The 109,542-nt window shown below is 50.1% G+C and overlaps 5 protein-coding genes and 1 long non-coding RNA gene across 6 annotated transcripts; 3 read left to right on the top strand and 3 right to left on the bottom strand.

Moving 5' to 3' along the window:
• Positions 1-251: 251 nt before the first annotated feature.
• On the bottom strand, positions 252-2,705 carry LOC125359329. Its single transcript, XR_007212536.1, has 3 exons — positions 2,473-2,705; positions 969-973; positions 252-327 (listed from the first exon to the last, which is right to left on the bottom strand). It is a non-coding gene; the product is annotated as an uncharacterized LOC125359329 (long non-coding RNA).
• Positions 2,706-3,474: 769 nt separating this feature from the next.
• Ubqln4 (ubiquilin 4) lies at positions 3,475-20,379 on the bottom strand. Its single transcript, XM_048357008.1, is given in 12 exon segments — positions 3,475-3,943; positions 6,034-6,217; positions 6,912-7,027; positions 7,638-7,721; positions 8,143-8,282; positions 9,341-9,566; positions 14,094-14,252; positions 16,845-17,107; positions 17,651-17,678; positions 17,680-17,869; positions 18,241-18,392; positions 20,209-20,379. Coding segments are annotated over 12 exon segments (1,803 nt in total). The 5' UTR covers positions 20,317-20,379; the 3' UTR covers positions 3,475-3,790.
• An 875-nt stretch (positions 20,380-21,254) lies between these two features.
• On the top strand, positions 21,255-25,074 carry Lamtor2 (late endosomal/lysosomal adaptor, MAPK and MTOR activator 2). Its single transcript, XM_048357434.1, has 4 exons — positions 21,255-21,408; positions 21,663-21,825; positions 24,621-24,710; positions 24,877-25,074. Exons 1-4 carry the CDS (start codon positions 21,341-21,343, stop codon positions 24,931-24,933), a joined length of 378 nt encoding a protein of 125 aa, XP_048213391.1. The 5' UTR covers positions 21,255-21,340; the 3' UTR covers positions 24,934-25,074.
• A 2,815-nt stretch (positions 25,075-27,889) lies between these two features.
• On the top strand, positions 27,890-36,487 carry Rab25 (RAB25, member RAS oncogene family). Its single transcript, XM_048357433.1, has 5 exons — positions 27,890-28,168; positions 33,670-33,865; positions 34,985-35,178; positions 35,618-35,698; positions 36,177-36,487. Exons 1-5 carry the CDS (start codon positions 28,126-28,128, stop codon positions 36,302-36,304), a joined length of 642 nt encoding a protein of 213 aa, XP_048213390.1. The 5' UTR covers positions 27,890-28,125; the 3' UTR covers positions 36,305-36,487.
• A 5,534-nt stretch (positions 36,488-42,021) lies between these two features.
• Positions 42,022-47,051, bottom strand: Mex3a (mex-3 RNA binding family member A). Its single transcript, XM_048357473.1, has 2 exons — positions 46,598-47,051; positions 42,022-43,162 (listed from the first exon to the last, which is right to left on the bottom strand). Exons 1-2 carry the CDS (start codon positions 47,049-47,051, stop codon positions 42,057-42,059), a joined length of 1,560 nt encoding a protein of 519 aa, XP_048213430.1. The 3' UTR covers positions 42,022-42,056.
• A 28,612-nt stretch (positions 47,052-75,663) lies between these two features.
• Positions 75,664-99,729, top strand: Lmna (lamin A/C). The gene is made up of 12 exons (XM_048356536.1): positions 75,664-76,260; positions 91,459-91,615; positions 93,504-93,629; positions 93,910-94,080; positions 94,245-94,370; positions 94,878-95,098; positions 95,189-95,411; positions 96,896-97,003; positions 97,118-97,237; positions 97,634-97,723; positions 98,449-98,715; positions 99,017-99,729. The coding sequence occupies exons 1-12, from the start codon at positions 75,905-75,907 to the stop codon at positions 99,041-99,043; spliced, it is 1,992 nt and encodes a 663-aa protein (XP_048212493.1). The 5' UTR covers positions 75,664-75,904; the 3' UTR covers positions 99,044-99,729.
• Positions 99,730-109,542: the final 9,813 nt, after the last annotated feature.

Genomic DNA, 109,542 nt, shown 5'->3' with positions numbered 1-109,542 from the left:
CCACTTGAGCCACAGCTCTATTTGTATTTTGGTGGCTAGCTGGAGATAAGTCTCAAGGACTTTCCTAGCCAGTCTGGCTTCAAACCATGATCCTCAGATCTCAGCCTCCTGAGTAGCTAGGATTACAAGCATGAGCCACTGGTGCCCAGCTTTTTTTTTTTTTTTGCCAGTCCTGGGACTTGAACTCAGGGCCTGGGCACTGTTCCTGAGCTTCTCTTGCTCAAGGCTAGCACTCTTACCACTTGAGCCACAGCACCACTTCCAGCCTTTACTGTTTATGTGGTACTGAGAAATCGAACCCAGGGCTTCATGCATGCTAGGCAGGCACTCTACCACTAAGCCACATTCTCAGCCCCAAATTTATTTTTAATGTACTTATTTTTTATATGGTATCAAGGAATCAAACCTAGGGCCTCATGCATGCTAGGCACGCACTCTACCATTCAGCCACATTCCCAGCCCTAGTTTTCTTAAAGTTTATCCAGCTTTTAGAATTTCTAGTGAGAATACTGAAGCACCCAGCCTGCCATTCTCAAAATTCCCATGTATGGTTCATTCCTGAAGCACAGTAAATTCACTGTACAGAAGGTACGATCTCATAGCTCTGAAGACTTCCTGAAGTTCACATGTTTAGCAGCAGATCCAGAGTTTGTTTTGCTTTTCTCCCTGAGCCAGAGGGCAGTCTTACCAATAGGCCAGAGGGTGGAAGAAATGACCCAGACATCTTCCCAATACTTTTTACACTCCTCTTGCTGACCTGACCTATGTCCTGGTAGTAGGCAAAGGATTGTGGTCCTCCTACTCCTTAAATCACATGACCAGTTATTCCTTTACCACTTTTTGTCCTGTTCTTTGACATCCGGTAACTGAACCCAGCTTTAAATTCTAGATCCCTCCTTTTTCTTTTTTCCTTCTTTTGGTATCAGTACTGACGGCCTCATGCTCTCACTTGGTTTTTCATTCAAGACTGCAGCTCTACCACTTGAGCCACACCTTCACTTCCAGCTTTTTGCTGGTTATTTAGATACATCTTTTGCAAATGTCTGCCCAGGCTGGCTTTGAACAATGATTATTCTCAAGTTGGATTACAGACATGAGCCACCAGCATCTTGGTTAGATCTTAGTTTATGTGCAGTAAAAGCAAGATGTTATCTTCAGCCCACCTCCTCCCCTGCAAAATACAACCACACACTCTCACAACAAAGACCACGCCATTTATTTACAAAGGCCAGTGTGGGAGTTGGAGGAGGGAGGGAGGGAAAGGCAGACATCGTCTCTGAACTGCTTGAAACCTATTCCCGTTTATGAGTGTTATTCTACACCTCCTGCCTCGGTATTCTCAGCCATGGGGTCCTCCAAGCAGCTGTACCACATGATGGGAGGGAAGTGACAGGGCCCCTGATGTTCCATCAGGGGAATATACCATTCTAGATTAAAGACATCACTGCCACACACACACCCCTTCCTCAAATACAACTTTTCAGCCTAGAAGGAAGCTGATAAAGTTCATGGGCTGGCTCCGGAGGAGAAACTTCCCCATATTTTCCTAAAGAAGTGATGGTGTAAAGGTTCCAGTCGTAGATGCAATAGCTTCAAAAGGGCTATCCATATCACCTTGCAGTTACTCAGAAACAATAGGTTCTGGGCTCATAGAAAAACATGCGTGCATGTTTAAAGAAAGGAAGCCTCTATTAGGTGCCTAGCTTCATTGTGCCCCTTTTTTGTGCTTGTCCTGGATCTTGAACTCAAGGCTTCGGGTGCTGTCTGAGCTTTTGTGCTCAAGGGTAGTGCTCTACCACTTGAGCCACAGCTCCACTTCTGGCTTTTTGGTGGTTAATTAGAGATAAAGGTCTCATAGACTTTCCTGCCTGGGCTGGCTTTTGTAAGGTTCCTCCCCACCCTCCCCAAGGGGCTCCAAGCAGATGCCCCCCATCTAATTAAGCCTCCACCCAGTTACCTGGGTAACCAGCAGACCTGGAGGCAGTTACCTCCCCCTTCCCTGAGGTCACATCCTAATCCACAAGGCCACACCCTCCCGCCCATGCCCTAGATAAAGGGGTGGGGGGTGTCTGACCCTCCTCTCTGGTCATGCATCATCTTGGCCACAGGCCAGCAGTTCTGTAATGAACTTTTCTCTCCTGCCTGAATACTGCGTGGCGTTCTCCTTTATCGGCTACCTACTTTAAAAACCTAATAGCTTTGAACTGCTATATTCAGATCTCAGCCTCCTGAGTAGCTAGGATTTATAGGTATGGGCCATTGGTACCTGACAAGCCCCTTTTTTCTTTTTTTGCTTTATTTTTATTTTTGCCAGTCCTGGGGCTTGGACTCAGGGCCTGAGCACTGTCCCTGGCTTCCTTTTTGCTCAAAGCTAGCACTCTACCACTTGAGCCACAGCGCCATTTCCCGCTTTTTCTGTTTATGTGGTGCTGAGGAATTGAACCCAGGGCTTCATGCATGCAAGATGAGCACTCTACTGCTAAGCCATATTCCCAGCCCTGACAAGCCCCTTTGTTCAGCTAGAATTCCATCAGACTCTCTAGTCTCCTCCGCCAGGCCTGGGCCCCTAAGAGTTATTAGTGCTTTTACACACTGTCACCCAGATTCCATGATTTGTTCTCAGGCTGGCTCCCTATTCCCATTTCCCAAATCTCAATTCCTTCTCTCGCTCTCTCTATCATTTTTTTTTTTTTTTTGGCCAGTCCTAGGCCGTGAACTCAGGGCCTGAGCACTGTTCCTGGCTTCTTTTTGCTCAAGGCTAGCACTCTGCCACTTGAGCCACAGCGCCACTTCTGGCCATTTTCTATATATGTGGTGCTGGGGAATCGAACCCAGGGCCTCATGTATACGAGGCAAGCACTCTTGCCACTAGGCCATATCCCCAGCCCCTCTCTCTATCATTTTTAAATTTTAGGTGAGAGACTGGAACTTGAACTTGGTACCTGACACTGTGGCTCACTGGGTAGCACTCTACAAACTGAGACATACCTCCAATCCTTCAATCCCTTCTCTTCTGTACCAGTCTCCACTGGATTGATCTGGTTTCAATTGATTCCTATCCAGAGTGCTGCGTCTCATCTCTTGCTTTGGACACGAACAGACATAGCCCCAAAAGAGCCCATGAAAGAACAAGCCCATGAATGAAAGGACCAGAAGAGGGGTTTGTAGAAGAAAATCACAGCCTGTTTCATCTGCCCCTTACCTTCAGAGTATAAAATTCTAGCACTGGCAGGGCTGGGGCAGAGGAGGGGGAAGAACAAGGAAGAATTACCAGAAATAAATGTAAGGCAAGATCAACCCTAGCAGTACTGATGGAAGACTGTTCCAGTAAACCAGCTAGGTCCTCCTTTGACTCTGAGATATTTGCAGATTGTAAAAGTGTGTGTGTGTGTGTGTGTGTGTGTGTGTGTGTGTGTGTGTGTGTGTGTGTGTGTGTGTGTGTGTGTGTGTGTGTGTGTGTGTGTGTGTGTGTGTGTGTGTGTGTGTGTGTGTGTGTGTGTGTGTGTGTGTGTGTGTGTGTGTGTGTGTGTGTGTGTGTGTAGGGGGCAATCAACAGAACTGTGAAAACAGTTTAAATCTGCTCAAGAAGCATCACAAGAGAAGGTTCTGAGTAAAACAAGCAGTAAAACCAAAATTCTTAGAACTATGGGGTTGGGCCCATGCCTCTAAAGTCAACCAGTGGCTGGCAGAGGACAAAACAGAGGGAAAAGTTGCAGAGGGGAAGGGGCTGACTGAGGAACCAAAAGCTGGCCTTGAGTAGAGGGAGAGGCAGGAGGCATGGGCCTAGACATCAGGAGAGCTGGGAGCCCAGGAGTCTCTCAATAGCTGCGTTGATGTCCCCTCCTGTGGCAATCAGGGCCTGCAGGTTGGCCTCACGATTGATGAAGCCCATGGAGTTGAGCTGTTCCAGTTGCTGCTGAAATCTCACTTCCGGTGTCTGCACCTGGAGGAGACAGGCACCATGAGGAGGGCATGGGAATCACTCAGAGGGACATTTGGTTTTATTTTGTTTTTGGAGCCTCAGCCTCTCAATCCTCCTGCTTCAGCCTCCAGATTGCTGGGATTATAGGCATGTACCCTGGCTCCCAGGGAGATGCTGTGAAATGGAGGCTTTATAAAAGACTAGCAAGTCTTTAATGTCCTCTGTGTCAATCAGTGGGGCAGGAAAAAGTACATAACAAATGAAGGACAGGGACCCCCAGTTCCAAGGTCATTATACCTGTAATAATAAGACAGAGGTGATGTTTAAAATGTCCAAGTCTCTGATGGGCGCAGGGAGGCTTACATTCCTCACTACCTCCCATGAACACTCGGGAGACGTTAACAGGTACTTCATACTGGACTGCTCTGTGACCAAATAAGATGCATGCCAACCATGCCCCTCTTGACAGTTACCACACACAGCCCTTGTCACCGCCAGAAAAAGGTCTCAGGGGAGAAATCACCTGTTTAATTTTGTTTGACCAGGTAATAGACACAATTATACAAAAGAGAAGGCTTTTCATTCTCCACACTCCTATTAATGTCATCTGGAAACATTTCCCCAAAAGATGCAAGGGGAGCATTAGCCTCAATCATGAACAAGACTCAAAAGGCAATCGCTATCTGCCTGGCTGTTCGCTACCAGCCTGGCTGTTGAGAGGAAAGTGTATTTCAGAGAAAGAGAGGGTCAAAGGGTTAGATTGCCTAGGGTCAAAGAGCAGATTGGTCGCCCAGACCCCAGGACCCCACAGTATCAGGGCACTTTTCAGTGTTCCATGTTGCTCCTTATCACATCCACAGTAGCTCTTGGAGGTCATCAGACCCAGCTTAGTGCTTCACACAGAGTTGGACACACTGAGTGTGTGAGTGCACATGCGCATGTGCTGCTAGTAGAAGTTAAACTCAGGGCCCCGCACTGTCCCTTAGTTTTTTTCACCCAAGGCTGGCATTCTACAGGTAGAGCGACTAGCAGTCCTATTTCTGGCTTTCTGGAGATAAGAGTCTCATTGACTTTCCTGCCTAGGCTGGCTTCTAATTATGGTCCTCAAATCTCAGCTTCCTGAGTAGTTAGGATTACAGGCATGAGCCACTAGTGCCTGGACACATATTTTTATTTGTTTGTTTTGTTTTTGTTGCCAGGCCTGGGGCTTGGACTCAGGGCCTGAGCACTGTTCCTGGCTTCTTTTTGCTCAAGGCTTACACTCTACCTCTTGAGCCACAGTGCCACTTCTGGCTTTTTTCTATATATATGTGGTGCTGAGGAATCGAACCCAGGGCCTCATGTATACAAGGTGAGCACTCTACCACTAGGTCATGCTCCCAGCCCCAGGTATTTTTGTTGAATGATGTTTCCAGATGAATTATAAGAGAGAGAGATATCTCGTGGCATCTTTGCTCCTCCTCCAAAGCCCTGGCCTTTACTTTTTTAACCACAACTCTAGTCATTTCGCCTTCCAGAATCCTTTCCAGTCTTAGACATGGAATGTGCTTTAATTATCAATAGAATCCTTGCAGGGGCTAGGGAGGGAGTCCCATGATAAGGTACCTGTTTAGTATGTGTGAGGACCTGGGTTCAATCTCCAGTACTAAAAACAAAGGATCTTTTGCTAGAAATAGAATGATATACTATAGGACTTAAAGGGCAAATTCTGAAGACTGAATGCTTCGGTTTGAATTTTGGCTCCACCACCTATTAACCACATACTAGCAACACAATCTCTCTGGGCCTTTCTTTTCTCCATCTGCAATGCAGAGGCAATGATAATAGCTTTTCCATAAGACTGTCCTGGGAAATAAGGCAAATGAGCACTCCTATATAAAGCATTCACAACGGTAAGTACTATTAGTGTTCTCATCTCCACTTTACAGCCATAGAAACTGAACTCGGGGGATGACTGGCAACCTGCCCAAGGCTAGTGAGTGGCAAACCAGGACTTAAGTGTTTGGCTGCCTGCAAAGTCTATCTTGCTATCTCTTCTTTCTACTGCTACCCTTGACATTATCCAAGATGGAAGGGGCAGTCCTGGCCCCAGCCCCCAGTGTCCCATGTACCTGTGAGTTTCCACTTCCAGCCAAAAGCTGGATCATCTGCTGCATGAGGTGCTGCTGGGTATTGGAAGCCCCAGTGGGAGGAGATGTGGCTGGTGTGGCTGGTGAGGAGGAGGGAGCCTCAGCTGCAGACCCTGCGTTGCTGCCCGAGGGGGCTGGGGTCCGGGACATCCCAAAGGAGCCAAGACTGTAGGCAGGAGAGATCAAGAGATGAGACAACATTCGAGAAAGGGATGAGCCAGGTGCTCATGGCTCACGCCTGTCATCCTAGCTACTCAGGAGGCTGAGATATGAGGATTGTGCTTTGAAGCCAGCCCAGGCAGGAAGGTCCATGAGACTCTTCTTGTTTTTGTGCCTACCTGGGGGCTTGAACTCAGGGTCTGGGGAAGTCTGTGAGCTCTTGTCTCCACTTAACCACCAGAAAACTGGAAGTGGAGCTGTGGCTTAAAGCGGTAGAGCACTAGCCTGGAGCAAAAAAAAAAACTCTGGGACAGCATCCATGCCCTGAGTTCAAGCCCTACAACTGATTAAAAAAAGAAGAAGAATAGAGCCTGGTATAGTGCCAGTAATCTCAGCAGTTGAGAAGCTGAGTGAGGATTTTGAGTTATGAGGCCAATCTGAGGCAAGACCCTGCCTCAACGAGAGAGAGAGAGAGAGAGAGAGAGAGAGAGAGAGAGAGAGAGAGAGAGAGAGAGAGAGAGAGAGAGAGAGAGAGAGAGAGAATATGAGTGTAGAATAGGAATGTGAGATCCAGAAGGAAAAGCAGTCAGGAAAACAGGAAAGGTGATCTTCAGGAACACACAGGCTGCTCAGTGGCCAAGAGAAAGAAGGGATGAAGGGAGGGGCAGTCAACCAGGACCTTGCTGCCATTCCCTCCTCACCTGGGTACCAAACCTGGGGCCTCAGTCTGCAAGGTCTGTAGTCCCTGCTGGATCTGCAGCAAAGCCTGCATGGCCCGGGGATTAGTGAGGATAGAAAGGGACTCGGGGTTCTGCATCTGATGGAAAACAAGAAGAAAAAGGAAGTGTCAGAAAGGAGGAAGAGGGGCTGGGAATATGACCTAGTGGCAAGAGTGCTTGCCTCGTATACATGAAGCCCTGGGTTCGATTCCCCAGTGCCACGTATATACAAAATGGCCAGAAGTGGCGCTGTGGCTCAAGTGGCAGAGTGCTAGCCTTGGGCAAGAAGAAGCCAGGGACAGTGCTCAGGCCCTGAGACCAAGCCTGGCAAAAAAAAAAAAAAAGAAAGGAGAAAGAGGGGCTGGGAATGTGACTCAGTGGTACAGTGCTTGCCTAGCATGAATGAAGCCCTGGGTTTGATTCCTTAGTATCGCATAAACAGAAAAGGCCGGAAGTAGTGCTGCGGCTCAAGTAATACAGTGCTCACCCTGAGCAAAATAAGCTTAGGGACAGTGCTTAGGACCTGAGTTCAAGCCCCATGACCCCAAATGACAAAATAAATGAATAAATAACATTGTTTTAAAAAAAAAAAGGAGGAGGAATCCCAAAGCCCAAGACCTGAGCCATGCTCTGTTCCCTACCTCCATTTCCAATCAAATGAGTCCACCTCTTGCCCTTCCTCTCCAGCCCTTGAGGCTCCTGACTTACCTGTTGTAGAAACACAGGGAGCTGTAGACGGAGCTGCTCCTGAAGCTGGGGGTTCCCCGCAAAGAGCGGCACGTTCACCATCATCTGCCAAAAGGAAGTAAGGAGAGGGAGGCCTGGTTCTTCCCACCCTAAGAAACACTCCCAGCTGGCCTTTGGCAGCTCACACCTGTAGTCTTAGCTACTCAGAAGGACTGTGGTTCAAAGGCAGCCCAGGTAGGAAAGTCCCTGTAAGACTCTTATCTCCAATTAACAACCAGAAAACCAGAAGTGGAGCTGTGGCTCAAAGTGGTAGAGTGCTAGCCTTGATCAAAAAAGCTCAGGGACAGCGCCCAGGCTCTGAGCTCAAGTCCCAAAACCGACAAAAAAAGAAAAAAGAAACACCCCAACAGCCTCCCTTGATATTTGTCCTACTATAGAAAATCTGGCCAGCATTTCCAAAAAAATTATACTGCCCCACCAGGGGACTCTCCTTCCCAGCAATATTACCCTTGTGCCAGTTTGATACCTGAGCAGCAAAGTCTGGGTTCTGGGCAAGTGTCTGCATCATGCTACGCATGTAGGGGGCTGAGATCACATTCTGCATCAGCTGGGGGTTCTCAGAGATCTGTTGGAGAAGTGCCTGCATTTCTGGGCTGTTGAACATCCCTAGGACAAGAAAGGAAAAAGACAGGAAAGAAGGGGTCCAAATGGAAACCAGATGCCTCACTTCAATCATCCTCACTCCAGACATTGAGTGGTTAGAAACTCAGAAGGCACCCAAGTTCTGAGCCTAAGACTAAATCTCTCCTGACTCCAACGTCAGCTTACTATCTACTCTGCTAAGGATTAAGTCAGTTACAAACTAGGCCCAATTTATGCCCCTCTGGACTGTTGCTGCCACAAGGTCAGGTAAGATCTGAGTTGGAAAGGACTGGTTAAACATACACAGGCCAATGATTTTCAATCCTGTCTAAGCTGCAGTCATTCCTTCTTCAAGTCAAATCTTACTCCGAAACCAAGTATGTCAATAGGTAATCGCCTGGAGCTTGGACAGGAGGCATAGAGCCTCTTCTAGAGCATCCCTCCTCATCCTAAAGATGGTTCCAAGCCCCCAGGACTCCAGAATACAATTTGAAAGCCTTGAATCAAGTGCTAGTCCATACTTGGTAAGCAAGGAGACTGAAGCACATAGAGGGTAAAGGATTTTCCCAATCAAGGTATCTCCCAGGGTATAGGGAAATCAGGACAGCCACCAAAAACATTCCCAGAGTCATGTGTATAGTCACAGTCCAGATAAATGCAGCATTCCCTAGGGTTGTGCAGTGTAAAACTTGCACTTCTGTACGTGGCAGCCCTGTACATCCTTCTCTCCCTGCTTCACATCTGCCTGCCCCTGGTTCTGCCCTGAGTCTTCCACAACAACCCCACCACCTCCCAGTCTAACCCATTTACACCGGATGGTACCAAAGATGCTCATGAACTTGCCTGGTTTATTCATGAGCTATATTACTTAGGTCACTCTCAGGGATAGCAGGACATGGTGAGAACAAACCTTTACCCTCTGAAGGGTGGGGACACTACCCGAGGCTGCTGAGCCTCCTTTGGCAGCTTCAATAGTCTCACCTTTATCTTCAATATCCTGGAGCAGTGTAAGCCCCATTCAGCTCTGTGGCAGAGGAGCTGCCCTGGTGACCCTACTAAGCTCCTTCCACCCTGAGACATACCTGACCCCAGGCTAGCCGCATTGATCCCAAAGGGGTTCGAGACTGTCGGGTGCACCTGGCTCGTCCCCGATCCTCCGGTGCCCTCCCCACCGGACCCGGGGGCCTGGGAGGTGGGGGGCGAGGGGCTCCAGGGGTTAGGGAGGGGCTCTCGATTCTCAGTCCGAAGAGGCTGGGAGGACGAGCTGTCGGAGTTCCCGGCCAGGGAAGAGAAAGGATTGTTGCCAAACTGGGAGGAGGGAAAGGTTTTGGGTTAAGGACTGAAACAAATCAGGGACAAGAGCTAGGCCCTTTCTCTCCTCTCACCTACAAGCCTCCCCTTCCCCAGAAAAGGGAGAGAAATCTAAGATTTTGAACATCCTGGGCTCAATTCTCAGCCCACAAAGGACAGCTCCACCCTCAGCCCTCAGGGTGCAGACCCAAGTGATAAAGAGTCATAACTTCATCAAATGAACCTGAATCTCCTCCCTCTGGCCCCTAGGAACCAGGACAGAGCCCCACCCAAGTGATGTGCTGGAGGGAGTCCTGGACTCTATTTCACTTGCTCAGCCTTTCTTACAGGCCAAAGCTGAGGAGCATCCTCCCTTGAGCTGAAGCAAGCAAGCAGGAGGTAGCTAAGCAGCCTTGGGCCTTCCCCATGTGGGTTTTCACATCTAGCCACTTTCCTGTTCAAAATGGGCCACAGAACAGGACTGATCAACTACCTGCCTATTCTGAATTTAGTTCCTCCCATCTCACTAGATGTCTATTTAGATAACAGGGTACATGCAACAGTTTCAGTCTTAGTCCCTGCTTCAGATTTCTGGTTCTGGCCTAGCATGGACACCCCCATCTAGCTCTGAGCTCTGCTTTCTTTTACAGGTATATCCTAAGGGTTAAATCTTTTCCTGAACTATCCAGAATGAGAGCAGTCATTATTCATTGAGGGCCATGTGCCTGAAACACTTATTTTATTAATGTTCAGAATATCCCTTTAAAACATTAGTTCTCAAAGTGTGGTCTCAGAACCCCGGCAAAATTTAAAATGTTTTTCATAATTCTAAGGTGTTAATTTACTTTTTTTTTCACTCTTATTTAGGATAGAATGGAGTTTCCCAAAGGCTACATAATACATGACATTCAAAGGGATGAATGGGAATCTTAGAAACCAGCTGTCTTATAGCAGGCTAGATACAAAGTAAAATGAGGTCAAACGTTCCTCTACAGTTGTTTGTTTCAGGAAATAAAATTAGCTTATGTTAACTAGTAATGGGTTATTTTTCAATGACTAAAGTAGTGTGTGTGTGTGTGTGTGTGTGTGTGTGTGTGTGTGTGTGTGTGTGTGTGTGTGTGTGTGTGTGTGTGTGGTACTGGGGCTTGAACTCAAGAGCCTGGGTGCTGTTCCTTAGCTTTTTGGCTTAAACCAGCACTCTACCATGTGAGCCATGTGACCAGCACCTGGCCTAAATAGAGTATTTTAAAAAGAAACTCTCAAGCAGGGTGCCGGTGGCTCATACCTGTAATCCTAGCTACTCAGGAGGCTCGCAGTTCAAAGCAGGAAAGTCCATGAGATTCCTTTTTTTTTTTTTTGGCCAGTCCTGGGGCTTGGACTCAGGGCCTGAGCACTGTCCCTGGCTTCTTCTTGCTCAAGGCTAGCACTCTGCCACTTGAGCCATGGTGCCACTTCTGGCCATTTTCTATATATGTGGTGCTGGGGAATCGAACCCAGGGCCTCTTGTATACAAGGCAAGCACTCTTGCCACTAGGCCATATCCTCAGCCCCATGAGATTCCTTTTTAAAAATTTTTGTCAGTCATGGTACTTGAACTCTGGGCCTGGGCGCTGTCCCTAAGCTCTACAACTCAAGGATAGCACTCTACCACTTTGAGCCACAGTGCCACTTCTAGTTTCTGGTGATTAATTGAAGATGAGTCTCACGGACTTTCCTGCCAGGGCTGGGTTTGAGCCAAGATCCTCAGATCTCAGCCTCCCGAGCAGCTGGGATTACAGGCATGAGCCATCTGTGCCTGGCTTCCTTGAGACTCTTATCTCCAGTTAATCACAGATAAAACTGGAAGTTGGGCTGTGGCTCAAGTGGTAGAGTGCTACCCTTAAGCAAAAGGAGCTCAGGAACAGCACCCAGGCCCAGAGTTCAAGCCTCCAAACAGGAAAAAAAAAAAAAAGAATGAGCTAGGCCTGGGAATTTGGCCTACTGGTAAAGTGCTCGCCTGACATACATGAAGCACTGGGTTCGATTCCTCAGCATCACACAGTATAAAAAAAGCCAGAAGTAGCACTGTGGCTCAAGTGGTAGAGTGCTAGCCTTGAGCAAAAGAAGTGCAGGGACAGTGCTCAGGCCCTGAGTTCAAGCCCCAATACTGGCAAGAAAAAAAAAAAAAAGAATGATCTCTCTGTTAGGAAAGCACGGGCCACTCAAGATCTAGTGCATTCCTTTTCTACTAAGGTTGAATAAAGGAGATCCTGCCCTCACTTCACACCCAGTGTGTGTTAATTGTGAAAGTTCATTAAGCTGTACAGTCTACAGTCACATTAGTCTTCGATAAAACGTTTCAAAAAGAGCAAGTTGAAGTGAGAGAATTAGCATGATACCACTTCTATAATGTTTAAGAATATGTAAAACAGCACTGCAGATGTTTATGGACATACACAAAGGCAATGAAACAATCAGAATGATAAACACTAACTTCAGGGAGCAGTTAACTCTGGCAAGGGAATGAGGAATAGGACTGGGGAGGGGGATTTGAAGGCCACAGAAAGACTTAACTTGTACATATGTACGAGTAGGAAAATATACAAAGCATAACATTAGTAACCAAGGAGAGTGTGTGTGATGGGAGAGTGTGTGTAGCTTAGTGATAAGAACATCTGCCCACTACAAGGTCCTGGGCTTGATCTCCAGCACCACAAAAGCAAAACACAAAACAAAATAAGGGGATAGAATAGGGATGTCTGGAAGATGGAAACCAAAGGATCCCTTTTGTATACTTTTTTTTTTTTGGCCAGTCCTGGGGCTTGGACTCAGGGCCTGAGCACTGTCCTTGCAATTCTTTTGCTCAAGGCTAGCACTCTGCCACTTGAGCCACAGCGCCACTTCTGGCCGTTTTCTGTATATGTGGTGCTGGGAAATTGAACCCAGGGCCTCATGTATACGAGGCAAGCACTCTTGCCACTAGGCCATATCCCCAGCCCCTTTTGTATACTTTTTTATCTTAGATAACTTTCCATAGTTTTCAATTAGCTTCTGAAATTTGAAACATGTAGAAATACAATGTGTTTAACGTAAAACTAAATTCTGAGTAGGAACCAAAAGAGGCAATGAAATTATATAGGCCAACATATTTAGGATAATATAGATATAGGAGGATGCCCTTGAACTCAAGGCCTTAAGCCCTTGTTTGTTTTTTTTTTGTTCAAGGTGCTCTACTACTTAAGCCATATCTCTAGTTCTAGCTTTTTGTTGGTTTATTGGAGAGAAGAGTCTCACAGGCTTTTCTGCCTAAGTAGGCTTCGAACTGTGATCCTCAGATTTCAGCCTCCTGAGTAGCTAGAAATATAGGAATGAGCCACCGGTGTCCAGTTTACATTTTTATCTACACTGTTGTTTTTTAAACGACTAACCAATACTTTTTGTATTTTGGAATAAATTCATTAAACTTTTTTTGGGGGGGGAGGGGAGTCAGTTGTGGGGCCTGGGTGCTGTCCCTGAGCTTTTGTGCTCAAGGCTAGCACTCTACCACTTTGAGCCACAGATCCACTTCTGGTTTTCTGGAGATAAGAGTCTCATGGAATTTCCTGCCCAAGCTGGCTTCCAATTATGATCCTCACTCAGATATCAGCCTCCTAAATAGAGCCCAGCTCTGGGCTGGGGATATGGCCTAGTGGCAAGAGTGCTTTGCCTTGTATACATGAGGCCCTGGGTTCGATTCCCCAGCACCACATATACAGAAAATGGCCAGAAGTGGCGCTGTGGCTCAAGTGGCAGAGTGCTAGCCTTGAGCAAGAAGAAGCCAGGGACAAGTGGCAGAGTGCTAGCCTTGAGCAAGAAGAAGCCAGGGACAGTGCTCAGGCCCTGAGTCCAAGCCCCAGGACTGGCCAAAAAAAACAACAAACAAACAATAGAGCCCAGCTCATTAAGTGTGGGTTTTTGTTGTTGCTGTTAGTCCTGGGGCTTGAACTCAGGTCCTGAGCACTGTCCCTGGCTTCTTTTTGCTCAAGGCTAGCACTCTACCACTTGAGTCACAGTGCCACTTCTGGCTTTTTTTTCTGTTCATTTGGTGTTGAGGAATCGAACCCAGGGCTTCGTGTATGCTAGGCAAGCACACTATTGCTAAGCCACATTCCCAGCCCCTCAATAAGCATTTTTAAAAGTCCATAATCCTAGGCCATGACCTCAGAGATTTAATTCAATATGTAGGTCAAATGTGAAGTCAGAAACATCATTAACAAGCTCTGTAGGTGATTCTGATCTGTACAAGCCATGGACTACACTTGAGGCACACCGTATTAGGGCTAACTTTTGACCATAACCTTTGAGCCCCCTGGTACAAAAATGGACACTATGCCTTGCTGGCTTTTCTAGGTACTCTGCCATAATGTGCCAGCATGCCTCAGTCCACTCAAGATGCACTGTTGGGAATGCATTGAAGCCAAGACTCACCCTTCTGAGGGACAACACCCTGGGCTTGCTTGCCTTGCCTGAGGGCAGGGAATCCTGAGGCCAGACAAACACCCCCCCCCCCCCCCCAGCCGTTCCCACCTGTTCCCGGGCAGCAGTGAACATGGGCTCCTGGATGTCAGTGTACATGCGGCGGAGGGCATTATACCCGCCGGGGATGCTCTCCAGGTTGCTCAGGGCCCGGTCCTGATTACGCATCATTTCTTGCATCATCGCTGGATTCCGAGCAAGCTCCATTGTCTGGTGAAGGAAGAGAGACGGGATGGACCCTGAAACCAGGAGACCAAGATAGAGAAAGGACAGGCCCTGAGGAGAAAGCCGTTTCAGAAATGCAGGATCTGCTCCACAGAGGCAGAGAGTAAGGCAAACCAGACTTCCTTCCTCTCCTGTAATCTAGGCCCCAACCATGCCTCCCTGTGGTTACTTTGGTTGGCTTTTTCTAGCAGAGGACCATGTTTCCAGATGGGGTAGGGCAGTAGCTTTTCTTTCTTAGGCTCTGATGGTCCACAGACGTGTTAGGGATCACAAGGAAACTGAGTATGAAGGGACAGGAGAGTAGGGAGAAGGCAGAAAGAAAATCAGTTTCTATTGAGCAGCTACTATAACTAGGTACTGGGCTAAGCAGTCTACAGAATTCAAGTCATGCCATCCTCACAATGACAATCCCAGGTAAGTATTCCTGTCCCCATTTTGTAAATGAAAAAACAAATAAGCTTAGAGATATTCAAGAACTTGCTGCCTGAGATACATAACCAGTTAATGGTAGAAACAGGTTTCAAGGCCAGGTTAATCTGTCTCACCAAGACCACATTGTGCCTCCTGACCTCCCTCCCATCAGAGAGGGGAAGGAATCAGGCTGAGAGAACGCTGATATCCTCAACCCTAGTCCAAGGTCTTTAGCCTGATTGAAACTTAAGCAACACTGAAAATTGATGATGGCCATAGTCTTCCCCTCCTCCTCTCCCCTTCTTTTTATTTTTTGGTACTGGTACTAGGGCTTGAATTCAGGGCCTTGTGCTCTTACTTGGCCTTTTCACTCATGGCTGGTGCACGACCATTTGAGCCATAACTCCACTTCCAGCTTTTTTTTGTTGGTTAATTAGAGATAAGTCTCACAAACTTTTCTGCTTAGGTTGGCTTCAGATCTTAATCTTCTGATCTCAGCTTCCTGAGACCTAGAATTACAGACATGAGCTACTAGCACTTGGCAAAGCTTTTCTCTCTGTAGGTAATGCAAACTTTTTATTAGGAGTCACTGGCATCAAACCTCACTAAGTTCAGGATGGAGAACGCGAGCACAGTGACTTCTTGTTTCCACCCACATGACCTACTTTCCTTCTTCCCAAATTTGTTCTATAGCACCTGCCTCTTTCTTTCTTTCTTTCTTTTGACAGTCCTGGGGCTTGAACTCAGGACATGGGCACTGTCCCTGAGCTTCTTTTGCTCAAGGCTAGCATTCTACCACTTGAGCCACAGAGCCACTTGCAGACTTTTCTGTTTATGTGATACTGAGGAATCGAACCCAGGGCTTCATGCCTGCTAGGCAAGCACTCTACCACTAAGCCACCTTTCCAGCCCTAAGATGCTTTCTTAAAAGACAAAAACAAAACAAAACTCCACACCCTTTTAGACTCATGGGACTCTGATCTCATTTCATATTCATTCATCCAGTAACTATTGAGTGGTTACTATGTATTAGGCATAGTTCTAGGTAAGGAACTAAACACTTGAAACCTCTTGCCCAGCTGGGCACCAGTAGCTCACGCCTATAATCATAGCTACTCAGGAGGCTGAGATCTGAGGATTGTGATTCAAGGCCAGTCCCAATAGAACAGTTCCCATGAGACTCTTTATCTCCAATTAACCACCAGAAATCCAGAAGTGAAGCTGTGGCTCAGAGGTAGAGCACTAGTCTTGAGCAAAATTGCTCAGAGACAGCACCCAGGTCCTGAGTTCAAGCCCTACAACCAACCAAAAAAAGAAACCTCCACCACCAACAACAAAAAAACCCTTTGCCCTTAGGTTAGTTTTCTTCTGGTAAGTCCAGCTCTGTCTGATATCCACAGCTCTGCTGGGAATACCATTTCTCCATGTCCCTTGGACTGGTCTGACTTGAAGCTCCCAAAAACATCAGTGGCAAAATGGCATCTGTTAGGTTCTTCTTCCCCACCAGACCTATGCAGTCACAATGCTCCTCAAAACATCTTATGTTTTACTCTCAGGTCTTTGCTTTTCTGGCTCCTAGCCCTGGATTTCCCCCCCGCCCCCCTTTCCCTGGCTCATCTGTCCTCCCCTTTAAAGTCTCAATTTGGTGTTATTTCTTCTAGGCCTTGGTATGCTCCAGGGTATGCCCCAGGCCCTCTTTCCTCCTATAGGATGGTGATATCAGGATAGTACACTGTACTGTTTACTTGTCCCACTTCCCTCTGAGATCAGGGGTTGAAGAAAAGCTAATCCTTCGTCCTTCTTTAACTGTGCCTCAAATATTCAAAACATAGCTGCTACGGGCTGGGGATATGGCCTAGTGGCAAGAGTGCTTGCCTCGTATACATGAGGCACTGGGTTCAATTCCCCAGCACCACATATACAGAAAATGGCCAGAAGTGGCGCTGTGGCTCAAGTGGCAGAGTGCTAGCCTTGAGCAAAAAGAAGCCAGGGACAGTGCTCAGGCCCCAGGACTGGCCAAAAAAAAAAGAAAACAAAACATAGCTGCTAAATGAATGGATGGATGAATGAATGAATGAACGAACCAATATGGGACAAGGCAAGAAAGGTTGAACAGGGAATCGGGTATTTCTTCACCCTTTCTTTCTCTCTCTCTCTCTCACCTACCTGCCTCATGAGCTCAGGGTTGTTGAGCATGTGGCTGATCTCAGGGTTCCGCTCCATCAGCTGCTGCATCTGGGGGTTAGCCATGATCATGTGGCGCATCAGGTCAGGGTTAGACATCATATCCTGGACCAAGGGGTTCTCCATGATTTGTGACAGCATCTCAGGGTTGGACATCAGCTGCCTCTGCATCTGTTGCTGCAGCTCCATGAAGTTGGCAGAGCCTAGGCCCAGGCTGCCCAGCCCCAGGATGCCCCCAAAGCCAGCTGTGGGGAGGGGACAGGGTCACAGTCTACCCCAAGAGTCCTTCCGCCATCTAGCAGAGCCAGAATTTGGATCTCCAAGATGGACCCAAGCTACTTCTCCCATCCCCCTTTCCAGTCACTCCCATAGCCCCAGGTCTGATCCACTTCTGGCAAAGAGGTGAGCTCACAGGATTGAGATCTCTTTGGTGGCAAAGACTGAGCTAAGCACAGAGTCAAGCAGAGGCAAGGCAATCAGTAGTGGGCTGTTAAATGAGTAACCAAACACTTCACATCTGCATAATTTTGGGATCACCCTTTCCCAGTTCACAGGCTCTGACAGTCTCCATGCCCAGGGCTCATTCTTGGCTATGCCCCCCTCTTCTAGGGAAATTCATGGACTAGTTTCCTCCCCAGCTTGGTCAGGCACTAAGGTCTGGAACCTAATTCCAGGTGTCCCTAGTCACTGAACTAGGAGTAAGGACCATGCTTCCCCGCCTCCACTTTTGGCTTTTCCCCACACCCCCAACCCAACACAAAATTGTGCTCCCCTTTCTAAGGGCTTACAGAGAATAGATGCAGTAGCACTGGGGGGGTCCCTCACCAACCCCTGGGGAAGGACCCCCCCCACTGCTCCTCCGGCTTCCACTGCCAGCATCTGAAGCGGCACTTCCGGAAGTGGAGGGCTGTGCAGGGGTGGCAGGCGAAGCCGGGGTGGTGGAGGGTGCTGAGGCCGGGTCAGGAGTAGAGGGGGGAGAAGCAGCAGCCGCAGCTGGATCCTGAGTCCTGAAGAAGAGAGTAGAATCCTGGTTGGATTAAGTACGGGAGAAGGAAGGTACCACAGCCATAGTTATGAAGGCTGTGCAGTTACTGCCAGCCCAAGCTACCTTATGAGCAACCCTGGTTCCAGTCACCTCAGGCTGGGTGAGGTGATGCTGGCCGGTTGGTGGTCAATAAACAGGGAGAGGGAAGGAGTCATTAGTATCATCTGTCTTCATTCAAGGCATCTCCTGGAGGAAGATGCAATTGTCTTTACCTAGGAGCCACCCACCCAGGCCTGGGCACAGGCCCTCTAGGTGTGGTTGAGGAAGGGTGAAGGAAGTATTGGACTGGGAAGTCCCAACCAGAAACTAAGTCTGCTCCTCTCCTGAGCTTACTTCTGAGGGGTCTTGATGACCAGATGGACAGTGAGCCCGTCTTTGATCCCATGCTGGTTCAGTGTGTCTCCATCCTTGAGGATCTTGCCTGCGAAGATCAGGACCAGCTGATCCTGCTGAGCCTTAAACCTCCGTGAGATTTCCTCTTTGAACTGTGATCAAGAGGCAAAGAACATTGTGGGGGCTGCTGAGACGCCACCCACCAGGGACCCTGCCACTTCTTCAAGAAGGTCTGCATTCCCTGGCTCTGACCTCTACTTGTGGAAAGTCCTTTTTGCAATCTCAACTCCCTCCCTCTAGCTATAACAAACAGCTTCTTTCTTAATTTCTTTTTCTTTTCTTTCAGGTCTGAAAATAGGACTGAAGGTCTGAGTTGTTAGACAAGTTTCCACCATTTGAACCCCCCACCCCTCCAGCCCAGTAGGTCTCTCTTTATTCAAGGAGCTAGACCAAGCTCTTCTCACAACTCCATCCCAGAGGCTTCCATCCTTACCTGTTTATAAGAGTACTACTGGGGCAGCCCTCCCATTCCCAATCCCTTCTAGTTGCCTGGGATCCAGGCAGAGTCTCCTTTCAGTCTTCTCTGGCTCCCAGTTTTCCCTTTTCTTTGTGTCAGTCCTGGGGCTTGAACTCAGGGCCTGGGTGCTGTCCCTGAGCTCCTTTTTGCTCAAGGCTAACTAATCCTCTACCACTTGAGACAGCAAGACTTTCAGCATTTTCTTTTTCTTTTGGCTAGTCCTGGGGCTTGGACTCAAAGCCTGGACACTGTCCCTGAGCTTCTTTTTGCTCAAGGGTAGCACTCTACCACTTGAGCCACAGCGCCACTTCAGGCTTTTTTTCTGAGTACTTTATTGGAGCTGAATCTTAGGGACGTTCCTGCCCAGGCTGTCTTTAAACCCTGATCCTCAGATCTCAGCCTCATAAGTAGCTAGGATTACAGGTGTGAGTCACTAGTACCCAGCCTCCCTTCTTTTCTATTCCCAGCTTTCCCATAACAACTCCACAAATTAGTAACCATTCACAAGTTAGTAATTTAGTGCATTAATTATCTTCCTCACCCTAAAGATAAGAAAACTGAGGACCAGAGAGTTTAGGTAACTGGTTTTGGGGCGACTGGAATTCAGGCCTTGATACAAATGTCCAGGCTCCTAACCAAACACACATCTCTCAATCAGAGCTGTTTTCAAATTCAGGCTTGCAGAGAACACTTTAAATTCCGAGGTTTAGTCATTTCATATGGAAAAGTGAGGAACAGAGATCGCACTGAGGCTACTTTGGGGCAAGTAAGACTCTCCAAATTCTATTGGCTCCTCCAAACAAGACCAAACACACCCACCCTCGAAGTATAAACAGTGCACTGGCTAAGCAAAAGCAGCTTCCAAGCCCCGCCTATGTGAGATTCTGAAGCCCAGCAGGGAATAGCTTCCCTTGCAACTGAAATTTTATTGAGTACCTACTGAAGTCTGTAAATCCCAGGGGAGAGCAAAGAGCCAGACGGATGAGTCTGGGCAGAGGGGAGGGCGCCCAGAGACGCCAGGACTTTCTCCCGGAGACACACAGCAGGCGCTGAGAACTCCGCCCGCACCCCCCCCCCAATACCCCACCCCGTGCGCTCCGGTTCAGCCGCACCGAGCCCCGGTCCCACTCGGTGCCTTGAATTCCCCCCCTCGAGCCCAGGGTCCTCCCCAGTCCCCAACACGCCCCCAGCTCTGGCCACACCAGCCAAACCCGCACCCACCCCCCCAGCACGCGCCGCGCTCCCCCGCACCCACCCTCGCAGGGCGCCCCCTTCGCGCGCCTCTCCTCCCCGGCCAGGCTCCGGGGTCCCCGCCAGCCCCCCAGCCTCCGGGCGGGGACGGAGCCCGGGGCCAGGCCCTCACGAAGCCCCCCCCCCCCCCGCCGCGGGCCCCTCCTCCTTGCCCGCCCCCCACTACCCCACCCCCCCCTCCGCCCCGCAAGCCGCGCTACCTCCTTGACCGAGGCACGATCGCAGATCACGATCTCCTCCTTGTCCTTGGGGGTCTTGACTGTGACCCGAATAGGGGGCCTCGCCTCGGCCCCGCTCGGCTCCGCCATGCCGCCGCCGCCGCCGCCACCCGGCCGCCCGCCAGCCCGCCCGACTCCTCCTCCCCGGCCGGCCCGGCTCGGCTCCGGCGCCTCCGTCCCCCCCCCCCCTCCCCTCCCTCCTCTCCCTCCCTCCCCCTCCCCAAGGCTTCGCCGCCCCCTCCGGACCCGCCGCCGCCACAGCGCCCCGGGCGGACCGGGGGGGCCACTGCAGCGGGGTCGGCCCTGGGCCCGGCCCGGCCCGGGGCTGGGCCCCCGCGGGGTGGTGACCCCGGAGGGGCGCGGGCAGGGGCGGGAGACGCGCGGGCCCCCGGCCGCCCGGAGCAGCGCCGCGTCCCCGCGGCCGGGAGCCGCCCGCGCCCCGCCCCGCCCCGCTAACTCCCGCTCCGGGACAAAGGGCTTTCTGTGTCTCCCTGCATCTCGGTTCGCCGAGATAACCTGGTCTCCTCCAAGCCCGAGGCTTCCCCCACTGCTAGACGCCCATGGGAGCCTCCTCTTCGGGGCTGAGCCGGCTCCCCGCGGGCTCTGGCCGGCCAGTCTCCAGGCTGCGTTCTCAGCACCGGCTTTTGCCTACGTGGCCTTTCTGAGCCTTGATCTCCTCAAGTAGAGAGCCGCCCATCGCCTCTCCTTAGAACGGTGCGTTAACCCAGAAGAACTGCTTTGAAAAAGAACCACAGGTGGGGCCTAGGAAATACAGAGGGCTTGTAAACTACTACGGAAGCGCAGATCGCCAGGCCGACATGATGACCCGCTCCCCCCCGAAGGGGTTAAAAGTCTTTCCAACGCTGCCACTAGATCCTTTCACTCCCGCTCTTTTCTCCCCAAACCGCGTGGTCGGAGTGGAAAGGAGAACTACAGTTCCCAGGGTGCCTTGCAAGCCCCTAAAGAACTACAATTCCCAGCGCCCACCCTCGCGCAAAGGCGGGGCTGAGTCAGGCCCGGGACTACACTTCCCAGGGCCAGGACGGGCTGTCCCGACCGGCCGGCGGAGCTCCGGTGATCTGGGCCCACACACCCGGGGCGAGGATCCGCAGGAATGCTGCGTCCCAAGGCTTTGACTCAGGTGTTAAGCCAAGCCAATACTGGAGGAGTCCAAAGCACCCTGTGAGTGTGCGCCCAGAGCCGGAGCGGCGGCCTGTGGGAGGCTGGGGGAAGGATCGCCCCGCCGGGAGGAGGCCCCCGAGCCGGGCCGCAGCGGAGGGAACCGGTCGTGAGAGGCCCTCTCGGAAAGGGAAGTCCGCGTGCCGGTGCTTGGGGTACTCTCTTGCTTCCTGGAAGCAGGAGCTGGGATAGGAGCCCTGGCCGTTCACTCCTCCCTCTGACTGTGCCGCTTGCTGCGTCCACCCGCCCCTCGCTAGGCTGCTGAATAACGAGGGATCCTTGCTGGCCTACTCCGGTTACGGGGACACCGATGCCCGGGTCACCGCAGCCATCGCCAGTAACATCTGGGCCGCCTATGATCGGAATGGAAACCAAGCGTTTAATGAAGACAATCTCAAGTTCATCCTCATGGACTGCATGGTATGGAAAAGGGAGCCAGACTTCCTCTGCTCCCCAGGGGGGATAACCAAGGGGCAAACCCCGATCTCATCTTGGATAGTTGGAGGGGTAGGGACGGGATCACCTGAAGATTACCAAGAAGTGGTCAGCAAGCAACGTTTGTAATAGGCAGGACCCTGTGTGCATCAATTGGTGGTGAGGAAGGAGCCCTAGATCAAGGTCTAAGGGGGTCTCATTCTAACCATCCATTTGTCAGGTGTGAACAAACACTTGGGTAAGTCACTTAACCTTCCTGAGCTTCCTTACCTCATCTCCAAAGAAGAAACAATTATTTCTCATTCCTCATTACCCTTAAAGAATGTGGTAAAAATTAAATGAAAAAAAAATAGAAGTGAGGTTCAAACACAGAGTTGTCATCTCACTTTTTACTGATTCACAGAGCCGTGGCAGTTTCTAGACTCCAATCCAGTGCCTTCAGCTTTACAAAGAAAGAAAATGATCAGAAAGGGAAAGTGGGTCAGGCATTGGCAGCTCACACCTGTAATCCTAGCTACTCAGGAGGCTGAGATCATGGTTAGCTAGCCCCATCAGAGTCTGTGAGACTCTTAACTCCAATTAGCTACCAGAAAGTAAAGCTGGAATTGGAGCTGTGGCTCAAGTGGTAGAGCTGTAGCCTTGAGCAAAAGAAGCTCAGTACTGAGCCCACGCCCCAAGTTCTGCCCTAGGACCAGCACAAAACAAACAACCAGGGCTGAGGATATGGCCTAGTGGCAAGAGTGCTTACCTCACATACATGAGGCCCTGGGTTCAATTCCCCAGTTCCACATATACAGAAAATGGCCAGAAGTGACGCTGTGGCTCAAGTGGCAGAGTGCTAGCTAGCCTCGAGCAAAAAGAAGCCAGGGACAATACTCAGGCACTGAGTCCAAGCCCCAGACTGGCACAAAAAAAAACAACCAAAAACAACCAGGAAGTACAACGAAGAAAACAACAAACAGTACAAGGAATGTATCCAACGCTTAATGTATGAAACTGTAACCTCTCTGTACATCACTTTGACAATAAATACGAGAGAAAAAAAAACACAACAAAACAAGGAAGGAAGTGATTGAAAATGGCTTCAGAGTCTGAGAGACACTCACCAAAAAACTGACATTTTATCTAAGATCTGAAGGAAAGTGGAGGATATGCCCACTTTCTAGAGAAAGTACATTTGAGATAGAACAAATGCAAAGGCCCTGGGGCAGCTAATAAAAAAAAAAAATGTTAGTCTGACTGATGTCTTAAGAATGTGGGAGGGTAGAAGGTGATGAGACCTGAGAGGCATGGAATGTCTAGTTCCCAGCACTCAGTAAATATCTAAGGAATGTGAACAGCACCAAATTGAATGGCCATAAGGCTGAGCTCTCCCGGGAAGAATGGCTCCAGTAACTCAGGATGCTAACTCTTTCCCATTCTTTGTTCAACCGATACCATTTTGGTTCAACAAAAAATACCTACTAAGTAGCTAGCCTGGACTGGTACAACAGAACAGTAGCTTCAAATGTTTTCGACAACCTAGTCATACACATTTTTAGTTAAATCCTAGTGTGTTACATACATATATACATGTATGTGTACAGTCAAAAGTTTCACGGAACAGTATTTTCCTTACAACATACAATAATGCACTTCATTCATTTACTATTGGTCCTGGGGCTTGAACTGAGGGCCTGAGTTCTCTCCCTGAGATTTTGTGCTCAAGGCTGGTGCTCTGTCACTTGAGCTACACAGCACCACTTCCATCTTTTTTTTTGGTTGGTCCTAGAGCTTGAACTTTGAACCTGTCCCTGAGCTCTTCAGCTCAAGGCTAGTGTTCTCCCACTTTGAGCCACAGCGCCACTTCCCATTTTCTGGTGGTTAATTGGAGGTAAGTGTCTCAAGTACTTTCCTGCCCAGGCTGGCTTTGAACCGAGATCCTCGATTGCAGCCTTTTGAGTAGGATTACAGGCTTGAGCCACCGACCGGCACCTGGCAACTTCCAGCTTTTTTGGTTCTTAATTGGAGATGAAAGTCTCATGGACTCTCTTGCTGGCTTTGAACTGCAGTTCTGTTTTCAGCCTCCTGTGTAGGATTATAGGCATGAGCTGGTACCCAGCTTACTTTAAATGCTGATGAAACCTCTTAATTAATTTGCAGTCTTTAAAAAAATAATACCATAAGGAAAGTAAAGAAATAAGTTGGGACACTGCCCTCAAGCCCTGTCATTGTAGGACAAATCCACAATTACATTAGGACAACTCTTGGCAGATACAAAACTTTTGTGTATATTAGCACCACTGATAAGTAGCATGCATTAGAGCTTACAGAAGAAACTGAATTTCTGGGAGGCTGAATTTCCCAGGGTAAAACTTGGTTAGAAGGTGGCTTTGTCAAGGATAAAACACAGTCTCAACCTTATGTCCGGGTCTTGTTTGGTTTTGGTTTTGTTGCCAGTCCTGGAGCTTGGACTCAAGGCCTGAGCACTGTCCCTGGCTTCTTTTTGCTCAAGGCTAGCACTCTGCCACTTGAGCCACAGTGTCACTTCCGGTTTTTTCTGTTTATGTGGTGCTGAGGAATCGAACCCAGGGCTTCATGTATATGAGGCGAGCACTTTACCACTAGGCCATATTCCTAGCCCCTTATGTCTGGGTCTGTGGCCAAAGCTTCCCATACCTCCTGTATTCCCAGACTGTCGAAGGAAGATTCAGTGTCTTAGGGCCAGAGAAGGCCCTGGGGAAGGAGGGGACTAAGAGTGTTGAGCAGAGCTTCCCATTGTGTCGTATCACCCCCACCAGGAAGGCCGTGTAGCCATCACCCGAGTGGCCAACCTTCTGCTGTGCATGTATGCCAAGGAGACGGTGGGCTTCGGAATGCTTAAAGCCAAGGTATGTATGTGCCCATCCCCCCAGCCTTTATGCTCCATCACCAGGTCAATTTTTCCTTAAGTTGTCCCTCCAATCCACGTCTGGGGGTAGTGGCTTGCTCAGGGTGATGTGGGAGGCAGATGTGTGGGAGGCCAAATGTGACTTGATTTGTGCTCTCCTTTTGCAGGCCCAGGCCTTGGTGCAATACTTGGAGGAGCCCCTCACCCAAGTAGCAGCATCATAATGGTGTTGGTGGACGCTGAGGTCGGAGAAGAGAGATGAACATTTGGCGGGGCAGGGTCCCTCAGAAAAAACTTGCTGGACTGTAGGGGTTAGGGGAGAGTTTTGTTTCACCCAAAATAAATTTCAACTCCTGCCTGGTGTATTGACTGGTGTATTGACTGTTTCTTTCCTTTCTTTTTTTTCTTTTTTTTTTTTTTCCAGTCCTGGGGCTTGAACTCAGGGCCTGAGCACTGTCCCTGGCTTCTTTTTGCTCAAGGTAGCTAGCATTCTGCCACTTGAGCCACAGTGCCACTTCTGGCTTTTTTCTATATATGTGGTGCTGGGGAGTTGAACCCAGGGCCTCATGTATAAAAGGCAAGCACTCTTGCCACTAGGCCATATCCCCAGCCCTGTTTCTTTCCTTTCTTCTTTATTTCTTTGCTTTAGTGGGTAGGTGTTTTTTTTTTGTTTGTTTTTTTTAATTTGTTTTTCCTGCTAGCCCTGGGGCTTGGACTCAGGACCTGAGCACTGACTGTTCCTGGCTTCTTTTTGCTCAAGGCTATCTCTACTACTTGAGCCACAGCGCCACTTCCAGCCTTTTCTATTTATATGGTGCTGAGGAATCAAACCCAGGCTTCAAGAGGCTTCACAAACTGGGGCTTCACGCCAGCAAGGCAAGCACTCTACCACTAAGCCTTATTCCCAACCCTTTGTTTTGTTCTTTGTTTTAAACTTTTCTTTTTTTGCTTGAGGCTGGATCTCACTATATATCACAGGCTAGCCTTGAACTCACTATCCTTCCTCGGCCTCCAGAGTGCTGGGAATACAGGCATGTTGATACATACCACATCTGAGTTAAACCTTGCCTGGATAAGAGGAATCAGAGGATATGGGATGGGGTGGCGATGGCTCAAAGGATTCTTCCTATTCACTATACCATCACTTCCCAGACCTAGTTTTTCATGACAGTGCGGCTTCAGCTCCCTTGTTCTTGTTTTTTTATTTTTTTGCCAGTCCTGGGGCTTGAACTCAGGGCCTGGGCACTGTCCCTGAGCTTCTTTGGCTCAAGGCTAGCACTCTACCACTTGAGCCACAGTGCCATTTCCAACTTTTTGTTATGTTGTGCTGAGGGATGGAACCCAGGGCTTCATGCATGCTAGGCAAGCACTCCACCACTAAGCCACATTCCCAGCCTCCCTTGTTCTTTACAGTGACATGACCCCCTACCTAGCACCTGCCACTCACCTGTTTGGCAAAACCTTGTGAGTGGGCTGGGACTATGGCTTAGTGGTTACAGTGCTTGCCTTTCATACATGAAGCCCTGGGTTCAATTCCTCAGCACCACATATATAGAAAAAGCCAGAAGTGGCACTGTGGCTCAAGTGGTAGAGTGCTAGCCTTGAGCAAAAAGAAGCCAGGGACAGTGCTCAGGCCCTGAGTCCAAGCTCCAGGACTGGCAAAAAAAATAAACTCTGGGGGTGGGGATATGGCCTAGTAGCAAGAGTGCTTGCCTCATATACATGAGGCCCTGGGTTCGATTCCCCAGCACCACATATACAGAAAACCGCCAGAAGTGGCGCTGTGGCTCAAGTGGCAGAGTGCTAGCCTTGAGCAAAAGGAGGCCAGGGACAGTGCTCAGGCCCTGAGTCTAAGGCCTAGAACTGGCCAAAAAAAAAAAAAAAAAAAATTCACCTTCGGAGTACGCTCAAAGAGCAAAGTCTGGTCCTATTGAAGATGGTACATCTTGTAAACTTTTCTCCTTTCTCCTCTCAGGCATTCATAAATAAAGTTATCCAGACCCTCTATGGATCCTTTTTTCCCTCACCAGGGATTGAACTCAGCCTCTCTCTTGTTAGCCAAGTACTCTATCACTTTAGACATGCTGCTAAGCCTTTATTTTGTTTTTGAGATAGAGTCTCAAAAATGTAACAGCTGTGATCCTCCTACCTCCACCTCCCCAGTGCTAGGATTATTCACTGTTTCCCCATGCCCTACTCTCTAAGAAATCTTGAAGGGCTGGGAATGTAACCTAGTGGTAGAGTGCTTGCCTTGAAGGCATGAAGCCTTGGGTTTGATTCCTCAACACCACATACTCAGAAAAAGCTGGAAGTGGTGATGTGGCTCAATTGGTAGAGTGCTAGCCTTGAGCAAAAGGAAGCGAGGGACAGTGCCCAGGCCCTGAGTTCAAGCCCCAGGACTGGCAAAAAAAAAAAAAAAAGAAAAAGAAAAAGAAAAGGAAATCTTGAAGCCCATTAGCAATAAGAACCCTTTGCTATGGAGGCCTCAGATCCTGGAAAAAGAGTAGACAAACCCCAGAAGTCCTTTCAAGGGCTTTATCTCTAGATCCTGCCCCTGTACTCACCCCAGCTGGCTCTTTCTGACCCATGCCTCCCCATGCCCAGTGTCCTTAGAGCAGGCTTGTGTAGGGAGCTGATAGCCCTTAGCCTCACGGTGGAGAAAAAGATCCCTGCCAGCTGGGTAGTCTCAGCTCCACCCAGGATGAGAATGCTGCCCATCCCAGGCCCTGGGCTGTCAGGGAGGGGCAGAACCTGCTTGTGGCCACAGAGCTGCTCCCAAAGCTTTTGTATTGCAGCAGGGCCGCGGGCATCAGCCCCTACCCCCTGCCCCAGCACCTTTCTCGGGTGGCTCCCATCTTTACTATAACACTCTTAACCGAGCCGCTGAAGGAAAAGCAAGAAGTCAAATGGGTTTTTACTTCCCAAGGGGCACTGGTTGGAACCCCACCCTCACTCACCACAGGTTCTAGAAGCCAAGCATGGCACACTCAGGCCTCGGTGGGCTCTCTCCAAAGGTTCAGTCCCGCTCCCACTAGGTTCCCCAATGTTACCCCTTGGAACTAGAGCCCAGGCTCGTAGCAGACACCCAACCTGTCTAACCTGTGTGACGTCATCATCTCTCCACCCACCTGGGCCCCAGGTCCCCAGCCGCTTGCTCTTCCTGTTCTCCGCCGGCTTCCGTCCTCTCAGCTTCCATACAGCACCACCACCTGCCAGAACTGAAACTCCCCAGGACCTGCTGGGGCTCACATTGGCTTTCAATCCCTCTCGCTGGCCCCCAATGAGAGAAAAGGTGGGTGCAGGTCTCTTAAGAGCTGAGGGTTAAGGGCATTGAACTAACACCCAAACTTGTGCCCTCTGCCCCCCTCTTCCCCCCCCTCCCACAAAGATACCTGCACCCTCCATGCGGAGCCAAGATGGGGAATGGAATCGAGGAAGATTATAACTTTGTCTTCAAAGGTAAGTTGGGGATCCCCTAAGAGAGAGGAAGCCTGAGAAACCTGAAAGAGAAAAGGGCAAGAGAGGACCCAATCTCCTTCTTGCTTTTTAATCTCTTATCAGTACCCCCCTAGGACTGACCATTCACTCCCTTAAGAAAAGTAGCTACAGGGAGGGAGGGAAGAGTGGAGGGAGGACAGTTACGGGGCAAAAGTCCTAGAGTTGCTCTACTGTTGTAAATAAAATGCTGATCATGCTGATCATTCCTTTCTATTTGGTGTTAAACTAATTTGCCTTGTTGCTAGTAGAGGCTCAAATCCCTGGAAATAGCCACTGCAGTATAAGAGATGGAGGTCAGACTTGAGAAAGGACTTCCATTCTTGGTAGAGGGGAAAGAAACAGATTTAAGAGAGAGAGAGAGAGAGAGAGAGAGAGAGAGAGAGAGAGAGAAAAGATTCATCTTTACATCTTTGCAACCTCTTTGCGCAACTACTTAAAAATAATTAAGTCTTTCTGAGCGGGTGTACAGGAAAGGAGAGACCTATCCAATATCAGACATAAGGAAGATGTTAGGAAGATGTAATGAATTTGGACCAGAATCTGACCTAGATTCTTGTCTGCCCATCCCGTCCCTTGGGTCAGAGATATCAGGCACTGGGTTCAACATGGTTCCTGAAAGTGGGCATGTATCCTTCCTGCTTCTTTATCTCAGCCCTGTGTTTGATTCTCTGTGGGTCTCGGAGCCAAGCCACACACCTGCTTGAGGTCTGGGCAGACTGGTAGGCTCTCCTTCCTCACCCCACCCTACTGCCTGTCCCAGCCACAGCCTCACCCTCAGCGAAGCTGGCGAACCTGTACTCCTAGCTTTTCCCTTGATAGGGGAGGCAGGGTAAAGGTTGGCAGTAGTCTGGGGTGATAATACTACTTGCTGCTGCTTATTTGAGCTCTTACTAAGTACCATTAACATAGTACCCCACAAATATTTTGGGGGGGTATTTTTTGTGCTGGTCCTGGGACTTGAACTCAGGGCCTGGGCACTGTCCCTGAGCTTTTTGTTGTTGTTGTTGTTGTTCAAGCCTAGCACTCTACCACTTGAGTCACAGCTCCACTTTCTGCGTTCTGGTGATTCATTGGCAATAAGAATCTCACAGACTTTCTTGCCTGGGCTGGCTTTAAAACCTGGATCTTGGGCTGGGAATATGGCCTAGTGGCAAGAGTGCTTGCCTCCCATACATGAAGCCCTGGGTTCGATTCCCCAGCCAGCACCACATATACAGAAAGCAGCCAGAAGTGGCGCTGTGGCTCAAGTGGCAGAGTGCTAGCCTTGAGCACAAAGAAGCCAGGGACAGTGCTCAGGCCCTGAGTCCAAGCCCCAGGACTGGCAAAAATAAATAAATAAAATAAAATAAAATAAAACCTGGATCTTCAGATCTCTGTCTCCTGAATAGCTAGGATTACAGGTGTGAGCCACCAGTGCTGGAAAAAAAAATTTTTTTGTTTGTTTTTCAGATAGTTTGACCATGTAGCCCAGGTTGGCCTTGAACTTTCTTTCCCTTTCTTTCTTTCTTTCTTTCTTTTCTTTGCCATTCCGGGGCGTAACATGGTGACCAAGTGCCAGTTCAGATCTTAGCTCTGCTGCTTACACGTTAGTGGAGGTGGGGGGGTCTCTAAGTTCAATGTCAATTATGTAAAATAAGAGGGAGAAAACAAGATTGCAGAGAGGGAGAATATAACTGCAACATAGGCTCCCCAACGCCTGTGCTAAAAGCTGGGTGTGTGAGGGTGGTAGGGAAGATCTGGGGCGGCGCGGGACTGTCTAGGACAGGTGTGACTGAGTGATGTGGGAGGCAAGTTGGGAGCTGTCCCTGTAAGTGAGGCAGGTAGAGCAAGTCCTTCCTTGAAGGTGGATCTGAACAGTTTACCAGACTAGCTGTGTTATCTTGAGTTAGTCATTGGACCTCCTTCGTGCCTCCGGTGTCTATAAAAACAATAATAGTGGTATTTACCTCCAGACTTTGTTGGGAGGATTGAATGGGTTAATATGAGTAACGTTTTAAAGATGATACCTAACCCTTAGTAAGCACTCAATAAATGCTAACAATTGGAATTTATCTTCATTTTACAGATGAGGAAATTAAAGCTTAGAAAGTAAGTAGTTGACAAAAAGCCACAAAGCCAGTAGTAGTTAAACCTGTCAGTCTGACTCCCAAAGCCCTTGCCCTGAACAACCTGATGACAGGTCAGGAAGCCCTTCCACTGAGAGGAATGAGGTGGGGAAGAGATTCCTAGTAGAACAAGAAGCAGGACAAACCTACACACACACACACACACACACACACACACACCTTTTAAAAAAAATTTTGTCTTTTTCACAGTACTGGGGTTTGAACTCAGAGATGATTTAGGAACTATTTATATATTTATGCTGGTACTGGGATTATATGGATAGCACTTACACTTTTCTTTTTAAAATGTTGGAATTTCAGCTCAAATTCAAGGCCTGGACACTATCCATCAGCGTGTGTGTGTGTGTGTGTGTGTGTGTGTGTGTGTGTGTGTGTGTTTGCCATTCCTGTGACTTGAACTCTGTGCCTTGGTGCTGTTCCTAAGCTTCTTTTGCTCAAAGCTAGCACTCTGCCCTTTGAGCTCCACCTCCACCCTCAGCTTTTTGGTGGTTAATTGGCCATAAGAGTTGTGTAGTTTTGTCTGTCGGGGCTGATTCTGAACCTTGATTCTCAGCTCTCAGCATCCGGAGTAGCTGAGATTATAGGCATAGGCCACCAGCACCAGGTAGGCTCTAGAGGGTTTTTGTGTATGTGTGTGTGTTTTAACTCAGGGCCTGGGCACTTTCCCTGAGCTCTATTGCTCAAGGCACTGTACCACTTTGAGCCACAGCTGTACTTAATTGGAGATAAGAATCTCATAGACTTTCCTTCCTGGGCTGGCTTTGAACTTAGATCATTGGATCTCAGCCTCCTGAGTAGCTAGGATTACAGACATGAACCACCAGTGCCTGTCTGGCTTTAGTTATTTTTTCTGATAGTCTCATGTTTTTTTTTTGCTGGGCTAGGCTCTGCTTATGATCTTCCTACCTTCACCTTCCCAGTAGCTGATATTACTAATATCCCATATATACTACTACTCATGAATCTAGGCTACTTCCAGCTTTTCTTGCCCTACAAAAACGAGGAATTTAAAAAATTGACAGAGGACTTTCTCATCTATATAAACAAGGAAACTGAAACCCAGAAAAGGTGAACCTTTTAATTCAAGCAACTCGTTAAAACCAGGGACCAGGGGCTGGGAATATGGCCTAGTGGCAAGAGTGCTTGCCTCGTATACATGAAGCCCTGGGTTCGATTCCCCAGCACCACATATATGGAAAATGGCCAGATGTGGCGCTGTGGCTCAAGTGGCAGAGTGCTAGCCTTGAGCACAGAGAGGCCAGGGACAGTGCTCAGGCCCTGAGTCCAAGCCCAGGACAGGCAAAAAAAAAAAAAAAAAAAAAAAAAGACAAAACCAGGGACCAGAGCCCAAAATATGTGATTCCCAATAGTTAGATGCCATTCTGTCAATCCAGAACTATCATGGGTGGCCTCCTCTAATTCTGGTTCTCAGATCAGTGCAGTATAATGTGTAAATTATGCTTATAGCAGCCTCCTGTGCTCACCCAGAGGGGAAATGGCTGAGCCCTACGCACACCAGCCTAAAGGGTCTACACCTCTAGTGGATCCTCATTCTTTTTTTTTTTTTTTTCCCAGTCCTGGGCCTTGGACTCAGGGCCTGAGCACTGTCCCTGGCTTCTTTTTTGCTCAAGACTAGCACTCTGCAACTTGAGCCACAGCACCACTTCTGGCCATTTTCTATATATGTGGTGCTGGGGAATAAAACCCAGGGCTTCATGTATACAAGGCAAACACTCTTGCCACTAGGCCATATTCCCAGCCCCTGGATCCTCATTCTTGTAAACCCAAGAGGCACTTGTTGGCCACCAACAATCAGACAAATGCACCCTTCCATATCCTGGGCAGTATCTCATTTACTTCTTACCATAGCCCACTAAGTAATACTTCCCAATTTTCTTTCTTTCTTTCTTTTTTGCCAGTCCTGGGGCTTGAACTCAGGGCCTGAGCACTGTCCCTGGCTTCTTTTTGCTCCAGGCTAGTACTCTGCCACTTGAGCCACAGAGCCACTTCTGCTCTTTCTTTTTTTTTTTTTGCCAGTCCTGGGCCTTGGACTCAGGGCCTGAGCACTGTCCCTGGCTTCTTCCCGCTCAAGGCTAGCACTCTGCCACTTGAGCCACAGCGCCGCTTCTGGCCGTTTTCTGTATATGTGGTGCTGGGGAATCGAACCTAGGGCCTCGTGTATCTGAGGCAGGCACTCTTGCCACTAGGCCATATCCCCAGCCACCACTTCTGCTCTTTCTATATATGTGGTGCTGAGGAATTGAACCCATGGCTTCATGTATGTGAGGCAAGCACTTTACCACTAGGCCATAGTCCCAGCCCCGACTTCCCAATTTTCATATGAAAAATACGTAGCTTGCTGAAGGGCACATTGCTAGTCCAACACCTTATCTCATGCTTTTATTTATGTACCTTACTGTACCTTTATGTACCTTTACTGTACCTTACTGACAATTGGATCCTAACTTTTACACACACACACACACACACACACACTTCCTCTCATCCTTAGAAGACTCGTCTAGGGCTGGGGATATGGCCTAGTGGCAAGAGTGCTTGCCTCATATGAAAATGTCCAGAAGTGGTCCTGTGGCTCAAGTGTCAGAGTGCTAGCCTTGAGCAAGAAGAAGCCAGGGACAGTGCTCAGGCCCTGAGTCCAAGCCCCAGGACTGGCAAAAAAAAAAAAAAAAAGAAGGCTCGTCTATGTGGAGGCTGAGATCTGAGGATGAAGATTTGAAGCCAGCTCAGGCAGATGATCCTAAAGCCAGAATTGCAGGTGTGGCTCAAATGAGTAGCAGCCGTGAGTTAAAAAGCTAAGGGACAGCACCTAGGCCCTGTACCCATGTCTCTATCCCTGTGTTCTCACCTCTTTTCTATTTGAATACACATATCAAACCCTTCCCCCACCTGACACACACACACTCTCTCTGCTCTCTCTCTTTCTCTCTCTCTCTCTCACACACACACAGAATTCTCATCCTCCCTAGCCCAGATCTTCTACCATTTCTGTCCATTTTCACACTCCTGTCACCTCTCCACATAACACCCAGACACCCCCACCCCCAACTTCTCTGTCACCACCAACTAAAGCTGGTTCTGCATCCCTGTTTCAGCAGAGCAGGCCTGTAATCCTTACAGACCCTTTGTTTCTTTTATACTCCTGGCCCTTTGTCCTCCAGGGCAGATGCATTATGTATCCAGAGTCTCTGCCAGGAGAGCTGGGTCCCTCCTCAGTTTTCTGAGCTTAGTTCCCTTTTCTGTTGAAAAGCCTTCTAAGCTCAGGTGGGCTTGGAGCCACTGTACTGGTGTGCTCAGTCTATCTCTCCACTCCTTCAGTGGTGCTGATCGGTGAGTCAGGCGTGGGCAAGACCAATCTGTTGTCCCGATTCACTCGCAATGAGTTCAGCCACGACAGTCGCACCACCATCGGAGTTGAGTTCTCTACCCGCACCATAATGCTGGGCACCGCTGCAGTCAAGGCACAGATCTGGGACACAGCTGGCCTGGAGCGATATCGAGCCATCACCTCTGCGTGAGCCTGGGCCTGGGGGGCTGGTTGGTTGTGGGAGCCCTGGGAAGTCAGGGTGAGGGAAGAGGAGGGGGAAACAGGGACTCAGTGGTATGCTCCCTGGGAGAGATCACTGGAGCACAAGTGCTGTGAGCAGCAGAGACAGGATATAACAAGACTAACTGGTAGGACTAAAACAAGAATCATTGCTACTCTTTACTAAGCCTTTGCCATGTGCCTGGGAAGATACAAATCACTTTCTACTTGGCACGCATAGTATAGAAGTAAGGCGTTGTAATAAATCCCTGTTTAATTACAAGCAAGGTAAAATCTAGGTGGAGCTGGGATGGGGCAGGCTGTGTGGATTGAGAGCGCCCCCTGAGTTCAGCAAGGTGCTCTGCACCTGGTAACATTCATCAAAGGCCAAGGGCTGGATTCAGAGTGTGCATTTCATAAAGTCTCAGAGGACACAAGAAGTGTAGGCCTCCTGAAATGACATCCAAAGTGTCTCCTGGTCAGTTTCACATGTGTGCACGATGGTCTCTGTATACATGTGTGATGGGGACAGATAGGACTTTCTGAGGAGCAAGAAGCAGAGGCTACCGTTACACTCACAAGGGCCATATTCCCTTAACACCTTCTCACTTGACCTCTTACAAGCATACCACCAGTCTAATCATGATGGAAGAAGTCTGGCTACTGGCAAGAATGTCTTGGCGGTCAAGTCAGGTACTAGTCCTAGAAAGATGGTCACAGGAGAAAAGAGGGCACTGGATTGAGGAGAGATCTCAGAGGTGTAGCATCCAGGAGGCACATTTAGCCCGAGCAGAAATGGATATTGGTGGGGAGTGGGGACTAAAGTTGGGACATAAGACAAAAGAAGCAAAGGGGCTTAGAGGAGCTGGTGAGAGACTAGGTGCAGAGAAGTAAATCTTGGGGGGCCCAAGACCAGTGTTCCTGGATTGCACAGGAGCCCGAGCTCCCCAGCCAGATTGGGTATCCCTGGCTTTCCACCCCCCCCTTTTCTTTTCTTTTTATCTACTAATCATTGATATACTCTGACTCAGGCATTTTGATGACTTTGCTCTGAGGCTGAACCTGATACCCCTATCTTCTCTGCCCACCTATCCTACTCCCATTCAGGTACTATCGTGGAGCAGTGGGGGCCCTCCTGGTGTTCGATCTAACCAAGCACCAGACGTATGCCGTAGTAGAACGCTGGCTGAAGGAGCTCTATGACCACGCCGAGGCCACTATTGTTGTTATGCTGGTAGGGAACAAAAGTGACCTTAATCAGGCCCGGGAGGTGCCTACTGAGGAGGCCCGAATGTTTGCAGGTGAGTGCCCAGCCACACCCAGTCTGACACCTGCAAACTTGCCCATACCCAATCAGCTCCAGCCTCCCCAGAGCCTGCTCTATACCCAGCTCCCCTGTGTAGACTTCAGGTTCCGCTTGGCTATCTCCTGCCACTTTTGCCCACGGAATTCTCTGGGTATAGCAGTTATACAATATGGTGATTTGGAGAGTAAACTCCAGAGCCCAGCCTCCCACTTCCCCTTGGTGAATTCCTAGATATGGACTACAGAGCAAATTTCTTCTTCATTCCCTCTGCTTCTGGGTTTCAGTTTCCTAATGGAACCTACTCATACATAGCTTTAAGTATTAAGTGAGTTACTACAAGGTTTAACACTTAGTATGTAGTAAACATTAAGTGAATGTTTATTATTATTAATTACCTTTGACCCCTCAATTAATGGTGTTTCCCTTCTTGGCAGAAAACAATGGGCTACTATTCCTGGAAACTTCAGCCCTGGACTCCACCAATGTTGAGCTGGCCTTTGAGACTGTCCTCAAAGGTTAGAGCCTGCCTCCATTTGGCAACCCCTTCCATCCCTAGGGTCAGAGGCATAATAGACACCTAATCCCAGCTGACTGCTCACTACACCTTTCCCTGTGGGCCCCCAGAGTCCTTCTCAGAGCCACCACTACTTTGGCACAGTGCTCTGCACTTGGTAACATTCATCTAACTACAAATGCCAAGGGATAGACCCCAAGTATTCATTTTGTAAAGTCTTGGAGAGCCTTTATAAACCCTTAGCTCCTCCCACCCTGGTGAACAACTGGAAGACCGTATTTCCCAAAGGGCTGAGTCTTAGTTCCTTCTCCTCCCAGGTAAGTAGAAAGGACCCAGATGCTGAAATTCCACTTCTTTCCAGTAGAAACTCCTGCCACTGGGACCACTTCTAGTGCTTGGAAAGGGCATGAAGCATATATGTAGAGGTGGGACATGGGTGCTAAACCTTCTGACCTGATGACTGCCTTCTACCCTCTCAGAGATTTTTGCGAAGGTGTCCAAGCAGAGGCAGAATAGCAGCCGGACCAATGCTATTGCCCTGGGCAGTGCCCAGCCTGGCCAGGAGCCTGTCCCTGGGGAGAAAAAGGCCTGTTGCATCAGCCTCTGATCTTTGCCATGGTCAACCCTGTTCCTGGAACCTTCTGGTCCCCTCCCACCCCCAGCCAATACAGGACATTTTCCTGACCTTTAGTTCCCTGATCACAGAGACTCAGAGCCCTAGGGTCTTCATGTCCCACCACACCCATCTATCATCTGTCCACCCCTTCGAATAAAGCTGTTTTGTACCCATGCCTAGCCATCCTGCTGCCTCCCGTCTGTTCCTCCTCTTCTGTCTCTGCCACCCCTCACCCCTCCAACTTTGGTTCCTCCTCCTCCTCGTTCCAGATCCCCTTCTCCCCCTCCCTGTCCTCCCTACCGTATCCATTGCCCCCCTAGGGCCACCTGCCTCTGGAGTTCTGTGGTCTGGGGACAGTGCCAAGGGGGCGGAGGTGCCCATCCTTCCCTCTGCCAATCCCCAGGGCAGGTGGGGGAGGGAGGACTCCATGGAGGGAGGGGAGGGGTATCTGGAAGGCAAGACAAAGGAAACCATCGGCAGGCACCATCTGGTGCCCGAAGCTCTGGTGCCAAGAACTGAGGTCACTCCAATGCTGGGGCAAGAGAAAACTGGGGAACAAGCGACGGGGAAGAGCTGGGACCAGCCTTGTAGTACACTGGGGACCTCCAGCTAGTCCACTTCCTCTTGCTTTTGGGAGGGCAGTGTTAGTTTTGAACTTAGGGCTTCACACTTGCTAGGCAGGCAGGCAGGCGCTCTACCGCCTACCTACCCTAGTCCTCATCTAGTCCTACCGCCTACCACACCCTAGTCCTCATCTAGTCTCTAGTCTTTGTCCTGTCTTCAACAGGGATAGATTGATCCTGTGGTTTCCCCTGTGCTGAAGAGAGGGTGAGAGGTAACAATGCATTTCCAAGGAAAAGAAGGAAATATATGGGGAGGAAAAATAGGATTGCGGAGGGTGCTGGTGGATCCTGCCTGTAATCCTAGCTATTCAGGAAACTAGACCTGTGGATTGCAGTTCAAGGCCATCCCGAGCAGAAAAGGAGACTCTTTACCTCCAGTTAATCACAGGAAAAGCAGGAAGTGGTGCTGTGGCTCAAGTGGTAGGGCACTATCCTTGAGCAAAAAGGAGCTCAGGGACAGTGCCTAAACCCAGAGTTCAAGCCCCAGGATGAGGGGAAAACAGAGAAAAAAGAAAACTAGGATCGAGTGCTTGAAGATTCATGTGGGAGACTGGGTAGAGCAGAGGGGGAACCAGTGGTGGCAAGGAACTCTGGACACACCCACTTCCCACAAAGTATGTAGAGATCTCAGTTAAACCAGCGAGAACCCCGGACCACAATTGCTTCTACTTACCCTAAACAGTATGAACTGACATGCAGAGACTGAGTCTTAAGTAATAATACTTTTAATAAAATTAAGTTCTTAATAGCACATTTAATACATTAACCCTCCCCCTTCTTGGTTTCTCTGCATTTTGTGCAACATCACTTTGACTTGATTATTCATGGGTCAATTTCATTTCCCACCTTTATTTTGCTTCTGAAATCTTTCCTTGCTGGATTTGTATGTTTCTTCACTAGATGCCTCAAATTAAGTCTGACCACGATCCTATTCTACTTTCTACAGTGGAGAGACCATCCTCCCCTGCCCCAGGGCTGTCTCCACCCACCTCCCCTTACCCAACCTGCACCCTCGAACGGGCAAGGCCCATCCCAGACACTACCATCCCAAACTATCGAGGGTTCTAGGACAAAAAGAGCAGGGGGTGGGGTGTTTGTCCCTAGATAGGGCAAGAAGAGTAAATTGGGAAGAGGGAGATGTGTTTGGGGTATAGGGTCTGGGAGGGATGAGGCAGAGTCATTGATATAATGGAGCAGGCATGGCTTGCTGGCTGAAGAGAGCCAAGGGGCCTTCCCTTCCCCCTGGATAGAAGGGTTTGATCTGATTGCCATCTGGGGCTAGAAGGCAAGTGCTTTAAAAAATGTGCATTCCTCACATGCAAAAACCAGGCTCCCAATTCTCCATGAGGAAGGTGAAGCCCTGGGGTGACCCCTATTAGAACATCTACCGCTGAAGGTGAGATGGAATTGTAGGGATCTAATAGAAGGGCTACCCAAGGCCTTCTGTCCTTCCCCTGCCTCTGCACTCTTGGGGACCGGTTCCCCAAAGCATTCAAGGAAGTCCTTCTTGGAATCTAACTTCTTTGAGATAGTATCTTGCAAACCGGTGAAGCATCATACTGACTTGAGAACAGCTTCCAAGATTGCCACTCCTAACCACCTCCAAGGAGGACAAAATTGATTGGAGAGCTAGGTGGGAGCAGGGATGAGGGACCAATCCCCTCAGTGCTCATGAAGGTCTGAGAAGATGGGAAGCATGTGCACTATTTGTATAATGGCTAACTAGGATCTTGAACCAATCTATAATGAAGTGAACTGAGGTTTCAAGGACTTACTCAGGCCTAGGAGGGACTGGTTTGGGAAGGGTGGAGCTAAGCAGTCTCCATGCTCCCCAAGAGCCCCCCCCCCCCGCCCCCAGGAGAGCTGGATCACATTAGAGTGGGGACTAGCCCACACACAGGGTGGTAGCCAGGCCCCCAGCTCAGCCTCCACGGCTGGTTGAGATGATCAGCATGCATCCTTTCAAAGACCTTGGGGACTGAGTTTCTCATTTACTTGTCCCACAGTGAAAAACTCAAAAATTCTCAGAATCAACCCCAGCAGACTGGAAGCTCCCAATCTTTAGTAACCTGCTCCAACTATGACCCCTGAAGATGGAGTGGCTCAGGGTGGACTCAAGCCACTTCCCTCCTCTATTCTTTTCCATACTTTTATACATTCTACTGGACCCAGGGGCCCTCAATGCTACTAAACTTTAAGCTATCTGAATATCATCTACTAAGTAACTAGTAATTCTTTTTTTCTTTCTCTAGGATTATATGAAATAAATTTGAATTATTATTTTGTAGTATTCTCTTCTTTTAAACCCCTCGGTTTCTTTCTTTTTCTTTCTCTTTCTCTCTCTCTCATTTTTTGGTTAAAAAAATCTATTTCTCTTAAAATCTCACCTCTCTGAGGGTTCCCATAGGCCTGCTAGGCCTCTGTTCTGGATTCTCCCTTCCCACTGACCCCTGGGGACAGGGTAGGGGAAGGGGCGGGGGACACCTCAGGATCCTCAGTCCTTAGTCCCACAGCTTCTTTCTTTCTGGTTAATCCCTTTCTTTGTTTGGCTCTGCCAGCTCCCCTGAGGGGGAGGGGGAGAAGGGAGGAGGAGCCCACTGAGTGAAATCCAATCTACTAGTGGGGGCCCCAGAAGGGACCAGGTTCCCCCAGCCCCTCTCTCCACCATCCATCTCAGGATGCTCCCCGAAGAAAAGCAAATGACATTCCTCCCCAAAAAAAAGTGGGGGAAAAAAGGAACGTAAACCCGAACATATATTAAAAACACTTTTTTTTTTTAAGATTTAACTCTGAATACAAATGTATTTTTTTCTTCTTCTCTCCCTACATATATTCTAAACCTTCTAAAGTTTTTTTATTTTTTTAAGGATCACTTTATCATAAAATAAAATATCCTTTTCATATAATAAATTACCTAATAAAAAGTCTTTTTTTCATATTAGCCCAGGTTCTTTGCTACATTTATATGGTAATAAACGCCTTTATTAAAATAGAATATTAAATTATAAAGAACTGTTTTTTTTCTTTTTTCTTTTTTGCTATTTTTATTTCCTCTCCTCTGTGTTGGTTGCCAATCTTGCTCCTTCTCCTGCTTTCTGCTTTCTCTCCTGTTTTGCGATTGTTTCTAGGTCTGGCTTACTAAGGGTGGGATTGAATCTGCTGAGCCCCCTAGTGTAACAGTCTTTTGCCTTTATGGGTAAGGACTGGAGAGGGGGAGGGGGACCAACAGACAGACATCCCTTTTTCCCACCCCCCCCTCCCACTGGGCCTCTGGTAACTAAGGGTGCCCAATTGGTTTGGTTTCTATTGTACAGACATCTCAGGATGGATCACATTGGTGAGGAGGGAAGTTACCACAGGCCAGTTTTCTGGGCTGTGATCTCCTTCCTCTCCCCTCCCAGGCTGGTGGTGGTCTCGAGGGGAAGGTTGAGGAGAGGTGAGTTAATTCACAACCGGTGGAGGAAGGAGTGGGGAAATCCCCAATGCACCTCCATCCCTGCACCTCAGCTCCATCCAGGAAGAATGGGACTCCTGAGCTGTAAGTGCTCAGAGATCATTGAGAACAGTTCCACCCCATTATATACAAGCATCTCCAGGGCCGCCCGGGCCTCCCATCCCCCCCATCCTCTCCTAGCCCGGCCAGCGGAACCAGGAGGGTGAGAGGCTGATGGCAGCCCCCAGTGAGCTGTAGGGAGGCACCACTGGGGGAGCCAGGCCTGTTAAAATACAAGATTCCTGGAACAGGCCCTGCTGTACCCCAGTCCTGCTTTGCCCTGGCCTGACCCCTCTCTGAAGACCTGGCCTCTCTGTTCAGCCACAGTGGGTGGAACAGAGACTTCATGATTTGCACACTAATAAGGATTCAATAACGGTTCAGTTAGGTCTAGAGAGGGGTCAGGGAGTGGGGTCATTGCAGGGGAGGAGAGTTCTTCTAGCCATTGGTCTCTCCTGCCCAGGCTTTCCTGCTTCTGGTACCCCCCTCCCAGAGCCAGAAAAACAGGCTAAGAACTGCTCCCTAAATATAATGCCCATAGATGATGAAGGTAGGGGATTTGACCCTTTATATGCCCAGTTTCAGTTCTCAAGTTGTTGCTGAAAATGGGGATACATTCTATCAGGAATTGGAGTTGCTTCTTTGGAAAAGAGGGGAGAGGGCTTGCCCAATGGCTGAAGAGGAACTGGGGGGGCATCAAAATATTCTTCCCCCAGCCTCTCCACAGGGGAAGGTGTCCCCAAAGCTGGGCTGGAAGGGACGGGAGGAAGGCAGAGAGAAGGAAGAAAGGCAAAGAGAACAACATAGGGCTAGAAATAACAAACTACCCAGGGAAGCAAAGAAAAAACAAGAGCTGGAGGAAACAGAAAACAGCAAAGAAGGGAGAACCAAAAAAGAAGGAAAGACAGGGAAAGGAAGAATGAAGTTGCAGGGGACACAGGAGCCCCCCCCACCCATTCCTCTAGCCCAGCTTTTGTAGGGACAATGAGTTTGAGCCCTTTATTGATTGACATATTTTTCCCACACTGCATTCCTTAGATGATCTATGCAAACGTCTGATAGGGCCCCAACTCCCTTATGCTATTGGGAACTCTTAGTTTCCCAAACAGCATAAGGGGGGAGGGGGACACCAAAGGGTCATGTTAGGAGGTTGGAGGTCAGGACCAGAGGGCTGGGAATCCCAAAGAGCACCTCTAGATACAAATGGCAATTCTCCCTCTCCCTTTCCCCCACCCCCTCCACAAGGAAGGGATCAAGCAACACACAGTTGGGGAGGAGGGCAAAGGGGGTCAAGTCGCTTTAGCGGCCACTTCTGGCATAACAAAAGTTTCTCTTAGCTGCTTCTAGATTTAAGGGTGTGTTGAGGTATCAGAGTTGTAACTCTAGTAAAATTTTCGGTCTGGCCCCCTTCCCAATCTTTCCAGGGCAGGGTAACCAAAGGCTCTGAAAGTGGCCCACCCTCCAGCCACCATGGCCTCCCTGTCTCCCCCCCACCCCCACCCCCTTCCCCAGCGAGCGAATATCTCTCCAAGCACACTGCCCCCACACAAATAACCGATTTCCAAAAGGCCCTAGTGGAAAACAAGTCCTGCGGGGAGGGGGCCCCAGGAAACACGAGGCAGGAGGCTTAGGAGAATATTCGGATGGCTTGCGTGGCTGTGATGTGGCAGACGGGGCACTCCGGGTCCGTCCTCTCGCAGATGCGTACTGCACACTCCATGCAGAAAAGGTTGTGTCCACAGGGCACAAGGGCAGCGGTGACTTCGCTCTCAAAGCACACCATGCAATCCCGCCCGCCACCCGGGCTCCGCAGGCCGCCTCCACCGAGTTTCGAGAAGCCCTGGAGCGGCTCTCCCGGAGGGCGCCTGGGGAGTCCGGCCAGCTCAGGCCCCGCCGAGGCGGCAGGGGAGCGATGAGATCCGGGAGGCCCCGCTCGGGCCTTGGAAGAGGAGGAAGAGGAGGAGGCGGAGGAGAAGAGCACGGAGGTGGGCGTGGCGTTCTCCTGGCCCGCCCACAGCGGGGGGCTAGTCTCGGCCACGCCGTAGTACACGTCCTGCTTGCCCACGCCATAACCCGGAAACAGGTATCCGCTGTAGCCGAAGTCTCCGCCCTGCTCGCCCAGGCGCGGGGCCTCGAAGCCCGAGTCCACTCCGCACTCGCCGATGCAGCCCAGGCTGTTCTGCCGGAAGGTGGACAGGGGCTTGCAGCCCGGCGGGTGCACCCGCCAGGCGTCCGAATAGCGGCTATCCAGCGCCGCTTCGGGGCTCCCCGCCAGGAAGTCGTTCTCGTTGTTGTACTCGAGGATCTTGCCCGTGCGCACGGCGATGTGCGTCTCGATCTCCTCGCGCGCCCTCTCCACGTTGCCCGGGGCGCCCGTGATCTCGAACACCGGGTCCCGGTCACGACTTGGCGTGATGATGTACGTGTTGGTCTGCTGCTGGATGCGCTTGATGGTGGCCCCCTTAGGGCCCACCACCAGCCCCACCACGCGGTAGGGCACTCGCACGCGGATGGTCACCTGGCCCGGCAGAGCAGGGGCCACGCCAAAAGCAGCGCCGGACTTGTTGCGGGAGGCGCGGATCATGGAGAAATGCTCGGCTGCCGAGATGATTTCCCGTCGGGCGGTGGCCACATCCTCCCGCCGCCCGGTCACCATGAATACTGGCTCCTCACCCCGCACTGGCGTCTTGATGTAGGTGTTAGTCTTGGCCCTCAGAGCCTTAATCTTGCAGCCTGGGATAGAGTGGGAAAAGGGAGGGAGGGGGGAAAAAAATCACAGGACAAGGAGGTTTGTGCTAGAACCAGTAAGTGCTTGATTCTTACCCAGATACCTAGCTTCCAGGAGGCCTTCAGTTGACACAGTGAAACGGCACAGCCCACCTGACTTGAAGAATCCACTCATCTGCCCAGTGTTGCTATCCCCCACAGATTTAAAAAACTCAGCAACTTTCCTAGTGTTACATTCAGGACCTTCCAAATCATTCCTCCAAAACCCCAAATAATTAGACCCTCCCAACGAAGCTACTAAGTTCAAATCAGTTTCCCAAATATTTGCTGTTTCCTCAATTTCTCTGCCTACTCAAAAATTTCCAAATCACTTAGCACCCCCCCACATCTATCAGCAATCCTGCACAGAACCCCAATGTACTCAGAAACCCTGCAATCTACTCATTTAATTTTCATTCATTAAGTGTCTTCTAGCTGGCTTAGGGACACTGACCTCCATCTCTCTGTGACCTGCTCTATGCCTTATAACTCAAGTGTCTGTGGGTGCCCAGATCAGCAACTAGTGCAATGCAGTAGGAGAGTCTGAAAATCAGAATTCAAGGGAGGAACGAAGAGTAAGAAAGAAAATCACATGTGGAGGAGCAACACCCCACCCATGACACTCTTGTCCCCTCCAGCCCCTTGGGGGGCAGAAGAGATGAGATGGTCTGAGGGCTGAGCAAGATGAGGGAGAGGGCATTCTAGACCCATCCTCCTGCTCTGAAGGAGGAGCTAGTTAAAACTCTGAGGTTAGGGAGAGAGGCAAGGGGAAAAAAATGAGACAAAGAGACAAAGAAGGAGAAGGGGAGAGAGAAAAGTGTGGAAGGCCAGGATGCTACATATTTTATCTAGTCAGAAAAGGCTACAGACCTTGATGGCTGACTGGACAACCCTTCTTCCCTATATTCCTTTCCTTGCCCCTAGTTTCACACAGAGCCTGAGACTCATACCCTTCCTCTGTGTGAGTTTGCACATAGACACCTAAGAGTCACTGCCGTGCAGTGTGCCTTTATCTAAACAGTACTTGTGAGGTAAGCATACACCGTTTTCATCCTTCATGTGTAAAGGGGGTCCTTGTGTTTCAGTCTTGCTTCCCCATCCTGCCCAGCACACAAACTACACATTCCTATACATACCTACAACTTTTTTTTTTCTTTTGAGACAGAGTCCAGGCTAGCCTAGAACTAATTCACATCCATCTCCAGGCACATCTGATCAACTCCATCACCTTCTTCATCCTCCACTATACTACCTATTCATAACCATAGCGGTCCATTTTTCTGACTCAGGCCCATTCTTCCAACACAGGTCTGAGTTATTTCACCTCCCCCTTCTCTTCTCCAAACCTAGCAGTTTGGAGCTAGGGAGGTCTAGTAGGCTGGGCAAATCTTTAAAATATATTAGGAAGGAAATATTGCTCTGCCCCCTTTTGTCTTTGGTTCTCTTGGCAGTTAAGAAGTGCTTGCTTGCTACCTGTTGTCCACATCCTGGGTGCTTTAATGTCAGTAAACAAATGTTTTACTTGTGCGGCTTATAGAAAGGAAAATGTCCTTTCTTTTCACCCCTACACACAAGCTCTCTGCTCTGGTAGGCACCTGGGGTTCTGGCTCTAAGTTTTGGGTCCATCAACTTAAGTGGAAGCTAGATAATGCTGAGGGCCAGGATGAGGATGACAGACCAGAGCAGAAGGCTAAGGAGAAAAGCTGGGGCCTGTGGGTGAACCTCATCTGGGGCTTTGCAACCCTGAAGCATCTCTTGAAAGGAAGACCCACTGGTCCTCACCTTCCTAGAGGTCAAACAGAGAAGTACTAACACTGCAGCAGGAGTGGAGAGGTCAGACGAGAAGGAAGACTTCCATATACTTAAGGAATGAGGGGAAGGAACATTTGTACATAGGAAAAAATCCCCTTACTTTTTGAGGGACAGGGCCATCTGATGCGGAGGCAGAAGAGTAAAGAATGACTCCATTAAATTCCGGGGCCTCCCAAGTCCAAGTAAAGCTATTAGTGCCCCCACCCAATTCCAGGCTTGGGATTCCCGGTGTCTGGCAACCAGAGGAAATCCAACTTTCTAAATCAGAAATCTCAAGAGAGCCAGCGCCTTGGGATGGAGGGCCGCACAGGGGAGTGGCATCCTCCCCTCCTCCATTCTGCTTCCCTTCAAAATCCCCCAGCACCTAGACTCCAGTTGGATGAGGTGGGATACAGAGCAGCCCCCCCCCCCCCCCAGTCTGCCTCCCCTCCTCCTTGGCCAGGAGCCGTCCTCCTCCCTCACTCCAGGCCGGAATGCAGCTCCTCTATTGTTCCCCACTGTGGGACAGCTCCTCCTCCACTCCTCCCCCACCCCACACCTCCCCAGCCCAGTCCCTTTGCAATTTCTAAATCCAGCCCCCCCCCCACCCCTTGGGAAACCAGGAGAGGGGAAGGGTCGCTGGGATGCTGTCTGCTCAATCTGGACCTTTACCAGACAACCACCCACCCACCCACCCAAGGATGCTGGGCTGAGGGTGTGGTATCAGACGTACTACACTGAATTAATTCTACACCCCCACCCAACACACCCAGCCGCACACCCCCTACCAAATTTCCAAGTGAAAGGTTCTCATCCTCCAGGTTTAATGCCTTCCTGACCTGTCCCACTCACTCACTCAAGAGACCCCCTCTTCAGGCGCCTGGCCCCAGGCCGTGGCCAGCCCAGAACAAAAGCCAGAGAGGGAGGAGGAGAGGTCCACGCCAGGACTAGTACTTCCTTGAAGACAGTCCTTCCAAAACCCCACGGACCCTCCAACTTTGGTGTGTTGGTGACCACAGGACCCCCTCCTTCTAACAGCTCCCCCGTACTACCTCTTCCCCAGGGCTGGGACCCTCCCCTGAGCCACACCCCCTTCCATTCCTACACTCAGCCCAACAAAGAGACAAATACTCAGTCTGGCTTTACGGACCAGGTCTTCCCCAAAGTCTGTAACTCTAAGCGACTGGGGGGGTCCCATTGGTGTCCCCTCCCCGGCCCGCAAGCAGATGCTGGAATAGGGGCTCCCGAGTAACTCTGTACATTCCATCAGTTTTTCTAGCCGGGAGTGGACACCCCCTCCGGACAGCATCCCAGGGTTGGAGACCGCTCCCCCTCCCCTTTCCCACTCTCAGTGCGAGGATATTTCTTTGTTTAACCGCAGAGCCCGGGGGTGGGGGGGTGGGGAGGAAGGGTCTGGGGAACCGTCCCGAGTCAGGGTAGCGGGGAACTTTGTGGCACTTGGAAATCAGAGTAGGGGGGCGGACCCTTTGTGGGGAGAGGGACCGAGCCAGAGGCGGGCAAGAAAAGGGAAGAAATGAACTTTCCGCGCTGGGGACGGGGTGCCCCCCACCCCCACTCCGGCCCGCTCCGTGGTCCCCCGCGCCCGCTTACCTTGCCGGCCCACGATCTCCGCCACGTGCTCAGAGGTGGGCACGGGTACACACTCCGTGGTGTTGCTGCTGCCCTTCAGGCGCAGCTCGGCCTCTTTGTAGAGAGCGCAGAGCTTGGCGTCGCTCGCCCCTTTGGGGGCGGTGGGGGGCTGGGGCGTCTGCGCCGCGGGGGCCGCTGTCGGGGCGGCCGGGGGCGCCGCGGGCGGCGGCGGCGGGGCCGGCTGCGGGGGGGCGGCCGGCTGCGCAGGGGCGCCGCCCCCCCCACCTCCCCCGTCCTCGCCCGCCGTGGGGGCGGGGGGCTCCCCCAAACCCAGGAGGCAGAGTTGATCGAGAGCCAGCTGAAGGGCGCGCTCGTCTTCCAGCAGTCCGCGGTCCTTAGCGCTTCCCCCGAAACATCCTAGTTCTCCAAAGCCCCCATTTCTTTCCATTATTCCAGATACCACTAGACTAGGCATGGCGAAACAAAAGCTGGGGGAGAGAGAGAGAGAGAGGGAGAGAGAGAGGTGGTGGAAGGGAAAAGAGGAGAGAGGAGGGGAGGGGAGAGGAGAGGAGGGGGTGTGTGGGGAGGGGGAACAAAGAACTGGGGAGGGGGGGAAGAAAGCGAGATAGAAAGATAGACCCTCCCCCTAAGCCCCCCTCCCCAAGCACCCTGTAACCCGACTCCCCTCGCCCCAGCCCCCGGGGTGGGGGTGGGGGAAAAGAGAAGCAAAAACCCAAGAAAGCAGATCTCCTCTCCTCTCCGGGGGTGACGGGGGGCGGGGGGCTGCAGTATCTCTGCCCCCACCCCTCCCGCCTCGGACCGTGAGTCTCTAGCCTCCGCCGTCCAGACGCCCCCTTTAGGCTCCCGCACCGAGCCCCAGTCCTGGAGCGGCGCTCCGTGGCCCCCAATAGAGCCCAGCCCCTTCCAGCGCTCAAACTCTTTTGTTTTAAATGAACTGGATGGAGCAGCATGGAACTGACGGGAGGGGGGCGCGCCGGGGGCGCCCGGGGCATGCCGGGAGTTGTAGTTTCCCGCCCTCGGGCGCGGGGGGACGAATTCCTTGACCCGAGCACGGTCGGGATGAGCCCTTCCGTATCCACCCGCCGCTCCCGGGCCTGGCCACGGGTAGGATGGGAGTCGAAGTCCCTCATTTATTTATTATTATTATTATTATTTTTTCTTAATTTAACGGAAGGGTAGGCGGCGAAGGAGCCCCGGCCGTGACGGAATGGGTGTTGAAGGGGCTCGGAGCCGGCTCCCTCCCCAGCCCCGCGGGTCCCGAGGCCCTCTTTGGTATGGTAATGAGGGGGCCGCGGCGGGAGCGGGCGGGCCCCCGCGCGCCTCCCGCCCTCCCTCGCGGCTCCCCGCGGCGGCGCTCGCTCTCCGCTCCCCCGCCCCGCTCTTCCCGGAGTCGGTCGGGCTCCCAGCCGGGGAGGAGCGGGGCGGGCGGAGGGGGGGGAAGGTTCTCTCGCGGCCGTGCAGACAAAGCCCGCTGCCGCGATGGGGGAGGAGAACCGTCCTTCCCGCTGCGTGGGCGCCGAGGAGGGGTGTCTGACCAGGGATGGGACCCCCACCCCCCTTCCTTGCAAAAGATGGAGGGGGGTCCCCTTAGCCCTAAGCAGCGAATCGTCTCCCCACGCCAGCCCCCCCCCCCGCCCTCTCCCCCAGCTCCCCCCCACTCTTGGAGATCTCAGAGGCACGGACTGGGAGGTGAGTTAGTTCGCGCACAGGCGGACCTGGGAGGGGGCCGGGAAGGCTGCGGAGGGGTGAGGTGCGGAAGGCGAGGCGTGGGGGGGGGGGGACAGGAGAAGGGGGGACGGGGAGGGGGGGGCCTGAGTCCGAGAGGCGTGGTGTGGCTGAACAGATTGGGGTGAGGAGCTTGAAGTTTGGGTGCGAGCAGAGGGAGGGGAGATGAGATCGGGGAGCCCGGCTGCCCTCGGACCTGCGCCGCCCGAGCGGTTTGCAGGAGTTTCTTGGAACTCTTCTGCCTCCTACTCGGTCTCACCCACCCCTCCCGTGGGACACCCCCATTAATTCAGTCCGCCAGATGATTTGGGTGAGTGTGAAAATAAGTTTGTCAAGCTCTAGTTGGGCACTTGGACACTTTTGAGTAAGTTGGAATGTAATGCATTCATTCCTTTTCCCCTTCTCCCCCACCTCGGCATTTATTTTGTATCCTTTTTATGCCTGTCCCCTCCCCCCGCCCCCAGAAGGAATGATCTGCACCTTGACGGTCAGAGGTCAGATCTGACATTAAAAGTTTGAAAACAATGTGTATGTGTGGTTTTTGTTTGTTTTTTGTTTGTTTTCAGGAAAGGGTTTTCCTGGGAGAGGAAAAGCAGAGCCAGTTTGTGAGGGGAAATCCTACTTGGAGGCAGGGAACAGAAGTCCACAGACAGATGGGACCCTTTGAGGCAATGGGGGTTGAATTGTTTAAGCCTACTTGGTTCCCTAAAATTGATTCTTGCTAAGAGTGACTATGCACACCCATGGGAGGGGGTGAGGGTTGGCATACTGCCACACTTTTCTTTTCTGGGCTGATTTGGAAGGGAAACCTTGGAAAAAGGCGCTCTCTCTCCCCCTCGCTCTCTCTCCCCCCTCTTCTCTGATTGTAGGGCTTGAACTTGTGGCCTAGACACTGTGCCTGAGCTTTTTTGCTCCAGGCTACCACTTTGAGTCACAGCATCACTTACTGTTTTCTAGTGGTTAATTGGAGATAAGAGTCCTGCAGACTTTCCTGCTGGAGCTGGCTTTGAACCTTGATCCCTGGATCTCAGCCTCTTGAGTAGCTAGGATTAAGGCTTGAGCCATCAGTGCCCAGATGGAGGTACTCTCTTGAGTCCCTGTCCTATCCAGAGTTGGAGGAGTGCCCCCTGAATCAAGGATTCAATATAGGATTAACAACAAAATATTGTGAGATTGTGTGTTACTGTCACTGAGATGGAGAGATGGAGTACTAGAGTGTGTGCTGTTTGAGACTCTTGTCCCTCTGTTTGTCCCAGGAGCCTTGGTTGGAGTAACTGTGCTTCTGGGGACTATAGGGTTCTTTTTGACAGGAAGTGCCTACTGTGGACAGGTCATTGCTTTTCATATTAACAGTGATCACAAACAGTTGCATAGGATTTATTCTGTGCCACAAATTTTTGTGGGCCACCAACTGGTTTGAGCTTTCCTATTCCACTGAAATGAGATTCCCCCCAGATACCCACCTTGAATTTGCTGGGGCTCTGCTTTCCTCCCCCACTAAGCCAATTAAAGGAGGCGGTTAATGACCAAAGAAGCCTTGGGGATTTGGTCTGGGAGGAAAACAAAGGGCAGAAACAAGTGTGTGTGAGGGGGGGGAAGGAGCAAGCGGAAGAAGCAGGATAGATAGGGTAGGCAAGGTGAGGTCCTTACTGGCCCTCTGGCTGTGTGAGTGTCCACTCTCAGGGTCACAGTGCAACTCCTGACAAATATTCTCCAAGGCAGGAGAGGTCACATGTCATCCTGGCACTTGGAGGGCAGCAGTATGGATATGAGTGTACTTAGGTGTGTGGCTTTGTGCACACATGAGAGTGTCTGCCTGCAGATCATGTGGGCAGGTGCTTATTTCTTGAACCCTGGGCTACCACTTGAACCAAGCCTCCAGCCTTTTTTTTTTTGCCAGACCTGGGTCTTGAACTCAAGGCCTGGCACTGTCCCTGAGCCTCTTTTGCTCAAGGCTAGCACTCTGTCACTTGAGCCACAGCACCACTTCTGACTGTGTATGTGGTACTGAGGAATCGAACCCAGGGCTTCATGCAAGCTAGGCAAGCACTCTGCCACTAAACAAGATTCCCAGCCCTTCTATTTTTTTTCTTCTTTTTTTTTTTGGCTTGGCTCAGTCCTCAAACTTCCTCCATTTTGCTTTCTCATGGTTGATACTCTACCACTTGAGCCATGCCTCCAGTCTAGCTTTTTGCTGGTTAACTGAAGATGGATTTCTAATTTCTGCCTGGGCTGGTTTCAAACTGTCATTCTCTAGGTCTCAGTCTTCTGAGAATTACAGATGTCTCTATAACACTTGTGATAGACAGGGTCTCTGTAACTTTTTCTGGGCTAGCCTTGACCTCTGGCCTCCGTCTCACAAGTCGCTGATTACATTTGTGAACCACCACATTCAGCTCCTTATTCTCTTCTTAATCCCCCAACCTGACTGCTCATTGCCCAGCCACATAGCTCTGCCCAGAGCAGAGGCTCAGGAAGGGTTGTATTGAACATAACTGCATTTTGGAAACTTCCTGGTATAAGATGAAGAGGAAGCCTTCTGGGGCCAAACATTCTACTTGTTAGTTCTGCTACCTTCAGTACTCATTTGCCTCTGAACTTCAATTTCCTCATGTCTAAGATGGAAACAGTATGCCAAGCTTCTAGCATCATGCTTCGTTCCTTTAAGGGGTTCAGTTAGTGTAATTGTCCTGGTCCTGGTTGTTCTCTCTGTACAGATGACTTTAGCCAGACTGTGGCTAAATTAATTAATTTTCATATATTCCTGTAACCAACCAATTCCTATTGAGCTCCTAGGATGTTCTGACTAGCATAGGAGACTCTCACCCAACATGTGTCACTCAAAGTCAGTTCTAGGTCAACTTGCTGAAATAAGATGATCCAGACAAACAGCAGATAATTCCTGCTAAGCACTGAAATGCAACCGATCTCTCCTCTCCTCCCCTCTTCTCTCCTTTCCTCTCCTTCCCTTCCCTTCCCTTCCTCTCCCCTCCTCTCCCCCCCCCCGCCCCCACCCTTTTCTTCTCAGGCTGGCTTCAGGACAGCCCAGGTAACTGAGTAGAGGCTGGAGGACAGGAATGCAGTGTAAAATCTAGACGATGTACTTTCTCTGCCTTGAGCTATCCCAAGCACCATCATGGCTGTCGACACATTGAGTGCCAAGGAATGGAGACTATATCTAACACTTGCCTTTCTCCAGCCATTCTCAGAGTCCTAGAGAACAAGGGGGTCACAGGACACTAATACCAAGGCTGCTGTGCCAAGCAGGCTAGCTTTAAAGAACTTACCTCCTCCATCACCCTGTCCCTTGTAGGATGCCTTCTCCAACTGTCCTAGTCAGCCGAGCTTCCTCCCTATGTTTATGGGATTTCCATTTTCCTTTTATTTTTGGTTGTCAGTCATGGGGCTTGAACTCCAGAGCCTGGGCACTGTCCCTGAACTCTTGCTCAAGACTAGCACTCTACCACACTGAGTCACAGCCCTATTTCTGGTTTTCTGGTGGCTAATTAGAGATGAGTCTCACAGACTTTCCTGCCTGAGCTGGCTTTGAACTGAAACCCTCAGATCTCAGCCTCCTAAGTAGCTAGAATTACAGGTGTGAGTTACTAGTGCCTGGCCCTTCCTCTCTCTCTTTCTCTCTCTCTCTCTCTCTCTCTCTCTCTCGCTCGCTCGCTCTCGCTCTTTCTTTCTCTCTAGCAGTATTGAGCTTAGGACCTATTACTTATTAGGCAGGTGCACTGCTGCCAAGCCATGCCCCTAGACTTGATTTTTGCTGGTTATTTATTTATTATTTTTTGGCCAGTCCTGGGGCTTGCACTCAGGGCCTGAGCACTGTCCCTGGCTTCTTTTTTGCTCAAGGCTAGCATTCTGCCACTTGAGTCACAGCGCCACTTCTGGCCATTTTCTGTGTATGTGGTACTGAGGAATTGAACCCAGGGCCTCATGTATACAGGGCAAGCACTCTTGCCACTAGGTCATATCCCCAGCCCCTTTGCTGGTTATTTTTAAGATAGTGTTGTACTTCCCACCCTGCAGGCATGCACCTGAACCAAAATCCACCCATTTTAAGCTTCTTAAGATGCTGAGATGACAGGCTCAGGCCAAAATCTCAGCCTATCAAGTACCTGGGATTACAAGCATGAGCCACTGGTAACCTTGGCTCCATTTTCCTTAATACCTATTCCTTGTGACAAGTTTACCTAGATATCTAATCAACTATTCTTCCAGCTGACTATGCAAGCAGTTTTCTCTCTTATTTATTTATTTTTTTTTTGGCCAGTCGTGGGCCTTGGACTCAGGGCCTGAGCACTGTCCCTGGCTTCTTTTTGCTCAAGGCTAGCACGCTGCCACTTGAGCCACAGCGCCGCTTCTGGCCGTTTTCTGTATATGTGGTGCTGGGGAATCGAACCTAGGGTCTCGTGTATCCGAGGCAGGCACTCTTGCCACTAGGCTATATCCCCAGCCCATTCTCTCTTATTTTTTCTTTCTTTCTTTCTTTCTTTCTTTCTTTCTTTCTTTCTTTCTTTCTTTCTTTCTTTCTTTCTTTCTTTCTTTCTCTCTCTCTCTCTCTCTCTCTCTCTCTCTCCTTCTCCCTCTCTCCCTTCCTCCCTCCCTCCCTCCCTCCGTCCCTTCCTTCCTTCCTTTCCCAGTCCTGGGGCTTGAACTCAGGGCCTGAGCACTGCTACTGGCTTCTTTTTGCTCAAGGCTAGCACTCTGCCACTTGAGCCACAGCACCACTTCCAGCTTTTTCTGTTTGTGTGGTGCTGAGGAATCAAACCTAGGGTTTCATGCATGCAATGCAAGCACTCTACTCCTAAGCCACATTCCCAGTCCAGTTTTCTCTTTCTTTCTGGAATGCATTCAGCTTACTCATTTAATAATACTCAAATAATAATATATTGGGCAAAATTCTGTAGATCACACAAAAGAAATATCCCTGCCCTCACTAAGACACAAAACTAGCCTATGTGACCCAGAGAACATGGCCATAGAGGAAAAATGTGAGGGCAAAGTCATCTTTGGTACTTAGCCACAGAGATTGAAGGAGAGAGTGGGCCACTAGGTCCTCTCCTGCTGTACACCTGTCTGATAACCCAAGGGCTTTAGAGGCCCAGTCTGGGGTTGGGACCTGGATAGACAAACATCACTAATCCTCCTTTGGGACCACCCCAGCACTACCCCTAACAGGTCTCCTCCACTGTCTGATTTCCCTAGGGAAAGCAGCTCTGAGGGTTTGGGGTGGAGTCTAGGTCCCCCAGGACAGCTGGCTGACAGGGCCCCTGTGGGATCCAGGGCTGGACCCAGGCGTCCAGGAGGCGGGTGATACTGGAGCTGTGACAGTTGGTCCCTAGATTCCTCACCTGGTGGCGCCAGCTCTGGTTTCGGGCTGGGTTGGGGGAGGGGGAGTGCCTGGTGCCAGCCAGAGTTGGGTACTCTCCTGGGGCAGGGAGGGGAGGCAGTAAACAGGCCTCTGGAAGGATGTTCAAAGGATTTCACTACCATTCTCTCTGGGCCAGGAACTGTGCTAGGTGTGAGGTAGAGATCAGAAGCACAATACAGTCTGGTACAGGTGAATTGTTGGGTATGGTGTGTAGAATAGAACACTCTTTATAGAATGCCAGGGCTGGAATGGAAGTTGAATGAGTGAGAAAGTGAATGAATAGTTCATCTGTTAACCAATGACCTCATTTTACATAGAAGGAAACCAAGCCCAAAAAACCCAGGTTTTATGACTTCCACTTTTGGTTCCACCATGCTTCCTTTTCAGGAAAGGGAAGAGGAAATCAGAGAGAGGGATGGGAAGGGAATTACCATTTCCTAAGAGCCTGTTTCATGCAGACTGTTCTTGGTCTTTTTAGACTTGCTATCATTCAATCCTCATGACTACTTGACGCTGGAATTGCTGTTTCTGCCTACCATGAGGAACCTGAGGTTACAAGAGAATTAACTTGCTCAGGTCACACAGCTGGCAGTAGAAATTCAAGTGTTCAAAACCAGAGCTGATTCCAGAGACTGGATCTCAGAAGCGGACGGTGGCAGTCTGAACGCGTAGGGGTGGCAGACGGATTGCTGAGGCTGGAGCAGTTTGAGGAGCCTTCTTGGATAAAGTGGAACTAATAGGATGTCCACATACTAAGGTTCATTTAAAGGGAGGTAGTGGCGGGATGTCTAGAGTTTGTGTTGGGGGTGGCCCCAGAGGCTTGCTGGTTAAGCAGGTGGTCAGCTTTCACAGATCCTTAGCAAGCAGATGATAGGTTCAAAGAAACGTGTCTTTGAACTGTGGCCACCAGGCGGCGCTGCAGGCCATTTACCAGGAGCTGCTCCAGGCCAGGCAGTGATTGAGCTGAGGGCCCAAGTACTCCCCTGCTCAGCCAGGGCTCCATATTCTACCCTAAACTACTTGATGTCATCTTGAGCTTCTATATGACTCTTCAGTTTGGGTATGACATCCAAAATATAGGGTACAATGAGGCTCCCAATGTAGCCTGATTCAGAATGAAAATTGGGTAACTGAGACCTGGGAATTCCCATGGGTCTGACCAGCACCCCAGATCATCGTGAATCCCCTATAGGTGCTTACACTGGCTTCCTGTTCAAGGTACTACTGAATCTCTGGGAGAAAATGGTCAGAAGTGAGGTTAAGGATACACGCCCAGGTCTGAAGAGGAATAATAATATCTAGCTAATACATAGTAACAACTTTTTATCCAAGCTGGATAAACAAGTAGATGGTAGAGAAACATACACTATGAAGAAAAATAAAATAGGGCTTGAAGGCATGGTTCAGTTGGTAGAATATTAGCCAGTGAGTGAAATCATCAGGTACCAAGTTTGAATCCTGGTCTTGGACCTAAAAGACAAAAAAGAAAGCCAGGTGTCATTGGCTTGCACCTGTAATCCTAGCTACTCAGGAGCCTAAGATCTGAGGATCAAAGTTTGAAGCCAGTCCAGGCAGGACTTTTTTTTTGCCAGTCCCGGGGCTTGAACTCAGGGCCTGGGCACTGTCCCTGAGTTCTTTTTGCTCTACCAGCCCTTCTTCCAGCTTTTTCTGTTTATGTGGTACTGAGGAAGAGGCTAGGGACATGGCTCAAGTAGTAGAGTGCCTGCCTAGCGATGTGAGACCGTGAGCGCAAACCCCTGTACTAACGGGGAAAAGGAACAACAAAAAAAGATGTTCATGTTTTAAAAAATTTCTCTGGGCAGGTATAAAGTCTGTATCGCTGTGCTAGCTAGTGCTGCTATGAATTTGTTCCCTTCTTTCTGCCCCACATTCTCCTTCCCCACATCCTCCTTCCTCTATTCTGAATTCTCCATGCCTTTTCCTTGTAGTCCCTACAGGGAAAACAGATGCTGTCTTGGGAACTGAGAGCCCTGAGTTCTGGCTCTGTCCCTAACGGTCCAAACCATTTCTTCCTCCAGTTTCCCCAGCTTCCGGTAAATGACATCACCATTCACCCAGTTGCTCAGGCCAGAAGTCTGGAATCATCTATGATTCTGCGGTTTCCTCTAACTTCCTCCCATCTGGTCTATCATCAGTTCTCTCTATTAAACCTTAAAACATTTCCCAAATCCATCAATTTCCTACCTCCTGCTACCATCCTGATGATCAACTCCTGCTGTAATAACTTCTATCTGGTCTCCTTGCCTGTACTCTTGCTCCCCTTGCCCCTGTAATTCATTCTCCATAAAGTAGCCAGAGAAATCATTAAATTATATATATATATATATGCCAAGTGTGATGGCACATATGTATAATCCAGCTGAGGCAAGGAGAATAAGAATTTAAGTCCACCCTGGGCTCATTGTGACACCTGTCTCAAACAAAACAAAAATTCTCCTGCTTGAAACCATGTTAGCTCCCTATTGTCAGTAGACTTACATTTCTTGGTGAGGTTGTAATGTCATTTGTGGTCCGGCACTTGTCTACCAATCTCCTCCTATTCTCTACCCTGCCTTTCACCTGAATAACACTTGTTCCTCTTGCAGAATTCAACTTGGATGCCATTTTTCTCCTAGAAGTCTCCCTTTGAGTGTCCCTTACACCCATCTTGCTGTACTGTAACTGTTTACATTTCTGTTACCACAATGTGCTGGAAGCTCCTTGAGCACAAGGGCTGGGACTTGGTTTACTTATGTGTTCTCAGCACCTGGCTCACAGCAGGTGTTTGCTATTTGGAAGCTGTGCATGTTCATCTATGCTTCTGTCTCACATACACACTGCCAAATATTTCCCTTCCCCAACCTCATACCTGGGCCTGCTCAGCGAGCCCTCCTCTGACCTCTAAAGGGTTGTTTTCTGTATGAGGCTTGGCATGCCCTCCAGCACCTAGGCTGGGATCATATACAGCAGGAATTCGATCTCACTCACTGCTATGGCTTTTGGCTGATGGCTCAGAAAGGATCTTTAAACATGTCATCCTCTTCCTCAAGTCACTGCTGATAAAAGGAAATTCACACAAAGACATATGCATGCCTCACGTTCCTGCCAGCCCCGCTGCACCTCTGGGCTTTTGCATGGGCGTTCTCTGACCAGAGCATCTATTTTGGCCATCTCCTACTCCTCCTTAAGACCTAGGTTAGCAGCCATGAGGAGCCTGCTGATTATCCTGATGGACTTAGGCGTATTTCCCCAAGGCTGCTATGACATTATGTTTGCCCTTAGTTCCCAGTGGTCAAACCACTCTACACATGTTCTGCGTGCTACAGACTGGAAGCCATACAGGGATGAATCTCTCTAAAACGTAATATAAATTAAGCAGAGCTTAATACAAGTTTGTGGAGTGAGTGAATGAACAGAATGGGAAAAATGATCATGTTCTCTAAACAAGTCATTCACCTTTGGGTCTAAGTTTCATCGTCTGTGCATTGAGAATAGGAGCATGTGGAACAATGGCATGCTGGTAAATCTTTGATAACAAGCAGGGAAAGAAGCCTTCATCTCTCGTAGTTGTGAGTTTCCATAATGTATACCCTTCCTTTCCTTCCTCCCTTCTTTTCCTCCCTTCTTCTCTTCTTCCTGCTCCCTTTCTTTCTTTTTTTTGAGACATGGTCTAACTATGTAGCTCAGGCTGGCCTTGAACTCCCAATATTCCTGCCTCAACTTCCTGAGAGCTGGGATGACAGGCATGTACCACCACCCTGGCCTACCATGACGGATTTCAGTGTAGACAATGGGCTCTCACTAGAAGGTACAAGCCACCTTTAGCTCACCGCTGCAGATAAAGTGGCTTGAGCTAGAGATGGTCTCTGAAGCTCTTTCTGTCTGGCTCCACCATTCTTTCATTTATCCCCTTTAAGGAGCCTCCATGTGTTTCCTGCCTGTAGTCCCAGAGTTGGAGAGGCTGCATGGTGCTCCTTATTGCCCATATCTAGAAGCATGTGCATGCCCTTACATCCAGATGGTTAGCTGTGTGTGTTTCTCCAAGGCAGTCTTCACAGGCCTGTTGGTTGGCTCAAGTCCTGCTATTCATCCTCGTGCAGAGAGACTGCCTCCTTCAGTCTTCCCGGGTTTTGTCCCCACCTGTCCGCACAGTCTAGGACTCTCTACCAGTAGAGGCAGTGTCCACTCTCAGTTTTGATCTCATTTGACTTCTGCCTGGCTCCTCTTGAAATGCTTTTTTCCCTACACGGTGTTCCATCTTCCTCCCCACAGGCTCCTTTTTGGTCTCCTTTGCCTGTTTTTCCTCCTCTGTCCACAGGGCATGTGCTTTCCTGGCCTGGAGAACACCTCCCCCTTCCTGCCTGGCTGTTCAAGCAGGAACTGGCAGGTGAGTGCTAGCCTGCCTGCTACCCATGAACCCTCTGCAAATTGCTTGACATCTCTGAACCTGTTTTCTCCATCTATAAAATGAAGATAATAGTAGCAATTACCTCATGGGATTGTTGTGCGATTAGTGGGAAGGAAGCGTGTAAAGCACTGACATGGTGTCTAGTACACAGAAAGTGCTTAATAAATGTTGGTTATTACTTAGGACTCAGCAATCACTTTTCCTCAGGGAGGCCTGCTCCATACCCAGACTGTGGCAATCCCCCGAGTCTATGCTCCCTGCCACCCTGGCCTTCCCCTTAGGAAATATTTCCACATTTGTTCTACAGGGACACACAGACTATTGAGTAAACACTTGTGAATGAACAAATGATATGAATGTCTTCCTTTCCTGAAGACATTCATACACACTCTGGGCCTTCTGCCATTCAGCTTTGACACACCCAATGGTAAAAAGGTGGGGGCTGCTCCCCAGCCCTGGCCAGCAGGTGGCGCCAGCGCCTGCCAGTCTCTCCTGGTGGCCACCTCCCTTGTCCTTGCTCTTCTCTCACCAAGCATGGTGGAGTCTCAACAAGCTCAGGACAGATGAGATACTAAGGCTGGAGGGAAACCACAGGCCCTGGACAGTCAGAGCTCACTCTGCTCACCCCACCTGGAAAGATGTTTTCCAATGGGATGCCTAGTGAATTTGGCAGGGGGCATGGGGGCCACTGAGGGAAGTGTCTTGGCTGAGGGGTTTGGGGTATAAATCATGAGTCATGACAAGACCTATGTTGTCTTAGGGACAAGATATAAGAGGCACTTAGGTCAATCAGTGAGTCAAAAGCTGAGATCTAAGAACCAGACACAGTGTGGGAGACCATGTGGTGAAATCAATCAGTCAAAAAGGAAGAGAAAGCCCGGTTTCCATGACAATAGTAGTGTTTGTGGCAAGCCAGGGACTCCTGGGTCCCCAGAGCCCATAAGCAGTGAATCATTGCAGAAAAAGGAAGGCTGCAGAGGGACCTAATGCTGGGGACCGGATGCCCTGTGTCCTACATACTCCCTACTTCTGGCCCCTGGGATTTTGCTCTACCTGATAGAGGAGGAGACTGAGGCATGGAGGAACCTAGCCCAGGCAAGGGGCAGGCTTTCTGCACATCACACTTAAACTCATGATAGCCTTAGGAGACCAGCACTACCAAGCCCATGGTGGCCAAGCCACCATGAGTAGCAGAGCCAAGATTTAAATGGAAGCTAGTCTGACTCCAGCCATGATTAGGAAAACCCAGAGAGGCACAAGAGTTGGAAATTCGACTGTGGCTAAGACCCAGAATTCCCTGAGGAAGGGACCTTCCATCTCCACCAGCATTCCTTGCCCATTTGTCCTGAGTGAGCTGATACTGATAGGGAGGGAGGCTGGCAAACTGTGTGGCCTGATGTGGGCCAGAAACTGCATCCAGCCCACCTCTAGATGGGCTGCCAAGAGAGCAGGCCCTCATTCCTGTTCATTCAATACCCTCTGTCATTTTCTCTTTTCCCTGGTCTGGGGACAGAAATAATGTGTATGTATTCTATCATGTCAGCGCATCCCCAGCCTCCCAGTCTTTATCAGGATAGTTTCATTTTGTTCAGCTGTGAGGGTCCCAAGTTCAGTACAAATTTAGTATAAAGGAATATCACAATTCCACCTGAGGCCTTGATGTCATGCAGGGGGAAGTTCAGCCTCTCACCCTGTCTCTCCCACAAAAGAATGGCTAGAGGTAGGAAGGGCCTTAAAAATTATCCACTCTGGCCAGTGCTGGTGGCTTTTGCCTGTAATCTTAGCCACTTGAGAGGCTTGAGATCTGAGGATCTTGGTTCAAAGCCAGCCTGGACATGGAAGTCCATGAGACTTATCTCCAGTTAACCACCAGAAAGCCAGAAGTGGCACCCTGGCTCAAAGTGCTCTAGCCTTAAGCAAAAGAGCTCAGAGACAAAGCCCAGGCCCTGAGTTCAACCCTATGACTGACTAAAAAGACAAAAACAGGGCTGGGAATGTGGCTTAGCGGTAGAGTGCTTGCCTAGCATGCACAAAGCCCTGGGTTCCAGTCCTCAGAACCACATAAACAGAAAAAGCTGAAAATGGTGCTATAGCTCAAGGGGTAGAGTGCTAGCCTTGAGCAAAAGGAAGCCAGGGATAGTGCTCAGGCCCTGAGTCCAAGCCCCACAACTGGCAAAAACAGAAACCCCAAACAGAAAAAACAAAACCAAACCCCATGAGTCTCTTACCTCCCTCCAATTAAACACACACACACACACACACACACCCCACCAGAATTTGAGGTGTGGTTTCAAGTGGTAGACCTTAGCTTTAGGCAAACAAACCCCCAAAAACCTGAGGCCTTGAGTTCAGGCCTTGGATTGGGGATTTAGCTGAGGAAGAGTGCTTGCCTGGAGAGTGAGTTTGATTCTTAGCTCTATAAAAAAAAAAGGGGGGGGGAGGATTTAAAAATCCATTTTGGTTGGGTGCTTGTGGCTCACACCTGTAATCCTAGCTATTCAAAGGCTGAGATCTGAGGATCACAGTTTAAAGCCAGCCCAGGCAGAAAAGTCGATGAGACTCTTATCTCCAATTAACCACTCAAAAACCAGAAGTGGAGTTATGGCTCAAAGTGGTAGAGCACTAGCCTTTAGAAAAAGAGCTCAGGGGCAGAGCATAGGCCGAGTTCAAGCCACACACACACACACACACACACACACACACACACACACACTCTATTCTGAGCCTCTTGTTTTGCAAGATAGGAAACTGAGGTCCATAGAAAGGAAAAGATTTTTCTGAAATCACAAAGCAAGTTAGTGGAAGACTGTCTGTAGACCCCAAGTTCTGAGAACCCAAAAGGGACTTTGGTGATGGGTTCTTGGAAATAGAAGCAGATGGATTACCACAGGGAGAGAATGCAGATTAAATAGGACAACCTAGCATAGCATGTGGAAAGATGTACTATTCACATCCACCTGTCTATCCTGTTCTGTCAGGGCTCATGGAGGTGAGATCATTGGAAGACTTACTGTGTGTGTACATTTGAGATCAGTGGGCTGTGTGATCTCACTCAAATCACTTACCTTCTTTGAACCCCAGTCATAACGTATCCCACCTCAAAGTTTGCAGGGAGGGTAAATGGTATGGGGGCAAATATTTGTGAACTGTGACATAAATGTTGTTAGTTGTCACAGAGAGCCAGTCTTGTGTACTTGATCTGGGACACATCTGCCATGTGTTATGAAGGTTGGGGAGAAATTAAGTTGCTCATCTCTTGGTCCCTGGAAGACCCAGGAAGGAATATGCACATAAACTTTCAACATGTTCCATATACTCAGCAATTCTCTCTGGGGCATAGGGAAGGTGGGCAGCAGGTGCCTGCAGACCCCAGGGGTGCCCAGAGGCTGTGGGAAGCTGAGCATTAATTAGCACTGTCTCCCTAATTGGACTTAATCACCTCCTTGTGATAGGCAATTAGGAAGCTGCATCATTTCCAACAGGGAAGTGACAGCTCAGCTAGGGCTGGTCAGCACTTTGTGGGAAGGGGAGGGAAGTAGAGGAAGGATAGCCGCAGGGAGAGGCCACCCCTCTGCTCAGCCCTTGGAACCTCTAGGCCTTGAGTGGACTGTGGTCTCTCTGGCTGTGGTTTACCTGATTTCACCTGCTCTTTGACTTTTTTTTTCCCCAGTCCTGGAGCTTGAACTCAGGGCCTGAGCACTGTCCCTGGCTTCTTTTTGCTCAAGGCTAGCACTCTACCACTTGAGCCACACTGGCTTTTTCTATATATGTGGTGCTGAAGAACTGAACCCAAGGCTTCATACATACGAGGCAAGCACTCTACCACTATGCTATATCCTCAGCCCCTGCTCTTTGACTTTCTTCCCAGAGAAAACCTGGTACCCAAATCTAGTTCCACCACTCTCCCATTTGCAGCTTAGATTTGGTAGGTATGGAGCCAAGGTTGGGAATGTGGACTTTGAAGCCAAGTGTCTATGGTTTGAACTTCAGACATACTCACCATTTATTATTGTGACTCTGGACCTATCTTGCTTTGTTTTCTCATCTGAATCACAAAGTTGATGATAATCCCTGCCCAGCAGAATTATGTCAAGGACCAAGTGAATGTACACTATTTAGAACGGTAACTGGTATTATAAGCATTCAATAACTTAGCTATATTCATTTCCCACTCCCAACTCAGCTTCTGCAATAATACATTGAAGTGGTTTTGTTGTTGTTGTTATTTTGCCAGTCCTGGGGCTTGGACTCAGGGCCTGAGCACTGCTACTGGCTTCTTTTTGCTCAAGGCTAGCACTCTACCTCTTGAGCCACAGTACCACTTCCAGCCTTTTCTGTTTATGTAGTGCTGAGGAATCCAACCCAGGGTTTCATGTGTATGAGGCAAGCACTCTACCACTAGGCCATATTCCCAGACCTGAAGTGTTTTTTGTTTGTTTTTTTTAACTGAAAAATTTTCTAATCTTACTCCAGGCCGATTACTGAACCAAAATATCCTAGACTGTGCCTACTGGCAGATTATTTGTGTGTGGGAGGGATTGTGGCCTTGCATATGTTAAACACGTGCTCTATTACTGAGGTATACTCCCGTCCTCCCATTGACAGTCTTGAAACCCACCAGTTTTGATGCCCAGAAAAGGTTAAGAACCCGGAATGTGTGGTCTTGAAGGAGTCCCTCAATCTTGGCACAGTCTTCCCTGCCCTGGGCCACGCAGGACTCTTCTGTCTAGCCCCTGAGGTTCTACAGTTTGGACAAGAGCCCATTACCACCTGAGCACTGGAGGTGGGTTCTCCCTACCCGCTTGGATGGTATAGCATCCTCCTCTATAAAATGAGAGTAATCACCTTGTCATTTTTACCTCCCAGGGATGCCCGGAAATTATGTTTTACTAGTGATAGAACCTGCTATAAAAGTAAGCAATTATATTGTTCCTCCCCTCCATAAACATTTATTAAAGACTTAGGATATATCCCAAGCTCCTGTACCCACAGTGACTATGGACTTATACCTTAGAGCACCTATCTCAAACCATCAGAGAAGTTAGGTCCTTGGACCAACCTTATTTTTTCCCCTCTTTTAAGCTCCAGTCAGGAATCAAATGAGGCAATGAATGGGAAGCCTAGAACAAGCCCTGGCACATGAGGAGCTCTTGTTACTATTGCTATTGTGACTCTGCCCCAGGCTGGGTGTGGACTGGGGCCTAGTTGCAGTATACCCAAACTCAGGTGGAGGAAGGCAGAGAAGATGGGGTGGGGCACATGGGCAGAAGGTGAGGCCAGAAATAGGCAGTGAAGTGCAGGGTACATGGAAAACTGTAGAGAAGGGAGACGCTGAACACTTTGAGGGTACTGGTTCATCAGGGTCACATGAGGAAGATGCAAACGCAAATGTGTACAGAGGGGCTAAAGACATGGACCACGTGGTAAAGCATGTGCCTAGCAAGTGCTAGGCCCTGGGTTTAATCTTCAGGACTGAAAACCAGCCAGCCAAACAAACAAAAGCCAGACATTGGAGGCTCTTACCTATAAACCTAGCTACTCAGGAGGCTGAGACCTGAGAATCCTATTCAAAGCTTCACAACCAACAAAAGAAAACAACAACTCATGTACTAAGTAGTGACTGTTCTAGGTGCTAAGAATACACGAGTGGGCCAGACCCATTAAATCTCAACTCTCAAAGAGTCGCCAAATGACAGGATTCTACAGGTAGCATCACTGTCACATGGCAAGAATATTGGCTCAGTGGGGACACCTAACCCAGATTTTGTGGCATGTAGCTGAGCTTGGAGGATGAGTAGGAGTTGATCAAAGAAAAAGTCTGTGCCGAGTCCAAGAGGCCGGCTAGGAAGAAACAAGAGGCTGAGATTGCTGGCAAATGGTGAGGCTGCCCATGAAGGCAGAGTCCAGGTCACAGAGGGTTTTGCAAGCCAGGGCAAGGAATTTGGGCTTCATCCCAAATGTAGCAGGGATCCACTGTTGGTTTGAAGTCTTGTGGAAACATGAAGAGGTTTGCTTTTCTGGAAAGATCATCACTGAGGTTTAGGGAGGATTAAGGATGGGGCAGAGGCTAAGGTGGAAGCAGGAGGTGGTAGGAGGCACCTGTGGCACTCAGGTTAGCCCATGGTGAGCAGAACCAGAAAGCTGAAGGCAGGGCACAGAGGAAGGAAGAGTCTGAAGGAAGAACCATAGGATGTAGAGGCCCCTTGGCTGAGGAGCAGCGTAGTGTTGAGGAGACATGAAGAACTCTATCTGGGGCTGAAGGATTAATGCACTGGTAGAATACTTGCCTAGCATGTGTGAGGCACTGAGTTCCAACTTCAGCACTGGTGGAATAAAAAAACTTCCATGTGAGGCAACAAGGAGGGATGACAAGGGTGGGAATCACTCCTGGCCTGGGAATGCTTGGGGTATCCTCCCAGAATTCTCAAGTGGAAAGACATTCAGCCTTGGCCCAGTGCCAGGCCTTCCCAGCCTGTCTCCTAGTGGCTGGGAATTCCTGGCTCAGAGACACTTTGTTGGAGCAGGCCTGGCTGGTTCTTCCCCAATCCACAAGGAGGGCCCACCTGTGTGCCTACTCCATGTTGTCGGGGGGAGCAGTGGAGGGGTGAGCAAGTTCAGGGAAACTTCCTGCCTTCAACTTCTGGAGTCTCTGGCCTCAGTTGTGGCTTGGGGAATGAGATCCAAGGAGGAGAGCAAAGAAAGCAAGCTCCCTGGGCTTGGGGCACACAGGAAAATAGAGAGTCGTGGGTGTATTGTAGGTATGTGCAGGCAGAACACCCAGGCTTCTTCACTCCTGGTCCTGAACCTCTGGTTGGGAGACTGAGCTCCATGGTGTTCATTCTTGTCCTACCATTGGGTCTTCAAGATGGTTTGATTTAGGTGGTGGTCGTATGACTGAAACCTTCTACTTCTACTCGAGTGGCTACATGATGTTAGAACCAGTTCTATGGGAGCCAAGTCACCACATTTATGTACAGCCTGGTAGGCACCTCTATTTCCAGCCTCTCCAGGCGCCTCTCGGCCTCCTTCAGCCGTATCTTCCCCTTCCCTCATCAAGCTTTGGTTTCTATGAGAATGTGCCTTGAATTAACTCTGGGGAGAAAAATCACAGAAACCAGGAAAGTGGGGCCCTGGGGAGGGGGGCGGGGGTAGTGAGTCATGTCTCCATGTGTATTTTTCAAACTTTCCAATGAGAGTTTGAAAAACAACAGCCTGTGGGTTGCCAGCTTGGACCTGCCTTTCCCAACAGAGCCCTACATTCTTTTTCTATAGGTCCTCCTTCTGCTGTAGCTTGGTTTTGTTTCTTCCTGGGATCCTCCCTTACTTTTTTCCCCTCTGGGCTTGTGCTGAGGTCGTGTTGTGGGGGAAGTCCCTCCTGGGGTCTAGTTTTCAATCCTCTAATCATTTCAAAGTAATAGCCCTTCATCTACTCCTGCTTCTAGGTGGATCCTGGGGGCTACAGTGTAGGATAACTTTTTCCTATAGTCACTCTGGCCAACACTCCAGCCCCTAAGAACCTCCAATGGCACCTGGTGCTCTGAGCTCCTGGAGCCTGTTCTCCCAGAAACTTCTGTCTTTGTGTTCTTCTTCCTATCTCTTTCCTCTGCCTCCCAATGTCCAGAGGGCCTGTGGTTGTGGTTGAGAACCTTCTAGGAGAGGCCCTGCAGAGCAGGGGTTTCACTTTGAGGAAGGAGTTAGGCAAGGAAGAGAACCTGTCTTATGGCCCCCTTGGGTGCTGGACACTGAGCCAGTTCTTCAGCACATCGTGGCACATCTTGTGCCAGGGGCTCTTCCCACTGGCTCAGCCAGGGAAATAGGTTGGGATTGCCTTAAGAAGGTAGCAGCAGGAAGCCTATGTCCACTACCCAATCTCTCCTTAAGGCCCTGAGCCTTTTGCCCATCCCCTCATCTTCTTGGGGGAGGGTCCTGGATTAGCTGTCCCTCTCCCCAGTGTCCTTTCTGGGGGGGAGAAGCTGCCTCTCCCCCAGGCTCTGACTAATCCTTTCCAGCTGCTGTGGCACATCCTGCCCAAGCTGTGCCCAAGCCAAGGACAGCCCACATCACATGGGCCACATCTGGCTCCAGTTGAGCACAGCCCGCCCTCCCTTCCCCTGTTCCTCCCACTCTTCTGCCCAGGGGCCAGAGCGGGAAGTGCCATGCAGGACTCCTCTAGCTTCACCAGCCCTGCCCCTGCTCCTTTGAAACCTCTAATGGAGCACCCTTTTTTTTCTCCCACCAGTCTCATCCTTCAAACATATTGGCTCTACCCATCAGCAGCCCCTTCCTTCCTCATTGTATGTTGATGCAGCCCCTTCCCCAGTCCCCACTGAGCAATGGATTGGGAAGGGGCACTTTGCAAGGTCCAAGTCCCCAGAACTGTACTGGCTTTAGGGATGGGTTAGCAGCACAGGTACTTAAATTCCCCCTAGCCCAGCCCTCTGGCCAGTTGCCAGCTTGGGAGGGGACAGGTAGCAGAGGTGACCCTCCAAGGTGTATGTGTATGGAAGGATATAGCTGAGCCTGCAAGGTGGGGATGGGGCCTAGGGGAGCCCCTGGCTCAGCCTCTCTAAACTCTTTTGTGAGAGATGGGGAGGAGCCTGGAAGGGCCTCCAGCTACTGGCCTTGCTCCTCCTTCCTTCCTGCTTAGCAACGGTTGTCATCTGGTAAATATTTGCCCTACCAGGACCTGGGGCTGAAGCTTTGGTGTCAGACAGGGTAGTTGCCCCTCTCCTCTTCTTGGCACCTCTCTGCCATTCCCACTCCCACCTGGAAGCCAGATGGGGGCCTAGCCTTCACAACAGATTTCTTCCCCAGCCTTTCCCTACCTATGCCTCTCCTTCCTTCCCACTCTTGCCTCGTGGTGCTCAGCTCTCTGGTCTATCCCCTGATCTCAACTAAGGCACCAGAGTGGGCATCTACCCCCAGCCAGGCTCCAGGACCTCACTCATTTCCCCCAATAGGGCACATGTCCCCTCCTTTATATCTTTGCTCCACTCCTTGAAGCTCCAGGGGAAAGAGGAGAAGAGTATAGGGGAACATTTTGCTGGATGCCATCTTCCACCCCCAGGCCAGGAAACTCCACATTAGAAATTTAGCACCATTACCTCCTCTGGGAGGGGACTATGGCAGAAAGGAAACAGATACCCCCTCACTTTGCCCTGGGCAGTCTTCAGGCCAGTGGTGAAGGGCTAGTGAGACACAACTCATTCTGCTACTCCCAGTCAGGCCCATCACCTTTCTCCTTCCTCGGTGGCTTTCTCATTACCTGTTACAGTGATGAAGAGCCCCTCCGGGGTCACGGCCAAGATGAAACATATTGGGGTGCTCTGAAAAGCTTTGAGCTTACTGGACAATGTGCCAGTGGGGTATGCCTCAGAGGGCAGGCCTGTGGGCTGGCAGAAGGACAGTGGACAGGGAAAGCTGGGAAGTTGGACTAATAGGGACCTGGAAGGGGGGGCGGGGCGGGGCTTCACGATGCCCTGACTCCTCCCACCTCGGAAGTTCTTTCTAACTTCTAGGCAGTGAATGTTTCAAAGCTTCTCAAGGGAAGGCATCCCATCTCCAAGGTCCTGCTGATCTTCAAGGGTGATCTTGAAGAGATCCTACCCATCCACAGCACCTGCTTGGCAGGCCCTCCTGCCCACTTCTTCAGAAAGTGCCCCTTGCTCCACTCAATGGGTCAGCAACCCTCCATCACCCTGTTTGCTGAGTGTCCCAGGAGAGTCTTTAAATGGAACCCTGAGGAGTGCAGAGGACATAGGGGTTGGAGACAGCAAATGTACTCCAAAGATAAGGAGGCCTTGGAAGGAACTGAGACCAGCCTTTTTTTTTTTTCATAGTCATATGTCAGTGTGACATTTGTACACCATATGGTTGTATTTCTTAAAGAGGGCCTCCCCATAAAACAGTGTGCTTTAGGTAGGATGATGAACAACTATCCCAAATTTGACATTGAATGTACCTTGTCCTAGGAAATCCCTCGGTTCCAAGCAGACCAGGGCAATTTTGCACCCCAGTGTCAGGCCCCACAGACATTTGGTTGGGGGTTGTGGGGGTTTGGAGTTAAAATGGAATCCTTTTCTGCCTCATTTCCTGGAAGTGGGAGCAGGGCGAGGGGACCCTCTTCTCCAGCTTGCCCTGGAGTTGTGGCGCTTGTTTGTTTCCTTGACAACAGGGAAAGGAAACCCCCATTTAGGAGGCCGGGGAGGCCCCAGCAACCACACACACACAGATACACACAGACACACGCTGCCGCCCACACGCAGCCGCCTGCGTCAGCACCAGCCTTCAGCGCAGCCGCCTCCCGGGTGTGGAGCCGGAGGCGCCCCGCCCCAGCGCCGCCAGACTGCCCGCCCCAAAGGATGGGCCCGCGGGCCCGGACCGCCACAAGCCCCGCCCCCAGGCCTCCAGGTGGGGAAGGGCCCAGAGCTGGGGATGGAGAGAGCGAGGCTATGGGCACTGCTGAGTGTCTGGCTCTAGTTATGGTGTGTATTGTGCAGTGTGGAGAGTGTTGGAACAGAGACACTGGGCAAGACTCTAGAATTTGCTGTTCCTTGCCCTCTGGGCAGAATTTCAGAGCAGCAGAAACCTGGGGTTTGAGTCTTGCTGCTGTCACCTGTCAGCTATGCTGCTGTCACCTGTCAGCTATGCAGGCCGTCTTGAGCAAATCAGTTAACCTGTCCAAACCTAGACTCTTTATTTGTAATGTGGGGTTAATAGTATTTGCTTGGGCTCCTCAAAGAAAAAGTTGGAAAGGTTAAGGTAGCAGCCTTAATTGTCAAAGAGTTGTCACCTGGAACACCTGCCCAGGAGTGAGGTGTGAAGGGTTGGTTCCCTTCTCATTATCCAGCTACCCTTCCTGCCAGGCTGGAGCAGTAAGCCCAGCTGCCTCCCACATTACAAGAACAGCAATGCCAGTCCCTAGGGGGACTGTTCAGCCAGCTGCCCTCTCTCCTGGGGTATCAGGGCATGTGATCAGAGCCCTATCTTTGGGTGATCTTGGACAAATCCTTCCTCTTCTGGCTTCAGAACCTCAGTTATAAAGAAAAGAGCTTATTCCTCAGACCCCTAGGGGCTTCCTGGGTATGACAAGGGATTACCAGGAAGGGACCCCCCCCCAAAAAAAAACAAACCCAATCCAACTGGATAGGCTTTGTCTCTGTTGATTATTTTATAGCTCTTCTTTTTGTGAGATTTTATTTGAATGAAGAATGAGGGGTTCTCATTTACAAATAGTTGTCAACCACTTGTGTCTTCTAAAGGCCTCCAACTGCCTCACCTCCCAATCAGCAATGAGTTTGCACCATTCCTGCTTGCTGAGTCCCAGTGGGAAGAGGGCCTGGCACTAGAAGGTTCTATCTCAGATCAATTACTCAACCTCTCAGAGGTAAGGGCTCCTGGCCCCTTATGGATAACCAAACCTACCTCATAAGGTCAAGGTGAAGATTAAGGAAATGGAATTCACCTCTGTAAGGGCCCAAGACTGGTGTTTGGCACTTTAAGTGGCATGGGCGAGGTCTTTCTCTGTCAAGGTTAAAACTATCACCTGTGCACAAGTGACTCAGCAATTTAACACTGTTTAGGCCCAGACTCTGTGATCAAAGGAAGAATAAGACAAGGACCAACCCTCCAGACCTCACCATAAAGGGATTCCCAAGCCATGGTCTTAGATCTTTAAATCTCCTCCTCTTCCTTAGGCTCTCCTCCCAAAAGTCATCCCTTCTCATCTCTATGAGGGAACCTAACTGCCTCCACAATGGCCCAGGATGGCATTTGACCACTCTTCTTTCTGCCTTCCTGCCCAGGATCATAGCCTGATGGTAAGGTCTTGGCTTCTGGAATCAGGCCAATCTGTGCTAAAATTCCAGTTTTGCTGCTAACCATATGACATTAGACAACTGGTTCTCAGCTGAAAGTGATGTTTTGCCCTCTCCCGGACTTAAACTCAGGTCTTTATTTTCTCCCCTTGCTTTCTAGCTCACAGCTGTTCTCTACCATTTGTGCCAGACTTCTAGTCTGGTATTTAAGCTAGTTAGCTGAAGATGGAGTTCTTAGGACTTTTCTGCCTGGGCTGTCTTCAAACTTCAATCCTCTATAGATCTAAGCCTCCTGAATAGCTCAGATGATAGTCTGAACTGCCTGACTGAAAACATTTTTTGATTGTCAAAACTGGGGACGGTTGACTGGCATGTCATGAATAGAAGCCAGGGATGCTGCACAACGTTTCACTGTGCACAGACTCTTCCCCAGAATTACCTGGCCTGAAAAGTCCATTGTACCAAAGTTAGGAAACCCTGCCTTCCATGAATAATTTAACCTCCCTGGGGTTTAATTTCTTCATCGGTAAAATAAGTCTTATACATTTGGCAAGATAATGCAAATATCTAGTGCCTAAAACTAGTAGGTGCCCCACAAATATTTCCTATATGAATCATTATTATGCCTCTGGATGCCTTTAAGTTCCATCCCTCTGTAGAGCTCACTCTACTTTTGGCTTATTTCTTGCCAAAGCCAGTCTCTTCCCTCCTACCCCCCCCCCCCCCCACTGAGTAGCAGGAACAAATGGTATGTGCTACTATGTTCTGTTTCTGCCTCTACCTCTTTCCTTGCTGGTCTCAGTCTTTCCCTTCTTTCATCAACCCCAAGCCCTATCAAGCAGCTAGAACCTTCTTCCTCAGACTCTAGCCTAGCAACAGATCCTTCCCTGCACCTCCCACTTCTCCTGTCTCTCTACCCCCTCTCGTGGCTTCCTATTCTCCTTCAGCATGGCAGGCTGCACAGTCAGCCCTTTCCTACTTGGCACCTCTGCACAGATTTTCTCCTGGCATCAGCCCATGATGCGAACCTCCCACATGTCCAGCCAAAGTAGCAGAAGATAGCAAAGTGTGTCCTCACTTGGACTAGGCTGTCAAGTCCAAGATCTGAGACTTACTATCGAGTGTTGGGAAAGTTAGCCTCACCTGTAAAGTAGGGAAACTATTTCAAACCCATGAAGCTGTTTTGTGGACCAAGGTGGGAATGTATGTGAAAATGCACAACTAGTAAGGCCATAAAAGGGTAAATGATTCACTGATAATTATCAGTTTTTAATTTTTATTCTCATAGCATTTATCACCATCTAACAAACAATAATTTTTATCTTTTATTCATTGCTCTCTCTCTCTAATGGAATGTCAGTTCCATGAAGATAAGGATTTGCTTCTCTCTCTCTCCTTCTATCATGGGGCTTGAACTCAGGGCCTGGGCACTGTCTCTGCGCTCTTCAGCTCAAGGTTAGCACTCTACCACTTGGGCCATAGCACCACTTCTGATTTTCTGGTGGTTAATTGGAAATAAGAGTCTCACTGACTTTCCTGCCTGTGCTGGCTTTGGACTGAGAGCCTCAGATCTCATCCTCCTGAGTAGCTAGGATTACAGGTGTGAACCACTGGCACCCGGCTCCATGTCTATTTTTCTGTTTTCTTTGGGTTTTGCTTTTTTGGAGCTGGAGATGGAAGTCAGGGCCTTGCACATACTAGGCATGTGCTGTACCATTGAGCCATATCCCCAGTCCCAATTTTCATTTATTTTAGTCACTGCTGTATCCCTAGTGTCTCGTAAGTTGTTTAACACATAGTAGGTATTCAATTAAATTAAATGTTTTTTTTTCAATACTGAAGAGTGAACCCAGAGCTTCAGTCATGCTAAGCAAGTTCTGTACCATTTGAGCCACACTTCCAGCATTTTAAAAAATCTTTTTCTTTGTGCTGGTCCTGGGACTTGAACTCAAGGCCTGAGTGCTGCCCCTGAGATTTTGTGCTTAACGCTAACACTCTATCACTTGAGCCACAACTCTGCTTCCAGCTTTTTGGTAGTTAATTGAAGATAAAAGTCTCATGAACTGGGGCTGGGAATATGGCCTAGTGGTAAAGTGCTCACCTCTTATACATGAAGCCCTGGGTTCGATTCTTCAGCACCACATATATAGAAAAAAGCCAGAAGTGGAGCTGTGGCTCAAGAGGTAGAGTATTAACCTTGAGCAAGAAGAAGCCAGGGACAGTGCTCAGGCCCTGAGTCCACGCCCCAGGACTGGCAACAAAAACAAAACAAAACAAAAAGTCTCATGAACTTTCCTGCCAGGGCTGGCTTTAGATCTCAGACTCCTCTCCTCCTTAACTGGGATTATAGGTGTGAGATAGCCCAGCTATCCTTTTTTTTTTTTTTTTTTTTTTTTTTGAGGCAGGGTCTCACAAACTTTGCCCGGGCTGGTTGGGAACTCTCAGTTTTCCTGCCTCTATTCTCAAGTAGCTTAGGTTAAAGGCATGAACCATCATGACCAGCTAACAAATACTTTTTGAATGAGTGAATTCTCCATTTGTTTATTTATTTTTGCCAGTCCTGGCCCTTGAACTCAGGGCCTGAGTACTGTGCCTGGCTTCCTTTTGCTCAAGGCTAGCACTCTGCCACTTGAGCCACAGCAACACTTCTGGCCGTTTCCTATATATGTGGTGCTGGGGAATCGAACCCAGGGCTTCATGTATACAAGGCAAGCTCTCTTGCCACTAGGCCATATTCCCAGCCCCTGAATTCTCCATTTATACATAATGTGTTTCTGTAAGTCTCTAAACCCATCTTCTGCAAGCATTCTTCCTTCAAATGCATGTTACTTCCTAGAAGAACATCCCCATTCTACATATGAAGAAATGAAGCCATAGTCATTCACCTGAGAAACAGAGAAGCAAGATGCATTTGCTCTTCTAAGGAGCACTGACCACCATTTGTGTGCCAGATACTGGGTTCAGTACTAGGGGCACAGATGAGCAAGACTTGGTCCTTCATGACCCACACAGCACTTGCAGGATGTGGGGATAGCAAGATGCTATGAGAAGGCAGAGGGGACCCCTCAATGGCACTGGCTTTTATTATAGGTACCTAAACCATCCCTTTGACTCAGCTACTATTTTCTGATTTTACTCATTAATAATCCAGCTCCTAGACTTCTGGGATCCATTTGGAATTCATTATCCAATTTAGAGCTCTATGTTGCTCTTGAACCATTTGTACTTTTTGATTTTGCCCCTCCCTCTGTCTTCACCAATGGGAGACTCCCTTGAGGGCAAGCATAGACTTCTACTATGTGGTATGGGATGCAAAACTATGCCTACCCCAGAGCCCAATCTCCAGGTCTTGGTACCTATTCTGCCCATGTGAGATGGGCAAAGTGAGCAAAATTCATTTGTAGATGTAGTGTCACACATCCAATGAGACACCTGGTCTCTACCCTGTCACAACCCCCATACTCCCAGACCCAGAAGGCTCAGTGCCTCTGGCCTCCCCTCTCTCTTCTGCTTCTTCTGGAGTTGGTGATCTGTGCACTAGGGTGGGGATGGCTACCAAGTTACCAGGTGCCAGACTGTGTTTCTGTGAAGGTCCTATTTAGGGTCCTGAGTTAGGATGGAGTACTCAGAATAAAAATCCCCTCTGAGGTACAGATTTAGGGTTTAGCTTACCATGATAGAGGTGGTGGTGGTAGAGACTCTTTTAGAAAGGGCTCAGAGTGAAAGATGGTGAAAGCCATCCTTCCCCCGCCCCAGAGACGGAGAGGTCTCAGATAGGAAGGGTTAAGTATGGTTTTGCTTCCTTAGCCAGGAGGGAAAGCCAGACCAGGCAGGGGGGCGGGGAGGGGCGGGGAGGGGAAGCCGGTTGGGACTCAGTGCCAGGGAAGGGGCTGAGACAGTGGGAACAGCACGAGCCCTGTCCCTCACGTTTCACTGCCTCAGTCACCCCGCCTCTGCTTCTGGTTTGAGGAACAGAAGGGGGAGAAGCAGAACAAGACTTTAAAAAATGTTTTGTCTGGGAAGCGATGTGAATGCCACACCCTGGGAGGAGGGGTTGCAGGAGAGGGGGGAATGAAGCCACAGTCCTGGGTCCTTTTATTTGAGTGTATCCTGGATTCTCATCTTGCTACCCTGTCACCTCCCCAGAAGTGAGCACTTAAGCTTCCTCTTTCTAGAGCCTGTCCTTAAGGGACCCAGAGTCCTTGCTTTCATTCCACTCAAGCCCGTGGTCCACTTGGAGGCCTGTCCCAGAACCCAGAACTAAGGAACTCTGGACCTGTTCATCCCTGCTTCCCTATGCATAGGAGCCTGTATATCTTGGAACTGTAGGGATTAGCAATATATCCAATTCCCCAGGTTTCTCACCAAAAGAACGAGTTGTACCTAGATGGACTCTCCAACGTCAATACTGTCACCTCTTAGAGATGATTCAGTGACTGGTGGGGTCTCAGCCAGGATTAGCAGAGGATAATAGAAGGCAGTTAAGGGAGTCTTTGATCAGGACTGAGCATGGGGGCTCCAGAGTCTGGGAGAGGAAAACCTGGGGGGCCAGGGTGATACTATTTAGTGAGATGACCTGGCCCATCCCTCTGCAATGTGACTGAAAATCAGACTTGGGTAGAGAGGAATGTGGAGCTCTGTAGGGTGCTGGTTTCCCAGCGATGGGGGCTGAGAGATTTTTGCTGTTCTTGACTTCCACTACCCAAGATGGAGCCCCTATGTTAACTGTCCAGCCTGGGCTGTGCTCCCCCTTTCAGGCCTTTCTTGGAACCACAAATATCTGGGACTTGGTGTCCTGGCAATGTGATGAACGCACGCACAGCTCTGGTATCTGTTTTAAATTATCCACTAAAAGAAGTAAAGTACTGGAAAAAAAAATAAGTACAGTGTTGGAGTGGATTGGGTGGGTAAGCAGTAGGAAGAAATTGGAGGGGAGGAACCTCGGCATCATCTTTTTGCCAACTGCCTGAGTTCAAAGGAAGGAGGCAGGAGGTAGAAGGAGGCAGTTCTTAGGGCCTATTCTTGGCTTTCTCTGGGGGACAGAGATTTGCTGCTTGGGTCCAAGACCCAGTGCTTGGTATTGAAGGTAGATAAATCGAGAAAGAACATAGAACTAAAGAGCCCCCAGACTTTGTTCCGTGCTCCCAAATTGAGGGTAAAAAGGAATTTCGGATCTTAAACTTCACAGCCCCAGCAAGGAAAGCAGACATTCCTTTCCCACCTCACTCCTGGCATATTGAGCCGCAGCAGCAGCGTTGAATGGGCAGCCCACGGGTGGGGGTTGGGGGAAAGGTGACTCACTATTACTACTGGGAGGGAAGGGGGAGCCAGTGTTGGAAGAGGGTGAGTCACTCGGATAGGCACCAGCCTCGGCCCTTCCCCCCACCCCTGGCCAGCTCCGAGGTCCTGCCCGGTCTCCTTTCTTGCTTTGCACCCACTTCCCCCTCTCCACCCACTCTGCCACTGTACCCCCCCCCCGTAGGCCTGAGGCAGTGGGAGCTAGCTTGAAGCTGAGGACAAGGAGAATCAAGACTGTGAACCCCAAGCCGACAGACAGGGGTGTTGAGGAGAGGGCGAGGCCTGACAGCCACGGCGCAACGGTCCTGGCTCCTCCCTACTGCTACTGCTCTCGCCCCCGCCCGTGCCCCTGTCCCTGCCCATGTCCCTGCCCCTGTCCCTGCCCCTGCCCCTGCCGGCCTGTGACTGCCCCTTTAAGAGCAGTGGATCCTCCCCCCAGGAGAGGAGGACCTATTAGAGCCGCTGCCCCTGCGCCCGTGACTCAGTGTTCGCGGGAGCGCCGCAGCTACCCCAGCCAACCCAGGTCCCGAGGTCTGACAGCGCCCGGCCCCGCTCTCCACGCCTGCCCGGAGCCAGCCGCCCGGCGCGCTCCGCCCCTCCACAGCCTCCGTCCTTCGATCTCAGCCCCGTGCCCTTCCCGGGACCCCTGCCCCGAGGGCAGCACTGCCAACCTGCCGGCCATGGAGACCCCGTCCCAGCGGCGCGCCACCCGCAGCGGGGCGCAGGCCAGCTCTACCCCGCTGTCGCCCACCCGCATCACCCGGCTGCAGGAGAAGGAGGACCTGCAGGAGCTCAACGACAGGCTGGCGGTCTACATCGATCGCGTGCGCTCGCTGGAGACGGAGAACGCGGGGCTGCGCCTTCGCATCACCGAGTCGGAAGAGGTGGTCAGCCGCGAGGTGTCCGGCATCAAGGCGGCCTACGAGGCCGAGCTGGGGGATGCCCGCAAGACCCTCGACTCGGTGGCCAAGGAGCGAGCCCGCCTGCAGCTGGAGCTCAGCAAAGTGCGCGAGGAGTTTAAGGAGCTCAAAGCGCGGTGAGTGGGGCCAGGTGGCGGTGAGCCGGGCGCCGGGTGGAGAGGGCGCGCTGACCGGCGCCCAGGGCCGGTTCCAGGAAGGGAGCCGGAGGGCCCCGGCCAGCTGATAACTTTGCTGTATAGTCTCCTCCCTCTCCAGAACTGTCCCCAGCCCGTGACTGGCACTGCCGAAGGGAATTGTCAAGGCGGCGGGACAGAGCGGGGAGGGGGGTCTCTGGGGGAGGATGGGTGGGGGCATCCCGGCCGTGTAAAGGCTGGAGCCCGGGCGGCATTCTGTCAGGATGGGAATTCAACAGCCATTCCGAGCCTGGAGCGGGCGGGGGAAGGGCTCCAGCAAGGCAAAACTGGCCCTGCCAGGTCTTGGAACTCTGGGCACCCAGGGCAAAATGGAATGGGTGAAAGGGTCCTGTTATAACTTGCTTGGCACTGTGCCAACTTTATCCAAGCTGGCTCTGAACACATGATGCCCACTAGGATTGAGTTCCAAGCCGGCATCTGGCCCAAAGGTGTTGGAGAAGGGTCACCGAGGCAGGACAAGCCCCTTGTTCCCCTCCAAAAACATGGTGATGGCTCCTTTGGCATGACCTTTCCTTGGTTCTTTCTAAGAGGTGAGAAGCTCTCCCTCCCCCCTGAATGCCTGGGACCTCACTCACTGGGGTTCTGTCAGGCCCACCAGAAGAGCACCAGGAGATCAGCACCCCCGCAGCTCCCACAGCCCTTGGCCTGCCTGGCCCAGGAATGCAAAGGAGGGAGGGAGACTGAGGGCAGAAGCTCCCGAGCTCAGGAAGTTGTGTTATGCCCTGGCCTGGGGCATCCCCCTCACTTGGCCCTCTGCCTGGTGTCTTTCGAAGGCTTGGGGCTCCATCTTTCCCTCCTTCTTTGGGGTGAGACACTTTTATTTTTCCAGCCAAGCTAGAGCAGTCTTTGCTTTGGCTCATCCTCAAGCACTGACGTCTTGATCTTTGTCTTATTAAACTGCTGGAATACAGTGACATTTTTGAAATCCAGCCGTTGGAAGCTTTAGGCCACTCCCACTTCACCCATCCCTGCCTCACCCTACCCCACCCTACTTGACTCCACCTTCTTTTCTAAAAAGGCCTTTGGAAGCCTGGAAGTTTGGGCCTTGTTCTTTCAGCCCTCAATAGTTTGGCTTCCTTCTCCTTGCTCCCCTTTCTTTGTAGACCCAGGCCAAAGAGTACTGAAGGAGCTTGGAGATCCCTAACAGACTGATGGCCTTAACCTCTCCTCCTTCTCTCTCTTTCTTTGCATTATCTTTAAATTCATGCTCTTCCAGGAGCCCCTCTAGGTATCCATGGTTTTGCATTCTACCCTTAGTGGACCCCAGCCCCAGGTGACCAATGGCAGATTCATCAGCCTCCTGAAGGATGGATGAGAGTTGTGTGGGGAGATGGGTTCAACTTTTATTTCTCCTTGAAAGGGATCACCTGCTCTTTCCATGTGAACAACTTGTTAGCAAGAAAGGGAGGGAAGGGCTGGGAATATGGCCTAGTGGCAAGAGTGCTTGCCTTGTATACATGTAAGCCCTGGGTTCGATTCCCCAGCACCACATATATAGAAAAAGCCAGAAGTGGCACTGTGGCTCAAATGGTAGAGTGCTAGCCTTGAGCAAAAAGAAGCCAGGGACAGTGCTCAGGCCCTGAGTTCAAGGCCCAGGACTGGCAAAAAAAAAAAAAAAAAAAAGAAAGGGAGGGACGTCCCGGTGAGTTAATTAATGTTGTAAACTAGTCTACTCAACCATCAACTCTCAGCCCCTCCCCATCTTTACAAAGGATATTCATAACAGATCTGGGGAAAGCACTCTGGGATGGGGCCTATGGCGTCTATAGCCTCTTGATTGTCCAGCCACGCCAATCTGTCTCCTGGGCCTCCTGGCGCAGCTGTCCAGGCCTGGGACACCAGGCATGTGTGTATGTGCATGCGCACGTGGGGTAGGGACAGGTGTGATGTGTGTACTCGTTATATTTAGCCACCTGCTTCTGTTCTTCCTCAGTGATTTTAGCTGGAGAGGCTGGGCTTCCGGAAAAGGGGGTGGGTTTGAACACCTGGATCTCAGGCTGGTCGGGGAGGAATAGAGAAGACTCAGGCTGTGGTGTCTGTCCTCCTCTGTCCACAGTAAGAGAAGCCAGAATTCTTATTCATTTTAGTATTTGTGGTACTCAGAGTGATATGGAGAAATGGCTAGAATGAACAGTTTGGGGAAGGAAAAAGACATTGTTCCAACTCCTCCCACCAGGGCTGGGGGTATAGCCTAGTGGCAAGAGTGCTTGCCTCGTATACATGAGGCCCTGGGTTCAATTCCCCAGCACCACATATACAGAAAATGGCCAGAAGTGGCGCTGTGGCTCAAGTGGCAGAGTGCTAGCCTTGAGCAAAAAGAAGTCAAGGACAGTGCTCAGGCCCTGAGTCCAAGCCCCAGGACTGGCCAAAAAAAAAAAAAAAAACCAACTCCTCCCACCAAAGCCTGGAAAGAAGGTCTTCAGTTTAATGTTTAATTAGAACTCAGAGTTCAGGGTCAGACTTGGAGTTGGGATGCAGAACTATCTGTGAGATTTTGTGACAATCCTTGGCTCAGCCTGGGTACCTCAACCACACCCAGGCATTTGGGGTCCCTTCTTGTCTAGTTATAACTCAAAGAAAAACCCTGCTATCCTCCCTGTCCCTCCCTCCCCTTTCCCTTCCTGTTCCTTTCTCTTCCCTGTCCCTTCCCATTTCTCTGGCACCCAAGGGATTTTGACACTTTAGTGTGGGGAGAATGGGAAGGTTGAAGGCATGAGGGAAGTCCCACCTGGAGTCCAGTTTGGAGCTGGGCCCCACCACAGGCAGGACAGCTGGGTGAGTGACTCATTCCGTCTCCTCCTTCCTTTTATCCTGGTGGCTTTACGAGAGACCAAAGAGACAGGGTGGAGACCACAGATACCTTAAAAGGGAGGCATGGAGGCCTGAATATCTGCATCTTCTGCCCCTCTCCTCACTGCAGTCCGAGGATTCATTTCCTGCTTCCTTCTGTAGAATCTCTGGTGTGGTCTGGATCCAGGGCTCTGGACAGGCACTGTGCACAAGGAAAAGGAATACCAGTTTGATTGTAGAGTAATGGCTGGGGCTGCAGAATGGTGCCAGGGCCTGTGCCTTTACATACAGAACCACTGGCGGAAAGCTGAGTCAGAAATGGGGAGATCCCATGCCCTCAAAGCAGAAGCATCTCTTCCCCTCAGGAGGCCCTCACGCTGGACAACTTCCTGGATTGCCTGCCTTATTCAGCCCTCATGTAGACAGGCAAGAAGACTCAGGTGCAGATTCATGGAGGCTCTGATCAGAGCAGGAATAGCAGAGGTTTGTCCCTGGTCACAAAAGGGCTGATAAGTAAGGGCTTGAGCACAGGCTTTCTGACTTTCATTAAGCCCCTGGGGGTAAGGTAAGGAGGGGTGGCTGAGGCTTACTCTTGCAGCCTGCAGATTCTGCTCTGAGGCCTTAATGACACTTCTAATGTCATAGCCTATTAACACTGATCAATAGCCTCTGCCCTAGCCTGTACCTGGAAATACAGAGAACACTGCTAGGCCGTAGGTCATGAGATATGAGCTCTAGAAGACTGGGATTTAGGTCTTAAGATTGTCTTGGTTGCTGGGCACCGGTGGCTCACGCCTGTAATCCTAGCTACTCTGGAGGCTGAGGTCTCAGGATCTCAGTTCAAAGCCAGTCCAGGCAAGAAACTCAGTGATACTCTTATCTCCAGTTAACCACCAGAAAACTGGAAGTGGCACTGTAGCTCAAGTGGTAGAGTGCTAGCCTTGAGCTGAAGAGCTCAGGGACAGTACCCAGGCCCAGAGTTCAAGCCCCATGACCACCACTAACAACAACAAAAGATTGTCTTGATTAAGGGTCAGCAGTAGTGGGAGGAAGGTTGTATGCCCAGTTCAAACACACACACACACACACACACACACACACACACACACACACACACACACGGTACCTGTGGCTCATTCCTATAATCATAGCTACTCAGGAGGCTGAGATCTAATGATTGAAGCTTGAAGCCAGACTGGGCAAGAACGTTTCTGAAAGTGTGTGTGTGTATGTGTGTATGTGTGTGAATCCTGGGGCTTGAACTCAGGGACTGGGTGCTATCCTGAGCTTCTCTAGGCTACTAATCTGCCACTTGATCCATAGCTCTACTTCTGGCATTTTGGTAGTTAATTGGTGATAAGAGTTTCATGGACTTTCTTGCCTAGACTGACTTTGAATTGCTATCCTCAGATCTTAGCCTCCTAAGTAGCTAGGATTACAGGTCTGAGCCACCAATGTCCCCCTCAAACTCTTTATCTTTAATTAATCACCAAAAGCCAGAAGTAGATGTGTAGCTCAAGTGATAGAATATTAGCCTTGAGCAAAAAAAGCTAAGGGACAGTGCCCAGGCCCTGAGTTCAAGTTCTAGTACCAGTTAAACAAAACAAATCTGTCATGAGAATTACCTAGGCTGAAAGGAGCCTGTGCCCTTTGGCAGAGCCTTTAGGTTAGTGGCAGTGGGGGTCTTTGAGGATGCTTAGGCCCTTACCTTTGAGGATGCCTCCTGGTATTAGCTCCCCTACCTCCTTCACACTAGTCCATATTGTCATGGAAAGGGAAAACACGGAAAAAAAATCTTAGGCTGGGAAGTTCTTAAGGAATCCAAGGGATCTCACAGTTAGTTCTGACCAGGGCCCCCTAGCATCTGTCACCTGCCTTTCAGGAGTCTGAGTATTGCTTGGGTGAACCCATTGCCTGCCCTAGTTTTGCCTCCAGTGATTCAACAGCACAGTGTCAAGGCTAAAGCCTGGGACAGCTGGGATGACAACTGCTAGGAGATGCCTTCACCTACCAACTGTGCCCGCTGCTCACTCCTCTTCCATAGCCCCTCACTACTTAACAGCTGCGGAAGCCAAGCCTGAGATCTCTGAGGCCAGGACATTGGAGAGAGTTGCTTTCATCCTATCTTCTTGGAGTCCCAGAAGGGTACTGAAAGTGACATGGACCAAGCACTAGCATTCTTTGGAGACATTTGTGGAAGTCACAGGATCTGTTGTCTCTTGTAAGAGTTAGTGTGATTCACTAACAAAACAGTAGATGTGTTGAGTCAGTGTCTCTAGTTCTAGGATCAGCTCTGTCACTGAATTGCTCTATGGCCTTGAGCTAATAGCCTCCCCTGTCTGGATTTCCCTAGAAAAGGACAACCTGGTCCAGCACTGATGGCTTATGCTGTAATTCTAGCTATTCATGAGGCCGAGATCTTTGGATTAGGGCTCAAAACCAGCCCAGGTAGGAAAGTCCATGAAACACTTTTCTCCAAGTAACTACCCAAAAACTAGAAGTGATGCTGTGGCTTAAAGTGGTAGAACACCAGCCTTGAGCACCAAAGCTCAGGGACAGCACCAAGGCCCTGAGTTCAAGCCTCAGGACTGGCACAAAAAGAAAGGAAGGAAGAAAGAAGAGAAGGGGGCTGGGAATATGGCCTAGTGGCAAGAGTGCTCACCTTGTATACATGAAGCCCTGGGTTTGATTCCCCAGCACCACATATATAGAAAACAGCCAGAAGTGGTGCTGTGGCTCAAGTGGTAGAGTGCTAGCCTTGAGCAAAAAGAAGCCAGGGACAGTGCTCAGGCCCTGAGTCCAAGGCCCAAGATTGGCAAAAAAAAAAAAAAAAAAAGGAAAGAAAGAAAGATGGGCGGGAAGGAAGGAAGGAAGGAAAAAAGAACAACCTGGGCTGAATATCAAGACCCTATCTCAAAAACAAATACATAAATAAATAATAAGAAAAGGAAGTTAGAGCAGATCTCCAGAGATTCCTTATTTTCCAAAGTAGTACAATGGCCTACAGAACAAGAAAACAGATCTTTAAAATACTAAGGGCTGGGGATATAGCCTAGTGGCAAGAGTGCCTGCCTCGGATACACGAGGCCCTAGGTTCGATTCCCCAGCACCACATATACAGAAAACGGCCAGAAGCGGCGCTGTGGCTCAAGTGGCAGAGTGCTAGCCTTGAGCGGGAAGAAGCCAGGGACAGTGCTCAGGCCCTGAGTCCAAGGCCCAGGACTGGCCAAAAAAAAAAAAAAAAAAAAAAAATACTAAGGTACTAGTAGTAAAACTGAATATAATCAATGTGAATAGAGTAGCCAGTGTTATTCTCAATAGAATTATTTCCCACAAGTGGTGGAATTAAAAACACCTGCATTCAGTTTCCCAAAGACAGAAATGGTTAATTGTTGAGACATTACTCTTTGGCATATGCTTTGTTTTTGTGGCTAGTAAGAAAGGACAGTTCTCTTTCAGTTGCCTCTCCTTTCCGGACAGTATCATGTAGCAGGACAGGGAGTGCCGGACCTGGAAATGACTGACTGGCAGGGATTCACCTGAGTTGGGGACTGGAAGGGAGGCTCTAGAGGAAAACAGTACCTAGAGCTGGTCAGGTAAGCGCACATGTGACTAGAAACCACATGCCTAGAGCCAGAGGGGGGGTGCACAGTGACCTTGACCTGCCCACCTTCTACCTACATTGATTTCCTAATCTGAGGCTGTGAGGAGGTCTTGTCCCCTCCCTGTCCCTTAAGCAAGAGGGCAGAGCTTGGGGAAGGGGGTCTCCCCACTCAGTGGAGAGTCTAGCTGTGAGAGAGGAAGCCAGAATCCTGCTTGAAATAGCCTGGAATAATTCTGGCTAGGATCCCAGGCCCAGCAGGGGAGCTGAGTCACGGTAGAGGGCAGAGTGCAGAGTGGACCAGAGACTCAAAGCTTATCCAATCAGGAGTTGACTGAAGCCTGGGCTTTCCTTGATAAGTTCATTTAGGTTGCAGCAAGAGAGACTATAGTGTGCTTCTGCTGGAGGACGAGTAGCGCCCCTTTATGGCTGGCATAGAGGAGCTAGAGACTCTTTATTCAAGGGGTGTATGATCTGGGGAGCAGCCAGGAGAAAAGACTTCTTCTGGGCTGGGAATGTGGCTTAGTGGAGAAGTGCTTGCCTACCGTGCATGAAGCCCTGGGTTTGATTCCCCTATACTACATAAACAGAAAAGCCAGAAAGTGATTACTGTGGCTCACATGGTAGAGTGCTAGCCTTGAGCACAGAGAGGCTCAGGGACAGAGTCTAGGCCCAGCGTTCAAACCCCAGGACTGGCAAAAAAAAAAAAAAAAAAAAAAAAGGAAAGCTCTTCCATTGCCACCCCCTGCTGGCTGGGAGAGGTGGCTACATCTTCCCAGGCTTTGCTGGAATGCAGTGAGACCAGAACTGCTAGGCCCTCCCTCACTACCGCCCCACTTCCTCTCCTGAGCTTGGGGTGTGGCTCCCTTTCTCCCATGTGTCACCGGAGGGAAGGCCAGTAAGTCCCACGAAGGGACTGCCGAGTGAGCTTCTGGTTGGGATCCCCCACCCTTTGGCCAGCAGCCTTCCTTTTTCCCAACTTAAGACTTCTTCTTAGGCTAGCCTTACATTTTGTGACAACACAGGAATGATTTCTAGAGAGATAGTAAAATGGGAAGTGAACTTTGGGCAGGGACTTTGCAGACAGTGGTTGGTGAGGAGGCCAGCTGCCGATTCTGCAGGACCCCTGTGCCCTGGCCTCTGGCTCCAGACTTCTCCTCCACTGTACAATGCCACGTTGATACACCCAGCAGCTGTGACTCAGGCCTGGCCCTCTACCAGGCCCCTCTTCTGGAGTTGTGTCTGAACATGTCAACAGGCCTCCTAACCCCCTCTGGGCACCACAGCCCCCACCACAGGCTCCCCCTCTGCAGGAATTAAGACTGGCTTTGTTTTAGGGAGGACAGCTGGGAATCTGGCTGTTCTGGAAGGTGATCTGAGAGACCTCAGACCCCAGGCATGGTTGGTGGGCGTCACGCCCAAGAGAGGCATGTGGAAGCAAGAGCCTTGCCAGCTGTGGGCACATGTGCCTTGGGGGGAGGGTGGGGGTATCCACACAGGACATCTGCCATGCCACAGGGTAGGGTTTGGGGAAGTCTCCAGACACTTGCTCCTCTTAGTTGCTGTGTTCAAGGCCAGTGCCTTGAATGGCTGAGTGGGGAAGATGGTTACCCACATTCTGCCCTTACCTGAAAGCTGTCATAGACCCACAGACCAGTCAAGAAGCCAGACAGTGGGTACCTTTGGTGGTAGCGCACTGTCATGGAGGTGTATGTATGTGAGAGGGTGGAGAGAAGTGTTGTTTCAGGGCTGGTAATATGGCCTAGTGATAGAGTGCTTGCCTTGTATACATGAAGCCCTGGGTTCCATTCTTCCACACAGCACCACATATATAGAAAAAGGCCAGAAGTGGCGCTGTGGCTCAAGTGGTAGAGTGCTAGCCTTGAGCAAAAGGAAGCCAGGGACAGTGCTCAGGCCCTGAGTTCAAGGCCCAGGACCAGTGTTGGTTTACTAAGCCTTTGTTACTCTGGAGTCTCCCAGCAAGGCAGAGACTGAGGTTTCTAATTAGGTCTGGCCTGTTACTTTCGGCTCAGCTTGCCTGCCTTGTGCTGTTTTCTTTTTTTATCCTTTATTTATTTATTTATTTGTTTGTTTATTTATTTTTTGACACAGGGTCTTGCTATGTAGCCCAAGCTGACCTGGGACTCAAGATTCTCCCACCTCACCTTTCTGAGTGCTAAGAATGCAGATGTGGGTTATCATACCTAACCATTTTCTTCTTTTCCCCTTTTCTCCTCTCCTTTACCCTTTTCCCCTCCCCTTTCTTTCCCTTGCTGAAGACTGAACACAGGGCCTCATACATACTAAGCATGTATTCTGTCACTAAGCTACGCCACCAGCCCTGCCTTCTATGTTCAGCCTGCTATGAATATTCTCAGGTAACCTGGTCAGCAGGTTTTTAGTATCTGAGCCTGTTCCTTCTTCAGGCCTTGGTTTCTTTTTCTGTAAAATTACAGAAATTGGCCCTGGAGACGGTCTCCCTAGAAGCCCTGAGCATATGAACGGCCAAGTTGAAGGTATTCAGAGGAAATATGGAAAAAGCCTCACAATCCATAGGTAAAACACCAGCTAAAAAAGCAGGGAAAGGCTGAGCTGAGGTGTGGAGAAATCCTATATAAGGAAGGAGGGATCCCTGAAAGCATATACTGTAGTGAGAGGAGTTTCTGGGGAAAAAAAATGAAGGGATGGATCAAGTATATATAGTTTTCTATACTGGAAATGCATTGTAAAGGTCATATATAAGCATACACATACATATATGTACTAGCACTTGAACTCAGGGCCTTGAGCTCTTGCTTATTCATGGCTGGAATGCTACCACTTGCAATATGCATCCATTTTTAGCTTTTTGATATTTAGTTAGAGGTAAGAATCTGCTGAGCAGGCTTCAAACTGGGATCCTTAGCACATACAATTTTTTTTTTTTTTTTTTTTTTTGCCAGTCCTGGGGCTTGAACTCAGGGCCTAGCCACTGTCTCTGGGCTTCTTTTGCTCAAGGCTAGCACTTTACCACTTAAACCACAGTGCCACTTCCAGCCTTTTCTGTGTATGTGGTACTGAGGAATCGAACCCAGGGCTTCATGCATGCTAGGCAAGCACTCTACCACTAAACCACAATCCCAGCTCAGCACATACAATTTTTAAGTAAAAGGAAGTGATTTTTGAGGTGTGTGTGTGGGGGGGGGTGCTGGTCCTGGGGCTTGAACTCAAGGCTTGGGTGCTATCTCTGACCTTTTGTGCTCAAGGCAAGCTCTTTACCACTTGAGCTGCACCTCTGCTTCCAGCTTGTGGCTGGTTAATTGGTGATAAGGGTCTCAAGGACTTTCCTGACTGACAGGCCTTAGCTAGAATTACCACGTGGCCTCTGGTGCCTGGCTTTTTTTTTTTTTTTCAAATACATGGTCTTCCTATGTGGCCCAAGTATCCTCAAACTTTTTTTTCCCTCCCCCCCCTTTATTTTTCTCCATTGGACACTGAGTTCGGGACCTCCTTCCGGTTAGGCGTTTTACACCCCAGCCTCTCTCCTGAACCACGATCCTCCTGCCTCAGTCTCCCTCGTGCTAAAAAAAAAAAACCCAACAACAGCATTCACAAAAATAGAAAACAAGGACACCGCAGCGGGTGCTCCCGCACACACCGAGCCAGAGGGGTGCTGGGAGGTCGTGGCGCTCCGGGTGGCGGCCGAGGTCCATGGGGTCTGTGTGGGAGTTTGGAGCCCCCCCCCCCCCCCCCGGCGCTGCCCAGGCTTGGGGGCGCCCTTCCGCGTGCGGCAGGAAATGCCCAGGGGCTCGGAGACCTTTGCCCTCCCCCGGTGACTGCGCGCCCACCAGCCATGGGGAACACTCCGAGCGGGTGAGGCCGGGCTACGGCGGCGGGGCGGGGCGGGGCGGGGCGGGCCGGCCGGCTGGCCGCCCTTAGTCAGGCCGGGTGCAAAGGAGCCGGTGTTGGGCGGGCCGGCTCTTCCTCCGCCTCTCGTCCATCTTCCCCTCCCACTTGTTATTTTTAGCTGGTCTGGAGGCTGCGGCGGCGGCGCCTTCCCTCTCCCAGGCCGGGGGAGGAAATACAGGCCTCTCCCCGCCCCACCCCCCTCCAGGCCTAACACGTTGCTCCTGGCAACCAGGCCCAAACAGGCCTGCGGCCGCCTGCCTTCCATATCTGGCATCTGTGCTGGGCTAAGGAGGATGACTCAGTGGGCGGGTCAGAGGCCAGGCCTGGCAGGGTGCCCACCCAGCCTCTTTGTGGGCCCTGGTGCCTTTCTTCCCCAAAGCAGCCCCGAAAGAAGCCAGACGCCCTGCTTGCCCGCCTCAGCCCAGCAGATCTCAACCTTGCTCCTCTGACTGCCCCGCTCGACCTTTTTTTTATCTTTTCCTTTGTTGAGACTCGGTTTCTTTTTGCTAGGCAGCCCGCGCTGGCCTGGAATTCACTATCCTCCTGCCTCAGCCTTCTGAATGTTGGGACTACCAGCTTGGGCACGTACTGCCATGCCCAGCTACCCTATTCTTCTCCTCTCTGCTCCCCACCATCCCTTTCAGTTATGGGACTTGCCAGCTTTGGGATGGGTTAAACAGGATGCCCTGCCCTTCTTGCTTCCAAAGGCATCTGGGATTTAGCCACTCCTATACTTGGGGTACATGGAGGATGTGTGAGCAGGAAGAGCTGGCCCTCCATAGTGTGGCACCAGGCCTGGAGCTGGACTCGGGCAGAGCAGGGTCTCCCTTGTGAGCACTAGAGGATTTCCCGACCCCTGCCCTGGTATTGTCTGCCTGGACATGAGTCACCTGAGGAGCCCCTGGCCCCCACCCCTTCCCAGCTCCCCTGGCCTGCCCCACCCTGTCAGCCCTGCCAAACCAGCACTGGGCCACAGTGCCAAGCACATGTCTAGCTTTCCCCGATGCCACCCTCAGTGCCGCCTGGGCAGCCTCATCACCAGGGGCTGAGTGCCTGGCCAGGACCTGCTTTCAGGTCCTGCTAGGTATGAGCACCTTTCCTAAGAAGGAAGTGGTGTTTGGTAGTGGACGGGCAGGACTAGGGAAGAGGCAGGTTCTGCTTAGCCAGACCATTTCTTGGAGTGTGCGTGTGGCTCCCTTGCCACAGAGTTTCAGAAGTCTGAGTCACGAGCCCATGGGTGATAGTGGCTTCTTCGCCACAGATGGGGGAGCTCCCCATTTCTAAGGAAACCACAAAAGCTCTTCCTCACCTCCCTCTGTGCATGGTTTCCCTCATCTGCAGGGTGTGGCTTAGTCCTATGGTCTCTTGCCAGTGCTAACCAAAATGTCCAAGACGGAAAAAGAAACAGGCCCCTTAATCTAGTGGGTGGCTAATATATCGTATTAATTTAGTTGGCGCCTAATATATCCTAGCATGTGCGGCACTGGCACAGCAGTAAGTTCCAGTTCTGCTATCTACCTGCTGCAGTCCCTGGGGGAAACTCCCTCTCTGCCTTAGTTTCCACAGTCACATAGTAATTACACCCTCAGAGGGTGGCTGTAAGGATTAACTGAGTTGACGCTGTAATATTTAGAGCAATGCCTGGTACATGATAAGCTTTAATAAGAGGTTTTTTTCCTCTGACATTCATGCACCACATAATGGTGTTTTAGTTAACAACTTACCATATGGATTATAAAGAGGGGTTTTGCCATTGTCCCATAGATTCTATCTGTTGTCTAGTGACAGCTGACTCAGTTTGTGCAAGCACACTATGATCATATGATGACAAAATCAACTAATGACACCTCTTAGGAGGTAACCTCATTGTTAAGCAACACACGACTGTATATTATTACAATTACCAACACCACCAACTTTGGGAGTGGCAGAATGTAATGAGGAAACTCTGTAGCCAAGTGCCTGTGTCTTTTTTTTTTTTTTGCCAGTCCTGGGCCTTGGACTCAGGGCCTGAGCACTGTCCCTGGCTTCTTCCCGCTCAAGGCTAGCACTCTGCCACCTGAGCCACAGCGCCCCTGCTGGCCGTTTTCCATATATGTGGTGCTGAGGAATCGAACCAAGAGCTTCATGTGTAGGAGGCAAGCACTCTTGCCCCTAGGCCATATTCCCAGCCCCAAGTGCCTGTGTCTTACATGTGGAATCCAAGCTACTCAGGAAGCTGAGATCTGGAGGATCACAGTTCAAAGCCAGCCTGGATAGAAAAGTTTATAAGATTATCTCTAAAAATAACCATTAAGGAGCCAAGTTGGAGGCATGGCTCAAGTGGTAGTAGGAGAGCTGAGCAGGGGTTGGGAACATGGCCTAGTGGCAAGAGTGCCCGCCTCATATACATGAAGCCCTGGGTTCAATTCCCCAGCATCACATATATAGGAAACAGCCAGAAATGCCGCTGTGGCTCAAGTAGTAGAGAGCTAGCCTTGAGCAAAAAGAAGCCAGGGACAGTGCTCAGGTCCTGAGTTCAAGGACCAGGACTGGAAAAAAAAAAGGAGAACTGAGCACTAACCAAGACATTTTGAGGCCCTCTTGATATGGGCACAAAGTTTTTTTTAAAAAAAATGAATGTACACGTTGTACTATAAACTCCCAGAGGACAGATACTGTGTGTTTTAATATCTGCCAGATACTATGGAGGAAACAGTATCACCAAAGAGAATCCTAGAATTTCCTGGATGGAGAGGCAGGTTAGGGAGGAGATGCCCATAAGACATGGTTCTGCCTGCATCTCTGGCCAGCTGGACTGGAGAATGTGCTGTACAGAGTCTGTTCTCTTCCTCCTGGCCTCTGCATTCTGTGTAGACATTATGACTTAGGAAGGTAGTGAGGTAGAAAAAGGAGTCCTAGATGAATGAGTAGAATCGACTGGAACCCTGCCCGAATGGGTTTGCAGCCCTTGACACAGAGCCATCCTTCCTCTGTGCTTCAGTTTCCTTATCTGTAAAAGGAGGCCGTCTAGAGAAGGGACTCTAGTTCTCCAAATTCGGCGTCCATTGGCCTGGAGGGTGGAGAGGCCTCTTTTGGGAAACCCCTGCCAGCCTTGGAGTCAGCCCAGGAAGCTCAGGGTCTGTGTCTGCAGGGTCGCTTCACTTTACCAGCAGTTTTTCTTCATTTTCCCTCCTCCCCTTGCAGCTGCCTGAGCTTCGGAAAAGTTCTGAAGTCATGGAAAGTTGGGGCTGTGCTCCCAGCCAGGGGCTGGGCCGGATGGCAGCCAAAACCTGAGCTGGGTTTTTGACTTTATTTTTAGCTTTTCAGGCTGAGATGGAGGAGGGGAGACATCTGGTTCTGGAAGGGCTTTCTTTTTCTGCAGGAGAAGCCACTGTGATAGACATGGTCACATGAAGCAATTTGTTCTGAGGAGTGGACCGGGCGGGCGCATAGACTGGGGAGCTCCCTTTTCCTCTTCCTCTGGGTGTTGTCCCTCTCTACACCTCTCTAAACCCATGCAGTCCAGTTGGCTCTTTCTTTAACATCCTCTCTAAAAGTCTAACGTTCACTCTCTGGCTTCAAAGTGAACAGTGAGGCCTCGTGCAACTTAAGGCTTTTTTCTGTTTTGTCCTTTTCATTTTTTTTTTTTTTTTGGTACTGGGGATCGAACCCAGGACGTTGTACTTGCTAGGCAAGCACTTTGCCACTGAGCTACATCCCAGCCCAGCTTAAGGCTTTTGTGATAGCAAGACGTTGGTAGGGCTTCTCTTTTCAGGCGTGGATCTTTCCTGCCTGCCCACATTGGGTTTTCCTTTTTCCTGCCTGCCCCGCTGAGCTTGTGCTTGAGGACTAGCTGTGCTACAGATGGCAGCTGGAGCCAGGCCCTTGGATCTTTCTTCTGCTTCTCTCTGGGTCTACTGCCTCTTTCACTGTATATTTGTGAGATTGTAATGTCAGGAAAGTTCTTGGGGGTCCCCTGAGGTTTAAGAAAATAGAACTCTCTCTCTCTCTCTGTATATATGTATTTTTTTCCCCTTCAGTTTACCAGAAAAAAGTAATCTAGAAGGTGGAAGCAAAGGCGGTCTGTGTGGTGGGATCTAGCTAAAGCTTTGCCTACTTTGAGGAGCAAGGAGGCTCAAGGACCTGGAGGTCTGAGGAGGCCCAAGGCTGGACCTGGAGCCTGAGAGCGGCACCTGGGGCCAGTTGCCAGGGCTTGAGGCTGATGACTCAAGCTTAGACTTCTTTCAGGGCCCTCATGGAGGCTGGAACCCTTCTGCTCTGCTCTGATCAGAGGACCCAGACTGGGTTCTGAGAAAGAAAATTCAATACCATGCCTCACTGCCCTTGTCCCAGGTCTCCCAAAGCTCCAGCCCCCTTCCCCACAGGACAGGGATGGGGACCAGTACCTTTGGGGATCAAACAGTGAAGTAAGAGACCTGTGGCCCTCAGAACTGAGAGCCTAGTTGTCTGGTTTCTGAGAGGGTGGGAAGCTTGGCTGAATGGAAAATGGGTGGAGTCCAGGGAGGAGAAAGTTAAGGCCCTGTGTGGGAAGGGGCTGGAGACAAAGGTGCCCCTGTCTCTTCTGGAAGGAATGGGAGGGGGAGAGGCAAAGGCATTCTTATCATGGGATCTAGCTTTGCCCTTGGCCCCAGGCACGTTCCTGAGTCCTGAGTCATCGGAAGGGTGGAGAAGTAAGAAGGGGCTTTTGGGGGATCCTGGGAGCTTAACCCCACAAAAGCAGATGCGAAGAATGTAGTGCGTGGGTGCCCTCTTCTGGTGGTTAGAGGAACAGCAGTCATCCTCTGTTGAACTCGGTAATATGGAGGTCTCTGAAACCCATTCTTTCCTCCTTTCCTTAGCAATACCAAGAAGGAAGGTGACTTGCTGGCGGCCCAGGCCCGGCTCAAGGATCTGGAAGCTCTGCTCAACTCCAAGGAGGCGGCACTGAGCACTGCTCTCAGTGAGAAGCGCACATTGGAAAACGAGCTGCATGATCTTCGGGGACAGGTGGCCAAGGTAGGCTACTCCCTCAGGCATTCCCATGGTCCCAACCTGATGAATGCACTCACTCTTCTACCCTGACCAGCCTCTGCAGGTGCCTGGTCTGACCTATCACTTAGTACCAGAACCATTCACCTGACCTAGCATCACTTTGCTCATCCTGACCATATTTCCCTCTTTGGCCATTTAAGAGATCTAGCACAGAGAGAGTAAAGTAATTTCCATTTAACCTTGCAGTGAACTGTGACTGGCCTTCCATCCTCTCCTGGCCCTTCCTATGGCAGTTTTCACCTCTGAAAAGAAAGGAACAGTGGAGTACAGGTCCACAAGAGGGACAGTCTGAACCCAAAGGGGGAGATAATGGCTAATGTTGGGACATATGTTAATAATGCTTTGAATATGTATGGAAGTCTTCACTTTCAAAACACTGTTCTCTCCTGTCATTCCTCATGTTACAAGCTAAGGCAACTGAAGAAATGGGCTTCTTCCTAGTTTCATAACTTGGTCTACTCAGAGGAAGCTGGGCATCTAGTCAGTAGGCAAGCTGAGCACTCTCCTTCCCATTCCCTGCCCCCAAGGTATATCATGAAGATCCCAGGAAAAACCCAGCCAGCTGATCTCCCAACCAAGGTTGGCCCTTCTCCAGTTCTGCCCTCCCCAGCCCTCCTGATCATACTGACCAGCCTGCCCTTTCCAGAGTGAACCTCAACTGATGCTCCCCTACTCAGATTTCTTCAGAGCTTGTCAGTAAAGACAGGGCATCTCTTCACGATTCAGCTCAGCTCCAACCCATACCTGTTGGTATAGCCATATCTTCCAGTCACCTGTACTTTAGGCTTCAGCAGTGCCAATCTTCCTGAAGTCTCAGAACACATGGGCCTTTTTCTCTCTTCTTTTCTTTTCTGTTCTTTTCTCTCTTCTTTTCTTTTCTTTTTCCCTTTCTGCCTTCTTTCCTTTCGTCTTTCCTTCCTTCCTTCCTTCCTTCCTTCCTTCCTTCCTTCCTTCCTCCCTCCCTCCCTCCCTCCCTCCCTCCCTCCCTCCCTCCCTCCCTCCCTTCCTCCTTCATTCTTGGTCAGTTGTGGGGCTTGAACTCTGGGCCTGGTTGCTATTCCTGAGCTTCTTTTTGTTCAAGGTTAGTGCTCTACCACTTGAGCCATAGTGTCACTTGTGGTGCTGAGGAATTGAACCCAGAGCTTCATGCATGCTAGGCAAGCACTAAGCCATATTCCCAGCCCCCTGTACCTTTTTTCATAGCTCTTACTTTTCTTTTGCACATGTGTCTCTGTCCCTGCAGTCAGGATAACCTACCCCTGCCCACCCCCCCCCAAACCAGCCTGTTGGAGACTTTCCCAGACCCCTACCCCACCAGGCACACTTTGGTTCCTTTCCTCATGTTCCCATTCTACTTTGTACATTCTACTTCTTTTTTTTTTTTTTGGCCAGTCCTGGGCCTTGGACTCAGGGCCTGAGCACTGTCCCTGGCTTCTTCCCGCTCAAGGCTAGCACTCTGCCACTTGAGCCACAGCGCCGCTTCTGGCCGTTTTCTGTATATGTGGTGCTGGGGAATCGAACCTAGGGCCTCGTGTATCCGAGGCAGGCACTCTTGCCACTAGGCTATATCCCCAGCCCTACATTCTACTTCTTCATGGAAACTATTGTGTTATGCCAGGGCAGGGTGGCCCTATGATGGTGAGGGTTTTATCTTGGATTCTGTAGCACAGAACTAACCCAGACTACTTACTGTGAACAAGTGGATGTCCTTACCTCCACGGGCACCCACAGCCCTTACTACCCCTAGACCTGTGAGACATGTAGAAAGGATTTCTAGGAACAGCCCCTTCTCAGCTTCCTTCCGGCTCATGTTTGAAATCCCTCTCCTTGACCTCCACCTACTTCCTCTCAGCTTGAAGCAGCCCTTGGTGAGGCCAAGAAGCAACTTCAGGATGAGATGCTGCGGCGGGTAGATGCTGAGAACAGACTGCAGACCCTGAAGGAGGAACTAGACTTCCAGAAGAACATCTACAGCGAGGTGAGGAGTGTGCTGTGCGGGCCAGAAGGCTGGGATGGGTGGTGGTTGACATCCACGATGGGGCCGGGGGTCAGCTACCTAGGGCCCAGAGCTCATCTGCCTGAATCCCTGTATGAATGGAGTGAGGAGTGGCCAGCGCCTAGCTCCCAGGTTAAAGTGGGGCTGACACTAGCTTGTGGGTAAGGGTCGGGGAGGAAGGTAAGGGTTGGGCTTCTGGATCTTGACTGTTAAGGATCCAGTTCTGACTTTGGTCTCTGTGTCCTCGCTTCCGCACTTCCAGGAGCTGCGGGAGACCAAGCGCCGCCATGAGACCCGGCTGGTGGAGATCGATAATGGGAAGCAGCGTGAGTTTGAGAGCCGGCTGGCAGATGCCCTGCAGGATCTGCGGGCCCAGCACGAGGACCAGGTGGAACAGTACAAGAAAGAGTTGGAGAAGACTTATTCTGCCAAGGTGCTTGCTCTTCCCCATTTTCCTCCTTGCCTCACTGGAATATGCCTTACTGCCCATCAGATAGTACCATGTAGTGAGCTCATGGTGGCCGAGGCCACCGATGCCATCCTCAGATGGACCCCCGTGTTCTGTCCTTATAGCCTTAACTTTGTGTCCCCCTGCAGCTGGACAATGCCAGGCAGTCTGCGGAGAGGAACAGTAATCTTGTGGGAGCTGCGCACGAGGAGCTGCAGCAGTCCCGCATCCGCATCGACAGCCTCTCGGCCCAGCTCAGCCAGCTGCAGAAGCAGGTAAAGCCAGCTCGTGCCTCCCGCCTTGGGCCTGCTGGTCTGGGTGGGCGTGGATGGACATAGAAGCCCCCGGGAGCGGAGAGGGGAAGTGGAGGGGCAGCATAGGCTCAGGACCACAGACTGGGAGAGAGGCCCTGGGATTTAGAGCTTTGATTTTGTTTGAAACGGAGATTATTCACATCCTCCCTAACTCACAGATCTACCGTAACACGGTGCAGCGTGAGGTATTAAAAGCTTTAGGTTGTTCCTATTCTATTATTCTAGCGGGCTGTGTCATGTGACAGGAGGAGATGGGGGTCTAGCCGCAGAGTGAGATTTCAGTTAGATACTGGCAAAGGCTTCCTGTTGGCTGGCCACAGCCACAGTGGAGCCTGCCATGGGCTCTGCTAAGAGCACGGAGATCCTGGCGCAGTCCAGGTGCCTCTTCTACGCCTTACCCACAATCCTCCTCCTCCACACTTGGGGCCCTTGGGTGCTCATGAGACCTTCACCCCTTCCCCCCACCAGCTGGCAGCCAAGGAGGCTAAGCTTCGGGACCTAGAGGACTCCCTGGCCCGGGAGCGGGACACTAGCCGGCGGCTGTTGGCAGAGAAGGAACGGGAGATGGCTGAAATGCGGGCGAGGATGCAGCAGCAGCTGGACGAGTACCAGGAGCTGCTGGACATCAAGCTGGCTCTGGACATGGAGATCCACGCCTACCGCAAGCTCCTGGAGGGCGAGGAGGAAAGGTGAGCTGGGAGGAACTAGGAGGTTCTGACAGTGGCCTCTGGCCTGTGACTGACCTTGATGAAGCCCGCTGTCTTGTCTCCCCTCCCCAGGCTACGCCTGTCCCCCAGCCCCACCTCGCAGCGCAGCCGTGGCCGCACCTCCTCCCACTCATCCCAGACTCAGGGTGGGGGCAGCGTCACCAAGAAGCGCAAGCTGGAGTCCACTGAGAGCCGTAGCAGCTTCTCCCAGCATGCTCGCACCAGTGGGCGCGTGGCTGTGGAGGAGGTGGATGAAGAGGGCAAGTTCGTGCGGCTGCGCAACAAGTCCAATGAGGTAGGCTCCCGGGTCCCGGTTGGCTGCAAGACCTTGGCCAAACACTTCAGTTTCAGAGAGCATTATGCTCCTCATCTGTAAAATGAGGATGAATGGCAGTCCCTAAGTATCTGAGATGTTAGGAAGATGAAAGTATCAGGGTAGTGGGGCACTGGTGGCTCCCACCTGCAATCCTAGCTACTGGAGAAGCTGAGGTCTGAGGATCACAGTTCACATCTAGCTCTGGCAAGAAAGTCTTTAAGACTACTATCTCCAATTAACTACAAAAAAAAAAAAAAAAAAAAGCCAGGACTGGGAATATGGCCTAGTGGCAAGAGTGCTTTCCTCATATACATGAAGCCCTGGGTTCGATTCCTCAGCACCACATATATAGAAAAGGCCAGAAGTGGCGCTGTGGCTCAAGTTGGCAGAGTGCTAGCCTTGAGCAAAAAAGAAGCCAGGGACAGGGCTCAGGCCCTGAGTTCAAGCCCCAGGACTGGCAACAAAAAAAATAAAATAAAAATAAATCCAGAAGTAAAGCGGTGGCTCAAGTGGTAGTGAGCTTAGCCTTGAGCAAAAAACCTCAGCGACAGTGCCCAGACCCTGAGCTCAAGCCCCAGGAGCAGTATACATGTACACAAACAGTATTAGGGCATGGCATAGCATAAGTGTCCCTGAACACAGCTGTTATCCTTGAGGAGAAGGACAATGATGGGTTGTTGGGTGGGGGGGAACTAGTGCAGGGAGAAGCCACTAAGTGTGGGTGGTGGCTGGTCTGCTTGGGCTTTCTTCCTATTACTGCTACTATTACTATTTATTTATTTATTTATTATTTTTTGCCAGTCCTGGGGCTTGCACTGTCCCTGAGCCTTTTTTTTTTTTTTTTTTTTTGCCAGTCTTGGGGCTTGGACTCAGGGCCTGAGCACTATCCCTGGCTTCCTTTTTGCTCAAAGCTAGCACTCTGCCACTTGAACCACCACAGTATTTCTGGCTTTCTGTTTATGTGGTACTGAGAAATCAAACCCAGGGCTTCATGCATGCTAGGCAAGCACTCTACCACTAAATCACGTTTCCAGCCCCTATTAGTTTATTTTAATTTTTGTTGTGGGGCTTGTACTCAGGCCCTGGGCACTGCCCTTGAGCTCTTTTGCTCAAGGCTCATGTTCTACCACTTTGAGCCATAGCTCCACTTCCAGTTTTGGTGTGTTAATTGGAGATAAGAGTCTTATAGACTTTTCTGTCCAGGCTGGCTTCGAACCTTGATCCTTAGATCTTGGTCTCCTGAGTAGCTAGGATTACAGATGTGAGCCACCAGTGCCTAGCTATTATTATTATTTTGAGATGGAGTAGTACCAGGGTGCCTAGGCTGGTTCTGAACTTCTCAGCCTTCCAAGCAGCTGGGACATCAGGTGTATATCACTATACTCGGGCTGCCTGGGCAGTTGGGATGAACCTAAGCGCTGGGTTGAGCCACCCACATTCCTTTTCTGCTCCCTCCCTGGCAGGACCAATCCATGGGCAACTGGCAGATCAAGCGCCAGAATGGAGATGATCCCTTGCTGACTTACCGCTTCCCACCAAAGTTCACTCTGAAAGCTGGGCAGGTGGTGACGGTGAGTGGTAGGGTGCTCAGGACGCTGGGGTGACCTTTGCAGTGGACTTGGGGATGCACTCGGTTAGGACAGAGACGCTGAAATGAGCAACCTTCTCGAATCCTCTTTCCCCAGATCTGGGCTTCAGGAGCTGGGGCCACTCATAGCCCCCCCACTGACCTGGTCTGGAAGGCGCAGAACACCTGGGGCTGTGGGAACAGTCTGCGCACGGCTCTCATCAACTCCACTGGGGAAGTGAGTATGCTGCCCCCGGCCTCTTGCCAGGCAAAGCTCCCCTTAGTGTCCAGAAAGCAGAGCAAACTCCCAACTCAGGGGTTATTTTCCTGAGCACTCTGTGTAGGTGGGACTCCTCTATCGCCTCCAGTGAACTAGCCAAAACCAAACCAAACCACAACAAAACCAAAAAACTCTCCCAGGAGGGAGTTAGCCAGTGAGTGTTGTTAGAGATAGAGCCAGGCAAGCAAGTTCCATAGCTTTAGTCCTACCGAGGATGGAGTGAGCAGCAGGTCCCCAGGACCGGCCAGGCCACACAGAAAGGTGCCGGCTGGGTGGGCAAGACGGAGAAGTATATGGCATATCCCTTCCCAGACCTCACCCCCAACCCTCAGGCCCGGTCTGTTGTCTCTGTAGGAGGTGGCCATGCGCAAGCTGGTGCGCTCCGTGACCGTGGTTGAGGATGATGACGACGAGGATGGAGATGACTTGCTCCATCACCACCACGTGAGTGGCAGCCGCCGCTGAGGCTCAGCCCACAGTGGGAAACCCAGCCAGGCCTGGGCTAGCCTTCCCTGCCTTCCATGCCAAAGTCTTTTCATTATTAAAGAATGTTTTGGAACTTCACTTGCTGCCCTGGCCTTTCTTCTCTCTCCTCCCTATACCTTGAAGAGGGAACCCAGGTGTCTGGGTCCCCTTCTCTGGTAGGGAGGAGAGTGGGACTATTCCCACAGGAGCAACGAACAAGGGTTTGGTCTCCTGGGAAGAGGGACGGGAGGACAGAGGTGGGGCGCCAAGCCCTGCCTCTCTCCCCCATTCCTCCTGCATGCATTCCCTTCCTTCTCCCTCCCTTCATCCTGTTGCATGCACATCTTTTCACTCCTTTCACCTGGGACGATGTCTTCTCTCATTCCCTTTCCCCTCACAAGAGAATTTTGCATGCCTGCTGTCCTGTAAGCTTGCTCTCCCCTACTTTCCTCTTAAGCTTAGAGGATTGAAAATGGAGTCAAAGCCCCATCTTTTTGTCCCCAAGTCTTCCTGACCCTTCTCCCTTCCCATGTCCTTCCTCTGGGTCCCTGCCTCCCCCCCCATTGTCCTCTGATTTCCCTGGGTGCCGAACCCCAACTTCCCGCCCAGTGGCTGGAAGCCTCCCCAGTCTAGACCCTGGGAGTTGGGCCTGAGCAGTCCGTCCCAGACTCGCTGTTCCGCCTGAGCCTTGTCTTCCTCCCCAGGGCTCCCACTGCAGCAGCTCGGGGGACCCCGCTGAGTACAACCTGCGCTCACGCACCGTGCTGTGCGGGACTTGTGGGCAGCCCGCCGACAAGGCCTCTGCCAGCGGCTCGGGAGCCCAGGTGGGCGGATCCATCTCCTCTGGCTCTTCGGCGTCCAGTGTCACAGTCACTCGCTACCGCAGTGTGGGGGGCAGTGGGGGTGGCAGCTTCGGGGACAACTTGGTCACCCGCTCCTACCTCCTGGGCAACTCCAGGCCCCGAACCCAGGTGAGTCATCTGGTTGCCTCCACCTTCCCTAGGCAGAAGCCTGGTCGTTGACTGTCGGGACAGGGTGGCCCTCTGGGGGGAGTGCCTTCTCCTCCGCAGCAGCCCGGAGGGGCGGGAGCCTCCCCCAGAGTCCTGGACAGCTCATTCTTGAATCCTGTCTCTCCTGTCTGCGCCCCAGACTCGAGGGCAGGGCTAGATAGAGTGTGGGGGGTGAGGCGAGGACGCCTCCCTCCTGGGGTGAGGGAGGGAGGGAAGGACCCAGGTGCTCGAGCTCACACCTCTCCCCTCTTTTCTCTCTTAGAGCCCCCAGAACTGCAGCATCATGTAATCTGGGACCTGCCAGGCAGGGGTAGGGGTGGAAGCCACTTGCTTCCTCTTTACCTCATGCCTAACCCCTGCCCAGCACCTCATGGGAGCAGGCTTGAAGCCAAAGAAAAATTCCCCCTTTGGTTTTCTTCTATATTTTTTTTTTCTAAGAGAAGTTATTTTCTACAGTGGTTTTATACTGAAGGAAAAACACAAGCAAAAAAAAAAAAAAAAAAGAGTCTCTATCTCAATGCTAATTTCTCTCCCTGCCTTTCCCTGATTCTGGGGAAACTCTACATCTGCCTTAAAACCAAAGAGGGCTTCCCCTAGGAGCCAAGGGAAAGGGGGTGCTTTTATAGAGCTTAGTTTCTGCTTTATTGGCCTGGCTGCAGCCCCTCCCCCCTCCTGCCCCCGGGACCCTGTGACATGGTGCCTAAGAGGCCGGCGTGGAGTCAACTCCACCAGCCTCCTGCAGACAGCTGGCTCACTGCCAGGCCAGCCTCCAAGGGAAGGACCGTCCAGCCAGGACCAAGGCCTTGGTCTCCCCGATCCACTTTACCTGGCTGAGGCTCCTTCCCCGCCCCGCCCCCACCAGCCCCGCCCCTGCCCCCGGGGGTGGGGGTGGGGCAAGTCCATTCTCCCAGGTACCAGCTGCGCTTTGCTTTTTCTGTATTTTATTTAGACAAGAGATGGGAAATGAAATGGGAGATGGAAAAAAAAAAAAAAAAAAAGGGAAGGAAAGAAGGAGGGAAGCCTGCCTTCTCCCAACTTTAGAGCCCCAGTGGGCTCTGTCCAGGGGCTGGAGGTCAAAGTCAAGTGGGGTGCTGGGAGAAGGAAGAAAGACTATTGGAAAGTGCGAGACCCTGCTGGGGCCCCACTGCAGGAAGAGGGGGAAGGTGAGAGAAGCAGAGGGCTATGGCAGAAGTGACCCGGCAAACACTAAGGAGCTCCCTGCCTCCCCACTTCCCATCTGCACCCCTTCTCCCCTCCCCCAAATCAATACACTAGTTGTTTCTATTCCTGGCTTCTGTGGTGTCTGTTTGTTGATGGGCGTCTCCGCGAGCCCTGAGGGGCAGACACACGTACACAGAAGCCACACCGTTGCCTCACCTTTGTGCTCACTGCTGCCCAACTGCTCCCCCTGCCCCTCAAATGCGTATCTGGTACTCTGGTGGGGGCTGGCCCTACAAATCTCCCACCTCCTTCCCAACCTCCCACCAGGGAGCACTCATCCGCACTTTCAAAATGGAGTCCCTAGCTGAGCATGATTATGAAGACATGATATGGACCCAGTCTCAGAATGGTGGCCTTCAGAACTTAGGGACAAGGACAAATGAGGAAGACAGCAAAGGGGGCAAGGCAGAAAGTAAAGCTTACTTGGCAAAAGCACAGTTAATGTCCCTTTGCTCCACCTTGTGCTTGGCTTGAGGCAGAGGGAAACGAGCAAGACAACACACTGAGTGTCCTCAGGGAAGTTCCAGTGGGGTCAGGAGACTATCCCTGCTGGGGCAAAGGGATGTGCTAGGAAAAGCAGAGGCCTCTGGAGCAGATAGGGTATGGCCTCCTGGCATGAGGAGCTGGCCCAGGGGAAGCTTCCTGCTAGCCCCCAACAGGGAAAATGAGCTACAGTAATCACATTTCTTGGTCCTTTCTAGTTACATGTGTGTGTGTGTGTGTTGGTAGTGGGGCTTGAATTCAGGGACTGACCACTGTCCCTCAGCTTTTTTTTGCTCAAGGCTAGCCCTCTGCCATTTGAGCCATAGCTCCACTTCTAGCTTTTGTTTTTTGGTGGCTAATTGGAGTCTCAAGGACTTTTTCTACACCATCTTATTTGACCCCTGTACTGTCTTGAGAGGTAGTTAGTTGTCCCCTTTGACCCAGAATATGGAGACTCAGTAAATGTATCCAAGGTCACACAGCAGGAGCCAGAGATCCCAGGGTCTGGCTGCGTTGTGACATTATGCTCTTGTGACATGTTCCCTTCTGAGCAAAAATGTAGCTGATGCCAGGCATGCCAGTCATCCTAGCACTCTAGGTAGGAGGGTGGTGATCGCAAGGACAGCCTAGGTTACATGCATAGCAAGGCTGTTTCAAAAAAGGAAAAGTGGGATGTAAACTGTAAATTTATGTCCTGTGGGCAGAGGAAATGAGGCTGCAATCAAAGCCAGGGGTGTAGCTTGGTAGTGAGCCTTGCCTAACATGCCAGGACTTTGGGTTCATAGCCCAGGGGTGGGGCATGTCTAGCTAGGATAATGGGGAAAATTAAAATTAATGAAAAGAGAAAAGCCTTTGAAGTCATGCTGGAAACTGTGGTGTCCTCCAAGCTGAGAATCTGTGGGTTCTCACAAAGGGGACGAGAAGGAAGGGAGTGAAGGGATCAAAAGGGATCAAAAAAGTTGACCGGGCTGGGCACCAATGGCTCACTTCTGTAATCCTAGCTACTCTGGAGGCTGAGCTCTGAGGATCAGAGTTCAAAGCCAGCCAGGGCATAAAAGTCTCAGTGAGATTCATCTCCCAACGAATCATGCAAAATACTGGTAGTGGAGCTATGGCTCAAAGTGGTAGAGCACCAGTTTTGAGCAAAAGAGCTCAGGGACAGCACCCAGGGCCTCAGTTCAAACCCCACGACGGAAAAAAAAAAAAGAATAAAATAGAGCTGGGAATATGGCCTAGTGGCAAGAGTGCTTGCCTCGTATACAGGGGTATGTATACATGGGTTCTATTCCTCAGCACCACATAAAGAGAAAAAGCCAGAAGTGGCGCTGTGGCTCAAGTGGTAGAGTGCTAGCCTTGAGCAAAAAGAAGCCAGGGACAGCCCAGGGACATCCCAAGCCCCAGGACTGGGACTGGCACACACACACACACACACACACACACACACACACACACACAAAGAATAAAATAAAACAAAAAGTTGACTGGATGGGCAATTTTAAGGAAAGGAATCCCTCCTCTACCAGGGCCCCCACTAGGTACTGGGTCATTTGAGGATGTGCACGCGCACTGTCCAAGACCAACACCTGGGGGCGCCAGAACTCCCACCTCTACGGGAGAGGCCCGGGCGGCGCACCGCAGGCCCAGGTCCGGCGGGGCACTGCGGAGCGCCTGGCCCCTGGGCGAGGAGGGGCAAGCGAGCCAACACCACCCCGCGGGAGACCCACCCCGCGGGAGGAGCTGCGGGCAGTGCGTGGGCGCGCGGGGCTCTCCACAGGAGGCTCACCCCGCACTCCACTCTGCCGGCCTCCTGGGATTACTTGGAACATATTTTTTTATTGTTAAAATGAAGCCCATACTCTGCGGTGAAAGCTGGAAGCCCAGACACGACCTTTAAAAATGCCTTTTCAATCACCCACAGCCAAAAATCGATGGATTTTTTCCCCCCTTCCAGATTTTCTAACACAGTTTATAGTTTACTTAGTTAAGATCTCAATGGTGGGCCTCCCTCCGTCCCTCCCTCTCTCTGTTCCCCCCCTCTTTCTCTCTCTCTCCCTCTCCCCCTCCCTCTCCTTCCCTCCTTGAATTCAGGGCCTGGGCGCTGTCCCTGAGCCTCTCTCTCTCTCTCTCTCTCTCTCTCTCTCTCTCTCTCTCTCTCTCTCTCTCTCTCTCTCTCTCCTCTTCTTTTTCTGTTTTCTTCCTTTCTCCTCTTCTGCCCTTTCTCTCTTCCCTTCCTGTTATTTTTGCTGAACATTGTCTCCTGTGAAACCCAGACTGGCCTTCAAGTTGAAATCCCAAGTGCTGGCATTACAGGTATGTACCATGAAGCCTAGTTTCACTGTAGTTTAGATTGGAGTCTGGTTTTCTCATGTACAAATCATTTTTCCAGGGCTGGGAATGTGGCTTGGTGGTAGAATGCTTGCCTAGCATACATGAAGCCCTGGGTTCGATTCCTCAGCACCACATAAACAGAAAAAGCCAGAAGTGGTGCTGTGGCTCAAGTGGTAGAGTGCTAGCATAGAACAAAAGAAGCTCAGGGACAGTGCCCCGGCCCTGAGTTCAAGCCCTAGGACTGGCACAAAGAAAAACAAAAAGAAAATCATTTTCCAATGTCACTTGCAAGTTTGTTAACATTATTGAAAAATAACATATTTTTCTGTTTTTGTAATATTTGGCTATTACAGAGTGTGGAGAAAGAAAAAACTCCACAGTGACTTACACACTTTTAAAAAATGGTGTACTGGGGTATGAACACAGGGCCTTGTGCTCACTTGGCTCAGTTACTCGACTGGTGCTTTACTACTTGAGTCATGCTTTCAACCTAAATTTTTGAGGTCATTTTTTTTTTTTTTTGTTGCCATTTCCAGTTTTCTGGTGGTTAATTGGAGATAAGAGTCTCAGAACCATGATCCTCAGATCTCAGCCTCCTGGCTCTTGAGGTCTGTCATTTGTTTTGTTTTGGTGTTTTGGTTTTTTTTTTTTTTTTTTTTTGCCAGTCCTGGGGCCAGTCCTGGGGCTTGAACTCAGAGCCTGAGCACTGTCCCTGGCTTCTTTTTGCTCAAGGCTAGCACTCTACCATTTGAGCTAGAGTGCCACTTCCAGCTTTTTCTATATATGTGGTGTTGAGGAATCAAATCCAGGGCTTCATGTATAGGAGATGAGCACTTTACCACTGGGCCACATTCCCAGCCCCTCTTGAAGTCTGTTTTTTTTTTTTTTTTTTTTTTTTTTTTGGCCATTCCTGGGGCTTGGACTCAAGGCCTGAGCACTGTCCCTGGCTTCCTTTTGCTCAAGGCTAGCACTCTGCCACTTGAGCCACAGCGCCACTTCTGGCCGTTTTCTATATATGTGGTGCTGGGGAATTGAACCCAGGGCTTCATGTATACAAGGCAAGCGCTCTTGCCACTAGGCCATATCCCCAGCCCCTTGAAGTCTGTTTTAAAGATGGAATCATAGACTTTCCTGCCTGGGCTAGCTCCAAACCTGTTCTTCCATCTCAGCCTCCTGAGTAGCTAGGCTTACAAGCATAAGCTACCAGCACCCAGCCTCACACACATATTTTTGCAGCTTGAGGTTTTGAATTCAGAGCTTTCTACTCCTTGAACTGTACTTCCAATTCCCCCCTTTTTTTTGCTTTAAATTATTTTCAGATAAAGTCCTGTTTCCAGGGCCAGTCTCAGACAAGATCATCTATCTTAGCCATGCCTACCTTATAGCTGGGATTACAGGGTTGAACCACTACATCTGGCCTGTTGGTTAAAATTCTGGTCTTGCTAACTTTTTGCCCAGGCTGGTCTTGAACCATAATTCTAATCTCCACTTCCCCTGTGGCTGGGATTACCCATGTGTATTACTATACCTCGACCCTCAGCATTTTATGAGTATATATATATATATATTTTCAATTTTCAAATGTATATGTATATGATGTATATGTACCTGTATTCAAATAAACACATTTCTGCTGGCAGTTATAATGCTTCATGTGCTAGGACATAGGGGACTTGCCTAGCACTTATGAGTAGTTGGATTGAATCTCCAGTATCACAAAAATGAATTAAAAAATGCTTCCTGGAGTATATATCTTTGTACACATCTCTGAGCATTTCTATGAAATAAACTCCAAGAAAATGGGCTGGGAATATGGCTTAGTGGTAGAGTACTTGCCTAGTATGCATGAAGCTCTGGGTTTGATTTTTCAGTACCACATAAACAGAAAAAGCCAGAAGTGGTGCTGTGGCTCAAGTGGTAGAGTGCTAGCCTTGAGCAAAAGAAGCTCAGCGACATTGCCCAAGCCCCGTTCAAGTCGACTGGCAAAAAAAAAAGTTTCAAGAAAAGAAAGAGCCCAATGGAAGATATTTGCATCATAAAGGCTGTTGATAACACTGCCAGTGTTCTGCAGAAACTAGACCTTTATCATCTTAACCAGCAGGGGGCACATGTTCCCTCCCTTAATTCCTCTTAACACCAAATTATTTTTTAAATCAGTTTTAATTTGTTTCAAATTGCATTTTTGAAGAGAAATTTGAAAAATGTTTTTTTAATTCATGTATACAGTATGTTTTTCTACAGACATAGAAACCATTTTTATCCATTTCTCCTCCTCCTCCTCCTCCTCCTCCTCCTCCTCCTCCTCCTCCTCCTCCTCCTCCTCCTCCTCTTCCTCCTCCTCCTCCTCCTCCTCTTCCTCCTCCTCCTCCTCCTCCTCCCTGTCACTGAGTTTTTTTTTGCTCAAGGCTAGCACTCTGCCACTTGAGCCACAGCCCCACTTCTACTCTCCTGGGTTTTTTCTATTTCTCTCTTTTTTAAATGTGGTGCTGATGATTTGAACCCAGGGCTTCAGGCATGCTAGGCAAGTAGTACTCCACCACTAAGCCACATTCCCAGGCCCATTTCTCTTTCTTTTCTTTTCTTTCTTTCTTTTTTTGCTTGCTCTTTCTTTTCTTTCTTTTTTTGTTCGTGTTCATCCTGGGGCTTGAACTCAGGCCCTGGGTTCTGTCCTTGAACTCTTTTGCTCAAGGTTAGGGCTCTACCACTTCCACTTTGAGCCATAGCTCCACTTCTGTTATTTGGTGGTTCCTTGGAGATCAGAGGGACTTTTTCTGCCTGGGCTGGCTTTGAACCGTGATCCTCAGATCTCAGCCTCCTGAGTAGCTAGGATTATAGGTGTGAGCCACCAGAGCCCAGTGCCCTGCACATTTCTAACCCAGTGACCTCTTCCCAGTCCTCATCTCAATTGTCCTCTTTCTCACAGGTGACTTGTTCTTCTCAGCCAGTATTGCTGATTCTTCCTCTCTCTCTCTGGCCAAGATTGGAGTTAACACTCCAGGCTCAGTTCTCTGTGGACACTCAAGTGCTAAGAAGCGTCCTCTGGGCTCCTGGCTTTAAATATTATGAATGCTTTGGTGACTTCGTACTTTCAGCTAGTTCCTCTGCCCCGAGTGCCAGACCTGCAGATCTAAGGGCTCCCTGCTCTGCTTATAGTCGTCCCATCCCAGCTGATGATGACAATCTTCTTCCCAGGCTCTCGGCACAGACTTCTGGAGGCCTCCTTGTCTATCCTCTCACGTGCCACATTCAGTCTATTCACAAATCCTGTCCGGATTTCAATGTTAGAATTTTTTTTTTTTTTGGCCAGTCCTGGGCCTTGGACTCAGGGCCTGAGCACTGTCCCTGGCTTCTTCCCGCTCAAGGCTAGCACTGTGCCACTTGAGCCACAGCGCCCCTTCTGGCCGTTTTCTGTATATGTGGTGCTGGGGAATCAAACCTAGGGCCTCGTGTATCCGAGGCAGGCACTCTTGCCACTAGGCTATATCCCCAGCCCCTCAATGTTAGAATTTTTATATAGGCTTATTTAAAGATTTATTTTAGGGTTTGGCATGGTGATATATATCTATAAACTTATCACTTTGGAGGGTAAGGCAGGAGGATCTGGAATTTCCGGCCATCTTAGGCCATGTGGGGAGACAGGTTCTCAAAAACCAAACCAAACACCCAAGGCTGAGGTATGGCTTAAGTTGTATAGCATCTGCTTAGCAAGCAGGAGTTCAAATCCCAGTGCTATCCTAAAAAATAGAGAATGATTTGAATAAATCTTTTTGAAAAAAATCAGTTATAGGGCTTGAACTCAGGGCCTAGGCACTGCCCCTGAAGTCTTTCACTCAAGGCTAGTGCTCAACCACTTTAAGCCATAGCTCCACTTCTGGTTTTATGGTGGTTAGTTGGAGGCAAGAGTTTCGAGGACTTTCCTCCCTGGGCTGCTGGCTTGCCTTCCTTCCTTCCTTCCTTCCTTCCTTCCTTCCTTCCTTCCTTCCTTCCTTCCTTCCTTCCTTCCTTCCTTCCTTCCTTCCTCTCTCTCTCTCTTTCTTCTTTTCTCCTCTTGGGGCTGGGAATATGGCCTAGAGGCAAGAATGCTTGCCTCAGATACATGAAGCCCTGGGTTCGATTCCCCAGCACCACATATATAGAAAATGGCCAGAAGTGGTGCTGCGGCTCAAGTGGCAGAGTGCTAGCCTTGAGCAAAAAGAAGCCAGGGACAGTGCTCAGGCCCTGAGTCCAAGGCCCAGGACTGGCCAAAAAAAAAAACCCTACTCTTTTCTACTTTCTTTCCTCCCTTCCCTTCCCTTCCCTTCCTTCCTTCCTTCCTTCCTTTTCTTTCTTTCTTTCTTTTCTTTCTTTCTTTCTTTCCTCCTTCCTTTCTTCCCTTTCCTGTCTTGGGGCTTGAACTCAAGGCCTGGGCACTGTCCCTGAGCTTCTTTTGCTCAAGGCTATCACTACCACTCAAGGCTACCATACATACCCTTGAGCATCACTTGGGGTGTACATGGCCAGGGGTTAATTGTAACATCTACATATATATACAAATGTATCCTGATGAAACTCACCCCTGTATTACTCTCTCCTATTCTACTCTCCCTTCTAAAAACAATTTCAACAGGATTCATTGTCCTATGATAGTACTTGGATCATAAACACCGTCATGCACCCTCTTTGTTAGCCCTCTCCCTTCCACTGAAGTTCACCCTCCATAGAAGCCTGTTATTTTTTTCTAGTCATTCTTTTCTTTTTTAGTGTGCCTTAATTGCACCATAAAGGACTTATTTATACTCTTCTTTAAAAAAATTTCCTCACTTTAAAATCATTTTTATTTAATGAATTGTCAGAAGTAGCTAGGTGGTGGTGGTTCATGTCTATGATACTAGATACTCACAAGGCTGAGATCTGGGGCTCATGGTTTGAAGCCATCCTGGACAGGAAAGTCTTTGGGATTTTAATCTCCAATTAACAACCAAAAAGGTACAAGTAGAGCTGTGGCTCAAGTGGTAGAGTGCTAGCCTTGGGCAAAACCATTCAGGGACAGGGTCCAAGCCCTGAGTTCAACTCTCAGCACTGGAACAAAACAAAATTTATCTTAAAAAAATTATCTCTTATGGGTGGCAATGGGAGGGAGAGAATGACAGAGAATGAGGGAACACATGACACCATGTGAAAGGAAATACGCTTATTACCTGATGTATATAAATGTAACCCCACTGTTTATCACCTCTAAAACAACAGCAAAGTAAATTAGAAAAAGTTATATGTAAGTTGTTGTGCCAAATGATTCCAGCTCAACATGTCCATTTATTAATCCAGTTCCTCTTGATCAGTGCTATCTCTTTTGCATTATTCTCCTTCTCGACTTCTTTCTTTTGAGACTTTGTTTCTCTGTGTTGTCCACCCTGGACCCAAAGTCCAGGACTCAGTAGATTCTTTCATTTCAGCCATCTGAGTATCAGGAACTTTAGACTCACACCACCATGCCCAGCTCCAAAGACTGATGTCAATCTTTAAAGTACGTTTGGAATCCAGTCCTTTCTCACCCGTGCTCCGCCCTCATCATGTGGGGGCCTGGATCCCACCTTCCACACATGAACTTCCTCACTGGTCTCCCGTTCCTGCCCTGCCCAGTTCACCCTCTCTACAGCAGCAAAATGACCCATTAGCAGCTTGGCTATTGCTCTGCTCTGCTCAAAAACCTCGGAGCCCAAGTCCCCACAATGGCATGCAAAGCCAGACATGAGAACTGCACTACCAGGACCACTTCATCTGTCACCATCTGCCTCATTCTTTTCCTACTCAAGCCATAGTAAACGTCTTAGATATGCCTAGAACACACCAAGCACATGTATGCCACGGGATATTTGCATCAGCACCCCTCCTCTCTCCACCCCTCCCCTGGGATGCTTCATTCCCCTTACTTCCTTCAGGCTTCTATTCAAATGTAACTGGCTAGTAAAGCCTTCCTTAATTAAATTTTACAAAATAACATCATCCACCATATCTGAGATTTTAGCATATCTGAGCCATTCTCCAGGGTACTTCCTGCCAGTGGACATACTCTACTTGTGCATTTATTCATTTTCTGTCTTCCAAAATATATGTACCCAAGGGGCAGGTCCCTCCCCCCCCCCCCCCGGGCCTAGAGATGTGCTCAACCACATAGTAAGCCCTTTGTACATATTTAAGGAAAAATGCATAGACTCACAAAAATGGACTTGCTCAATGCCAGTGCTTTTGCAGGAACCTGTTGCTAAATTACATCTGAAAGGATGGAACCAATTTGTGCTGTTAACACTAGAGGACCAGTGGTTACTGTCCCATTTTAAGTGAGGCAACCGGAACCCAGTGATGGGGGAGGTTTATCAAAATCCCTCAAGACTCTGACTCCCAGAAAATGCTGTGGCAACTCAGCCCTGTGGAAGGCCCCTGGAGGTCTTGATGTAGGAAGAGAATCATTCCAGGTGGGAAACAAGCTGAACAAGAACTTGGAGGAAGGAAGGGTTCGGGGGTGGGGGTGGGGGGCCTGCGTAGGGCAGTCCGGTGTTGTTGCTTTGCAGGCCTCTGGTACCTGCCAAGGAGTTTCAAACAAGGTTCGTGGAAATTAGCTCCTTGAGCAGCAGAAGAGAACAGAATTTCAAAATTGAAGTTTTTGCTTTTGTTACCTATCATTTGTTTCTTCTCACTTTCCTTCCTTCTTTCTTTCCTTCCTTTCTTCTTTCTTTTCTTTTCTTTCTTTGAGTTTAAACTGGGGTTTACTTAGGGAAG

The sequence above is a fragment of the Perognathus longimembris genome, chromosome 11 (genome assembly GCF_023159225.1).
Source record: "Perognathus longimembris pacificus isolate PPM17 chromosome 11, ASM2315922v1, whole genome shotgun sequence".
NCBI lineage: Eukaryota > Metazoa > Chordata > Mammalia > Rodentia > Heteromyidae > Perognathus > Perognathus longimembris.
Note: the sequence above shows the minus strand (reverse complement) of the source record. Positions and strands in the feature narration are given on the sequence as shown.

What these genes read in the sequence shown, in the direction of transcription:
- Lamtor2 (XM_048357434.1), top strand. Translation starts at nt 21,341, where the DNA reads ATGCTGCGTCCCAAGGCTTTGACTCAGGTGTTAAGCCAAGCCAATACT. An exon ending in GGAGGAGTCCAAAGCACCCT is followed by an intron (nt 21,409 to 21,662) that starts GTGAGTGTGCGC and finishes GCCCCTCGCTAG; the next exon opens with GCTGCTGAATAACGAGGGAT. An exon ending in TCATCCTCATGGACTGCATG is followed by an intron (nt 21,826 to 24,620) that starts GTATGGAAAAGG and finishes CACCCCCACCAG; the next exon opens with GAAGGCCGTGTAGCCATCAC.
- Rab25 (XM_048357433.1), top strand. Translation starts at nt 28,126, where the DNA reads ATGGGGAATGGAATCGAGGAAGATTATAACTTTGTCTTCAAAG. An exon ending in TATCGAGCCATCACCTCTGC is followed by an intron (nt 33,866 to 34,984) that starts GTGAGCCTGGGC and finishes ACTCCCATTCAG; the next exon opens with GTACTATCGTGGAGCAGTGG. An exon ending in GGAGGCCCGAATGTTTGCAG is followed by an intron (nt 35,179 to 35,617) that starts GTGAGTGCCCAG and finishes CCTTCTTGGCAG; the next exon opens with AAAACAATGGGCTACTATTC.
- Mex3a (XM_048357473.1), bottom strand. Translation starts at nt 47,051, where the DNA reads ATGCCTAGTCTAGTGGTATCTGGAATAATGGAAAGAAATGGGGGCTTT. An exon ending in GGAGATCGTGGGCCGGCAAG is followed by an intron (nt 43,163 to 46,597) that starts GTAAGCGGGCGC and finishes ACTCTATCCCAG; the next exon opens with GCTGCAAGATTAAGGCTCTG.
- Lmna (XM_048356536.1), top strand. Translation starts at nt 75,905, where the DNA reads ATGGAGACCCCGTCCCAGCGGCGCGCCACCCGCAGCGGGGCGCAGGCC. An exon ending in AAGCTGGGCAGGTGGTGACG is followed by an intron (nt 97,004 to 97,117) that starts GTGAGTGGTAGG and finishes CTCTTTCCCCAG; the next exon opens with ATCTGGGCTTCAGGAGCTGG. An exon ending in ACTTGCTCCATCACCACCAC is followed by an intron (nt 97,724 to 98,448) that starts GTGAGTGGCAGC and finishes CTTCCTCCCCAG; the next exon opens with GGCTCCCACTGCAGCAGCTC.